The 143,860-nt window shown below is 48.3% G+C and overlaps 3 protein-coding genes across 6 annotated transcripts in view; 2 read left to right on the top strand and 1 right to left on the bottom strand.

Annotated features, from left to right (window-relative positions):
- dpydb (dihydropyrimidine dehydrogenase b) overlaps window positions 1–25,308 on the top strand; it is a 25,833-nt gene extending 525 nt beyond the window's left edge. For both annotated transcript variants that reach the window (XM_056421291.1, XM_056421292.1), the window contains exons 2-25: window positions 1,520–1,630; window positions 1,792–1,874; window positions 4,112–4,199; window positions 4,341–4,502; window positions 6,298–6,494; window positions 6,990–7,071; window positions 7,375–7,462; window positions 7,634–7,741; window positions 8,197–8,366; window positions 8,440–8,650; window positions 10,928–11,112; window positions 11,204–11,419; window positions 17,916–18,080; window positions 18,664–18,732; window positions 18,846–18,929; window positions 19,455–19,575; window positions 19,738–19,857; window positions 20,509–20,651; window positions 21,115–21,169; window positions 22,181–22,302; window positions 22,393–22,539; window positions 22,696–22,758; window positions 24,577–24,654; window positions 24,739–25,308. In XM_056421291.1, coding sequence (XP_056277266.1) covers window positions 1,520–1,630; window positions 1,792–1,874; window positions 4,112–4,199; window positions 4,341–4,502; window positions 6,298–6,494; window positions 6,990–7,071; window positions 7,375–7,462; window positions 7,634–7,741; window positions 8,197–8,366; window positions 8,440–8,650; window positions 10,928–11,112; window positions 11,204–11,419; window positions 17,916–18,080; window positions 18,664–18,732; window positions 18,846–18,929; window positions 19,455–19,575; window positions 19,738–19,857; window positions 20,509–20,651; window positions 21,115–21,169; window positions 22,181–22,302; window positions 22,393–22,539; window positions 22,696–22,758; window positions 24,577–24,654; window positions 24,739–24,903 — 3,033 coding nt within the window. In that variant the 3' untranslated portion in view covers window positions 24,904–25,308. The remainder of the gene's footprint in view (window positions 1–1,519; window positions 1,631–1,791; window positions 1,875–4,111; window positions 4,200–4,340; window positions 4,503–6,297; window positions 6,495–6,989; window positions 7,072–7,374; window positions 7,463–7,633; window positions 7,742–8,196; window positions 8,367–8,439; window positions 8,651–10,927; window positions 11,113–11,203; window positions 11,420–17,915; window positions 18,081–18,663; window positions 18,733–18,845; window positions 18,930–19,454; window positions 19,576–19,737; window positions 19,858–20,508; window positions 20,652–21,114; window positions 21,170–22,180; window positions 22,303–22,392; window positions 22,540–22,695; window positions 22,759–24,576; window positions 24,655–24,738) is intronic.
- A 976-nt stretch (window positions 25,309–26,284) lies between these two features.
- Window positions 26,285–38,995, top strand: LOC130197964 (polypyrimidine tract-binding protein 2-like). Its single transcript, XM_056420962.1, has 17 exons — window positions 26,285–26,372; window positions 27,564–27,585; window positions 27,759–27,810; window positions 28,916–29,079; window positions 29,170–29,241; window positions 29,351–29,422; window positions 29,532–29,690; window positions 30,201–30,311; window positions 30,709–30,877; window positions 31,402–31,479; window positions 32,199–32,311; window positions 35,378–35,411; window positions 36,786–36,878; window positions 36,995–37,111; window positions 37,512–37,611; window positions 37,717–37,794; window positions 37,903–38,995. Exons 1-17 carry the CDS (start codon window positions 26,365–26,367, stop codon window positions 38,030–38,032), a joined length of 1,572 nt encoding a protein of 523 aa, XP_056276937.1. The 5' UTR covers window positions 26,285–26,364; the 3' UTR covers window positions 38,033–38,995.
- A 37,907-nt stretch (window positions 38,996–76,902) lies between these two features.
- Window positions 76,903–142,187, bottom strand: chd7 (chromodomain helicase DNA binding protein 7). 3 transcript variants are annotated; one of them, XM_056420216.1, is made up of 41 exons: window positions 141,876–142,187; window positions 125,061–126,605; window positions 124,075–124,388; window positions 114,994–115,460; window positions 109,020–109,164; window positions 108,393–108,524; window positions 107,945–108,010; window positions 104,870–104,925; window positions 104,646–104,760; window positions 103,593–103,676; window positions 103,365–103,502; window positions 102,140–102,261; window positions 101,548–101,791; window positions 100,281–100,457; window positions 99,990–100,133; window positions 99,800–99,898; window positions 99,506–99,692; window positions 99,202–99,418; window positions 98,928–99,123; window positions 98,672–98,839; window positions 97,871–98,050; window positions 97,671–97,781; window positions 96,281–96,492; window positions 94,498–94,697; window positions 91,432–91,591; window positions 90,074–90,163; window positions 86,930–87,033; window positions 85,505–85,634; window positions 85,164–85,279; window positions 84,634–85,051; window positions 84,341–84,549; window positions 82,439–83,416; window positions 82,117–82,277; window positions 81,768–82,019; window positions 81,109–81,279; window positions 80,779–81,006; window positions 80,479–80,694; window positions 80,249–80,386; window positions 80,057–80,161; window positions 79,782–79,959; window positions 76,903–79,684 (listed from the first exon to the last, which is right to left on the bottom strand). In XM_056420216.1, the coding sequence occupies exons 2-41, from the start codon at window positions 126,472–126,474 to the stop codon at window positions 78,801–78,803; spliced, it is 9,726 nt and encodes a 3,241-aa protein (XP_056276191.1). In that variant the 5' UTR covers window positions 126,475–126,605; window positions 141,876–142,187; the 3' UTR covers window positions 76,903–78,800. The 3 variants fall into 3 exon arrangements, with proteins under 3 accessions (XP_056276191.1, XP_056276192.1, XP_056276193.1); XM_056420217.1 differs by lacking the exon at window positions 141,876–142,187 and adding an exon at window positions 141,258–141,408; XM_056420218.1 differs by lacking the exons at window positions 124,075–124,388; window positions 125,061–126,605 and having other exon boundaries at window positions 141,876–142,185.
- Window positions 142,188–143,860: the final 1,673 nt, after the last annotated feature.

Genomic DNA, 143,860 nt, shown 5'->3' with positions numbered 1-143,860 from the left:
TCTAAACCCAAGTCTTAACCAAGTCTAAACCCAAGTCTAAACCCAAGTCTTAACTCAAGTCTAAACCCAAGTCTTAACCAAGTCTAAACCCAAGTCTAAACCCAAGTCTTAACCCAAGTCTTAACTCAAGTCTTAACCCAAGTCTTAACCCAAGTCTTAACCAAGTCTAAACCCAAGTCTTAACCAAGTCTTAACCCAAGTCTAAACCCAAGTCTTAACTCAAGTCTTAACCAAGTCTAAACCCAAGTCTTAACCAAGTCTAAACCCAAGTCTTAACCAAGTCTTAACCAAGTCTTAACCAAGTCTAAACCCAAGTCTTAACCAAGTCTAAACCCATGTCTTAACCCAAGTATTTAAGCATTAACACAATAAATAAAGTTGCATTTCTTTGATAGTTTATTTGACGGAGGTTGTAAACAATGGGATGAATCCACAGTCCTCAGCTGCCGGTACTCAGGAGCTCAACCTTCATCCCCTCGCGGCCCTCCTGGTCCTCTCTGTGTAAACAGCCTGCAGGTCAGCAGCCAGCAGGTCAGCCACAGCTGCCCTGAGTGTTGGTCACGTGACTGTTGGTCTGTGAGTTATGTGATAGTCAGTAAAGGGAACGAAGGAGAGGTCAAAGGGTCGCGGGTCGGGTCACTGATTGTTTTTATACGTTTACAGAAGGTTGTGCATCAGTTTTATTCTGGGTAAAAGTGATTGTGATAACATGTCATGTTTTTAAGGATTGTGACCCTTGACGTGTTCACAGAGTTGAGAACTGAAAACCATTTATAGAGCTTCTCTCTGTGATAAACTGTGTTGTTCTACGTCCTCTTAAATAACCTTTCTGCTCGGATGTATTCATAGAAAAGACTCTGACCGTCACTATCTTATCATTTTGACCCCAACCATCCAAGAGCAACTTCCTAGAACTCTCCATAGTGTGTGTGTGTGTGTGTGTGTGTGTGTGTGTGTGTGTGTGTGTGTGTGTGTGTGTGTGTGTGTGTGTGTGTGTGTGTGTGTGTGTGTGTGTGTGTGTGTGTGTGTGTGTGTGTGTGTGTGTGTGTGTGTGTGTGTGTGTGTGAGAGAGAGAGTATGTTCAAAAAGACAGATAGCAATAAGGTTTATGAGTAACAGGTTGAAAAGCAACATTAACCGTTTCCATATATGATCCACAAAAAATATGCAATTTACAAAACTAAGAAGCCCCAGAAAAATGTGGCTGTATGTTTTCTGAATACATTATTATTGTGCAGGTCTTGTCAAACATTTAAAAATGCTCTTGCCAGAAAAAACACTTGCATTTCTGAATCAAAACAATTTTTTTTATTTGCTTTGTATGATGACAAAGGGTTGGCAACAATCCATACAATTATCCTTAACATTAATGATGACAAAACATTTTTTTACATAAAATGTATGATAAAGCTTCTCTGCTCCACTTGAGTGTTTCACAGAGCCAGTCAGACTGTTGTCTTGGTGCCAGTCGGAGTGTAAGACGTGGTGGTGATGATCTGTTGCTCTTCATTTGGTACAGAGCATCCTGGCTCTGAACCCCAGGGTGAAGACTCACACTCAGGTTATGTCCACGGCCAACAAGAAGAAAGAAAAGAAACACTGGAAGAGAAACCCAGAGAAGAACTGTGGCGTAAGACACACACAAACACACACACACACACACACACACACACACACACACACACACACTACTCTGCTTTAGTTGAGAGCATTTATTCAATATTTGCTTCCTCCACATCTGCCTACCCTCATATTCTTTCTTTTCATTGCTCTATGTCCTCCACTCTTCAGTCTTGTGTGAAGTTGGAGAACAACTTCGACGACATCAAACACACGACGCTGAGCGAGCGTGGAGCTCTCCGGGAAGCGCTGAGGTGAGAAGGAGATACTCCCACCTGACATCCAATCTCACAAAAGTCATTAAGGCTAATGCTCTGGTTTGGTCACCAGCAGAACAATTCTACACCCGTTAAGTTGCTCCAATAAGATAATAATAAGATAATAGCACATCAGTTCAAAACTGCAGGTGAGGATACTATTAACGTGCGTCAAACTGGAGGTCCCGTGCTCGCTAAAAAATGAGAATCTGAATCCGATAGATACGGTTAACAATATTTAATGGCAAGAAGTCTAAGCAGTAAATTGAAGCTACGATCGTAGGGCCGACCGGAATATTACGCCACAGACTAACAGCAAAGTAGCTGATAGGGAACTGTCTTGTAACCTTCCGACCGTCTAGAGAACGAACTCACCCTTTCCACCCGTATTTATTAGTAACGGCATTCACACCTCTCAATCCTAAGAGTTAGTTCCATTGGTCAGTTCAGCATGCTACACTCTCGTTGGCTTACGGCCAGGTCGTAAACAGGTAATGCAACGGGTCATAAAATAGCCGGGTCAAACGTCATGATCCCGCGACCAACATTACTTCCGGTCACCTATGTGAGGAAAGTTCCCTTCCAAAATAAAAGTCCCACATGTCACTCTCCTGCTTCAAGCAACGTCACGGACTTCAACCGGCTTCCAACTCATGTGTCAACATTGAAACAATAAACTAACTTTCATTCTCATGCGGCATACATATAATCATAAACACATAAACAATTATAAACATTACTTCTGCCATTGACATATACATAGAGTAGACATTACCTCCATGCTTCATAACACATCAACAATATCAATATTCTCCCTAATATTTCCTATGATAATATCTTGCTATATGTATTAATTTAAAGCACAAATGTTCCCTATGTACATGTGCAAAGTCAAAATGAACTATTACAACTTAACAATACATTGGTGTTACCTAATACAGGCAAAAAGACTGCAGGCAGCGGCCCAAGATATGGTCTGTCCGTTAATTACCCCACTGTGGTCAGATTTAATGTATATATAACAATAACATACATATTGGATGGATAGCAGAAAAATTTTCCTCCGACATTCATGGTTCACTCTGACTTTCTTCTCTTTATGGCCACCGTTTGGTCAACATTTTAGTTTCCAGTGAATTCCCTCTTCAGCTATTTGATGAACACGTTCCTGTCCGCCTCGAGGTGAATCACAGAGTTGGTCCTTTGACTCTGTCGTCTCTGGCCTTTACAGTATTTTCCTTTATGACCAAACCCCTGCAAACCCCTTGCCTGCGAGCATGTTAGCACGCTAACGTTAGCACGCTAAAGGGTTGTTTGGGAGTTTTTCCTGATCCAATGTGAGGTTTTGGGACAGGGATGTCCATGTGTACAGATTGTAAAGCCCTCTGAGGCAAATTTGTAATTTGTGAGAATGGGCTATACAAAATAAACTGAATTGAATTGAAGTTATTAGTATTGAATGAGCACGCTAACACTAGCGTTAGCATTTAGCTCATATCATTGCTAACAGAGTGAAACTCAGTTTTCTACTTTTTAAAATGTATTTAGTTTATATTTCTTGGACAATGCATATTACATATCATTACTGTAATACTAATAGAATAATTATCAATGTGTCACTTCATTTTCAAGCCCATATTTACCATATTACATTTTTGTGACTGGTAATATTTCTGTTGACTTGTAGGCTATAGCTTAGCCACGTTAATGATTACCATTTGCATTAATTAGGGGTCTTCCATTATCAGAGGAATAAAAAGAGGCAGAAATGCAAGCAAAATACAAAACATAGTGAGGACAGATGAATAGACCAACAGATGAAAAGAGACCGAGAAGCAGCGAGGTATGGGAAGCATCTCATAGTTTTTAGAAGACATGCTCTGATTGCATTTCATAATGATCAAAGAGACCGTTTGGTGGAGGACTGAGCTGTGGTCAGGGATCAGCTCAGAGTTCCTTCTCGAGATTAAACCGGATGGAGTTTAAGGCAGCTTAATGGACTCAGACAGAGGCCCCCGTGTTTGGCTCGATAATTCAGTCATTCAGTTTTATTCTCTTAAGTTTGTATGACTGGTGGTAGACCTAGACTTCATAGCCTATGTCTTGTTGTGAGCTGTGGTTGAAAGAGAGGGTTTTCATTTGCATAACAACATCTATTTGTACAGGGTAACACATTAGAGGACATATCATTGTTGGATGTTGGTGACTTTGCATTATTATAAATCTGTCTTCAGGTGTCTAAAATGTGCGGATGCTCCCTGTCAGAAGAGCTGCCCTACTAACATGGACATAAAGTCATTTATTACGAGCATCTCTAATAAGGTAATGCAAAATACACACACACAAACACACAGTATCCATGCACAGAGTCATCTTAGTTTAATGGCGTGGAAGAAGATGTTAAAGAACAAAACCATGCAATACTAACGCCATGGTCTTATGGTTCACGTGTGTGTGTACCAGAACTACTACGGGTCAGCGCGGGCCATCCTGTCCGACAACCCCCTGGGGCTGACCTGTGGGATGGTTTGTCCCACGTCAGAGCTGTGTGTGGGGGGCTGCAACCTGTACGCCTCTGAGGAGGGGCCCATCAACATCGAAGGTCTCCAGCAGTTTGCAACCGAGGTACGGCATTTAAAGCCGAACGTTTTCTGTATAAAACCATCGACCAGTGATTCTTAACCTGGGTTCGATCGGACCCCAGGGGTTCGGCGAGTCACTCTCAGGGGTTCGGCAGGGATAGAGACACACACACAGCAGTGTTTACCCTACCGTTATAACAGGGTGGCGGCCCTCCCCCTTGAAATCACCCAAGGGTCAGTCGGTCGTCCCCGCCCCCTGAAGCTGTAACCCTAGTTGAAACACTGCACAGTATAGCTCGGTTCACACTGTCGGGCCGTTTTTGTCGGTTGTCAAAAAATTGGCTGCCGACATTTTGGGCAACTCCCCATTTTTCTTCGCAGTGTTAAGGTGCGTTCACACCAAAAGCGAAACTATTTTTCGCGTCGCCCAAAACGCGTGAGTTTACTCGCTCGACCGTTCACCGTGTTCTCGCCATGAGCGTCGAGACGCTCCGCGAGGGGCGGGGCTTATCTCCGTGTCTCGTCTCCGTAAAGACCGTTATCATCTCCTTCATCCACCAGAATAACTAACCACTAGTTCTGCTTTATACTTGTTGTGAACGTCTCACACACTAACGCCCTCGTGTTTGGGTTCATGACATTAATATCATATTATATATATTTATACATGACATCACCCGTAGGCTCACTCAGCTCGGTCACTTTCACCGATGAAGTTACTGTTGCGTCTGAAAGACTTCCGCTTCCAGCTACGAGAGAGAACTCAAGAGCTGATTGGCCCGCGTTGCGAGATGACGCCTCAAAGTGGAAATATTTCAACTCGGGGCGAAAATTCCGCCGCTGGAAACGCGTCGCCCACATCGCGTCGCCCCAAACGCCCCAAATGCGCCGCCCGAAAAAATATCGCGTCTATCGCAGCCACACGCAGTTTATGGTCTAAATGACTATTTTCTGTTCAATACTTCTTCAATGCAGCCTTATGATATGATTTTGATATGTTATCGTTATCGTATCCATCACCAGCCAGTTCATGACTAAAATAATGATTTGATTTATATTAAGATAACACTTTGTAACCTTTATGCAAAGTAACACATTCATTATTTAAAAAAATATTTTAATTCATAAGTCAAGCATTATTGAGTCAATACGCTGTTTATGGGATTTTTGAGAGTAAAAATTCATTCTTGACCTTGAAAATTATAGTTTGACCCAATAATCTGACATTTAAATCCACTTACTAGCTTTTTTCAACCACATCTCACATCAATGCATTGGATGTGGAGGGTTTTGCTCAGTTATCAGTTGCTCAGGAATCAGATAATCATGTAAGTGGGCAACAAACTAGACTTTTCTCTGCTTGGTCAAGCAATAGAATAATTTAACAACAAACCCTCTAATACAGGTGCTCTTCCTAAAGGCCCAGCCGGTGGCAGGAGATCAACACGTCCTCATACCGGGAAGGTTTTAAAACCGTGGTTAATATTGTAAATCTGTCACAGTTTTGTTAGGTTTGGGCAACATTTTTGGGAAAAGATCCTTGTTTTGGGCTCAAATAATTCGGCGACGTTTGTTATGTAACTTAAGTTAAGGTTAAATTGCTTTTCTGAGTTTACTTTCGTCGGTAAGTTAAATTAAATCAACGTTTTATTTCACACGGGAGACGAACTGAAGTGTCCTGGGTCAAAGTAAAGCAACAGCTATAGGCTCACTTAAAGGTCAGCCATGTTGTGTTGAGAGTTACGCTTATGTTTTGTTGTGTTATGATACGAACAGCCTATCAATCGGCGTGATGAGTTTATTATTCTAAATATTGGGCTGTGTCCTTTTCTTCCCAGGTGTTTAGCAAGATGGGCATCCCTCAGATCAGGAATCCTGAACTCCCACCAGCCAATGAGATGCCAGAGTCTTACCACGCCCCCATAGCTCTGATTGGCTGTGGCCCGGCGTCAGTCAGCTGTGCCTCCTTCCTGGCCCGTCTTGGATATGATGATATTACCATATTTGAGAAGCAGAAGTACATCGGAGGGCTGAGGTAATGTATCACCATCAAACTGCATATCATAGTGCATCATATCAAAGATTGTTAAGCATACTATTAGTTGAAATTTGATCCACACACACACACACACACACACACACACACACATATGTATATATATTTAGATATAGATATAGTGCAGTTACTAAGATAGTGATACTCAATTCTACAGAGCAGTGCTTTAGATACACCAAATGCTTTTGAGAATAATTTTTTTTAAAAACTCAAATCAACATTAAAAGCTAAATAAAATAAATATAGTGACATTAATTTAGTAAAATATAAAGTGTGACAAGGCTATCTTACTATTTAGTTACTTAAGTAAATGTTGAGTAATCTTTGGAATTTGGTCAGCGGTGATGAAGGAGTGTTGGACTAGGGCTTTCTGTGTGAGTGAATTCAGGCATGTTTCAAATAATCTCAACCAGGTAGCGAGGAAGTCTGAAAGGAGGATGAGAAAATTCAACAAATGTTGTTTCCTCCATGCAGCACATCAGAAATCCCTCAGTTCCGGCTTCCTTATGAGGTGGTCCAGTTTGAAATCCACCTGATGAAGGACTTGGGGGTGAAGGTGTGTCTCATAGAAACACATGTTTAGTGTCTATACTGTAAAATGTTGAAATACATACAATAATTGTTTAGTCTTCTTTTTGTTTGTTTTTTATAATCTTCATGGACTCATTTTGATATGATACCAAACCTTTAAAATATATGTTCAGTCCCATATCGGATAGAAAATAGACAAAGATTAAATAATTAAAGTTGATTCGTGATAATTGAACATGAATAAGCAAATAATGATAGTTAATGCAATTCCTACATGGTGTTGTTAAATGTGAGTTTGTGTGTGTGTGTGTGTGTGTGTACCCCCCAGGTGGTGTGTGAGAAGGGTCTAGGTGTTGAAGGAATGACTTTGACGTCCCTAAAAGAGGAAGGATTTAAGGCGGTCTTCATTGGGATTGGTGAGTGAGTCTTCTTTGCATTTGACCCAATGCATGCACATTTTACACATTCATCTATTGGGTTTTTACACATTTGAATCCATCTGCAACCATTGAGCTGCTCCACTGCCCATCATATCCGTTCAAACGGTTTGACTCTTCTTCATCTACGGTGTCTATGTGTGTCTCCAGGTCTCCCTCAGGCCAACAGAGCTACAATCTTCCAGGATTTAACTATGGACCAGGGCTTCTTCACCTCCAAAGACTTTCTGCCCATGGTGGCCTCTTCCAGCAAGAAAGGTACTGTGGTGAACAAACACACATTCCTGTACTTCTGTCTTTGTGAGGACCTTTACCCTTAACCAATCACCCATAAGTTAATGGCTGACCCCAACCCTTATCCTGAACCTATTTCTAACCTGAACCGTGAAAGCAAGTCCTAACCCTCAAAAAGGCCTCTGAGGAGGTGAGGATCGGCCATAATGTCCTCACTTTACAAAAATGTCCACACTCTAATGGTTAAAATGTTGGTCCTCCCCATGTAGCAATTACAAGAACACACATACACAATGCATGAACACAGTGTACATTGATCATTTAGAAGAAATATACAACGCACACAACTCGACTAACAAACATATGGGGGTAAAATGATGAAATCCAACAGGTAGTGTTGAAAAATACAAAGTGAAAGGTGAATTAGCGCGTCAGTATCCGTCTCACATTACCGTGTCTCTGCGGCTCGCTCTGTGCAGGTATGTGTCAGTGTCGCTCTACTCTGCCGGAGATAAGAGGGACAGTGATCGTTTTGGGGGCTGGCGACACCGCGTTTGATTGCGCAACCTCGGCTCTTCGCTGCGGAGCCAAGAGAGTCTACGTCTGCTTCAGGAAGGGATTCACTAACATCAGGGCTGTCCCTGAGGAGGTATGGATGAGGGAGGGATGGATATAAGCAGATGGAAACAGAGAGAACGCTGAGCACAAGTGGTTTTTTTCAGATGGAGTTGGCGAGGGAGGAGCAGTGTGAGTTCCTCCCCTTCCTGTCTCCCCGCGAGGTCATCATGAAGAACGGTCGGGTTGCCGGGTTACAGTTCTGTCGCACCGAGCAGACGGAGGACGGCGATTGGCTGGAAGATGAAGAGCAAGTGGTCAGGCTGAAGGCTGATTACATCATCAGTGCCTTTGGTTCCATGCTTAACGAGCCGCAAGGTAATTGACCAATCAGCTGGACTCTGCTGACCAAGAACCTCTTTTCTTTAGCAAGTCACTCTGCTAATGTGTGTGTTGAAAATGAAAAGATGTCTATTTTTGTTTTCAGTTTTAAATGTTGTATTGCATTTAAATTTTCATGAATAGAAAATATTTTATATGGTTATTTGAAGGCTAATGTATGTACTTTAGGACCTTAAGGACCTACTATGAACTATTCATACACTCTGTCATATTCATTGAATGTATTTTAACTCTAAATCTGTCCTTCTGTACACATGACATCTATTGTTCTGTCCATCCTGGAGAGGGATCCTCCTCTGTTCTCTCCTGAAGGTTTCTTCACTTTTTTTCCCCCTGAAGGGTTATTTGGGAGTTTTTCCTGGTCCGATGTGAGGTTTTGGGGCAGGGATGTCTATGTGTACAGATTGTAAAGCACTCTGAGACAAATTTGTAATTTGTGAAATTGGGCTGTACAAATAAACTGAATTGAATTGAATTGAATATATATACACTACCGTTCAAAAGTTTGGGGTCACTTAGAAATGTCTTTATTTTTCAAAGAAAAGCACTGTTTTTTCAATAACGATAACATTAATCATAAATACCCTCTATACATTGTTAATGTGGTAAATGACTCTTCTAGGTGAAACGTCTGGTTTCTCATGAAATATCTCCAGAGGTGTATAGAGGCCCATTTCCATCAACGATCACTCCAGTGTTCTAATGGTACATTGTGTTTGCTAATCGCCTTAGAAGACTAATGTCTGATTAGAAAACCCTTGTGCAATTATGTTAGCACAGCTGAAAACAGTTATGCTGGTGATATAAGCTATACAACTGGCCTTCCTTTGAGCTTGAAGTTTGGAGAACAAAATTAATACTTCAAATATTAATCATTATTTCGAACCTTGTCAATGTCTTGACTATATGTTCTATGAAATGTTCAATTCATTTGATAAATAAAAGTGAGTTTTCATGGAAGACACGAAATTGTCTGGGTGACCCCAAACTTTTGAACGGTAGTGTATGTGTATATATATATGTATTTTAGGACCTTTTATATATAACTATATATATATGCATTTTAGGACCTTTTATTTATCTGTGTTTATATATATATACAGTATATATAGATATATATATGTATTTTAGGACCTTATATATATATTAGGGCTGTCAGCGTTAACGCGTTAATCTAAGCGATTAATTTGGCCGCGTTAACGCACTAAAATATTTTAACGCAATTAACGCATTTTTTTTTTTTTTTTTAAACCGCGGCAGTACGGTTTGACACTGTTTTCGTTTTCAAAACAATTATTTCTCCACGAAAATAAGGAGCAGAAATCAGTTTAACTCGTGGATGAATCAGTCGGGTTTCCTCCTGCTCCTCCTTCCTCCCGTCTCCCCCTCTGATACACAGAGGAACGGAGGAGCGACGTGTCGGGTGACGCGGCGCGGAAAGAACTCGACACACGAAACCTTCACCGTGATTGGTCAATCCGTTTGTCTGTCAACATTTCGGTAAAAAATAAACCAATGAACACTCAGTAAATCACAAAGGACCTCCCACCTCACAGGTTAGGCTCATTTAGCAGCCTGTCAGTCAGAGAACCAGAGGACACGGCGCGAGGACAATGAGCCTCATTTCAGAGCTGAGATTGTTCTGGAATGTTTGATGTATAACACGTGGGGGTGTGTCACATGCAAAAGACTTTAAACGGTGAATTTAATTTATTTTGTAAAATGTATAAAATGCCCCCAGCCTCCAGAGGGTTAACATGACATATTTGAATGTCAGTCAGTTACCAAGGCCACTGGTTCTGCTGCTGTTCAGTGTTAAAGATGACAGGACCAATGGGGTCTCAATATATATATATTTTTTTACTAATCTGATGTTTCACTGAAGAAACAATTTATCATCCACGATATTAAATACCTCGCTGGCACTGTATATGTAGGAGCCTCTTTGAAAACACAGCTCTGTGTGAAGTTTTGTCTTTAAAAAGAAGGAAAACACTTTTAAGCGCGATTAATCGCGATTAATTAATCGCAATTTCAAAATGTGCGATTAATTAGTTAATTTTTTTTAATCGATTGACAGCCCTAATATATATATATATATATATATATATATAGTAGCTCATCTTCTCGCTTCACCGTGAAGGTCATATAAAGACCGTTTTATCGTTTGGTGATTCCATGTTTTCATACATAATGGGATCCAGCTGATGTGTGTGTCTGTGTGTGTGTGTGTGTGTCTGTGTGTGTGTGTAGTGAGTGAGGCCATGGCTCCTGTGAAGATGAACCGCTGGGGTACTCCAGAGGTGAACACCGACACCATGCAGACCAGTGAGCCCTGGGTGTTTGCAGGAGGAGACATCGCCGGTTTGGCAAACACCACGGTGGAATCGGTGAACGATGGCAAGCATGCCTCATGGCACCTCCACAGATACCTGCAGGTGAGTGTCAGCCCCCCCCCCCCCCCTCAACTCGTCACTGAATCAACACACCGGCTGTACCCTGTGTGTCCCCTCTCCCGTCCTCCTGCAGTCTCTGTGTGGGCGGAGCGTGGACCCGGTGCCCAAGCTGCCGCTGTTCTACAGCGCCATCGACCAGGTGGACATCAGCGTCGAGGTGTGTGGGATCAAGTTTCCCAACCCGTTCGGCCTGGCGTCTGCTCCGCCCACCACCAGCACCGCCATGATCAGGAGAGCTTTTGAGCAAGGGTGGGGCTTCGCTTTGACCAAGACGTTTGGACTGAATAAGGTGCACACACACACACACACACACACACACACACACAATATGTAAGGTACCGCCAAGCACGCACATAGGGATTCTGGAGCTCCCCTTTATAGCCATTTACCCATTTTACTTTTAGTTACCTTCGCATTGAAAATGCGGAAGGTTATGTTTTGATCGCCGTGTATTTATTTATTTATTTGTATGCGTGTTATTCGCAAAACTCAAAAAGTATTGAACCGAATCGCATGAAATTTAGTGGGATGATTGTTTATTATCCGGGGACCAGTTGATTAGATTTTGGGATCGATCGGGTCAGAGTTCAAGGTCAAAGGTCATGAACAGGTCAAAATCTTCTTGAATCGCATGAAATTTGGTGGGATGATTGGTTATTATCTGGGGACCATTTGATTAGATTTTGGGATCAATCGGGTCAAAGGTCAAGGTCATGGAAAGGTCAATATCTTTTTTTTACCATAGCACGATACATTTTTGTCCAATTGGCATGCAACTAATGCCAAAATGTTCATAATTCAATGCCCAATCTTGTGATATGCGAAGGTATGTGTTCTACCTAGTTGCCTTATGAAGTTGACTTCCAGCCTCCCTGGTGTCATTGGAGTCAATGTGTCGGGCCACCTGATGAATTAATGCTTGGCAGTCGCTCTTCATTACCTTCGCATTGAAAATGCGGAAGGTAATGTTTTGATCACCGTGTATTTATTTATTTATTTATTTGTATGCATGTTACTCATATAACAAAAAAAGTATTAAACCGAATCGCATGAAATTTGGTGGGATGATTGGTTATTATCCGGGGACCATTTGATTATATTTTGGGATTGATCGGGTCAAAGGTCAAGGTCATGAAAAGGTCAAAATCTTCTTCGCGGTCAATGTAATCCAATTGGCATCAGAATCAGAATCAGAATCAGAATCAGAAACAGTTTTATTGCCAGGAATGTTTTCACAAACAAACGAGGAATTTTTTTTGGTGGAAGGTGCAACATTTGGACATGACAAAACAAACAACAATCAACACGACAGAAAGACAACAAATAATGTGAAGTGTTTGGGTGTGTGCGTCAAGTGGTGTGTTTTAGTTAAAGTGCATGTTAAAGTGACGTGTGTGGAGGAGGGAAGAAGAAGGAGGAGGGAGGAGGAGTGAGGAGGAGGAAGAGGAAGGAGCGGGAAGAAGGAGGAAGAAGAGGTGGTAGTCCTGGGGGTGACAGTCAGTCAGTCCGGGTTCCATTGATGAGCCCGACTGCCGACGGAAAAACTTTTGGTGTGGCGGGTGGTCTTTGTCCTGATGGACGCAGCCTCCTCCCGAGGGAGGGACTCGAACAGGAGTGTCCAGGGTGGGAGGGGTCAGCGACAATCTTTCTGGCCCGCTTCAGTGACCTGGAAGTGAACAGGACCTGGAGGGAAGGCAGATTGCAACCGATAACCCTCTCGGCCGAGCGGATGATGCTCTGCAGCCTGCGCTTGTCTTTGGCTGTGGCTGCAGGGTGCCAGACGGTGATGGAGGAGCAGATGATGGACTCAACGATGGCCGTGTAGAATTGTACCATCATTCTCCCTGGCAGGTTGAATTTCCTCAGCTGCCTCAGGAAGAACATCCTCTGCTGGGCCTTCTTGGTGATGGAGCGGATGTTCAGCTCCCACTTGAGGTCCTGGGAGATGATGGAGCCCAGGAAGCGGTAGGACTCCACAGCGTCGACGGGGGAGTCACACAGGATGAGAGGGGCGGGTGGGGCTGCATTCCTCCTGAAATCCACAACCATCTCCACTGTCTTTAGAGCGTTGAGCTCCAGGTTGTTCTGGCTGCACCAGGTCACCAGGTGGTCAGTCTCCCACCTGTAGGCGGTCTTGTCCCCACCAGAGATGAGTCCAATGAGGGTGGTGTCATCCGCGAACTTTAGGAGCTTGACGGACTGGTGACTGGAGGTGCAGCTGTTGGTGTACAGGGAGAACAGCAGAGGGGAGAGAACACAGCCTTGGGGGGAACCCGTGCTGGTGGTCCGGGAGCCTGAGACGTGTTTCCCCAGCCTCACGTGCTGCTTCCTGTCGGTCAGGAAGTCTGTGATCCACCTGCAGGTGGAGTCGGGCACGTGCAGCTGGGAGAGCTTGTCCTGCAGCAGGGACGGATGATGGAATTGAAGGCAGAGCTGAAGTCCACAAACAGGATCCTGGCGAAGGTTCCTCGGGAGTCCAGATGCTGGAGGATGTAGTGAAGGGCCATGTTGACTGCATCGTCTACAGACCTGTTGGCTCTGTAGGCGAACTGCAGGGGGTCCAGGAGTGGGTCGGTGATGGTCTTGAGGTGTGACAGGACCAAGCGTTCAAAGGACTTCATGACCACAGAGGTCAGGGCGATGGGCCTGTAGTCATTGAGTCCTGTGATCTTGGGTTTTTTGGGGACGGGGATGATGGTGGAGGCCTTGAAGCAGGCTGGAACGTGGCATGTCTCCAGGGAGGTGTTGAAGATGTCGGTGAACACCGGAGACAGCTGGTCAGCACAGTGCTTCAGGGTGGCGCCGCGGACGGCCGCCTCGGTGTGTTGGTGCGCGATGTTTTTTGTTGTTTTCGTTTTAAATACTGTTTTCTGCTGTGATTCCCAGAGCTCTTTCACCAGAGAAGAGCTCATGAACATCAGGGGAACAACTCCAGCGGATTTATTTCCAACGTTTTTAACTTCTGTGGAGTTACTGGACATTTTTGTAAAAGGTGTGCTCACCTTCGCCCACGCGGTGAAACGCCGGCGGAGAGGGAAACGCTCAGGGGCGCTTGTACGGCTACGGAAACGGGGATCTCGTACAGCGCTGCCGGGCATATTTCTCTGCAATGTCCGCTCACTGTGCAACAAACTAGACGAACTCCAGCTGCTGGTGGGGAGAGACAGAGACTTCTCCTCATCCTCCGCCTGTGTTTCACGGAATCATGGCTTAGTGGATCGATACCAGATTCTGCGACTCAGCTCGCTGGCTTCCAGCTGTTCCGAGCGGACCGGGACACAGAGCTCTCCGGAAAAGCAAAGGGTGGAGGAATCTGCTTTTACCTCAACAACGGCTGGTGCAACGACGTAACGGTGATCCTACAGCACTGTTCGCCGGACCTGGAATCTTTTATCATTCACTGCAAACCCTTCTACTCCCCACGTGAGTTCGCTTCATTCATCCTGGCCGGAGTTTACATGCCGCCGCAGGGGAACGTGCACGAGGCACAGCGGACCCTCGCCGAACAGATACGGTGTGTGGAGCGGACCTTCCCGGACTCTTTAGTTATTGTACTCGGGGATTTTAACAAAGGAAACCTCAGCCACGAACTCCCTAAATATAGACAGTTAATAAAATGCCCTACTAGAGAGAAGAGCATTCTGGACCACTGCTACACAACAATCAGCAGGGCCTATCACGCCGTCCCTCGAGCTGCACTGGGAAACTCTGACCACGTCATGGTTCATCTGATTCGCTCATACAGGCAGAGACTAAAGCTCTGCAAACCTGTGGTGAGGAAGTTCAAGAAGTGGACCAGTGAGGCTCTGGAGGATCTACGGGCGTGCTTGGACTGTACTGACTGGGATGTCTTCAGGACTGCTACCAACAGCCTGGATGAGTACACAGAGGCTGTAACTTCCTACATCAGCTTCTGTGAGGACAGCTGTATTCCATCCAGCTCCAGGGTGAGTTATAACAACGACAAACCCTGGTTCACAGCGGAGCTCAGGAAGCTAAGACTGCAGAAGGACCAGGCATTCAGGAGTGGGGACAAGGACCTGTACACAGAGTCCAAATACAGGTTTAGCAAGGCGGTGAGAGATGCTAAACGTCTGTACTCTGAGAAACTGCAACAGCAGCTCTCAGCAAACGACTCTGCTTCTGTCTGGAGAGGGCTCAGGCAGATCACCAACTACAAGCCCAAATCACCCCACTCCATGAACAATGTGCTTCTGGCAGAACTAATGCCAAAATGTTCATAATGCAATGCCCAATCTTGTGATTTGCGAAGGTATGAGCTCTACCGAGTGCCCATTCTAGTTTATTTATTTGTATGCGTGTTATTCGCATAACAAAAAAAGTTTTAAACCGAATCGCATGACATTTGGTGGGATGATTGGTTATTATCCAGAGACCATTTGATTAGATTTTGGGATCGATCGGGTCAAAGGTCAAGGTCAAGGTCATGGAAAGGTCAACATCTTCTTTTTTACCATAGCACGGTCAATTTGTATCCAATTGGCATGCAACTAATGCCAAAATGTTCATAAGTCAATGCCCAATCTTGTGATATGCGAAGGTATGCACTCTACCGAGTGCCCGTTCTAGTTTATTTATTTATTTATATGCGTGTTACTCGCATAACTCAAAAAGTATTAAACCGAATCGCATGAAATTTGGTGGGATGATTGGTTATTATGCGGGGACCATTTGATTAGATTTTGGGATCGATCGGTCGTGAAAAGTCAACATTTTCTTTTTACCATAGCGCGGTCAATTTTTATCCAATTGGCATTCAACTAATGCCAAAATGTTCATAATTCAATGCCCAATCTTGTGATATGCGAAGGTATGCGCTCTACCGAGTGCCCGTTCTAGTTTGTTCTGTTTTTAGAGTTCATTGGTATGTCTAATACCTAAATACTGTATGTAGCTCTTACGGTTGCGGTGATTCATAATTTTTGGAATAACCACTGCAGGGGCCATTTGTCCTTAGAAATCAAATAAAAAGTAAATCAAATTGCCACTGACGCACCGTGGGTTTCGGAGTTTACGCAGGCAAAAGAAAAGTAACGTCCATTTCGGTATGTTGATTCTGTTCATTTATTTTCCAAACAAACAAAACGCTGACACTCTTCGGTGATGCTGGTAAAAGACCATCGGCCACCCAGGTGCATGCTGGTCCTGTGCCAACCCACCTCTACATATAACCACAGGTGCCCAGTGTTACCCAATCAGTGAATCCTAAAACTAAATATATTTAAAACAACAATCACAATGAACTAAACGAAAACTATCATAAGAAAAAGGCTCTTCTAACATATCAAAATATAACCTAAACTAGAATGGGCACTCGGTAGAGCGCATACCTTCGCATATCACAAGATTGGGCATTGAATTATGAACATTTTGGCATTAGTTGCATGCCAATTGGACACAAATGTATCGTGCTTTGGTAAAAAAAAGATGTTGACCTTTCCATGACCTTGACCTTGACCTTTGACCCGATTGATCCCAAAATCTAATCAAATGGTCCCTGGATAATAACCAATCATCCCACCAAATTCCATGTGATTCAAGAAGATTTGACCTGTTCATGACCTTTGACCTTGACCTTTGACCCGATCGATCCCAAAATCTAATCAACTGGTCCCCGGATAATAAACAATCATCCCACCAAATTTCATGCGATTCGGTTCAATATTTTTTTAATTCTGCGAAAGATTTTGACCTGTTCTTGACCTTTGACCTTGACCTTTGACCCGATCGATCCCAAAATCGAATCAACTGGTCCCCGGATAATAAACAATCATCCCACCAAATTTCATGCGATTCGGTTCAATACTTTTTGAGTTTTGCGAATAACACGCATACAAATAAATAAATAAATAAATAAATACACGGCGATCAAAACATAACCTTCCGGCATTTTCAATGCGAAGGTAATAAGCAATGTTATAGTTATAGTGACCTCAATATCATCCAAAACAACCCAAACCTATAAAATAGGTCTATAAAATGTTGATATTTCAGCCTGGGGTCAAATTGACACCAAAGAACACTGATGTGCACTCGTTGTGTTCAGGACATTGAAAACATGTCATCATGTTCATTTCATGTTTACCCAGTCGTGGAATATGAAACATAAAACATGATATCAATCATATATTTTGAGACTTTAAACATCGAATGGGGTCAAATTGACCCCAAAGGCAACAGGAGGGTTAAGATCGACGAAAGTTGGGCTGTAGGATCCGGGATGAATGAATCCCTGTTTTTGTTATCTTCATTGCCATCTTGACTGCACGGGAGTGACGATGGAGTGAGATGCAACTCTTCTTTGTTGGGGAGATGAGAGGGAGACACACCCGGTGGAGTTATTCACTCGACTTTTCTTCTCTCGATTAGTCGTTTAATCTGTAAATTGACAGAAATAATTGAAGAAATGTCAGTGTCGAAAAGCCCAATTCAGCCCGACTAAAAGCCCAAACATTCTTATTTTGTGTTTACTATGCCATGATACAATCAGCACGTTTTCATATTAAGAAGCTGGAACCAGAGAGATTGTTGGCATCTTATTGATTTTAGTCCCATTGATTCATCACCGAACTGTTTCAGCTCGGAAGTATTGCCAATATTGGATGTACTGAGATTCTGTAAAAGCTCAAATAAATGAGTTTGTCGCGTTTGTTTCAGAGAACACCGTGTGTTATTCGCTCGACAGGTAATACGTCGCCATTGATGGAGACATGCACGTCCACGCGTGACGTGGAGCAGCATTGTGAGTGAATCTGTGTCTGCAGGATCTGGTGACCAACGTGTCTCCTCGCATCGTGCGCGGCACCACCTCGGGCCACGTGTTCGGACCGGGTCAGGGATCCTTCCTCAACATCGAGCTCATCAGCGAGAAGACGGCAGCCTACTGGTGTCAGTCAGTCGCGGAGCTGAAGAGGGACTTCCCGAAAAATGTGAGGTTCCCCAGTTCTGACTGTCCTTCACTGAGGAACATGAGCAGCATTGCTAACAGCAGGCAGAACAAGTTCTATCTGCGGTTGTGACGGCCCATGTGTGTTACAGTGTCAAAGCTAGGGCTGGTGCATCTTTAGAAACCAGCTACATTTGAATAAGTATCAAACATCAAACAGCAAAACTCTGCACATCGTGAGCTACTCGTATCAAATAAATGCGGCTAGCAGCGTTAGCTCCAAAAGTCGTTGAATCTAGCAAGAAAGTCGCCACGCCCCAAAACGACCGTTCTAAAAGTAAAACAACAGACACGACTTTTGTTAGTTCTCACTAACAATAGTTAGTAAAATATAATAGTATAACAAATGTTATTATAATATATAATAGGTGAGCTAGTATAGTTAATAGTTAAGACACACAAGCTGCTGAGCTTAATAGTTAAGCTAGCAGCTTGTGGAAGCCGGTGGATAGATTGATCGTCCGATCAATACATTCGGGCTGAATGAAATGATCGGATGATGGTCTTACAGTCCTAAAGCATTTGATTAATTGGTTCCTGATGAAAACAAACCTTCTCCCCGCCAGGTGGTGATCTCCAGTATAATGTGCGGCTACAACAGGGAGGACTGGACGGAGATCGCCATGATGGCTCAGGTGAGAAGAACCACCGAGACCATTGTGTAGTTATTGTGCGTTCACACAAAGGTTGTCACTGTGCTTTTCTGTGAGTCTGATTTGGATCTTTGTGTGTGTGTGTGTGTGTGTAGGAATCAGGAGCAGATGCATTGGAGTTGAACCTGTCTTGTCCTCATGGGATGGGTGAGAGAGGCATGGGAATGGCCTGTGGTCAGGTACACACTCACTCACACACACACACACACACACATATAGTATTCCGATGTAGAGAATATAAACATCGCTGTACTTGTCATAAGCAGACCGTTCATTCAGTTTTTTTACTCTGCCATATTTTGAAGGATGCCATCGAGTGTAATCTTTAAAATATTTACAATTTGATATGCTGGATGATTTGTGTATTATTGATTACATTTTTTGTTATTGATTTTGCAAACACTTACAGGAATGAAGAGTCATACCACCCCCAAGAAGTTGGGGTGTACAGAACATTACCTTCAGTAGTTTGGAGGCTGTGTACCTGTGGCACGATGTCACAATAAACGAAGATATGCAAATACAATAAACAAACAACCACGATAACAGTAACTTAAAGTACATTTAAATATAGTAGAGATTAAGACGTGGAAACACGCATACATACAAACAAAATACAAATAAAATACAAAATTAGGAAGAAGGGATGGAGGGGGGGGGGTTGTGTATTATTGACATGTGTGTGTATGCGTCCGTGTGACTAGGACCCGGTGATGGTGCGTAACATCTGCCGCTGGGTGCGTGCCGCCACTTCCATTCCCTTCTTTGCCAAACTGACGCCAAACGTCACCAACATTGTCGACATCGCCAAGGCCGCTCACGAAGGTGGACACGCGTCACTTCTTCTTCTTTCCTCCTCTTCGTTTCTGCTACTGCTCTTCCTTATATCAATAGACTGTATATATATATATATATATACAGAGCACATAATCAACACTGAGGATATGTGATGAATGTCTCTGTTGTTGTTGTCACGCCGTGTTCCAGGTGGAGCAGATGGAGTCACAGCCACCAACACAGTGTCAGGTATGATGGGGCTGAAGGCCGACGGCTCCCCCTGGCCGAGTGTTGGGAAGGACAAACGAACCACGTATGGAGGGGTCTCTGGTGAGGAAACACACGACACACAAACATGTGCACAACCCCTTCAAGTGGTAGTGAACTTCTAATAAATCTTCAAAGAACTACAGATTATAAAAAGAGAAAAATAAATAAGTATAGAATGTAAGGGGATCTATTGGCAGAAATGGAATATACTAATCATAAGTAGGATTTCTTTCGTGTATAATCATCTGAACATTTCCTTGGAATAAGCCATTCGTATACACATACCGAGGGGTCCTCTTCACGGACATACAAACCAAACACTGGTTCCAGAGATGTTTCCATTTTCATGATTCCCTTTTTGTCCCATTTAGAGCAGCCGCCTCTTGTGGTCTAAATGAGTATTACAACAACAAACACAAAACGATCCAGACAGAAAAAAAGGCAACTTTTTCAAGACAGCATTTTGTTCATTTAGTGAATGATGCTCCATTTAGAGTCCAATAGACCATAAAGTGGAGTGTGCTTGAGGGCGGGGCTTACAGTGTCACTTCACGTCACTCCTCTGCATTCCAAACATGGACACTCCTTAAACTGAAACCACAGGTTGTCTAGAGAAACTTTTTACCTGGAAGATTTATTATTACACATTATCCCATTAACCCATGACGTACCCACTGCAGCTGCTCTCACTATTAGTGTCCATGTGTGCAGGTAATGCCATCAGGCCCATCGCCCTCAGAGCAGTGTCAGCCATCGCCAGAGCCATCCCTGGCTTCCCAGTCCTGGCCACCGGGGGCATCGACTCGGCAGAGAGCGGCCTGCAGTTCCTCCACGCCGGGGCCTCGGTGCTACAGGTGATAATATGACTGTGACCCCCACCAGGGCGAGACCGCAGAACTGATTCCCCCATGCAATAATAGTTTAGTCAAACTTTGAGAAATCTTTTTTTTTCCAACGACTGTAATCTGAATGGTCTGACCGTTTAACATCACTGTAGATGACCTTTAATGAGTTATACTATTCCACATACGTGTTCCTGTTCTCCTACATCTGTGTTTTGTTTTTGTCTAGTTATGAAAGTACGTGTGAGATCCAGTAAGGTTCACACTGCCTCTTTAACCCTCGGCATTCATTCTTGAACAAGCTCTGTAGTTTTCAGCTGAGGGCACCATGGTGTAAACAATTAAAATTTAATTAATTCAATATCGAAATTTACGGGGTAAGAAGCTGCAGTATTTTACTCATATATACATAGATATATACAGATTGCAGTTATGTGATTGTGATGGTGTTGTTGGTGACCTCTCTGTCTCTCAGGTGTGCAGTGCAGTACAGAACCAGGACTTCACAGTGATTGATGATTACTGTGTGGGTACGTCACTGTGTTTCTGTATTTATATTCATTCTCAATGATGACATGCATCAGGATATGTATTTTACGATGTCATGAACTGTAGCAGTCTTTTTATTCAATTCAATTTATTTTATATAGCTCAATATCTTAAATTACAAACTCCCCTCAGAGGGCTTTACAATCTATACACATACGACATCCCTGACCTTTGACCTCACATCGGATCAGGAACAACTCCTAAGAAATAGCAAAAACCCTTTTAGTGGTAAAAAGTGAAGAACCCTTCAGGAGAGCAATAGAGGAGGATCCCTCTCCACGATGGACAGAACAATAGAAGTCATGTGATTAGATGAACAATAGATGTCATGTGACCAGATGAACAATAGAAGTCATGTGACCAGATGAACAATAGATGTCATGTGAACAGAAGGAATCATGACAGAGTAACAACACATTCAATGAGTATGACAGAGTGATGAATGTAGTTGACATGGTCCACACTCCAGGAGGCAGAAGGAGGTAGAGATATGATAGTTATAATAAGATACAACTATAAAGTTATAAGATGTTGGACTGACGTTGATGAAACTGTGGGGTTGCCGGGCGGATACAGCCACGGGCAGCTTACTAGCTTAAACAATAAAAGCATTCCGTTGTATTGTTATTCTGTTTACCTGTGCTGAGCTTCGCTCAACAGGAAGTACTCTAGGGTATTTCAAACTGTAGAAGGATTGAACACCTACCTACTCATCTCATGGCCTCATGTTTGGATTGAGGTCTAAAGAGTTCTGCATACACACTTTGTATGTTCTCCTGATCCCCAACCCCAAGATGGTCCAACGAGTCCGAGTGCCTGTGATTTAGGATATTTAACTCAAGATGATAGCGTGATGACACCGTGATGACACCGTGATGATACCGTGATGACACTGTGATGACACTGTGATGATACCGTGATGACACCATGATGACACCGTGATGATACCGTGATGACACTGTGATGACACTGTGATGAATGTGTGTGTTCAGGTCTGAAGGCCTTGTTGTATCTGAAGAGCCTGGAGCTGAAGGACTGGGACGGCCAGTCCCCTCCCACAGAGAGACACCAGAAGGGGAAACCAGTTCCCCGACTGGAAGACCTGGTGGGAAAGGTACCACCACTTACTACCAATAACTCAGGATGAGTATTTGAACTACGCTTGTATATTATTGTGTGTGTGTGTGTGTGTGTGTGTGTGTAGAGCCTGCCTAGCTTTGGGCCGTACCTTCAGCAGAGGACCGACGCCGTAGCGGAGTATAAGAAGAAGCTCAGGAATGCACAAACAGACTTGAAGGATACCGACGTGAGCCGGGTCAACGGGCCCAAAAGAACTGTGCCCGCGGTCAAGGTACGGCACCCTGAGCACACACTGCTCCTTCTGAGTACTACTGAGTATTACTGTTGGACTGCTGTATATTCCTCACCACTGTGTGTGTGTGTGTGTGTGTGTGTGTGTGTGTGTGTGTGTGTGTGTGTGTGTGTGTGTGTGTGTGTGTGTGTGTAGGACGTGATAGCCAGAGCGCTGCGCCACATCGGAGCGTACCAGGAGCTGGACAACATGGAGCAGGTAGACTTCTGACATGCTACTGACCTTTAATACTCAGACTATTACTCTGGAAGCTCCTAGTGAAGGACAGGACTTGCCTTTACTCACGAGTCCCCTGGGCGGAAAACGAGAGGGTCAGAGAACGAGAGGGTCGGAGAATGAGGGGATCGGAGAACGAGAGGGTCGGAAAATGAGAGGGTCGGAGAACGAGAGGGTCAGAGAACGAGAGGGTCGGAGAACGAGAGGGTCGGAGAACGAGGGGATCGGAGAACGAGAGGGTCAGAGAACGAGAGGGTCGGAGAACGAGAGGGTCGGAGAACGAGAGGGTCGGAGAACGAGAGGGTCAGAGAACGAGAGGGTCAGAGAACGAGAGGGTCAGAGAACGAGGGGATCGGAGAACGAGAGGGTCGGAGAACGAGAGGTTCAGAGAACGAGGGGATCGGAGAACGAGAGGGTCAGAGAACGAGAGGGTCAGAGAACGAGGGGATCGGAGAACGAGAGGGTCGGAGAACGAGAGGTTCAGAGAACGAGGGGATCGGAGAACGAGGGGATCGGAGAACGAGGGGATCGGAGAACGAGAGGGTCAGAGAACGAGAGGGTCGGAGAACGAGAGGGTCAGAGAACGAGAGGGTCGGAGAACGAGAGGGTCGGAGAACGAGAGGGTCGGAGAACGAGGGGATCGGAGAACGAGAGGGTCGGAGAACGAGAGGGTCAGAGAACGAGAGGGTCAGAGAACGAGAGGGTCGGAGAACGAGAGGGTCAGAGAACGAGGGGATCGGAGAACGAGAGGGTCGGAGAACGAGGCGGTCGGAGAACGAGAGGGTCGGAGAACGAGGCGGTCGGAGAACGAGAGTCGGTAGGAGGGATCCTGGAAAGGGCGCCGCCTGCCGACTCCATAGTTCTCCTGGGAGACTTCGACGTGGGCGATGACTTGGGGTGATTGGGAGGAACGGCTTGCCCGATCCGAACCCGAGTGGTGTTCTGTGATTGGACTTCAGTGCTGGCCACGGCTTGTCCATAACGAACACCGTGTTCCAACATACGGTGGCTCATAAGTCTCATAAGTAGAAGATTATTGGTTTATATTCTGAAAGGTTACAATACAATTAAATTTCCCTCACAAACACTTTTTCAAATATTTGTAAGTGAGATGTTTTATTGTCAACAGTAAAAAGCTTAATATACCCATGGATGGATCACTGAAGGCCCAACCAGGAACAGTGTCAGGGGGATCTTTGACTCTTCACCTACCAAATGTAATGCCCACGTCTCGACCAGGAAGAGACTCACATTTCCACAAGAAAATAAACACTTATTAACATTGGCTTTATCTTAATGTTAAACACCTCCTCACTGTATGAGTGAAACATGTAAATAAGCTGCATGTAGGTCAGCAGCTCAGGGAGTCGACTTCCTGCCTCTCGATGGAGAGCATCAAGGGTAAAAGAGAAATCTTTGAATCTCTACGAGAAACTTTATTTAAAATATATGGAAATGCACGACGCATTTTTTTAATTTTCCAAGATAGAGAATCACTACTGTATGTGTTTTAAAGATATCCTTTTATCTCCATGGGGAAATTCTTCTCTGCATTTGACCCATCCTTAGTTATTGAGGAGCGGTGGGCTGGAGTGAAGCAACTGGGGGTTCAGTGTCTTGCTCATGGGCACTCTGACATGCATCTAATGGGACCGCTCTCCCTCCACTGAGCTACGGCCGGCACAAAGAATTCCAACGGATGCTCATGTTTTTATATTCATATAAAGTGTCACAGAATTACTGTGAAATTAATTGATTTTATCGATTGATCATAATCATGCCCCTCCCCCGTGTTCTTAGGTCCAAGCTGTGATCGATGAAGAGATGTGTATCAACTGTGGAAAGTGTTACATGACCTGCAACGACTCTGGATACCAGGTATGTCCGTCTGTCCGTCAACATGTCGATAGTCGTCTCTTTCCCTGTTTTGAAGACCTGGTCCTGTCATCACTGTCCTCACAGGCCATAACCTTTGACCCTGAGACCCACCTCCCCATGGTGACTGACAGCTGCACGGGCTGCACTCTGTGCCTCAGCGTCTGCCCCATCATAGACTGCATCAAGATGGTGACCATGCCAAAAGCCTACGTACCCAATAGGGGAGTGCCCGTCAGTCCTGTGTGCTGAAGGGAGGGACTGAACGGTCCGCCTATCTCATAACGGTAATCACATATTATGAAGTTGAGTTTTACGATGAGATGCATCTGTCATGTCAGGTTTGACTCATTCACAGTGTCCCATTAATGCAAGTCACTTGGAAAGAGTTCAAAAAGTGATATAAAAATAACATTGTATGCGTTTATCTGCTTGATCGAGACTAATGGGTGGACTTCATGAGAAATTAGGATTTTTACCAAATGACACTGTTTTTTGGATCAGTATTCACAATTTCTCGAAAAATAAATATGTTCATAATTGAATTGCTATTCTGAGACAAATTGCATTGTTTATTGTGAACGAAGTTATTGTTAAGTATCTGTAAACACTTCATGTTTAATGACAACATTTAAATTAAATGTCCATGTATGTATACTGTGTGTATTGACAGGTTATGTTTCTTTATATTTCTGCTACATTCAGAATAAAATACACTTTTCACTATATTTACTTATCAATAACATGCACATTTATATATGTATATATATGTATACATTGTATGTATATATGTATATAAATGTATATATGTATATGTATATATATGTATGTGTATATGTATATATGTGTATGTATATATATATATATATATATATATATATATATGTATGTGTGTGTACATATTATATAACTCTTTACATCATTAAAATGATGGGCACCCCTCTTGAACAGGAAACTTTGTAAAAGAGAATACACCATGTAATAAATAAATGTATTAATATTTATTCAATCATTTAGACAGTTAATAACATAATGACAAATATTATGGTAAGGACTCTAACAGTCACGTGGTTTGCTGTATTTGATCTGAACGACATAATCATAAAGCAGGGGCGTCTCTAGGATTTTGATACATCTGGGGCTTAGCCAGTGCAGCTTAGATAGGAAAGTGACCCACGGCGAGCGTTGTCGACGGGGGGCTACTGCTAGTGAGAGTGTGCTCACCTGTGTCCTCACCTGTGTGCGCGGATCACGGCAGAGCGATGCGCGTTATGGGAGCGGCGGCGCTGGGCTTAGCCCAGTAGAGTGAAGCAGATGAGTGAAGCAGCGAAATGTGTAGACATAGAAACACTCTCAGACAGCCTGACTCCGCTGTTTTGGGTGAATGACATCACGTGCGACCTGGAGGTGTTAACCACTTGTGTGCCAAATCTTTTTATTATTTTTTTAATTAACATTCGTGGCTAATTAAAAAACATCCGGGGCTTTAGCCTAGGGACGCCACTGTCATAAAGTATAGCGCCGGCTGCCTTTTTTCATTATGAATCAGTCGTTCGCCCTCCAGAGCAGAAGGTGGCGCTGACGCACCTAATGTCACTGGCAGTTGCCAAAAGCCCTTAAAACACCAGAAGAAGAAAAACGCCCATTTTGCTCCCGCTGTCAAGGCATCGAGTGTGCTGAGTATCAACAGACGGAAGAGGACAAAGAGCAGCAATGGACGGGTAAATATTACCACTCCTGCTTCCAGTTCGTCTTCCCGCTGCTGGGCACGTGACATGGGCAGAAAGAACCGCGCCCCGTGCTTTTAATGTCGTATATGCTAACTGTTAGCTCAGCCGCGAGCCTTTATACTGAATATATAATATAGCGAAGAACATGATGCAAGCTAAACATCGGCACCAGCTGCCCCCGAAGACGTGTTGCGGTCTCCCTCGTGGAGAACCTCGCACTGACGGTAGACCTGCGCATCACGTGGGTCTTCTGACTTCGGCAATGTCACAGCTAGCTTTATATTAATGTAGCTGACGTTACCGGTAACGGGGGGGGGGACGTGTAGGTTGAATGTGCGCGTGATTAAATGGCGACAAACGTGATGATCGGTTGGCATTAGCGTAACGAGGCATTGGCCCCGGTGTGCGGTCCCCGAAGCGGCGCGCGCACCTGTCAGTTGGTTCCTTTGTCTGGAGCTTTGTCTCCACCGGTGTTGCGGTTTAAGAAGCGACCGTGTTAACTGGCGACGTTGAACCGAACGCGTCCGTTGTTGTCGTCGTTAGACAGGTGCTGAAAATAAGAAGAAAACACGTAGCTATACCCCCGTGAATGCCGCGGTGTTTAATTTGTATAGTATATATTATTATGTATAGGGTTTGACACTGTATTACAACATTAAACCAAGTGGCATTCACGAGGACAGCTATACGTGTTCTCTATCATATTCTTCGAACGGCCGTCGTAACCACGACAACGGACGTATCCGGCTGAAAAGTCGCCAGTTAACAGGGTCGCCTGTTAACCCGTAACACCAGCGTATTGAGAGCAGACAAAACGTGTCATTTAACCATGATGATGAATTTCAAAGTGGAAAGGGATATTTATATATTTTAGTCATATAAATTGCAACCTCACTGAATTCTTACATTTGAGTGGAGAAGCCTCACATATTTTAAGATTAAAATAGTGATTATTATGTAACTCCTGCGCGTGTATTTTGGGCGTGTTTGAAGCCGCTTCGCCTCACATGGTGGTCTTTGTGATGAACAGTACGTGTGTGCCAGTTTGTTATTACTTGTTATTAGTTGTTGTCGGTGTACCCCTTTACTTTCATATTGAAAGGTTGCATATTGTGAGCAGTTCAAGTAACATCATTTGCAATTGTTTTTTCCTCCATCCCCCTGCATCCTCGACATTGACAGTGATGTTGCAGTTGGTGTGAAGGCAAGCAGATCTACTTTTTTATTACTATGGAACACCTTTGTATTTACTAGGTCAACGTGAATAGATTTAATGCTCTTTTATTAGTTGGCTAATAAAAAGTAATGGTAATATTTTGGGAATTTGTCAGAAGTTGGAATGTAAATGAAAGTAAAATGTCTTTTCTTCTTTTCCAGAGAGGCTCAGATGAGCTCAACGTGTACAGTAGCAGCCCCACCCCTCTGACCGGTAAGCAACAACATATATATATATATATATATATATATATATATTATAGTATGAAGACTTTAGTTTTGAAGACCATTTTTAACATATTTTAATAAAATGAGTGGGTGAGTGAATTGTTTAATGTTCTTTTAAGAATGTATTATGAATCTGTGAATTACATTTCAATTTAGAAAATTATTTAATATTTATATATTGTAATTATTTAAAAAACAATATATAATAATTATAAAAAGATGAAAATATCTATAATTATAAATTATATAATAAAAACAAATTACATCTTCAAATAAATCTTTTCTGGATTTACCCATTCGTGCCCAAATTTAGTATGTTAAGGAAAAATGACAACAACTGGTCTTAAAATCTGGTGCAGTCATATTTTTGGCAAATATCTAACAGAACAACTTGTCTTTTCAAATTGTAGTATGAAATTTTCAAATAATCCATAAACAGAATTATTTAAAAAGGAAGATACAATTTGTTCCTTAATTATAATAAAATGTATATAAATACAGGCAGTACTCCCATGTCCCCAAAGAGTACATGGTACGAGAGAAAAAACTCACTTTTTACCAGTTGGACCGGAGGAGAACATGTCTATAGATTTGTGCTGAGAACACTTCCACCAATTTTAAAATATGAAATTAAATTTCATATTTCAGTTGCCTGCCAACAATGCTGTATAACATGTCAACATTTCCTAAATCCCAAAGTGATACAATCACATCTCTGGTTCTGTCTGACTAACGAAATAACCAGAAGACAAAAACAATGTATTACTTCCAGACGTGTGTCTTCGGGTCGAGGAAATATTTTGCCTTTTTGCTTGAAACATCACTTTAACAATAAATTGAGTTTTGAGATTATTCTTTAAAAGGGGTCTCGTCATCCACTTAAAGGCCATTTCTACCTCAGACAAGTTGACGGGTCATCGCAGTAAAAGCATGTTTAACGAATAACATTAGTGATGGCTAAGGGCCCTGGTATCATGAAGTGAAGCAGCTAGATAGAGCTTATCCCCTTTTTAGTGTTTATACTTGTGCTCTGACTGGAGCTTTAGTTCTAGAGTCGTGATGATGTGAGTTACCTGCATGTTCATGTTCAGCGAACGGCAGTGACAGTAAGAAGCAGCGGCTGGAAGAGTGCCCTCCCTCCAGAGTGCTCCACATCAGGAAGCTTCCCAATGAAGTGTCAGAGACCGAAGTCATTGCCTTGGGGCTGCCCTTTGGAAAGGTGACCAACATTCTGATGCTGAAGGGGAAAAACCAGGTACACGACAACAGTCTTTCAGGACCGCGACTCATTGTCCTGGAGGGGATGTTTAAGCTGAATATTGCTGTGTGTGTGTTTTTCCCCCAGGCCTTCCTGGAGTTGGGCACAGAAGAAGCGGCCATTACGATGGTGAACTACTACGCGGCCGTCACGCCCCAGGTCTGAAGTGCATCACTGTCCTTTCCTGTTGCACGTTATTAATAATGCATCTTCCTGTTGTAAGTGCTGCTCGCTGAAACGTGAATTCCTCGGCTCTTCTTCTGTTTAGGTGAGAAACAACCCCGTCTTCATCCAGTACTCCAACCACAAGGAGCTGAAAACGGACTCTGCTCTGAACCAGGTAACTCATCGCCGTACAGCGAACGCATCCTTCAGCCGGACCAGGGTTAGACTGACGTGGCACTGGAGGCCTTTACCGTTCATCATGCATCTTTTCCCTCACCCCCTAGAGGGCCCAGGCGGTGTTGCAGGCGGTGTCCGCCGTTCAGGATGGAAGCTCTCCATCCTCTGACCCTGGGGTGTTGGACCTAACTCCGCCCCCCAGCCCGGTCCTGCGAATCATCATCGACAACATGTTTTATCCTGTGACGCTGGACGTTCTACAGCAGGTAACCCCCCCCCTCCACACACACACACACACACACACACACACACACACACACACACACACACACACACAGAGTCCCAGAGTCATGTTTGTCTTCCCCTTTTCATGTTTGGACCTTCTTGGTCTAAAAAAACAAGCAAAACAGCATCTTTAAAGAAAGACATTTAATAATAAATGTACTTTTGCATGAGGCCTTTAATACTGGGTGACTTGTGACAATGAGTGTGTGTCTGCGAGGGCGGTGACACAAGTCAAAGTTTTGTATTTTTATATTTTATATTCAAAGGTTCTATTGAGGTTGAATGATGCTTTGGAGGTCAGTCATCATATTTTAGGATTACGTCACCCTAGAAAAGAGAAATCGATTAAAATGTTCTTATTGACGCCAACAAATATATGTATTGAAGCAGAATCCTTCATGAGATGATGTATCTTATAGTGGAAATGATTCCATCAACCTTTTATCTTTTAGTGTCCTAGTTATTCTCTATTAATGTGTTGATTCTTCCAGATCTTCAGTAAGTTCGGGACCGTCATGAAGATCATAACCTTCACCAAGAACAACCAGTTTCAGGCTCTTCTGCAGTTCAGCGACCCCGTCAATGCACAGCAGGCTAAACTGGTAGGATCACCACCATATTACCTTCTCTCTATTCAAATCCCTTAATATCGAAACGACAGATTCAGATTGTAATCCTTTTTATTTTTATGATGCAGTAACATGCTTTGATGGACTTGTGTGGCCTCTAAGTGCATGTCCAGTAATGGTGGCACAATCATATGTCAAATGATTCACATTTCAGGTTGAACCTAGCAGCTCCTCATTCTGCCCGTTAGTGCCCAACATTTAAATCGGGCAGTTCACATCGGACCTTTGAGCCTTTTTTAACTTTCCTGGCATCACAGCGTCGGCCCGGCGGACTCACGGCTGTAAAATGACCCCCTCAGTACGACTCTTGGGTTTATTTCACCATTGTTACGACTCTTCCTCTCCCTCTTCCTCCTCCTCTGCTCTCCAGTCTCTGGATGGACAGAACATCTATAACTCCTGCTGCACGCTGCGGATCGACTTCAGTAAGCTGGTCAACCTCAACGTCAAGTACAACAACGACAAGAGCCGAGATTACACCCGGCCCGACCTCCCCACCGGAGACGGGGACTTGCTCAACAAGGACCATTCTCTCCTGGGTAAACTCGCCTCTGTCTATTCACGTCTCCTTCCAGGGTCTCATAACGTTTCACCAGATGTAATGCCATGAGAGGACACGCCACAGAACCCGGACCGTACAGAAGCGACTGATCTTCGCTGGGTTGATGGATGTGTGCACAGACGCAACGGCCCCCGACTCGTTCACATGACATCTTTTGCCTGTTTGCGCGTCGACCTCTGAGACTGCTCTGCCCCGTCGGCTCGCCGTGTTCACGAGCATATCTTCCATATGCGTAGTCAACCCGTCTGTACAACTCTCTGCCGGTGTGATGCTGCTGACCCCTGACCCTGTCGCATCACCTGTGCGTTATTTGACATTTGGTGATTTTCAAAACGCTGAGAGAACGGGTCAGTTTGTAACGTTTCTGCCCACCACCTCCTCCCCACTCCCTCTGGAGGTCAGGTGGTGGTGTCTGAGTCCGGTATTCTACTGGCTGTTTGTGTTCTTGCGATGATTGTTCTGTCTTGTGGTATAAATCCAGTGGTTGTGGTTGTCTTGCAGGTACCCCGTCTGGAGCAATGGCTTCCTACTCCAGCGGAGGAGGGTACTCGTCTTCTCTCTCCATGTCGCATGGCGGAGGTACCGATCCTTCCTCTGTGGTTCTTTGGTTCTCTCTGTTGTTTGCTGCGTGTCTGCTGTCTCATGTCCTGCTGGTCCGGATGTGCTCGGGCTGGAAAGTGTTTCATCTCAATGGCTTCCGGTCGGTTGATGTTGGAGCTCAACGATTGGATGAATTGATATTGAACCCTGTGTCCTCTGCCCTCGCCTAATGTCAGCTGGGGTCGGCTCCAGCGCCCCGCGACCCTAAAGAAGGATACGCGGTTTGGATAATGGAAACAAATGAATAAATTCAACCCTTTCCTAAGCGGCTTGGTACGATCACAGATGTTCCTGCTCGTCTTTCGGAAGTCATGAGAATGAATTGATGGTGATGATGAGATCTTTGAATCAGATGTCAGACACTAGAGTTTCTTTGCTTGGAATTGAAAGAATCTGTTGCAATACAGAGGTTCCTTAGCGAGTTGCCACTTACGTGTGTGTGTGTGTGTCTCTCTGTGTGTCAATATCTCTCATTTAAAAATACAATATTAAATCCTTTTCTTTAAATCCTAATCCTAGTTTTCATTAATTGCCGTGAACATTAACCAGCGTGTTTTGTCTCGTTAGTGTTATGGTTTGAATCCCCAAGCCTGTTGCCTCTGACCTGTCGGTGGCCTCTGACCTCTCGGTGGCCTCTGACCTGTCGGTGGCCTCTGACCTCTCGGTGGCCTCTGACCTGTCGATTGCCTCCCCAACAGGCGCCATGAGTCCTCTGAGCGCGGCAGCAGCGGCTGCAGCTGCCGCCGGCCGCGTCGCCCTGTCCGGCTCCGGAGTGTCGGGAGTCCTGTTGGCATCCAACCTAAACGAAGAGGTACGTTAGCCACACGCACAACTGTCTCCAAGTCGCTCATTTAACTTCCTGTTCAACAGACGCCACGGGAAGGTTTTCTGGACTTGACCGTAGCGCACCGTATTCCTGTGTGGTTGTTTGTGTGCTTCGCCCACGTTGCAGCTGCATCTGTGATATGGACTTAATGCATTCATGAAGCAACGTGCACCCAGTCGCACACTCGCACATCAATGGCAGGTCTCTCTGCTCTTTAGGATCTAAGATGGTGCGTCCTTCAAGGTCAATTTGGGTTCCCAGTGTCTTGCCCAAGGACACATCGACATGCGGACTGGAGGAGCCGGGATTGAATTGCCCATCTTTCCGATTTAGTGGAGGACCTGCGTCAGTCTCTGAGCCACGTATAATCTGTATTGTGTAATTCCGATGGATTCGTGGGGCGCAAAGTGTCGACGTGTACGTCTCGCGTGCATTTAAGGCCTGTCCAACGCCACTTCTGCTCGTTTAAATGGAGCATAATCTGGGCGGAGAGTAAGGTGCCCGGGGTCAAATATGTTGGGTCTTGGTTACTCAAAGGTGCGATTGAACCAATCGGTGGCCACCTCCATTCCTGTAAAAAGAACAGGTGCACTTGCATGGCGCATTCAGCAAGGTGAATTATTTCTTCTGCTTGTGCACAAAATGCTGACGATGGAGCAGCGGACGCCGTCCGGCAGAGACCCCACTGGACTGTAAAGGCCCAGATAATCCACTTCACTTGAGGAGGAGAGCGTGTGCATGCACGCGTTAAAAATAGGGCGTAACACATCCTTTTTAAATGGCAGGAAAGTAGTCTGCTCCTGACTTTAGAGCCAGGTTTTTGAGGCACAGAGAAGGAGGCAGGTCCAATGGGAAGGAGTAGGGCCAATGGGAAGGAGGTAGGGCCAATGGGAAGGAGTAGGGCCAATGGGAAGGAGGTAGGGCCAATGGGAAGGAGGCAGGTCCAATGGGAATGAGTAGGGCCATTGGGAAGGAGGCAGGTCCATTGGGAATGAGTAGGGCCAATGGGAAGGAGGTAGGACCAATGGGAAGGAGGCAGGGCCATTGGGAAGGAGGCAGGGCCATTGGGAAGGAGGCAGGGCCATTGGGAAGGAAGCAGGTCCAATGGGAATGAGTAGGGCCATTGGGAAGGAGGCAGGTCCATTGGGAATGAGGTAGGACCAATGGGAAGGAGGCAGGAGAAGCCTCCGGGGAGGAAGCTGAGTTAGTAACACATGCATTCTGTCTTTATATCCGACCTGAACACCAACATACTTCTATTATTATTATCTTTAGATTTCTGTTTCGTTTGAGCAATGTTCTGTTTATTCTCTAACTTCTGAATGTGCTCTTACTCTTCCGTCTGTATCTCTACAGTATCTGTTTCTGTGTGTTCCATCTCTCCGTCAGAATCTTCCCTCCCTCCCTTACTCTCTCTCCATAGTGGTGGGATGGTTTTCATACTTTTTCTTTATTAGAGGTTTAATGAAGAACAACGGACATTGAAAATAATTATATATGTATATCTATATGTGTGTGTATATATATATGAGTCTATATATATATATGTGTGTATATATATATATGTATGTGTATATGTGTATATATATAATAATATATATATACATGTATATATTGCACATGCGTACATGTCGTGACTCTGAATCTGTTTTATGTTAACGATACACACTTATAAGACGGAACAGCCCCTCAGACTCGTCCCCTCCCTGTACTTCCCGGTCTCGTGAGGTGTTTAACCATCTAGCCACCAGGAGATAACGTCCCACCGCTGGAGGAGCAGAGCCGTCAGAAGCCGTGGCCCCGTTTCCCCGTCTTATACGTCGTGTTCATTGTTTGCATTCATGGATTCAGAGACGGCCGTCATGTTCGTTTCTATTGCTTTTATTTTGCTGCTGGCAGGATTTTTACCGTTTACTCTCACTCCTTAATGTGCACGTACATAAACAAATGTGTTATTTCGTGCCTATTCTTTTTCTAGCTCTTTCCCATTGTACTCCTTTTTTATTAGGGAGACCCAAAATACATATTTTAATGTGAAACATCTGCCAGTGGTGCTGGATTATCGCTCATGGTGGCAACGACCGGAGAATCGCTCCGTGCTTCAAGTGGAAGAATCTTGGAAGTGCAAAATAACAAAGTCAGAAACTGAAACCTTTCTTGGCCACGCCCCCTTACCACAGTGTGCCCAGCCTCCCGTTCAGCGCGGCAGCGCGGGGCTCCTGCTGGGTCAAAAGAAATCTGTCCAACCGGCTCTTGTTCCGTGGTTTAGTCGTGAGATTTTCGACCTTGAAAACTATCTGCAATGACCTTTCAGTCGTGTTCACATGGAGCTCCTCGTCTCTGTCTGACCTGCCTGTCCTAGTCGCCAGTCCGTCTGGCGCCTGTAACCTCGTGGGATCTGCTTGGCCGTCTGCTTCGTGGCTCCGCCCCCTTTTGGTTTGAGACCTTCACCTTCATCTTATTTATTTCATGCTTTATTCATTATTTTCTACCTTCCTCCCAGCTGTTCTTTTCCTCGCTGATAAAACGCATCCAGCAGGGGATATGCGTGCGATAACAGAACTGGAAGAAGTCTGTGTGTGTGTGTGTGTGTGTTTGGATTCAAACCAGCGATCATTCAGACTCCGTTGATGTTCCACTGATGCTCTGTTTACTGACCTCTGCTTTGGTTTTTGTCCTCTCCTCCTTTCTCCCTTCCCCCCCGCCTCCTATCTTCCCCTCCTCTGCTCCTCCCTTCCTATGTTTATTGTCTCGCACCCTTTAATGTTGGCCACGCCCCTTAAACTCTCCCCTCCTGTACGTTTACCCAAATTGTGTTCCTTCCCGTTCACTTGTCTTAAACCCAACTTTGGGTTTTGCCCTTTTGACCCCCCCCCTCCCCCGCCCACTACCCTTCCCATGCCCTTCATCTTTGCTCCACCCCTTCATCACCATGGAAACCACCACCTCCCCTCTCGTCCAACGCCGGGCGGTCTGATCTGTACCTTCGTCTCTCCTCTTCCTCTGCTCCTCCTCTTCCTGTCCTCTGCTCTGCGGTCTCTCTCTCTAAAGATGGTCACGCCTCAAAGTATCTTTACCCTCTTCGGTATGTTCAACCTCTTCTATTCTATCTGTGTATCTCTCTCTGTTAATCCAATTCTGTTCATTTCTTCAGTGATGTCGTGGACAAGCTATTCCTCTGTACCGTTCTGCCTCTTTAAGCCCCTCCCCCTTGCACAGAGTTAAGAGATCTTCGTCTGTCTCTGTTGAATGAAAAGTGAGTCTGGGATCGTCCGTTTGAGCGACTCTGTTCCTCTTTCCTCCTCGCTGCAATCATCCGAAAGCATAAGCAGCCCATGTTCACGTCCAGTAGCTAGCGTAGCATCGCAGCGCTAACCTACTCTGCCGATGTTTAGCGCCTCAGGTTTTTTTACTTTGAAACGTAACATTTCAGGAATGTTTTAAACGTTTGAACACGACGAGCTCCAAATCTACTGAACCGGCCTGAGGACGGAGACGCCGAGGACCCTGGGAAAAGCTGACTGTAGCTATGCCGCGATTGGGGCGGGACTTAGCGATGAGTCAATTGGCATATTCCCAAATTGCTAATCACAACAACAACAAAAAAACTGATTTCTCATTGCGATCTTGTCTTGGCAACATTTTATCCTGGCCTTTAATTCCATAAGTGACTCCGCTCGGCTTAAGATGCTAGAAGAAATCGTCATTTATTCACTATTCTCCAGATTATAATGTCAACTAGAATGTTCAGTTTACCAGAGACGCATGGATCCTCGTGTCTGTCCTCGCCGCTTCACGGCTGGTCCTGACGGTCCAGTGGACTCGCTCCGAGTCGTGAAACATTTCCGTCTTTTTGCCTTTTTTTCCCCTCCAGAATTTGGGTCGATCGAGAGCCGTCAGTTTTCTTTTTCATAGTTCACTTTTTTTATCGGTCGCGTTACCAGCCCAACAATAATCCCATATTGTTGTCCTTGTACTTGGACAAGAACTTTTTCTGCGTTTACTGCACGCGTTTCACCAGAACACCTCGTCTTTGTGAGGCTCGTGCATGTGTTTTTAAAAGTGACACGGTTCATTTAGTGTTTTATATTTAGAATAACCGATCTTCAAACTGGATTTGTGACTCGCCGCTCAGCCAGGTGTGCCGGGTGTATGTGGGCGGTCACGGCCTCACGCCATTCGCTCACACAGACGGGTTCGATTCAGTTTCTCGAGGAAGTCAAATGGGAAGATTCCGTCTTTTCTTTTCATTTGTCTTTCTTGCACTAACTTTATTCCTTCCGTCCTTCACACCTCTCCTTTTTATTTTATTTTTTTATCTTCGTCGGCTCCATCTCTCCTGCTCTGTCTCTTCTGTCCTCCTCCTCATCTCCTGCTCCACCATGCTCTCTCTCTCTCTCTCGCTCGCTCTCTCTTTCCCTCTCTGGGTCTGCCTCTCTCGCTCTCTCCCGACCTTCAGGAGTCTACGGTGATGTCCAGAGGGTGAAGATCCTCTACAACAAGAAGGACAGTGCTCTGATACAGCTCTCCGATGGCAACCAGGCTCAGCTGGGTGAGTGTTTTACAGTCGCCATAGGATTAATCCAACATGTATGTATATTTTACATATTGATGTATCAGGAAACATCTGTTGGACTCGTGACATGTTTCTGTCTTTCCTCCCCGTAGCGATGAGCCACTTGAATGGTCAGAAGGTGTTTGGTAAAGTGATGCGAGTGACTCTGTCTAAACACCAAACCGTGGCCTTGCCCCGAGACGGACTGGATGACCAGCTGCTCACGAAAGGTACGAGTGGTTCTGCATCCTAATTTATAATGCGTAGTATGCATTAGCGGGTCATGGTTTATTTGTTCAGTCAAAAAGTTTCTCACAGCAGCATCCTTTTCTTTTCTTAACCTGTATGTCTTACAGAGTACTAATAATAATATTGTATTTTAATATTTTCGAAATATTTGTTACACAAGTATTTGTCAATGAGGGTATATATATACATATTTTTTATTATTTTTTTTATTATATATATTTAGATATGTATATAATTTTTATTATATATATATTTTTAAACATATGTATATAGATTTTTAAACATATATATATATGTTTTTATATATATTTTTTTTAAATATATAATATATATATAATATATATTTCATATATATATTAATATAATTATTTTGTTGGACAGATTTTTCTGGCTCGCCTCTCCATCGCTTTAAGAAGCCGGGATCCAAAAACTTCCAGAACATCTTCCCTCCCTCTTCAACGCTTCACCTCTCCAACGTCCGGTAACCACGACACACAGCAGTGTAACCGGCCGGCGGCCACAGAGTGTAATGAATGTTCGCGCTTCATGCTTTGAGATGTTTCATGACTTCTCTCTGGATGTCCAGGGACGCCGTCGGGGAGGACGACCTCCGTCTGCTGTTCTCCAACGGCGGAGGAGCCGTCAAGGGCTTCAAGTTCTTCCAGTAAGAAGCTCCGTTCCCTGTGAAGCTCTTTGGGACCGATGTCTCTCCTGAGGTGTGTTTGCCGTCTCCGATGGAGCTGGCCTTGAAGTGCGTCCTCTCCCCCTGCAGGGACCATAAGATGGCCCTGATCCAGATGACGTCGGTGGAGGAGGCGATCGAGACCCTGATGGAGCTCCACAACTACGACATGGGAGGGAACCACCACCTGAAAGTTTCATTTTCAAAGTCCACCATCTGACCCCGAAACCTCGAGATCTGTGACGAGCGAGGAGGCCCCTCCCATTTGTCGTCCGTTCGACGTATTTACGTTAAACCTTCGCTGCGCTTTTTTCCCCGATCCTTTAATTCAGCCGTACGATGTTTTACCAGTGAGACGTGCTCCCGCTGTCCAAGAGCTTCAAACTCAACGTGACGCATTGCACACTTATTTCAGGTAAAATATTGAGAGAAATCCCAAATCCACAAAGCACATATTCTTGACCACATCACACTTTGACCATCTTAAAGGGCCACACACACCAGCTGAAAATGAGTTTTTGGTTCTCCGTGACATCACGGTGGGGGGGTGTGGCTACAGGTGAACACTGCAGACCAAAGCCTACTGGTTTTTATTTAATCTTTTATTATTTGTAATAGCAGGAGTTGTTTTGTGTTCCCCCAGCCACCCGTCGCTATGGTAACAGCATCTTATTTCCTCTCCGCTGGAGGTTTGACGTCCTGTAGTCGGTGATCTGTTTTCTTCTCTGTACGTACTTGAACCTCCCACCGTTAGTGTTTCCAAGGCAACCGGCGAGTCGATCCCCAGACCGCCGGCCGCGTCCGTCACGTTCTAATAACAAATAATTGTTCAAGCATTTTATGTTTTTCCAAGCGAGCAGCGCGCCGGAGTCCATCGGGTTGTAACTAAAAGTTGACAGTTAAAGTTAAATATGAGCAGTTTCACATCAACAGCGCCCACTCTTATACTTTAGGCATGTTGGAGCCCCGACAACATCAACACATCTCCACCCGACAACACCAACACATCTCCACCCGACAACACCAACACATCTCCACCCGACAACACCAACACATCTCCACCAAGACAACACCAACACATCTCCACCCGACAACACCAACACATCTCCACCCGACAACACCAACACATCTCCACCCGACAACACCAACACATCTCCACCCAGACAACACCAACACATCTCCACCAAGACAACACCAACACATCTCCACCCGACAACACCAACACATCTCCACCCGACAACACCAACACATCTCCACCCGACAACACCAACACATCTCCACCCAGACAACACCAACACATCTCCACCCGACAACACCAACACATCTCCACCCGACAACACCAACACATCTCCACCCAGACAACACCAACACATCTCCACCCGACAACACCAACACATCTCCACCCGACAACACCAACACATCTCCACCCGACAACACCAACACATCTCCACCCGACAACACCAACACATCTCCACCCGACAACACAACACATCTCCACCCGACAACACCAACACATCTCCACCCGACAACACCAACACATCTCCACCCGACAACACCAACACATCTCCACCCGACAACACCAACACATCTCCACCCGACAACACCAACACATCTCCACCCAGACAACATCAACACATCTCCACCCAGACAACATCAACACATCTCCACCCGACAACACCAACACATCTCCACCCGACAACACCAACACATCTCCACCCGACAACACCAACACATCTCCACCCAGACAACACCAACACATCTCCACCCGACAACACCAACACATCTCCACCCAGACAACACCAACACATCTCCACCCAGACAACACCAACACATCTCCACCCGACAACACCAACACATCTCCACCCAGACAACATCAACACATCTCCACCCAGACAACATCAACACATCTCCACCCAGACAACATCAACACATCTCCACCCGACAACACCAACACATCTCCACCCAGACAACACCAACACATCTCCACCCAGACAACACCAACACATCTCCACCCGACAACACCAACACATCTCACCCGACAACACCAACACATCTCACCAGACAACACCAACACATCTCCACCCAGACAACACCAACACATCTCCACCCAGACAACACCAACACATCTCCACCCGACAACACCAACACATCTCCACCCGACAACACCAACACATCTCCACCAAGACAACACCAACACATCTCCACCAAGACAACACCAACACATCTCCACCAAGACAACATCAACACATCTCCACCAAGACAACATCAACACATCTCCACCCGACAACACCAACACATCTCCACCCGACAACACCAACACATCTCCACCCGACAACACCAACACATCTCCACCCGACAACACCAACACATCTCCACCCGACAACACCAACACATCTCCACCAAGACAACACCAACACATCTCCACCAAGACAACACCAACACATCTCCACCCAGACAACACCAACACATCTCCACCAAGACAACACCAACACATCTCCACCCAGACGACACCAACACATCTCCACCCGACAACACCAACACATCTCCACCAAGACAACACCAACACATCTCCACCAGACAACACCAACACATCTCCACCAAGACAACACCAACACATCTCCACCAAGACAACACCAACACATCTCCATCCAGACAACACCAACACATCTCCACCCAGACGACACCAACACATCTCCACCCAGACGACACCAACACATCTCCACCCGACAACACCAACACATCTCCACCAAGACGACACCAACACATCTCCACCAAGACGACACCAACACATCTCCACCCGACAACACCAACACATCTCCACCCAGACGACACCAACACATCTCCACCAAGACGACACCAACACATCTCCACCCAGACGACACCAACACATCTCCACCCAGACGACACCAACACATCTCCACCCAGACGACACCAACACATCTCCACCCAGACGACACCAACAAATCTCCACCCAGACGACACCAACACATCTCACCCAGGCGACACCAACACATCTCCACCCAGGCGACACCAACACATCTCCACCCAGACGACACCAACACATCTCCACCCAGACGACACCAACACATCTCCACCCAGACGACACCAACACATCTCCACCCAGACGACACCAACACATCTCCACCCAGACGACACCAACACATCTCCACCCAGACGACACCAACACATCTCCACCCAGACGACACCAACACATCTCCACCCAGACGACACCAACACATCTCCACCCAGACGACACCAACACATCTCCACCCAGACGACACCAACACATCTCCACCCAGACGACACCAACACATCTCCACCCAGACGACACCAACACATCTCCACCCAGACTCCCTTTGGACTTGTAGTTTGAATAAATGGAACTACGTCTTCGGACCGCATTACCCAGAAACCCTGAGCGTACAATGGAGGAACTACTTGTTGTGTGGCGTCTGAAAAGGCCGTTTCTTCTCATGTCCTGCTGCTCCTCCGCAGCATGGCCCCCCTCCCCCACACACACACACACAATAGTTTTCATCTCGCATTGATAAGGATCCAAAGCCTCCATCGAAGAATAGAGGTGCCCGTAAAGTTTGAATCCCAGACTTTAATAGGCCGTGATGTTAGTGGGTGTACACACACACACACACACAGGATGCGTGGCTGTTGGGCCGAGGCTCCCTGTGGAAGTGGACCGTGTTCCTCCAGCAGAGGAAGATGGCTCGCCGTTTCCACCGAGGTCTTCTTCAAAGTGTTTATTTAGTATTCTTATCACGAGTCTCCGGTTCTTCACTTCCAGTTTTTCTTTATAGGAGATTGTTCATTTTCTGCTTGAAGTACGTTTTCATTTTGTGGCAAAAATGACCAATCGGCCCAAATTAAACTGTGTGTGTGTGTTCAGGCCTCTACTCTCATCTGTATCTCATCTGCCAATAAAACTTCTCTCACTCCGCTCACTCTGTTTCTCCGCTCTCACTTCTTTCTCTCAGCTCTTCCCTCTCCCACTCGCCGTGCTCCTGGAGTGTCGAGGAAACCTTTAACCCAATAGTTAGATTCGAGAACTGAACTTTACCTATTTATTGTGAATATTTGTATATCATGTAAGACACGTTAACAAAAATAGTTGTACGGGCCTTTTTCTTTTTTTACACTCCAGTCGCTCACTTACTGTTCATCTGAAAACCATCCTCTTGTTTTACTTTAAATACTTTTTTAATACTTTCGTTTGGGAACAATTCACTGCTTGGTTATAAGTAACCGTTATATTGATTTCCCTCTACCTGTGTGTTAAGTTGGACCAAATTGAGAAACATGGACCAAAAAAACACTTTAGATCTTTAAATCGACCTGGAGGGAAGTGAAACCACATCTCCTGATTGGCTTGTTGTACATCACTCTTCTGATTGGCTACTGCAGAAGTTATTAAAGCCGTTTCTCAATCAGCCTTCTTGTCCGTACTTCTCTGTACTTGTGTACTTCTCTGTACATGTGTACTTGTGTTCTCGTGACTCATCAGTCTCAGCCCGGGTACATGTTCTAATTCAAAGTCTGCTTCTCCCAAAGCACGGTCAAAATGCCCGGATGTGACTTGATCTTCCCACTTTACCCAGGATGCATCAGAGGAGACTTGTACATACTCTGGCCAGCAGATATCCTAGAATGCATTTCACACCAGAAGCATGAAACAACGCCGGAGGAGCAAATAAACAACTGACATGACTTTCTAAATACTACTGTTGTTGAGTGAGGAATGTAATGTTAGGATGTTTCAGGAGAGAAGTTAGGAGATTAAAAATTAAATCTGTGGAGGTTTGTTAGGATTCAGCCTCAAAAAGATATATATATATATCCGTTTGACTGAGGGGGTTAAAATTCATAACTTAATATTTTAATTAAACGTTATCGTTGAACTATAGTGTTGTATTTTTACTTTTGACCGAATTGTTTGCAATTACATGTGGAATATATTGATATATATACACAAATGTATATTATATACACAAATATTTATGTATGTGTATATATAACATATTTATGATATATATACACATTTATATATAAACTAAAAATGTAGAAACAATATATATATATATATAATTTTATTTTTTACACAATATATAAATACAATTATATGTATGATTATTTTATTTTGAATTGTGTGTGTGGATATACAGTTGCAATCAATTATTCAACCCCATTGCTTATTAGGTTTATTGGCAAAATATACAATTTCTCAGCTATTTGCAATAAACAAATCACACAAGAATTGTTGAAGTAGTTTAATAAAACTAATATTATACGGGTTTTATCCAAATTCAACACAAAATGCTACTTTTAATGACTTTAATGAATTTACTACAGTCTCAAAATGATTCAACCCCTTCATGACATCATCTTCAGTTCTTCAGAGAAGAGATCATCGCCTTCACAAACAAGGAAAAGGATTCAAAAAGAGAGCAAGAGCACCGAATGTCCCTTGAGATACAGTTGGAAGCATCGTTGAAAATAGAAGATTCTTGTCATGAATCATTTTGAGACTGCAGTAAAGAGGGGAAGGAGATGTTGCTCTAGCTCTGACATGGATATCATCATATGGAGATTAAATAAAACGTCACGTTGACTTTGACAGATGAAAAGACGCTTTACTCTCCTGTGAGAAGCAAGATGTGTAATGTAACCCCGCCGTGCAGGAGACACGCCTTCTAAAACGTGACGTGTTCTGGATCTTTAAATTCAGTATATTTTGTATAGCCCAATATCAAAAATTGCAAATTATCCTCAAAGGGCTTTATAATCTGTACACATAAACATCCCTGACCTTTGACCTCACATCGGATCAGGAACAACTTACAAGAAATGGAAAAAAAACCTTTAAGGAGGAAAAAGAAAAGGTCAAAAACCTTCAGGACAGCAATAGAGGAGGATGTTGGTGGTGGTGTGTCGGTGTGGTGGTGTGTCGGTGTGTCGTTGTGGTGGTGTCGGTGTGTCGTTGTGGTGGTGTGTCGGTGTGGTGGTGTGTGTGTCGGTGTGGTGGTGTGTCGGTGTGTCGGTGTGGTGGTGGTGTGGTCGGTGTGGTGGTGTGTCGTGTGGTGGTGGTGGTGGTGTGTCGTGTGTGGTGTCGTGTGGTGGTGTGTCGGTGTCGTTGTGGTGGTGTGTGTGTCGTGTGTCGTTGTGGTGGTGTGTCGTGTGGTGGTGTGTCGGTGTGTGTGGTGTGGTGGTGTGTCGTGTGGTGGTGTGTCGTGTGTGGTGTGTCGTGTGGTGTCGTGTGGTGTGTGTGTGTGTCGGTGGTGTGTCGCTGTGGTGGTGTGTCGGTGGTGGTGTGTCGGTGTGTCGGTGGTGGTGTGTCGTGTGTGGTGTGTCCGGTGTGTCGCTGTGGTGGTGTGTCGGTGTGTGTCGTGTGTTGTGGTGGTGTGGTGTGGTGGTGTGTCGGTGTGGTGGTGTGTCGGTGTGTCGTTGTGGTGGTGTGTCGGTGTGGTGGTGGTGGTGGTGTGTCGTTGTGGTGGTGTGTCGGTGTGGTGGTGTGTCGGTGTGGTGGTGTGTCGGTGTGTCGGTGTGTCGTTGTGGTGGTGTGTCGGTGTGGTGGTGTGTCGGTGTGGTGGTGTGTCGGTGTGTCGTTGTGGTGGTGTGTCGGTGGTGGTGTCGTTGTGGTGGTGTGTCGGTGTGGTGGTGTGGCGGTGTGGTGGTGTGTCGGTGTGGTGGTGTGTCGGTGTGGTGGTGTGGCGGTGTGTCGTTGTGGTGGTGTGTCGGTGTGGTGGTGTGGCGGTGTGTCGTTGTGGTGGTGTGTCGGTGTGTCGTTGTGGTGGTGTGTCGGTGTGGTGGTGTGTCGGTGTGGTGGTGTGGTGTGTCGTGTGTGGTGTGTCGGTGTGGTGGTGTGTCGGTGTGTCGGTGTGTCGTTGTGGTGGTGTGTCGGTGTGGTGGTGTGGTGGTGTGTCGTTGTGGTGGTGTGTCGGTGTGGTGGTGTGTCGGTGTGTCGGTGTGGTGGTGTGTCGGTGTGGTGGTGTGTCGTTGTGGTGGTGTGTCGGTGTGTTGGTGTTTGTGTGTTGGTGTGTTGGGGGTGCTGTCGTGAGTTTGAAGAGCCTTCAGCTGTAGATAGTCATCATGAAAGGATGGATCCGTCCATGGCGGTCCACTGGGGCAGGGCCCGGTCGTGAAGGCAGCCGGCCTCGTGTTCTGGCTTGACCCTGAGGATGCTGTCCAGTTGGGCGTGTCCGAAAAAAACTCTCACGGGAGGAACGTATCCATCAGCTTATCTACCCCCCCCCCCCCCCTTCTTTTGTCTGGATGATCACCAACTGCCAACCTAGAGACTCATTATTCTGAGTCTTCCTCTCGCTTCCCGGCACCATGAACACCCGACGGACCTGAGGCCTCCTCCAGGACCTGAGGCCTCCTCCAGGACATGAGGCCTCCTCCAGGACATGAGGCCTCCTCCAGGACCTGAGGCCTCCTCCAGGACATGAGGCCTCCTCCAGGACATGAGGCCTCCTCCAGGACCTGAGGCCTCCTCCAGGACCTGAGGCCTCCTCCAGGACCTGAGGCCTCCTCCAGGACATGAGGCCTCCTCCAGGACATGAGGCCTCCTCCAGGACCTGAGGCCTCCTCCAGGACCTGAGGCCTCCTCCAGGACATGAGGCCTCCTCCAGGACATGAGGCCTCCTCCAGGGCATGAGGCCTCCTCCAGGACCTGAGGCCTCCTCCAGGACCTGAGGCCTCCTCCAGGACCCTGAGGCCTCCTCCAGGGCATGAGGCCTCCTCCAGGACCTGAGGCCTCCTCCAGGGCATGAGGCCTCCTCCAGAACCTGAGGCCTCCTCCAGGACCTGAGGCCTCCTCCAGACGCCGTGTCCAGACGCCGTCGAGGTAGCTCCGCGGAGATTGTGCGCTTTTAGTTTTTGTGTTTTTTTTAAATATTTTCTTTGCCACAAACACATCGGCACTAACAGCATACGACCGCAGCACACTTTTGGACATAAACTTTTGCGCAAAACAAGGGTTTTTGTCCACTTTTTCCATCGATCCAGCGTGGCCTGCAGAGATCGTACGAGCGAACCACAACAACAACAGTGGAGCCGCTACTACGGGGAGACGAAAACATCGAGGGAAACGGAGCGGAATTCGGAACAGACTGAGAGTTCAAGCCCACCGCCCACCTCTGCCCAGCATCCTTCTTGCTAACGTCCAGTCTCTGGAAAATAAGATGGATGATGTTAGGGCAAGGATCAGATTCCAACGGGACATGAGGGACTGTAACATCTTTTGTCTGACGGAAACATGGCTGACCCGCTGGTGCCGGATCGAGTCATATGCCCAACCGAGTCCTTCTCTGTTTTCCGTGCAGACAGAACGCAGGAGTGTGGTAAATCTAACCGTGGTAGGGATTGCTACATGACTAACAACAAGTGGTGCGACCCCAAGGCCATTAAGACTCTTTCTCGTTCCTGCTCGCGAACCTGGAACATCTGACGATCTCATGCCGTCCATTCTACCTTCCCCGGGAGTTCAGCTCGGTCATCACCACAGCCGTCTACATACCACCACAAGCGGACACCGACGTAGCACTATCGGACCTACATGATGTGTTATGTCGGCATCAGAACAAGTATCCCGACGCGGCTGTGGTGGTGGCTGGGGACTTTAACAAGGCAAACCTAAAAAAAGTCATGCCGAACTTTCACCAGCACATTACGTGTGCTACCAGAGGGGAAAGAACGTTGGACCACTGCTATACGCCATTCAAGAGAGGCTACAAGGCTGTCTCTCTCCCTCCGTTCGGCAAATCGGACCATGCCGCCATTTTCTTGCTTCCGGAGTACCGGCAAAAGATCGCGCGGGAAGCGGTAGTGACGAGGAACGTAAAGCGGTGGTCTGACCAATCAGAGGCTGAGCTACAGGACGCTCTGCGTGTCGTCGACTGGGACATGATCCAATCCAGTTCCAGTGACGTCAGCGAGTTTGCGGAAGTAGCAATGAGCCTCATAGCAACGCTAGCGGACACCATCGTCCCCACGGTAAAAGTTAGGGTCTTTCCTAACCAAAAGCCGTGGGTTGATAGATCCATCCGTGAAGCTGTGAACGCCCGTACTGCTGCCTATAACTCCGGTCTTGTATCCGGCAACATGGACGAGTACAAGGCAGCGGTCTATGGACTGAGGAGGGCGGTGAAGAAGGCCAAGAGGAGGTACCGAGACAGAGTGGAATCACAGATGGAGCAGCGCGACACCAGGCTCCTATGGCAGGGGCTACGGACTATCACAGACTACCAGAGCAGACCCCGCGCAATGGTGAGTGCCGCCCGATCCCTAGCGGACGACCTGAACTCATTTTATGCACGGTTTGAGGCTAGCAACAACAGCGCTAGCTCGCCGGCTAACAACAACACCGTTAGCGTAGCCGAGGTGAGTTCTACCGCTGGGGATGAACACACACTCTCTGTGACCGAGCACAGTGTGAGGAGGGCTCTGTTGAGGGTGAACACCAGGAAAGCTGCAGGTCCAGATGGCATATCTGGGCGAGTACTGAAGACCTGTGCTAACCAGCTAGCTCCAGTGTTCACCACAATATTCAACCACTCCCTGGCTGAGTCCGTGGTCCCCGCCTGCTTCAAGAGATCCACTATTGACCCTGTGCCCAAGAATGCTTCTCCAGCATGTATGAATGACTACCGACCGGTGGACCTCACCTCGGTGGTCATGAAATGCTTTGAGAGGCTGATAAAGGACTACATCTGCGCCTTCCTCCCTTCCTCCATGGACCCGCTGCAGTTTGCTTATCGCCCAAACAGATCCACGGATGATGCTGTCTCCCAGGTACTGCACACCACACTCTCTCATCTGGACAGCCAGAGGGGAGGCTATGTGAGACTGCTGTTCATTGATTATAGTTCAGCTTTCAACACCATAGTCCCTCCAGACTGGCCGGCAAGCTGATTGAGCTGGGACTGAACACCCCTGTGTGCTTGGATCCTGGACTTCCTGACCGCCAGGCCACAGGTGGTCAGGGTGGGCAGACACACCTCAAATCCCTCACCCTGAACACAGGATCCCCCAGGGTTGCGTCCTCAGCCCCTACTGTACTCCCTGTACACACATGACTGTGTGGCCAGGTTCAGCTCAACACCATCATCAAGTTTGCGGATGACACAGTGGTGGTGGGCCTGGTCTCCGTCAACGACGAGAAGGCCTACCTGGAGGAAGTTGCTGATCTGTCACTCTGGTGCGGGACAACAGCCTCATCATGAATGTCACCAAAACTAAGGAGCTGATTGTGGACTTTAGGAGGGTACAACAACAGAGGACGTACTCACCACTGGGGATTAACGGGACTACTGTGGAGAGGGTGAGCGGGTATAAATACCTGGGAGTCCACATCACCGAGGATCTGACATGGTCAACGAACACAGACACTCTGGTGAGAAAGGCAAGGCAGCGCCTCTACCACCTCAGGCAGCTGAGGAAATTTAAAGTTTCCCAGAGGATCCTTCAGTCCTTCTACTCTGGAGCTGTAGAGAGCGTCCTGACAGGAAGCATCACAGCCTGGTTTGGCAACTGCTCCGCTCAGGACAGGAAGGCTCTGCAGAGAGTAGTGCGTTCGGCTGAGCGCACTATTGGAACTACACTCCCCACCCTGCAGGACTTGTACACCAGGAGGTGCAGAACCAGAGCCGGCAGGATCATGAAGGATCCTCACCACCCCAACAACAGACTGTTTCAGCTGCTGCGGTCAGGCAGGCGCCTCCGTAGTCACGCTGCAAGAACAGAGAGACTGAGACGGAGTTTCTTTCCTCAGGCCATCAGGACTGTGAACTCCGACCTCACCAGGACCCCCACATAGACCCACACAACTGCCCCTCTTAGGCACACACACACACACACACACACACACTTACTGTAAATATTGTGTTGTTTTTTATTGTAAATAGTGTGTACTTGTTGCCCTTGCACATTCCTGCTGAGCATTGCCACTTTCATTTCACTGCACACCCTGTGTGTGTATGTGACAAATAAAACATCTTGAATCTTGAATCTTGGCATGAGGCCTCCTCCAGGACCTGAGGCCTCCTCCAGGACCTGAGCGCCTCCTCCAGGGCATGAGGCCTCCTCCAGGACCCTGAGCGCCTCCTCCAGGACCTGAGGCCTCCTCCAGGACCTGAGCGCCTCCTCCAGGACCTGAGGCCTCCTCCAGGACCTGAGGCCTCCTCCAGGACCTGAGCGCCTCCTCCAGGACCTGAGGCCTCCTCCAGGACCTGAGCGCCTCCTCCAGGACCTGAGGCCTCCTCCAGGGCATGAGGCCTCCTTCAGGACCTGAGGCCTCCTCCAGGACCTGAGGCCTCCTCCAGGACCCTGAGCGCCTCCTTCAGAGCCCCGAGGCGGGCGGGAAAGGCTGTTCGCCAACAACGTCTCGCCATGTACGCAAACCCTTTGGACCACTCCCCTCTCTGGCAGGAGGCGGAGCTCCATCAGGACCAAAACCACACCTATCCAAACGGTTTCCTTCCAGCTGCAGCATTCACCAACCAGACCCACAGGCTTGTTGGTGGATGGCTAACTGTTGCACAGGCAATATTTAGCCATTTGGTTTCTCAGCTGTTTGCAGTACCTGCTTTTATATTAATTGTTCTCTTTTATTGTAATTCACCGAACAGCAACGCAAATTCCCCCCAAACAAAGACCTGTTATTATAAATCCAGTATCTGCGTTGAATGCAGTTCCTCGGGGATCCACCAGAGGGCGGTGTGAGCCCAGGCACTGGTCTGTCTGGCCTCAAATAATATCAGAACGAGTAGCAATGTAATTCACAGGCTGACATAAAAAGAACAAAAGATATCCTAGATACTACACGCACATTTCTACATAAATATATATTTACAAAAACATAATAAACTAGAACGGGCACTTGGTAGAGCGCATACCTTCGCATATCACAAGATTGGGCATTGAATTATGAACATTTTGGCATTAGTTGCATGCCAATTGGACAAAGATGTATCGTGCTATGGTAAAAAAAAGATTTTGACCTTTCCATGACCTTGACCTTTGACCCGATTGATCCCAAAATCTAATCAAATGGTCCCCGGATAATAACCAATCATCCCACCAAATTCCATGTGATTCTAGAAGATTTGACCTGTTCATGACCCTTGACCTTTGACCCGATCGATCCCAAAATCTAATCAACTGGTCCCCGGATAATAAACAATCATCCCACCAAATTGCATGCGATTCGGTTCAATACTTTTTGAGTTTTGCGAATAACACGCATACAAATAAATAAATAAATAAATACACGGCGATCAAAACATAACCTTCCGGCATTTTCAATGCGAAGGTAATAATACATATACATATATATATATTCATGTATACGTGTATATATATGTATATATATATGTGTATATATATATATATATTTGTGTATATATATGTATATATATATACATATATGTGTATATATATATGTGAATAGATTCAATACTCTTTTATTAGTTGGCTAATAAAAAGTAATGGTAATATTTTGGAAATTCGTCAGAATTTGGAATGTAAATTAAAGTAAAATGTCTTTTCTCCTTTTCCAGAGGCTCAGATGAGCTCAACATGTACAGTAGCAGCCCCACCCCTCTGACCGGTAAGCAACAACATATATATATATATATATATACAGGAATAAAAATGTTCCTTTGAAGCGACGATCAGAAGAAAGAAAGTGGAATTTTTTATGTGTCGTCCCCAAAATGTGAAGGGCCACAGAAACAAACCTGCTTTCCACTAAAATCTACATGTTTGCATACAATATTATTATCTGTCAAAACACATTGTAATGCATTAAAGTGACATTACATTCTTATAAATAAAAATTACTTTAAAAGTATGTCTTTTGATTGAGTATTCCTGAATGCTACTACAGCTATAACTCTAACTGATCTAACTGTGACTGAGAATAGATTTTGATGAACTCATATTCGGGGATGTTTCTCCAAATGATCAAAACATATGAACACACAGTCGACAGGAGCTGTCACCACCTTCAGGGGAAGGCCGTCAGCTTATCTACATCACATTGTTCTCAATGACAATGTAGGAAGTCATAATAAAATACACAAAATCATATTCTAGTACTCTTTAAAAGATAAAAATATATAGGCTAGAATACACAAAATCATATTATAGTACTCTTTAAAAGATAATAATATAGGATAGAATACACAAGATCATATTATAGTACTCTTTAAAAGATAATAATTAGGGCTGTGAGCGTTAACGCGTTAATCTATGCGATTAATTTGGCCGTGTTAACGCACTAAAAATATTGTAACGCAATTAACGCAACTTTGTTTACTTCCGGTGTTCGTTAAAGTTTTTACACTCAAACCGAGTGTCAACCCGCGGCAGTACGGTTTAACACTGTTTCCGTTTTTAAAACAATTATTTCTCCGCGAAAATAAGGAGCAGAAATCAGTTTAACTCGTGGATGAATCAGTCGGGTTTCCTCCTGCTCCTCCTTCCTCCCGTCTCCCCCTCTGATACACAGAGGAACGGAGGGGCGACGTGTCGGGGGACGCGGCGCGGAAAGAACTCGTCACACGAGACCTTCAACGTGATTGGTCAATCCGTTTGTCTGTCAACATCTTGGGGAAAAAACAACCAATGATCACTCAGTAAATCACAAGGACCTCCCACCTCACAGGTGAGGCTCATTAGCAGCCTGTCAGTCAGAGAGCAGAGAACACAGCGCGAGGACAATGAGCCTCATTGAATAGAGCTGAGATTGTGCTGGAATGTTTGATGTAGAACACGTGGGGATGTGTCACATGCAAACTCCTTTAAAAGGTGAATTTACATTTTTTTTTTTTATGTATAAAATGCCCCCAGCCTCCAGAGGGTTAACGTGACATATGTGAATGTCAGTCAGTTACCAAGGCCACTGGTTCTGCTGTTCAGTGTTAAAGATGACAGGACCAATGGGGTCTCAATATACTTCTTTTTTTTTTACTAATCTGATGTTTCACTGAAGAAACAATTTATCATCCACAATATTAAATACCTCGCTGACACTTTATAGGTAGAAGCCTCTTTGAAAACACAGCTCTGTGTGAAGTTTAGTCTTTAAAAAGAATGAACTTTTAACTTTTAACTCTTTTAACTCATTTCAAAATGTGCGATTAATTAGTTAATTTTTTTTAATCGATTGACAGCCCTAATAATAATATAAGATAGACTACATAAAATCATATTATAGTACTCTTTAAAGATCATAATATAAGATAGAATACACAAAATCATATTATAGTACTCTTTAAAGATAATAATATAGGATAGAATACACAACATTATATTATAGTACTCTTTAAAGATAATAATATAAGATAGAATACATAAAATCATAATATAGTACTCTTTAAAGATAATAATATAAGATAGAATACACAAAATCATATTATAGTACTCTTTAAAAGGTAATAATATAAGATATTATACAACGTATCAAAATGTTAGTTCTATGATCGTGTTCTTCCATCTCTCCGTGTCTCATGTTCCCTCGTCCATCTCAGCGGTGGCGTTTTCATGATTGACCTTTGACCTGAGGACGCTCCACCACTCGGCCCTCGAGGACGAGAATGAATGTTGACTTTAAACTTGATTTGATTTGGCTGCACAATATTTGGTCAAATGAAGATTTTAAACCCTCCTGTCGTCATGTGGCACCGCATCGCCACCCGGAGACGAGCGGCTCTGGTGGAGCTCAGGGAGCCGACACGTGTCACCACGCCGGGATGACATCATGTTCTCGCTCTATGCTTCATGCTTCGTGCTCTATGCTCTATGCTCTATGCTCTATGCTCTATGTTCTATGCTCTATGTTCTATTCTCTAGGCTCTATGCTCTATGCTCTATGTTCTATGCTCTATGCTCTATGTTCTATTCTCTAGGCTCTATGTTCTGTGCTCTATGCTCTATGTTCTATGCTCTATGTTCTATGCTCTATGTTCTATGTTCTATGCTCTATGTTCTATGCTCTATGCTCTATGTTCTATGCTCTATGTTCTATGCTCTATGTTCTATTCTCTATGTTCTATGTTCTATGCTCTATGTTCTATGCTCTATGTTCTATGCTCTATGTTCTATGCTCTATGCTCTATGCTCTATGTTCTATGCTCTATGTTCTATGCTCTATGTTCTATGCTCTATGTTCTATTCTCTATGCTCTATGTCCTATGTTCTATGTTCTATGCTCTATGTTCTATGCTCTATGTTCTATTCTCTATGCTCTATGTTCTATGTTCTATGTTCTATGCTCTATGCTCTATGTTCTATGCTCTATGTTCTATGCTCTATGTTCTATTCTCTATGTTCTATTCTCTACGCTCTATTCTCTACGTTCTATGCTCTATTCTCTATGTTCTATTCTCTACGCTCTATTCTCTACGTTCTATTCTCTACGCTCTATTCTCTACGCTCTATTCTCTACGTTCTATTCTCTACGTTCTATTCTCTATGTTCTATTCTCTACGTTCTATTCTCTATGCTCTATGTTCTATTCTCTAGGCTCTATGTTCTATGTTTCATTCTCTATGCTCTATGCTCTAGTAACGTGAGCATAAACTGAGCTTGAGGTTTGATTTGTAGCTACACACTTGAGATGCTCACACACACACACACACGCACACACACGCAGACACACACACACACACATGCAGACACACACACACACACACACACACAGCTGAGTTCTGTGTGAACTTTCTTCCCCCTCAAATACAGACACAGAACTGAAAACGGAAGGAAGAAAGGAAGGAAGGATGGAAGGAAGGACGGAAGGAAGGAAGACATCTCTGCTCACACAGATCCATGACCTTCCAGCTGACCAATAGCATGTATCCTTCCTGATGACCTCAGAGCCCCTCCTGTCTGTCTGTCTGCGTGTGTGTGTCTGCGTGTGGGTGTGTGTGTGTGTGTGTGTGTTCAGTGATGCGGATGATCCACAGATCTGTGAAGGACCTCCCCTCCCCCTCCATACCTCCATGTTCCTCATGGCCTCGGTGGAGAGGGGGAGGGGAGAGTGGCAGTGAGGGAGGAGGAGCGGAGGGGGGGGGGGGGGTAGGTCATTAGGCAGCGGGGTGAAAAGAGGAGCAGCACACACACAAACACACACAAACCCACACACACACAAACCCACACACACACACACACATACACACACACACACACACACACACACAAGGAGACTTCGATGCGGCTTTGACTCCCAGCAGAAATCTCAATGATAACAAACACAAGAACATCCAGATGAAATATATATACACTACCGTTCAAAAGTTTGGGATCACTTAGAAATGTCCTTATTTTTCAACGAAAAGCACTGTTTTTTTCAATGAAGATAACATTAAATCAATCAGAAATACACTCTATACAATGTTAATGTGATAAATGACTATTCTAGGTGGAAACGTCTGGTTTCTAATGAAATATCTCCAGAGGTGTATAGAGGCCCATTTCCATCAACTATCACTCCAGTGTTCTAATGGTACATTGTGTTTGCTAATCGCCTTAGAAGACTAATGTCTGATTAGAAAACCCTTGTGCAATTATGTTAGCACAGCTGAAAACTGTTTTGCTGATGAGCGAAGCTATAAAACTGGCCTTCCTTTGAGCTAGTTGATTATCTGGAGCATCACATTTGTGGGTTCGATAAGACTCTCAAAATGGCCAGAAAAAAAGAACTTTCATGTGAAACTCGCCAGTCTATTCTTGTTCTTAGAAATGAAGGCTATTCCATGAGAGAAATTGCAAAGAAATTGAAAATGTCCTCCAGCGGTGTGTACTACTCCCTTCAGAGAACAGCACAAACGGGCTCTAACCAGAGCAGAAAGAGAAGTGGGAGGCCCCGGTGCACAACTCAGCAAGAAGACAAGTACATTAGAGTCTCTAGTTTGAGAAATAGACGCCTCACAGGTCCTCAACTGGCAGCTTCTTTAAATGGTACCCGCAAAACGCCAGTGTCAACGTCGACAGTGAAGAGGCGACTCCGGGATGCTGGCCTTCTAGGCAGAGTGGCAAAGAAAATGCCATATCTGAGACTGGCCAATAAAAAGAAAAGATTGGTATGGGCAAAAGAACACAGGCATTGGACAGAGTGGTGAAATTTCAACAGATTACCTCAACAAATTAACAGCTAGAATGCCAAAGGTCTGCAATGCTGTAATTGCTGCAAAAGGAGCATTCTTCGACGGAATCAAAGTTTGAAGAAAAAAATTAATACTTCAAATACAAATCATTATTTCTAACCTTGTCAATGTCTTGACTATATTTTCTATACATTTTGCAACTCATTTGATAAATAAAAGTGTGAGTTTTCATGGAAAACACGAAATTGTCTGGGTGATCCCAAACTTTTGAATGGTAGTGTATATGAAAACTAAAGTTACCGCCTCACGTTGTCGGCCTCGGCAACCAGTCAACCAGTCAACCAGTCAGCCAAGTCAACCGGTCAACCCGTCAGCCAGTCAGCCAGTCAACCAGTCAGCCAGGCAACCAGTCAACCAGTCAGCCAGTCAACGAGTCAACCAGTCAGCCAGTCAACCAGTCAGCCAGGCAACCAGTCAGCCAGTCAACCAGTCAGCCAGTCAACCAGTCAACCAGTCAACCAGGCAACCAGTCAACCAGGCAACCAGTCAGCCAGTCAACCAGTTAGCCAGGCAACCAGTCAACCAGTCAGCCAGTCAACCAGGCAACCAGTCAGCCAGTCAACCAGTCAGCCAGGCAACCAGTCAACCAGTCAGCCAGTCAACCAGTCAGCCAGTCAACCAGGCAACCAGGCAACCAGTCAGCCAGTCAGCCAGTCAACCAGGCAACCAGTCAGTCCAATCCAATCCAATCCAATCCAATTTATTTATTTATATAGCACATATTAAAAACAGAGGGTTTAACGAAGTGCTTCACAGTAAGCATAGCATAAAATAAAATATAATATTACAGTAGTAGATAAAAGGCATACAAACAAAATAGAGAGAAATCAATACAAAACATAGCTCAAACTGACTCGAAAGCGAGGGAAAAGAGGTGGGTCTTCAGGCGGGACTTAAAGGTTTGGAGGGTGGGCGACAATTTGACCTGGGGGGGCAGGTCGTTCCAGAGCCTGGGGGCTACTGCTGAGAAGGCCCGGTCTCCTCTGGTAATTTTCTTAGTTTTAGGGACTACTAGGAGGAGCTGGTCAGCCGATCTCAGACCCCTTGAGGGGGTGTACACCTGTATAAGGTCAGAGATGTACTGAGGGGCCAGCCCATTAAGCGCTTTAAAAACAAACAATAAAATCTTAAAATGAACTCTAAAGTGGACAGGAAGCCAATGGAGGAAGACAGGACTGGGGTGATATGATCGTACTTGCGGGTTCCTGTAAGCATCCGAGACGCAGCGTTTTGCACACGCTGCAGGCGGCCAGCAAGTCTTGTTTAAGCCGGCATAAAGTGCATTACAGTAATCTAAGCGTAGAAACAAATGCATGAATTACACGCTCAAAATCAGAAGCGGATAAAACCGGTTTAATTTTGGACAGCAGCCTCAGGTGATAAAACTGGACTTAACCACAGAGTTTATCTGTTTATCTAATTTAAAAGCACTGTCGATTTTAACGCCAGATTAGAGACCATGGGTTTTGCATACTGTTGCAGGAACCCAGGTCAATGGAGGGGACATCGCCATTTGGTCCAAACACAATTACCTCCGTTTTACTCTCATTTATGTTTAAAAGTTTCGCCATCCAGGCCTTTATGTCATTGAGACAGTCAACCAGGGCGTCAGAGAGCAGGTGCGTTTCTTTAGGGTATGTATATTTGGGAGTCATCCGCATAAAGGTGGTAGGAGACGCCATGTTTTCTAAAATGAGCCCAAGGGGAGAAGGTATAAGGAAAATAAAATGGGCCCTAAAATGGAACCTTGGGGAACTCCACAGGATAGGGGGGCAGAAGTCGATGCGAAGTCACCAAGCCTAACAGAGAAAGATCGCTGGGACAGGTAGGACCTGAACCACTCTAAGGCAGTGCCCCTGATACCCACACAGTGCTCTAGGCGAGAGATAAGGATGGAATGGTCAATCGTATCAAAAGCAGCTGTGAGGTCTAAGAGCATTAAGATAGCAGAGTCACCAGAGTCTGTAGTGACCAGGAGGTCATTGAACACTCTTAGAAGGGCAGACTCAGTACTGTGAAGCGCTTTAAAACCGGATTGAAACATATCGAAAATATTGTGTGCATGTATGAAAGACTGCAGCTGTAAGAGTACGACTTTCTCCAATATTTTTGAAATAAAAGGAAGTTTCGAGATGGGTCTGTAGTTAGAGAAGACAGAAGTGTCCAGATTTGTTTTTTTTAACAGAGGTACCACAACCGCTTGTTTGAAATAAACTGGCACAGAACCGGACTCTAGGCTGCTATTTATAATAGTATGGACATTAGAACCAATAGTGTCCCATATCTCTTTGAAAAGTCGAGGAGGGACTGGGTCTGTGGGACAAGACGATGGCCTCAATTTAGCAACAATGTCACAGAGAGATGACAACGACACTGGTCCAAACTGTTGGAAGACAGCGGCGCATATGATATCAATGGAGGGGTCGAAAGAAGATGGTGAGATACTGGCTCTAATAGTGGAGATCTTGTCAATGAAATAGCAGAGGAATTTTTCACATACCTCAGTCAGCTAGTCAACCAGTCAACCAGTCAGCCAGTCAGCCAGTCAGCCAGTCAACCAGTCAACCAGTCAACCAGGCAACCAGGCAACCAGGCAACCAGTCAGCCAGTCAACCAGTCAACCAGTCAACCAGTCAGCCAGTCAACCAGTCAGCCAGTCAACCAGTCAACCAGTCAGCCAGTCAACCAGGCAACCAGGCAACCAGTCAACCAGTCAGCCAGTCAACCAGGCAACCAGTCAGCCAGTCAACCAGTCAGCCAGTCAACCAGTCAACCAGTCAACCAGTCAGCCAGTCAACCAGTCAACCAGTCAACCAGTCAACCAGTCAACCAGTCAACCAGTCAACCAGTCAACCAGTCAACCAGTCAAGCTGCAGCTCACATCCATGTCGGTCCAAAGTGTCATCCCTTCATCCTTTTAGACATCGGTATGAAATGGTCCCAATAAAGCAGATGAACTTCAAAACATCGGGGGAGGGGAGGAGAGGGAGGAGAGGAGAGGAGATGGAGGAGAGGAGAGGAGAGGGAAGAGAGGAGAGGGAAGAGAGGAGATGGAGGAGAGGAGATGGAGGAGAGGAGAGGGAGGAGAGGGAAGAGAGGAGAGAGAGGAGAGGGAGGAGATGGAGGAGAGGGAAGTAGCCGGCTAACGTATAAAACGTGTCTCCAGGTCTTCGGGAGCACGAGTTTATAAGTTGTATAACAACTCTGCTGCAGGAGGCTAACGTTAGCTGCTACTAGCACAGGACACATAAGGATCCAGCCAAACTGTCCGTGGCCGAGTTGCATTGTGGGTAATGTAGGTGCCAAAAGAGTACGGAAAAAACATACACTGGATCCATTTAGTCGGTGTCCGACAACCTTTACAGGGGGCAATGCTACATCACCCTTAATGCGTCCATTTGGTCAACCTGGCCGCCATGATGGCCGCCATGATGGCCGCCATGATTTTATGATCTATAATGCTGATTATTGAACTCAACGACCGCTGCGGGAGTCGTGTGCATGGAATGAACTGATATTTAATGAGATCAGCCCCGTCTTCAGCTGTCCGTCCATCTGTGGTTCCGACCGCCCCATCCATCCGTCCGTCCATCCATCCGTCCATCCATCCGTCCATCCGTCCATCCATCCGTCCATCCGTCCGTCCATCCATCCGTCCGTCCATCCGTCCGTCCATCCATCCATCCGTCCGTCTATCTGTCCATCGGTATCATCTGCCCGGTCATCCGTCATCCATCTATCTGTCTATCTGCTCATCTATCCGTCATCCGTCCATCTATCTATCTGTCCCATCCGTCTATCTATCTATCTGTCCGTGCTCATCTGCTCATCTATCTATCCGTCATCTGCCCATCTGTCTATCCGTCTATCTATCTATCCGTCCATCCATCTATCCATCTGCTCATCCATCTATCTATCCGTGCTCATCTGCTCATCTATCCATCTGCTCATCCGTCCATCATCTATCTGTCCATCCATCCATCTGCTCATCTATCCATCTGTCCATCTATCCGTCATCTGCCTATCGTATCATCCATCTGCGTCCATCCATCTATCCGTTCGTCCATCCGCCCATCTATCCGTCTTCCGGTCAGCCAATCGATGGCTGATGTTAGGATGAGGTAAGTGATGACTTCAGAGTCATTAGGCGATATGATAGGCCGACACGGGGCCTTCAGCGGCCACAGCTGGAAATGGATGGACCCCAGACACCCTGGGTCATATTTCACCGCTCTCACACACACAGACACACACACACACACACACAGACACACACACACACACACACACACAGACACACAGACACACACACACACACACACAAACAGACACACACACACACAAACAGACACACACACACACACAAACAGACAGACACACACACACACAAACAGACAGACACACACACCCGTGCGTTGGCCCAGTGAGGATCTCGTATCTCCTGCCATGGAAATGGATTTTCCCCCATGCAGACCACACGGGGCTGATTCATATCTCTATTGATCTGGATGAGGAGATGAACTGAGATGAAATCAACCTAAAAAATACATTACAAATTAATCAGATTAATCTCTTCAAGATACACACATATATACAGTTATATATATATGAATATATATATATATACATATATATATATAAATATATATTTATATATAAATACATATATTTATAAATATATATATATACTATACAGGACTGTCTCAGAAAATTAGAATATTGTGATGAAGTTCTTTATTTTCTGTAATGCAATTAAAAAAACAAAAATGTCATGCATTCTGGATTCATTACAAATCAACTGAAATATTGCAAGCCTTTTATTCTTTTAATATTGCTGATTATGGCTTACAGCTTAAGAAAACTCAAATATCCTATCTCTAAATATTAGAATATCATGAAAAAGTATACTAGTAGGGTATTAAACAAATCACTTGAATTGTCTAATTAACTCGAAACACCTGCAAGGGTTTCCTGAGCCTTGACAAACACTCAGCTGTTATAAATCTTTTTTTAACTTGGTCTGAGGAAATATTAAAATTTTATGAGATAGGATTTTAGAGTTTTCTTAAGCTGTAAACCATAATCAGCAATATTAAAAGAATAAAAGGCTTGCAATATTTCAGTTGATTTGTAATGAATCCAGAATGCATGACATTTTTGTTTTTTTAATTGCATTACAGAAAATAAAGAACTTTATCACAATATTCTAATTTTCTGAGACAGTCCTGTATATAAATAAATATGTATATATATATATAAATACATATATATATAGAAATAAATATATATATATATAAATACATATATAGAAATAAATGTATATATATAGAAATATATATATATATGTGTGTGTGTGTGTGTGTGTGTCCATGTGTGACAGAGTCCTTGCAAAAGCGTGAAACTTTAATCTGAAAGGAATTATGAGCTAACACAGCTGAAGTTGTCATGAGTAACCTGGGGGGGGGGTCCCTGATGCAAGCCGGTGGTAGTGCGGCTGCAGCTGGATGTTTCCAGGAAAGCACTCAGCTGTTTCCACTCCTGACTGGTCGGGCCGCTCTTACCAGTCTGTTACTGGAATGTCTCGTTCGGGGGGGAATCGGTGCAGGAAACTCATAAAGTGGAACACAATAAAAGCATAAAGCAGGACAACGAGGCTGAAAGCCCCCGACGCCTCCGCTGAGCTTTAGGAACATCACACTCTGTGTGCCATTTCAACAACATATGCAAAATCATTAAGAATTATCAATTAATAAGTACCCTATTAAACCTATTTTCCTTTTTTTCTAGAAGCCTTTTGCTGACGCTGGTCTTGCTGGTTTAGTTTATCTAAACATTGTTGGCTCAACAAAAAAGAACAACTTCAGCATCTTTTCACATAATATTCATGTTTACATATTTTATGCAAATGGTTATTGAACCATAAAGTTCTAGATGTGAGGAGCTCACGGTCACCGCCACTCTCACACGTTGCACTTTTTAAAATCAAATCCCACGACGGGTCTTTTCGTATAAATTACCAGTATGATCTCGGATTTTCTTCTGTACACATTCACATGCTATGAAATAAATAACTATATTGTATTTATTTTAAAAAATGACAAAAGATGTTTAATTCAATCTAAAGTAAAGAGGTTACAAATGAAAAAACAAAGTAGGTTTTCCATTTTGTACGACCGCGTCGTTTGCAAAGTGCCTTCAAGTGTTGAAAGTAACAATAAAAGTTATTTCTTCCACACACGGAGCTCAGCAACTTTTTAATTGATCAACATCAAATTTGGTTCAGACGTTCATTTTCCCATCGGGATGACTCGTCATAAACTTCACCGCTAAAGACATTCCCATCGGCCTCAGCTGTGCTATGGGGGTTTGTGCTTATTAGCATATGTTTGCATGCTAACACGCTAAACTGAGATGGCGAACTTGTCGCTGTGAAGATGTTATCTCGCCGACGTTAGCGTGAGCCCTTTAGCGCGCCGACGTTATGGTGAGCCCTTTAGTTCACAGACGTTAGCGTGAGCGCTTTAGCTCGCCAACATTCGCGTGAGCCCGTTAGCTCGCTGATGTCAGCGTGAGCCCTTTACCTCCGCGACGTTAGCATGAGCTCTTTAGCTCACCGACGTTAGCATGAGCTCTTTAGCTCGCCGACATTAGCGTGAGCCTGTTAGCTCGCTGACGTGAGCGTGAGCCTGTTAGCTCGCCGACGTTGGTGTGAGCCTTTTAGCGTGAGCCCTTTAGCTCGCCAACGTTAGCGTGAGCCCTTTAGCTCACCAACGTTAGCGTGAGCCCTTTAGCTCGCCAACGTTAGCGTGAGCCCTTTAGCGTGAGTCCTTTAGCTCGCCGACGTGAGCGTGAGCCCTTTAGCTTGCCGACGTTAGCGTGAGCCCTTTAGCGTGAGTCCTTTAGCTCGCCGACGTGAGCGTGAGCCCTTTAGCTCGCCAACGTTAGCGTGAGCCCTTTAGCTCGCCAACGTTAGCGTGAGCCCTTTAGCTCGCCAACGTTAGCGTGAGCCCTTTATTGTGAGCCCTTTAGCGTGAGCCCTTTAGCTTGCCGACGTTAGCGTGAGCCCTTTAGCTCGCCAACGTTAGCGTGAGCCCTTTATTGTGAGCCCTTTAGCGTGAGCCCTTTAGCTTGCCAATGTTAGCGTGAGCCCTTTAGCTCGCCAACGTTAGCGTGAGCCCTTTAGCTCGCCAACGTTAGCATGAGCCCTTTATTGTGAGCCCTTTAGCGTGAGCCCTTTAGCTTGCCGACGTTAGCATGAGCCCTTTATTGTGAGCCCTTTAGCATGAGTCCTTTAGCTCGCCAACGTTAGCGTGAGCCCTTTAGCTCGCCGACGTTAGCGTGAGCCTGTTAGCTCGCCGACGTTAGCGTGAGTCCTTTAGCTCGCCGACGTTAGCATGAGTCCTTTAGCTCGCCGACGTTAGCGTGAGCCTGTTAGCTCGCCGACGTTAGCGTGAGTCCTTTAGCTCGCCGACGTTAGCGTGAGCCTGTTAGCTCGCCGACGTTGGTGTGAGCCTTTTAGTTTGCCGACGTTAGCGTGAGTCCTTTAGCTCGCCGACGTTAGCGTGAGCCTGTTAGCTCGCCGACGTTGGTGTGAGCATGTTAGCTCGCCAACGTTAGCGTGAGTCCTTTAGCTCGCCAACGTTAGCGTGAGCCCTTTAGCTCGCCAACGTTAGCGTGAGCCCTTTAGCGTGAGTCCTTTAGCTCGCCGACGTGAGCGTGAGCCCTTTAGCTCGCCAACGTTAGCGTGAGCCCTTTAGCTCGCCAACGTTAGCGTGAGCCCTTTAGCTCGCCAACGTTAGCGTGAGCCCTTTATTGTGAGCCCTTTAGCGTGAGCCCTTTAGCTTGCCGACATTAGCGTGAGCCCTTTAGCTCACCGACATGAGCGTGAGCCCTTTAGCTCGCCAACGTTAGCGTGGGCCCTTTAGCGTGAGTCCTTTAGCTCGCCGACGTGAGCGTGAGCCCTTTAGCTTGCCGACGTTAGCGTGAGCCCTTTAGCGTGAGTCCTTTAGCTCGCCGACGTGAGCGTGAGCCCTTTAGCTCGCCAACGTTAGCGTGAGCCCTTTAGCTCGCCAACGTTAGCGTGAGCCCTTTATTGTGAGCCCTTTAGCTTGCCGACGTTAGCGTGAGCCCTTTAGCTCGCCAACGTTAGCGTGAGCCCTTTATTGTGAGCCCTTTAGCGTGAGCCCTTTAGCTTGCCAACGTTAGCGTGAGCCCTTTAGCTCGCCAGCGTTAGCGTGAGCCCTTTAGCTCGCCAACGTTAGCGTGAGCCCTTTATTGTGAGCCCTTTAGCGTGAGCCCTTTAGCTTGCCGACATTAGCGTGAGCCCTTTAGCTCACCGACATGAGCGTGAGCCCTTTAGCTCGCCAACGTTAGCGTGAGCCCTTTAGCTCGCCAACATTAGCGTGAGCCCTTTAGCTCGCCAACGTTAGCGTGAGCCCTTTAGCTCGCCAACGTTAGCGTGAGCCCTTTAGCTCGCCAACGTTAGCGTGAGCCCTTTATTGTGAGCCCTTTAGCGTGAGCCCTTTAGCTCGCCAACGTTAGCGTGAGCCCTTTAGCGTGAGCCCTTTAGCTCGCCAACGTTAGCGTGAGCCCTTTAGCTCACCAACGTTAGCGTGAGCCCTTTAGCTCGCCAACGTTAGCGTGAGCCCTTTAGCTCGCCAACGTTAGCGTGAGCCCTTTATTGTGAGCCCTTTAGCGTGAGTCCTTTAGCTCGCCGACGTGAGCGTGAGCCCTTTAGCTCGCCAACGTTAGCGTGAGCCCTTTAGCTCGCCAACGTTAGCGTGAGCCCTTTAGCTCGCCAACGTTAGCGTGAGCCCTTTATTGTGAGCCCTTTAGCGTGAGCCCTTTAGCTCGCCAACGTTAGCGTGAGCCCTTTATTGTGAGCCCTTTAGCGTGAGCCCTTTAGCTTGCCGACGTTAGCATAAGCCCTTTATTGTGAGCCCTTTAGCGTGAGTCCTTTAGCTCGCCAACGTTAGCGTGAGCCCATTAGCTCGCCGACGTTAGCGTGAGCCTGTTAGCTCGCCGACGTTAGCGTGAGTCCTTTAGCTCGCCGATGTTAGCGTGAGTCCTTTAGCTCGCCGACGTTAGCGTGAGCCTGTTAGCTCGCCGACGTTAGCGTGAGTCCTTTAGCTCGCCAACGTTAGCGTGAGCCCTTTAGCTCGCCAACGTTAGCGTGAGCCCTTTATTGTGAGCCCTTTAGCGTGAGCCCTTTATTGTGAGCCCTTTAGCGTGAGTCCTTTAGCTCGCCGACGTGAGCGTGAGCCCTTTAGCTCGCCAACGTTAGCGTGAGCCCTTTAGCTCGCCAACGTTAGCGTGAGCCCTTTAGCTCGCCAACGTTAGCGTGAGCCCTTTATTGTGAGCCCTTTAGCGTGAGCCCTTTAGCTCGCCAACGTTAGCGTGAGCCCTTTATTGTGAGCCCTTTAGCGTGAGCCCTTTAGCTTGCCGACGTTAGCATAAGCCCTTTATTGTGAGCCCTTTAGCGTGAGTCCTTTAGCTCGCCAACGTTAGCGTGAGCCCATTAGCTCGCCGACGTTAGCGTGAGCCTGTTAGCTCGCCGACGTTAGCGTGAGTCCTTTAGCTCGCCGATGTTAGCGTGAGTCCTTTAGCTCGCCGACGTTAGCGTGAGCCTGTTAGCTCGCCGACGTTAGCGTGAGTCCTTTAGCTCGCTGACGTTAGCGTGAGCCTGTTAGCTCGCCGACGTTGGTGTGAGCCTTTTAGTTTGCCGACGTTAGCGTGAGTCCTTTAGCTCGCCAACGTTAGCGTGAGCCCTTTAGCTCGCCAACGTTAGCGTGAGCCCTTTAGCTCGCCAACGTTAGCGTGAGCCCTTTAGCTCGCCAACGTTAGCGTGAGCCCTTTATTGTGAGCCCTTTAGCGTGAGTCCTTTAGCTCGCCGACGTGAGCGTGAGCCCTTTAGCTCGCCAACGTTAGCGTGAGCCCTTTAGCTCGCCAACGTTAGCGTGAGCCCTTTATTGTGAGCCCTTTAGCGTGAGCCCTTTAGCTCGCCAACGTTAGCGTGAGCCCTTTATTGTGAGCCCTTTAGCGTGAGCCCTTTAGCTTGCCGACGTTAGCATAAGCCCTTTATTGTGAGCCCTTTAGCGTGAGTCCTTTAGCTCGCCAACGTTAGCGTGAGCCCATTAGCTCGCCGACGTTAGCGTGAGCCTGTTAGCTCGCCGACGTTAGCGTGAGTCCTTTAGCTCGCCGATGTTAGCGTGAGTCCTTTAGCTCGCCGACGTTAGCGTGAGCCTGTTAGCTCGCCGACGTTAGCGTGAGTCCTTTAGCTCGCTGACGTTAGCGTGAGCCTGTTAGCTCGCCGACGTTGGTGTGAGCCTTTTAGTTTGCCGACGTTAGCGTGAGTCCTTTAGCTCGCCGACGTTGGTGTGAGCCTGTTAGCTCGCCGACGTTAGCGTGAGTCCTTTAGCTCGCCGACGTTGGTGTGAGCCTGTTAGCTCGCCGACATTAGCGTGAGCCTGTTAGCTCGCCGACGTTGGTGTGAGCCTGTTAGCTCGCCGACATTAGCGTGAGCCTGTTAGCTCGCCGACGTTGGTGTGAGCCTGTTAGCTCGCCGACGTTGGTGTGAGCCTGTTAGCTCGCTGACGTTAGCGTGAGCCTGTTAGCTCGCCGACATTAGCGTGAAGCTCAGAGCTCTGCTGTGTCTCAGAGCTGCTAGCATAACTGAGACTGATACTCCTACTGGAGGGAAAATATAGTTTAACGAATACTTAGGAAATAAAAAGGTATTCCTTCTCTCTACTACCTCCTTCTCTCCTTTCCTCTCCCTAAATACAGTTGACTGCTTCGATTGAGACCTACTTTAAAAAAATGAAAAACCACGGGGACCCAATTCACAACAGGCCTTCTCTATAAATCCTGAAAAGAGCCATTTTAACTGCCACATCACCTTATATCATCTCGAATACCTTCATAAAATGACCCGGTCTTTGAGAATGACCGCTCTGACACACGAGTATTAGGAGGTGATTGATCGTGTGCAAGTGAACAGCTTTAAGACAGCTCATCTTAAAGCGACACAAAGTTGTACCGCAGGGCGTAGGGAAATAAACAAGAAATAACTTCTCTTACAAGCACCAACAGAGCACGTTCGTTTGAGTTTGTGCCAGTTGGTGAGAGCTGTAAGGAGTCAACCAAAAGACAATCACCCAACATATTTGTTTAATTTCATTTAACTCTAATTTTTTAACTCATTTAACAACTTACATACCATAAAAAGCCTGAATAAAGTTGTGTATTCTGATAAGAATCATTTTCATTTAACATATTCCAGTTTCTCAGGATCGCCCATGTGGGTTGTCATCGGTAGAAACTCTCAACTTATGTATTTTAAATAATATTTAATAAAGTAAGTTTCTTAACATGAGTCATTGATTACTTCTGTGCACCTCTAGTGGTGAACAGCAGGTATTGCAACAACACAACTCGCCTCGCTTTAGCCTCCCACATCTCCTCGACCAGCTGTCGCTTTGATTCCCGTAACTGACGAAGAAAACAACACGAAACGATTTCCTCCAAATCCTCAGAGCAGAAGTTCAGTGAGCCAAAACAGAAAAGACCCAAAAATCAGGAATAAAGAAATTATTTGTCCTCCCAAACTCTCATTATGGCAGAAACACATCCTCCCTCAGCCGGAGGAGGAAGTGAGGCTCAATGCATGTCATTATGCTCTGTGTGTGTGTGTGTGTGTGTGTGTGTGTGTGTGTGTGTGTGTGTGTGTGTGTGTGTGTGTGTGTGTGTGTGTGTGTGTGTGTGTGTGCATTTGATGCTCTGACTCTCAATGTCACGTTTTACCATTTGTCTCCCTTGGAAACAGAGAGACTAAAACCCAGAGAGCAAACAGGAGGACATCTGGACCTGTCTCCCTCTCCTCCTCCTCCTTCCTCCCTCCTTCATTATCCTCCTCCTTCAACACCCTCTCTGTCTCTCTCCTTTTCCTTTCTTTATTCTCCTCCTTCAAACTCCTCTATGTCTCTCTCCTCATCCCTCCTTCATTCTCCTCCTGTCTCTCTCCTCCACATCCCTCCTTCATTCTCCTCCTTCAAACCTCTCTTTCTCTCTCCTCCTCCATCCTTTATTTTACTCCTCATTCAAACCTCTCTCTCTCTCTCTCTATCAATCACGGTTGCCGTGACGGTTGCCGGGCTGTAGGTGGTCATGCCGACGGCAGATGGCTCTTTATCGCTGAAGCCCTGGCCTCGCCATGACAACCGCAGAGAGCAGGAAGTGACACATCCAGCCGAGTGGAGAGAGATTCATCTGGACACACACACACACACACACAGAGAGACACACACATATACACACACACACACACACACACAGAGAGAGAGACACACACACAGAGAGACACACACATACACACACACAGAGAAAGAGAGAGACGCATACATACACACGCACACACACACACACACACATTAGTGCATCTTTAGTGAGACTCACTGTTGTTGTTTTAAATATATATATATTTATATATATATTTATTTATATATATATATATATATATTTATATATATATATATATATTTATATATATTTATATTTATTTATTTATATATATATATATATATATATATCTATACAGACTACTTAACTTGTATTTTTTGAGTCCCTCGTGTGATGAAGGTCAACACATTGGGCCTTCGTTATTACGCAATCGAGCTGCACAGTGACCGCTAGCTGGCTTAGTTTACTGGTGGAGGGCCTGTGATGTGGATTTATTTCAGATTTGGGTTCCAGATTTGAAGATCTGGATTACCATCAACACGACGTGCAATATGTTCACCACACGGCTGGATATCCACTAATCTGGGAAAACTCGTGACACGTGACCTGGCAGCGAGCGCCGGGTAGACGAGCGCCAGAGAAGAGCCTCAGAACAAGGCAGCTTTGTCTCTGAGCTGCTGCTACATTCATACTGTCGATGTTCTGTTTACATCACTGGACTGGTCTTCCTATTGAAGAGCTGATCTTGTTTTGGTTTTTACCAGGACCTTGAACACACCGCCGTCAAATTGTTTTCATCTTGTAAATTCCTGGAAGGAGAAATGAGGGTAGAAGACAAGACTACCTGCTGGGTTAGTGGTTCAGTGAGTGTGTGTGTGTGTGTGTGTGTGTATGTGTGTGTGTGTGTGCTAGAGTAAGCACACCCTCGATGAAACACATATATTTGTCCTCCGGTTATTGTGAGGACATTCTATGGAGCGATGTCTGTCTTTTAAAGACGCAGTGTAGCTTCAGAAGTTAAGCCAATGTGGAAGTGTATTAAACCTGCATTCTCTTTAATGACCACCAGGGGCGACTCCTCTGGTTGTATAGAAGTCTATGCTTCATGTGTTAAACCTGCATTCGACATGGCTTAAAGTTAGACCAGGAGTCCTCTGTTGTATTGAGACGTGGACTATGTTAAGTTGTAATAGTTTATTTTGATAACATCTGCAGAGGTCTTATGTTTTAAATTAATACATATAGAAAGATATTATAATAGACAATATTAAGGAGAATATTGATATTGTTATTAATGTATTATGAAGCATAGGGGTAATGTTTACTCTATGCAAATGTAAATGGCAAGAATTAATGTATATTGCATGAGAGTGACTATGTTAGTATTATAGATTGACGAAGCCGGTTGAAATCCGTGAAGTGACTCAATAACAAGAGACTTTTATTGTGAAGGTGACTTTAACAAGACGGGATTCTTATTGTGAAAGCGTCGGAACCGGAAGTGACGTTTCGACCGGCGCAAGAGAGGATTATGAGACGGCGTGTTTGTAGAGGGAACTTTCTCTTTTCTCAGGTAAGCCCCAAAGGGAAGGTTGTACTCCCGGAAGGTGCCGGGAGCCGGCAGCCTGGACACGAGGATAGAGCGCGTTGAATGATTGTTTTACACTTTCTGCCATTAAATGTTGATAACTTAATCCATGCGCGTCCGGAAGCCTGTTTCTCCACCATCTGCGTAGTGCCCCAGTTTCGAGAATACCTTACAACTAAAGTTAGACCAGGAGTCCTCTGTTGTATTGAGACATGGACTAAAGTTAGACCAGGAGTCCTCTGTTGTATTGAGACATGGACTAAAGTTAGACCAGGAGTCCTCTGTTGTATTGAGACATGGACTAAAGTTAGACCAGGAGTCCTCTGTTGTATTGAGACATGGACTAAAGTTAGACCAGGAGTCCTCTGTTGTATTGAGACGTGGACTAAAGTTAGACCAGAAGTCCTCTGTTGTATTGAGACATGGACTAAAGTTAGACCAGGAGTCCTCTGTTGTATTGAGACGTGGACTAAAGTTAGACCAGGAGTCCTCTGTTGTATTGAGACATGGACTAAAGTTAGACCAGAAGTCCTCTGTTGTATTGAGACGTGGACTAAAGTTAGACCAGAAGTCCTCTGTTGTATTGAGACATGGACTAAAGTTAGACCAGAAGTCCTCTGTTGTATTGAGACGTGGACTAAAGTTAGACCAGAAGTCCTCTGTTGTATCGAGACGTGGACTAAAGTTAGACCAGGAGTCCTCTGTTGTATTGAGATGTGGACTAAAGTTAGACCAGAAGTCCTCTGTTGTATTGAGACGTGGACTATAGTTAGACCAGAAGTCCTCTGTTGTATCGAGACGTGGACTAAAGTTAGACCAGAAGTCCTCTGTTGTATTGAGACGTGGACTAAAGTTAGACCAGGAGTCCTCTTGTATTGAGACATGGACTAAAGTTAGTCCAGGAGTCCTCTGTTGTATTGAGACATGGACTAAAGTTAGACCAGGAGTCCTCTGTTGTATTGAGACCTGGACTAAAGTTAGTCCAGGAGTCCTCTGTTGTATTGAGACATGGACTAAAGTTAGACCAGGAGTCCTCTTGTATTGAGACATGGACTAAAGTTAGTCCAGGAGTCCTCTGTTGTATTGAGACATGGACTAAAGTTAGACCAGGAGTCCTCTGTTGTATTGAGACATGGACTAAAGTTAGACCAGAAGTCATCTGTTGTATTGAGACATGGACTAAAGTTAGACCAGAAGTCCTCTGTTGTATTGAGACATGGACTAAAGTTAGACAAGAAGTCCTCTGTTGTATTGAGACATGGACTAAAGTTAGACCAGGAGTCCTCTGTTGTATTGAGACATGGACTAAAGTTAGACCAGGAGTCCTCTGTTGTATTGAGACATGGACTAAAGTTAGACCAGAAGTCCTCTGTTGTATTGAGACATGGACTAAAGTTAGACCAGAAGTCCTCTGTTGTATTGAGACATGGACTAAAGTTAGACCAGGAGTCCTCTGTTGTATTGAGACGTGGACTAAAGTTAGACCAGGAGTCCTCTGTTGTATTGAGACGTGGACTAAAGTTAGACCAGGAGTCCTCTGTTGTATTGAGACGTGGACTAAAGTTAGACCAGGAGTCCTCTGTTGTATTGAGACGTGGACTAAAGTTAGACCAGGAGTCCTCTGTTGTATTGAGACACACACAGTTGGTTCTGGCTGTCGGTTTGTGTCCTGTCAGCAGTTCCAGTGGGAGGACATTTCTGACGGCAGTCTGAAGTGTGTGTGTGTGTACACCAGGGCATGTTCCTGTTTTCTGACTTCACCTCCATTTGACCTGAAGTGTTAGTTCAACAACTCACTCTGGGTTTCCTCTTCCACACGTTGCATAATCCTTTATGACAAAACATCTGATCAAATCGTCTCTGGCTCAGACTGTTGTAGACGCACTGCCAGCAGCGGCCTGTAGGGTCGCTACCGGCCTCTAGGGGCCGCTACCGGCCTGTAGGGGAGACTATCGGCCTGTAGGGGCCGCTATCGGCCTGTAGGGGCGGCTACCGGCCTGTAGGGGCCGCTACCGGCCTGTAGGGGAGACTATCGGCCTGTAGGGGCCGCTATCGGCCTGTAGGGGCGGCTACCGGCCTGTAGGGGCGGCTATCGGCCTGTAGGGTCGCTACCGGCCTCTAGGGGCCGCTACCGGCCTGTAGGGGAGACTATCGGCCTGTAGGGGCCGCTATCGGCCTGTAGGGGCGGCTAACGGCCTGTAGGGGCCGCTACCGGCCTGTAGGGGCGGCTACCGGCCTGTAGGGGCGGCTATCGGCCTGTAGGGGCGGCTAACGGCCTGTAGGGCTACCGGCCTGTAGGGGCCGCCACCGCCTGTAGGGGCGCTATCGGCCTGTAGGGTCGCTACCGGCCTCTAGGGGCCGCTACCGGCCTGTAGGGGCGGGTACCGGCCTGTAGGCGGCTAACGCCTGTAGGGGCGGCTACCGCCTGTAGGGTCGCTATCGGCCTAGGGGCCGCTACCGGCCTGTAGGGGCGGCTACCGGCCTGTAGGGGCGGCTATCGGCCTGTAGGGTCGCTACCGGCCTCTAGGGGCTGCTACCGGCCTGTAGGGGAGACTATCGGCCTGTAGGGGCCGCTATCGGCCTGTAGGGTCGCTACCGGCCTCTAGGGGCCACTACCGGCCTGTAGGGGAGACTATCGGCCTGTAGGGGCCGCTACCGGCCTGTAGGGGCCGCTACCGGCCTGTAGCGGCTATCGCCTGTAGGGCGCTATCGCCTGTAGGGGCTATCGCCTAGGGCCGCCATCGCCTGTAGGGGCGGCTACCGGCCTGTAGGGGCGGCTATCGGCCTGTAGGGTCGCTACCGGCCTCTAGGGGCCGCTACCGGCCTGTAGGGGAGACTATCGGCCTGTAGGGGCGGCTACCGGCCTGTACGGCGCTATCGGCCTGTAGGGGCGCACCGCCTGTAGGGAGCTATCGGCCTGTAGGGGCCGCCATCGGCCTGTAGGGCCGCCACCGCCTGTAGGCGGCTATCGGCCGGTAGGGGCCGCTATCGGCCTGTAGGGCCGCTACCGGCCTGTAGGGGCGGCTACCGGCCTGTAGGGGCGGCTATCGGCCTGTAGGGGCCGCTATCGGCCTGTAGGGGCCGCTATCGGCCTGTAGGGGCGCTATCGGCCTGTAGGGCGCTACCGGCCTGTAGGGAGGCTATCGCCTGTAGGGGCTAACGCCTGTAGGGGCTATCGGCCTGTAGGGGCTACGGCCTGTAGGGCCGCTACCGGCCTGTAGGGCGGCTACGGCCTGTAGGGCGGCTATCGGCCTGTAGGGCGCCACCGGCCTGTAGGGGCGGCTATCGGCCTGTAGGGGCCGCTATCGGCCTGTAGGGGCCGCTACCGGCCTGTAGGGGCGGCTACCGGCCTGTAGGGGCGGCTATCGGCCTGTAGGGTCGCTACCGGCCTCTAGGGGCCGCTACCGGCCTGTAGGGGAGACTATCGGCCTGTAGGGGCCGCTACCGGCCTGTAGGCGGCTACCGCCCTGTAGGGGCCGCTACCGGCCTGTAGGGGCGGCTACCGGCCTGTAGGGGCGGCTACCGGCCTGTAGGGGAGGCTACCGGCCTGTAGGGGCGGCTAACGGCCTGTAGGGGCGGCTACCGGCCTGTAGGGGCCGCTACCGGCCTGTAGGGGCGGCTATCGGCCTGTAGGGGCCGCCACCGCCTGTAGGGCGGCTACCGGCCTGTAGGGGCGGCTAACGGCCTGTAGGGGCCGCTATCGGCCTGTAGGGGCGGCTACCGGCCTGTAGGGGCGGCTAACGGCCTGTAGGGGAGGCTACCGGCCTGTAGGGGCCGCTACCGGCCTGTAGGGGCGGCTACCGACCTGTAGGGGCTATCGGCCTGTAGGGGCGGCTAACGGCCTGTAGGGCGGCTACCGGCCTGTAGGGCCGCTACCGGCCTGTAGGGGAGGCACGGCCTGTAGGGGCGCTACCGGCCTGTAGGGAGGCTACCGGCCTGTAGGCGGCTACCGGCCTGTAGGGGCGGCTACCGGCCTGTAGGGGCTGCTACCGGCCTGTAGGGGAGACTATCGGCCTGTAGGGCCGCACGGCCTGTAGGGAGGCTACCGGCCTGTAGGGGCGGCTACCGGCCTGTAGGGGGCCTATCGCCTGTAGGGCCACTACCGGCCTGTAGGGGAGACTATCGGCCTGTAGGGGCCGCTACCGGCCTGTAGGGGAGGCTACCGGCCTGTAGGGGCGGCTATCGGCCTGTAGGGGCCGCTATCGGCCTGTAGGGGCGGCTACCGGCCTGTAGGGGCGGCTAACGGCCTGTAGGGGAGGCTACCGGCCTGTAGGGGCGGCTATCGGCCTGTAGGGGCGGCTACCGGCCTGTAGGGGCCGCTACCGGCCTGTAGGGGCGGCTACCGACCTGTAGGGGTGGCTAACGGCCTGTAGGGGAGGCTACCGGCCTGTAGGGGAGGCTACCGGCCTGTAGGGGCGGCTATCGGCCTGTAGGGGCCGCTACCGGCCTGTAGGGGCGGCTACCGGCCTGTAGCGGCCGCTACCGGCCTGTAGCGGCCGCTACCGGCCTATAGGGGAGGCTACCGGCCTGTAGGGGCGGCTAACGGCCTGTAGGGGCTACGGCCTGTAGGGGCTACGGCCTGTAGGGACGGCTTACGGCCTGTAGGGGCCGCTATCGGCCTGTAGGGGCGGCTACCGGCCTGTAGGGGCGGCTATCGGCCTGTAGGGGCGGCTACCCGCCTGTAGGGGCCACTACCGGCCTGTAGGGGCGGCTACCGACCTGTAGGGGTGGCTAACGGCCTGTAGGGGCGGCTATCGGCCTGTAGGGGCGGCTACCGGCCTGTAGGGGCGGCTACCGGCCTGTAGGGGCGGCTAACGGCCTGTAGGGGAGGCTACCGGCCTGTAGGGGCGGCTATCGGCCTGTAGGGGCCGCTACCGGCCTGTAGGGGAGGCTACCGGCCTGTAGGGGCCGCTATCGGCCTGTAGGGGAGGCTACCGGCCTGTAGGGGCGGCTACCGGCCTGTAGGGGCGGCTACCGGCCTGTAGGGGAGGCTACCGGCCTGTAGGGGCCGCTACCGGCCTGTAGGGGAGGCTACCGGCCTGTAGGGGCCGCTACCGGCCTGTAGGGGAGGCTACCGGCCTGTAGGGGAGGCTACCGGCCTGTAGGGGAGGCTATCGGCCTGTAGGGGCCGCTACCGGCCTGTAGGGGAGGCTACCGGCCTGTAGGGGCCGTTATCGGCCTGTAGGGGCCGCTATCGGCCTGTAGGGGCGGCTACCGGCCTGTAGGGGCCGCTATCGGCCTGTAGGGGCCGCTACCGGCCTGTAGGGGAGGCTACCGGCCTGTAGGGGAGGCTACCGGCCTGTAGGGGCCGCTACCGGCCTGTAGGGGCGGCTACCGGCCTGTAGGGGCCGCTACCGGCCTGTAGGGCCGCTACCGGCCTGTAGGGGCCGCCATCGGCCTGTAGGGGTGGCTACCGGCCTGTAGGGGCGGGTATCGGCCTGTAGGGGCTATCGGCCTGTAGGGGCGGCTACCGGCCTGTAGGGGCCGCTACCGGCCTGTAGGGGAGGCTACCGGCCTGTAGGGGCCGTTATCGGCCTGTAGGGGAGGCTACCGGCCTGTAGGGGCCGTTATCGGCCTGTAGGGGCCGCTATCGGCCTGTAGGGGAGGCTACCGGCCTGTAGGGGAGGCTACCGGCCTGTAGGGGCCGCTATCGGCCTGTAGGGGCCGCTATCGGCCTGTAGGGGAGGCTACCGGCCTGTAGGGGCCGCTATCGGCCTGTAGGGGAGGCTACCGGCCTGTAGGGGAGGCTACCGGCCTGTAGGGGCCGCTATCGGCCTGTAGGGGCGGCTACCGGCCTGTAGGGGCAGCTATCGGCCTGTAGGGGAGGCTACCCGCCCTTTAAGACTCAGGTAACATGCAGCAAAATATGCATTGACACCAAATATGTCCTCAATATGTCCTCAACACATTGTTCAAACTATGACTCCAGCTTCCAGTTTGGGACGCGTCAGTTCATCAAGTGAGGACAACAAAACACTTGTTTGGTTTAGAGAAAACATGTCAACATGTCAACATAGGGTCAGACATGCACTCATGTGGAGTGATCCCCAAAAAACTAATGCTAATTCAATCATGTGAGCATTGGAATGTATTTCTGAATTGTTCTGTGTGAGTCTCTGTGTGTATGTGTGAGTCTGTGTGAGTCTCTCTGTGTGTATGTGTGAGTCTGTGTGTGTGTGTCCCTGTGTGTATGTGTGAGTCTGTGTGTGTATGTGTGAGTCTGTGTGAATGTGTGAGTCCCTCTGTGTGAATGTGTAAGTCTCTGTGTGTATGTGTGAGTCCCTGTGTGTATTTGTGAGTATCTCTCTGTGTGTATGTGTGAGTCCCTGTGTGTATGTGTGAGTCCCTCTGTGGATGTGTGAGTCCCTGTGTGTATTTGTGAGTCCGTGTGTATTTGTCAGTCTCTGTGTGTATTTGTGAGTCTGTGTGTGTATGTGTGAGTCTCTTTGTGAGTCCTTGTGTGTATTTGTGAGTCTCTGTGTGTGTGTATTTGTGAGTCTGTGTATTTGTGAGTGTGTATTTGTGAGTCTGTGTGTGTATTTGTGAGTCTCTGTGTGTGTATTTGTGAGTATCTCTGTGTGTGTATTTGTCAGGCATGAAAACGGGTCAGGGGTGAAAAAGGTGAGGAGGATGGGGCGCGGGGGGGGGGGGGGGGGTGCTGGTGGTGACTTCCACGAACATCGATGTTGGACGTTGTATGATAATCTATAGGTGCTCCATTCTGACACCAAGTCAGTGATCGGGCCCTATAATACTATAATAATAGTAATATTGTGTATAATATGGTCATTCATGAACCAACTTCCTTTTTTTGTTGTTGGGGTGAACAAGTCTTCAAGTCTTGAGCTCTGCTGAGCCTTGAGTCTGGTCCTTGAGTCTGTTCCTCGAGTCTGTTCCTCGAGTCTGTTCTGCCTCTACCTGGTTGTCACGATCTTCTATACCATACCTGCCATAAATATCATGATACAATACCATAAAAACAGTATACCATAAATACGATACTGGTATATTTATCTATAATAGTAATAAATAAAATATCTGTATGGTTCACTTTTTACCAACTTTTTCAACACAACAAATAGCAGTAATATTAGTATGAATACAGCAAGATATTAATGAAACTACATGGAGCCATCATAGCATTGATCATTGATGATACACTATGAGGCCGTTAGTCTCTGACCAGAGGATAGAGTTCATCAGGAAGAGCAGCTGTATAGTTACACAACTTTACAGACTGAGCTTAAACATTTCACTTCTGGCATCTTTTTTTATTTTTATTTTTAAAGCCGAAAATTCCGCCACTTAACGGCACTCGCTGTGAGCGCTGCGCGTGCAAACAGCTTGACACGGAGCAGCGCGTGCGCTCTGATCGCTCTTTTAATGAAGTATTGAGACTAAAAATATGCTAAATCACATCGCTCTTAACGTACGGGTACTTTGTCAGCATCGCTCCACCGTGCAGCGCGACAGCAGCAGAAGTAGCGGCTAACATTCAAGCTAACCTAAACCACCAAACGCTGAAGACATCTTGACGCTGATTGGCCGAGACGCGACACGTGCCCATCAAAGATGTTCTATTGCGAAGAGCACCACTTCACACTTTCTCCGCGTCCCACTCCAATCTCATAAACGCCGGCCGGCCAATTGACTCCCCCCCTACCCCAAAACAAAAACTCTTCGGATCTACACGATTCACGTAAGTCACCTATTTTGGTTTCAAAACGGCGAATTTCACCGAAAGGTGAGGGATTCTCATGCCTGATTTGTGAGTCTGTGTATTTGTGTGTGTATTTGTGAGTCTGTGTGTGTATTTGTGAGTGTGTATTTGTAATTGGAGACCTATCTGACCTCACATTGTTGACATTAACTCTTTGTTGTTTCGATGTGGAAACAGAACACTTTCAATTCCTTGAAATATAAAGTTTGACTCCAGCAGCTCAACGTGAGGCCGGTGCCGTTCTGTGGTCACAGACAGATGTCACCGGGGGTCACGTGAGGCCAGCTCGTTCTCTTGGAGCGGGTGTCTCTCTGCCATCGGGAGAGGATGAAAGTGTTTGAGTGGAACAAAAAGAAGCAAAGCGGAGGTTTGGTTTCCTAGGCGAGTATCATGATTCACTTTTATTAAAAGCATCATAGCTACAATTCATCATACATGATGTCTCCAAAAAACAAAAAACAAAGACAAACATCCAAAAAAAAAAAAAGAAGAAAAACAAAACAAAAACATTTACATGGTATGTCTGTAAACTTCAAGGCTAGATAAGAATTTTTGAGGTAATGCTCTTCAGCTTGCTGGCTAAAAGTAACAAAAAGTCCATTGTTTTCAAGAAAAAGTAGCTAAGTAATAAAGGTACCTGATAATTTTAACTCTTTAACACCAGTGCATCAACAGGAACAGAGTGAGACAAATTGATTGCAGTACGTATTTGTCATCATTTACAGTTTTTAGTTTAGTTTTTTCTATTCATACGACACTTGTGGTTATTCATATAGTGTGTGTGTGTGTTGGGAGAGTGATGTTGGAACATTCAAAAGCTGCCTTGGTTATTGCTGTCTCAGCATTAGACGGGAGAACAAAAACTTGAGGGGGGGGGGGGGGGGGGCTTCCAGATCCAAGGGATCTCCCCCATCAGTCCCTCTCTCTCTCTCTCTCTCTCTGCTGGGCTGTGATAGCAAATGTTAACATGACCTGGCCACTGTGTGTGTGTGTGTGTGTGTGTGTGTGTGTATATATATATATATATATTTGAATGCACTTTCAAATATTTGAACCACTTGCGGCGCTCGAGTCGCCTCCGACACTCGAACTGGCCTCGGGGAGAAAAAATAAAAAGGAGACAAATCGGGCGCCGCCGGCATTTCTCAAGCGTTTGCAAGTCGAGTTGAACTTCATGTGGAAAGTCGGCCCCGGTGGGGCCCCGTGTCTCGGGCCCGGTGTCAGTGTGTGTGACTAGAGAAACAGTCTTAAGAGAAGGAGGTCACTAGGGAGCAGCACGTGGTCTGAAACTACCGGGACATGAAGGAAAAAAACAACAAAATAGAATAAAAATGTGGCAGCGACCGAGGAATGAAAAATACAAAAGAAACCATTTGCATGTGCTCCCCCCCCCCCCCGACCCCCCTTACACAAAACACCTGAAACATCACATCCCTGTGAGGACCACCGCTCCGAACCCATTCACAGAAAAAAATATATAGAAAAAAACTCCAAGCAGGGACGGCTGATGGAACGGCCCGATGAGGGGGGGGGCGACCCAGCCCGCCGGCCCCCCCTCCCCCCGGACACAGAACCAGCCGCCGCCAAGAGACACAGGATTCAGACGTGGCAGTGGAAAGACTCAACGACAGTGTGGGACTGGTCAACAGTATCGGTTCAGTAGGGAAACAGTCACATGACAGAGGGGCTCCAGGGGGGGGGTGTGTTTGTGTGTGTGAGACTTGAGTTCTAGTCCAGTCCACTTTACCTCCTCAGTCTACCTGGTCTGATATGTGAGAACTAGAATACAAAATAAAAAAACAGCCTGCTCTGAACCAGAACGGCCACCACAACTACATTACCCACAATTCCTCTCGCAGCAGCGTCGTCAGACGGCCGTAATGCAGGTTTATTTTCTTTGAGAACTTGATGTTTAGAAAGAACGCCGCCGCCGACCCGGCACTCCAGACGACGAGGGAAGCAAACAATAAAGATCTGAGAGCTGAAAGCAGCAATAATAATAACAACAATAAATGCACTACTGGAACTTTGTGGAATTCTATTTGTTGGAGTGCAGCGTTCGGCCGAGCGTCCCCGACGACACCATCAGAGATTTAACTTAACACACGCCAGCAAATCAACCTGCTCTGGAAAGAGGTGAAAACAAAGAGAAAACAACAACAATAAAGAAGAGAAACAAAAAATAAACCAGGATCGGTGATAGTTTGGGTTTTTCTGGCGGAGGCGTGTAAACGTGGCGAGGAGGAAATGTCCTCGGCCAGTCGGTTCAGTCACTCTTCTCCTTCTGTGGAGACGCTGCCTTCCCCCCGCCCTCCTCTTCCTCGGGGGCTGAGTCGTCGCCTCTCGTCTCCTCCGCTGCATCCTCCAAGTCAATCTTTCCTCCTCCCCCCATCACCTCCTCCTCCTCTTCGTCCTCCGCTCCTGAAGCTTTTAGCCCCGCCTTCTCCTCCAGCTCCTCCAGCTCCTCCTCCTTGGGGGTGTGTGCGATCAGGGCGCCGCCCCCCAGGGCTCCGGCCATGGCGTTCTGCAGGTCGGCCAGGGTGGAGGCGCCGGGGAAGCCGGGCAGGCTGAGCCCCCCGAGGCCCGGCGGCAGGAACATGGAGGGGTAGAGGAGGCCGGGCGCCATGGTGGAGAGGAGGAACGGGTTGAAGGCCAAGGAGCCGGCCGACATGCCGGCGGCGGCCAGCAGCGCCGCGGCGTCGCCGTTCATGCACATGTCGGACGACGAGTCGGCCGCGCCGGAGGAGAACGACTTCTCCTTCTTCCTCGGCTTCTTCGCTCCGTCCCCGTCGGCCTCCTCCTCTTCCTCCTCGTCTTCGCGGTCGTCTCCCTCTCGCCTCTTCCTCTTGGCCGTCTCGTCGCCGTCTCCCGCCGTCGTCCCGTTGGTGTTCCGAGACGCGGCGGCGAGGGAGTTCGAGGAGGCGACCGTCACGAGGTTCCCGCCGAAGAGGCCGCCCAAGCCGAACATGGTGGGCAGGCCGCCCATGCCGGGCAGCATGAGGGGCAACATGGAGGCGGCGGCCTGCTTGGGGTCGGAGGGGTGAGGGAACGCCATCAGACCGGCGGCGAGCTGCAGGGACTGGAGGCTCTGCAGCGACGACAGGTCGATGCCCCCGAACAGACTGCTGAGCAGCAGAGGGTTGAGGCCACCTGCACACACACACACACACACACACGGTTAACGTTTTATATTCTCTTCCGCAGACTAGAAAGTCCCCGTTACCCGGAGTCAGAAGGCGGCTCGTACCCGATGAGGCGGCCGAGGCCAGCGACGCCTGGGCGGCGTGCGTCGCCGCCGCTGCCTGGGCGGCTACGGCGGCCTTGGCGATCTCAGATTTCGGTCGTCGCCCCCGACGACGGACGCCCTCCTCCCTGACGACGGGTCCGGTCAACAGGCGGTCAAACATGGCCTCCGGGAGGAAACCCTGTGTGGTGGGGGGGAGCATAACAAAAAGGGGACCAATGAGGCGCCGCCCGTCATCTGCAGCGGGCGCCGTGGCCGTCGGCTTCGGCGCTACTCACAGACTGCTTGACGATGTCCGTCCAATCGGGGGCGATGGAATACTCGGGGTTCTCCAGCAACCACCTGGGAAGCTCCTTCATTGGTGGAGCCATGGCCCCGCCCATCTGAAAGAGGGAGCAGGAAGGCGACGGTGAGTTTCTCGTCCCGGGGCGTCCGCTCCGCTCCGGTGGGCGGCGCCCCGGGGTGCTCACCTTGCGTCCGTTGCGCCGGTTGACCACGGGCACCCGCTCGTCTCCGGTCAGCGTGTTGATGTCGATCTTGTTGGGGTTCCGGCAGCGATGACGCTTCTGCTTGGGCTTGGAGAACTGAGACAGGACGTCCTCGCTCTTCTGTGGAGGGGAGAGGGGAGAGAGAGGGAGAGAGAGGGAGAGAGGTGAGTAACTGTGGCGTGCAGAGGCCCATCAGGGTGGGTGGAGCGTACCTGTGTGAAGCCGGCCATGTCCATGGTGTAGGTGGGGTGCTGCCTCAGCCACTCCCCCAGCTCCTTGTTGGTCGCCGCCCCCTCCTCCTCCTCCAGGCTGCCGGAGGCCAGGGACCTGGAGCCGGGGCTGGGCTCGGCGACGGCGAGGGGCCCGAGGGCCCGGGCGGCGTCCCGAACGCCCTCGGCGCTGGACGCCTTGGCGCCGTCGGCGTCCTCCTGAGGGACGAAAGGCGAGTTTAAAGCCGGGCGCCGCCTCCGGCTCCACGTCTCCGCCGTGCGGTCGCGTCTCCTCATCCGTACCGCTCGCTTGTTGCCCATGAACAGCAGCTCCAGGCCTTCCACATTTTTCCTGCGGCCCCGCCTCCTCCTCGTGATGGGCAGGTCGACCTCCAGCGAGCCGTTGGCTCTGTGTCCGGAGGGCGGGGCTTGCTGCAGCAACTCCATCTGGGCCTTGAGGGAGGGGCCGGTCACCAGGGCGCTGGGGAAGCCGGCCATTGAGGGAGAGGCCTTGTGCTGATGGTGCATGCCCTGAACAACCAATCAGAATCAGGGTAATTTCACAAAAAGACAAAACTTGTTCCTAGTTTTAGGTTCACGAATAAGGACTGAAGAAAGGAGGCGTGGCCTCACCTTGGTGAGGTCGATGGCCTGGCTCTGGGACTCGGTGGCAGAGTGGCTCTCCCTCAGCTGAGCCACCATCTCCATCAGGTTGCGCCTCTTGGTCGCCCTCTCCGCCTCAATCTCGATCTTCCTCCTCCTCCTCCTCCTCTGGCGAGGTGCTGTCAGACTCAGAGCGTCCTCCTGCAATGGCAGGGAAACCGTTACACCGGCCTCGTCCTATTGTTGTTGTCCTATTGTTGTCGTCTTATTGTTGTTCCTAGGCCTTCTGCAGGGTTGAATATTACTTATTTGGAATAATGACGATATATATATATATATATATATAAATAAAAATAACTATATATTTAAATATAAATAAATAATACATAAATATATAAAAATAACTATATATTTAAATATATGTAAATAAATAAAAATACATACATATAAATATATATTTAAATCTAAATGAATAAATATAAATATATAAAAATAAATATATATTTAAATATAAATATATGTAAATAAATAACAATACATGTATATAAATATCTTTAAATATAAATATATAAAAATAAATTTATATTTAAATATAAATATATCTGAATAATTAAAAATAAATATTGTATTTATATACAAGTAAATAAATATAAATATATATGCAAAATAAAAGTTTCTGAAGCACTCACGTGAACTTGTGGCGATAGTGTTTTATCTTCAGTCCCGCTGAAAGCCGTGGGGATGCCGGCCATCGTCAGCTCGGGGAGGCTCCGCCTCTGCAGCGGGCTCTCGGTAACTGTGGCGACGGTGGTGGCGGCGGCAGAGCCGTGCCCCGGCAACAGGTTGCTGGGGAAGTCGAAGATGTGGCGCCTGTTTACGGGCCACTTGCCCTTCAGGACGGCGTCGCAGATGTTATCCATCCTGTTGATCATCACTCGATCCTATGGGGGGGAGAGATGTGATGGACCATTCTGCAGCACCACATCACTCTCGACTGACTGATCGTCACCTCCCTCGTCTGCTCAGGTGGGGACTCACCTTGGGCCAGAAGGAGTAGGCGCGGTCCTGCAGGGCCTGAAGGGCGGACGTCTCCGGCAGGTCGTCGGGGCAGAACCCGTCTCTGGTTTCGTTTTGGGCCGATGTGCTCAGCGACGCAATGCTCTCCTCGTCAAAGTTCTTCTGCTCGGACGCAGCGCTCGCTGTGCGGGGGGGAAGAGAGAGAGAGAGAGAGAGAGAGAGAGAGAGAGAGAGAGAGAGAGAGAGAGAGAGAGTCACATCGCCGCTCTTAACCAAGAAGGCTTTTCCCATGGTGTCGGCCATGATGAGGATAACAAATAAAACATCAGTAGTTGTGCCGTACCTTCAGCCTGAGAGGATTTCTCCGATTTGTCGTCTTCGTCCATCCTCTCCTCCTCCTCCTCCTCAAGGCTTTTCTCGGTGTCGGCCGACTTTGGAGATTTAGGAGACTCCGGCTGCTGCCCCTCCTCCCTGTGCTCCTGCTCGGCCTCCTGGAGGCCCGGCAGGTCTTTGGGGGAGGAGTCCGCGGTGGCCTCCGTCTGGTCCCTGGGGGAGGCGGCGGGAGTCGAGCTCTTCTCTTCGTCTTGGCCGTCTGCCAGCTTGGAGCTCGTCTCTCCTTCTACGCTAGGCTCCTCCTCCTTCTGCTCATTCTCCACTTTTGGCTTGTCCTCCTCTTCCTCTACCTCAGTTCTCGGCGAAGCAGCGCTTTCCTCCTTCCCTTCTCCGACCTCTCTGACCTCTCTGACCTCTCTGACCTCTCCCTCAATTCCCTTCTGTTCATCAACGGTTTCAGTTTTGATTGGTGGAACGTCGTCACCGTCCCCTTGCTCAGTTTCCATTTTCACCTCCTTCCCTTCGCTGCCCTCTTCCTCCTCTTCTTTCGCTGCGATGACGGCAACGTTGGCAGCTGCCGCAGCGCTCGCCAGCTCCGCGGCAGTGAGGAGGGGCGCGGCGGCGTTGCTCTCCGGCGCTCCCGTCCCCGCCTTGGCGACGTCGCCCTGAACCGCCGCGCCGCCCCCCCGCTGGCCCGTGAAGCGCTGGTGGGCGTCCAGGAAGGAGAGGGCGGTGTCGTTCAGGATGTGGTAGTCCGTCCGGCTCACGCCGTGCTTGGAGGCGCCCAGGAGGAGGTCGCGGTCGTGGCGGCCGCTCTCCCACCACTCGGGGAGGTCCTGGGACGCCTGGCAGAGCTTCAGGCGCTCCGAGAGCAGCGGGTGGGGGAGCACCTGCTCCCGGATGCGCCGCAGCAGCTCGATGCGGTAGAGGGTCCGGGAGGCGCGCTCCTCCGTGATGGGGTCGATGATCAGCGTTGGGTCCGGGAGTTCTGAGACGGTCAGAAGACCAAGACGGTGCATTAATGAAATATATAAATTAGTGCTGTGAAAAATAACGCGTTAACTCAGTTAATTAAATTACAGGTTTAACTAGTTTTTTTTTAACGCATTTAACGCATGCGCAGAATGAGCTTCCAATCCGTCTGTTGTTGGTCGTCTCTCCAGCAGCGTGTCATTCTGTCTCTAGTGTCGCGTTAACACGACTCCGATCTCCGCCTCGCGCCGCAGAGCTCGGATGCCGGCGTGCGCGCACATCGGGACGAAAAAAAGTCACTTGCACCCCCCCCCTCCCCCCCCGTCAACAACTCTCCTCTCGGCTCGCGCGGCAGAGCTCCGATGCTGCGCGCGCACTGGTGAGCAATGCAGGGCTCTCAAGTGTCACGCATTGAGCGTGAGACTCACGCATTTCGGTCTAACTCACGCACTCACGCCACACATCGTATTTCTCACGCTGAAAAAAACTCTCGGCTCTTTAATGTTTTAATGCAGGGGCGCTCAATGTGTCGATCGCGGTCGCCGCAGAGCTTCGATCGCTCTGTCGCGCGAGCCGAGAATTGTTGACGGGGGGGGGGGGGGGAGACGAAAATTACAGGGTGACGGGTGGAGATTCCCCCTGTTATAATAGGAGGGGAAACACTGGAGTTGATAAGCGTGTCTTCTTGTCTGATCAATACGCAACTGTGAGGTGCGCGAATGGACCGAGCGGCCAGCTGCTGATCACTCACTCAACGAACAGACGGTGCACCGAAGACCCATTTTGACCCAGGAAAAACCCTGAGTGTATATATGGGATTAATCATGATTAATCCACAGAAACCTGTGATTAACCTGATTAAAAATTGTAATCGTTTCACAGCCCTAATATAAATCTACAAAGTCTCCCATCTCCCTCTCGAGGCCGCCGCCCCTCTTACCCGTGTCGGTCTTGACCTGCATCCTGCAGACCCGCTTGCACATGGCGATGAAGGAGTAGTAGTACTTCTCGAGGCTCTCGTCCGTCTTCTTGTCCAGCCGGGCGAAGGCCCTGAACTGAGCCCAGTCGAATTTCTTGTGCTGGGTGTCGTAGACGACCCCGAAGGTCGACACCACGCGGTAGAAGTCGGCCTCCTCGCGGCGAGTCCACCTAAGGAGCACAACGCCGGGTGAGCAGATGTTGCGCAACCCGCAACACGACGACGTCACGGGACGTAACGGGTCTGATGAGTACCGCTGGCGCCGCTCCTTGTAGTACATCGCTCCGTCCGTCATCAGCGAGCCGGCGGTCATCACCGGCGACGCCTCCGGCAGGAAGGGCCCACCTTTGGCGAAGTAGGCGCCTCCCTTCGTCAGGTACTGGGTCCCGTCCGACAGGAAGACCGCCGCTCCGTCTTGGATGCAAGTCGCCCCTCCTCCGGCCCCGGAGTCGGCAACCGTGCCGTCGGCGGGCAGGAACTCCCTGCGGCGCCGCCGCCGCCCGTCGGGCCGGCTGAGGGCCTCCTGGCGGAGCTGCTCCCTGCGGTTGGAGCGCTGGTAGGCCGTGATGAGGCGGCGCAGGCGGGCGGTGAGCGCCGAGCCCGCCGGCCAGTAGAGCCGCTCGTTGGAGCCAGAGGCTCCGCCCACCGCTTGGCCGTTCTCACCCAATTTGACTGCGCGAGGCGAGAGAAGCGAGGAACGTCATCAGATACGATGTTTGTAGTCAAAAGACGGACGTTTCATTTTAAAGCAGCCGCCGGACCCCCGGATGGAGCCACGGTTTACCTTCCGCGTCGGCGTCCACGATGTTGTCTTTGTCGTCCAGTGGGGAGTTGGTGAAGTCGTCCATCTCTTCTTTGAAAGGCATCCGCAGGGGCTTGTACTCTGGATCCTCATCCTCACTGGAGGGGGGGGGGGGGGGGAACACGTTTATCCACTGAATGACCTGAACTCAACGGTAAAGACGACTTCCTGTAAGTTTGAATACATGATATAAAACATGTGGCTCTGCGGCGGCTCCCAGACACACTGGACCGCTCGCCGCTTCACGCCAGCTGAACCTCGTGTATGAGAGGAGGAAGAGGAGAACGAAGAAGGATTAAAGACGGGGAAAGCGGCTCTCTTACCCCTCGACGCCATCTGCCATCATGTCGGAGCCCCTCTGCTCCGCGGCGATGGCCTTGGCGTCGGGCATGCCCACCCGCTCCAAGAAACACAGGGCGGGGTCGGCCCGCATCGAGTTGTACTTCTCATAGCCTGAAGAGGAGGAGGAGGAGACGATGAGAAATACGGAGGCTATGAAGTCGACTTTAGTAAGTGACGAGTCCGCTTCAGATAAAAAACATGCTCAGATAGGAGAACTCCCTGTGTGTATTTGTGTGTGTGTGGGAGGGGGGGGGGGGTGGCTCACTCCTAGACAGACGTGGTGCTACACAGTCCAACACACATTCTCTCATACAAATATAAAATGAAGGAGTAGACAAAAACAGCAGCAGAAGGGCAGACCCCAGGAGCCAGCTGCTGACAAGACAGACAGCCGCAAGAACGTGTGTGTGTGTGTGTGTGTGTGTGTGTGTGTGTGTGTGTGTGAGTGTGTGTGTGCGTGTGTGTGTGCATATCCTAGTGAGCCTGCAGGTGCTCATTTGTGTCAGGGAGAGAGGGAGCGAGAAAGAAAGAGAGGATGAAGAGGAAAGTGTGTGTGTGTGTCCGTTAGGGGTATTCAAGCAGAACAGATTAGAATGTGCAGATCCCACTGAGACACACTGAAGAGAGGGAGGGGGAGCAGGTGATATGAGGGGGAAGGAGAGATAGGAGGTGAGAGAGGAAAGGACAGGTGGAAGGAGAGGAGCCACGGAGCCCTTCCATCACATTTCAATTATGGAGGATGCGACGCATGACACAGACACAGACACACACACACACCCCCGCAGCCAAACGTTAATCATTGAGGCCGTACAGGCCATCACTTTTCTGTGTGTGAGAGACGCATTGTTTTGTGCGCCCCCCCCCCCCCCCCACCCCGAGGGCCTCCAAAGTGAATGAGGATTATGATTAACTATGGGTGAGCCCCTTTGTATCCCTTTGTGTGCCCTAATTGAATCATAGAGGGTGGCAATAATGATAAAATTATGACAATTATGCCAAATTAATATGAACGAGCGTCTCCGTCCACAGCCTGCAGGGAGTCACCGTCAGTCAACGGACCCACGCCACTCGACCGGTGACCACCCCAATGCCAGGAAATGGAGAAAAGGGAAATTAGTTTGGTATTATTACTATCATCTGTGACATAAACACCTGTAACTACCTGCCAAAGCAGGCACACACACACACACACACACACACACCCACCCTCCTGGCAGCTCCGGGTGAAACCATCAATCACACTCCCATAGCACACTGAGCCTGCCAGCTGCGGACCGCTATCGCCATAGCAACACCAGTCAACCAGTGGCAGCAGAAGTGGGTGGGATATATATATATGTGTGTGTGTGTGTGTGTGTGTGTGTGTGTGTGTGTATACATATACGGCGTGCGTGCGGCGCCCTTACCGTGCTTGAAGACGCCGATGAGCAGCGACTTGTCCCCCTCGCTCTCCCACCAGTCGGTCGGGACCTCGGCGTGGAACGGCTGAGGGATCCAGATGTCCAGCTCACTGTGACACAAAATATACCGTTTGTTTTCAACAACAACGACAGGAGCTACGGCCTCGTTCTCCCTCGAGGTTCAAATGTAATCCTGAGTTTTGCATTTAAACTTTAATGCGAAAATAACCTGAAACTCGCGGGACAAATTCGTAACACTTTCGATGCGACTGCAACATTAATAATAATACTAATAATACATTTAATTTATCAGGCGCTTTTCAAGGTACCCAAAGAGACTCGAGTAGTAGCATCAGTCTCATCCAACCTGACGCAGGGCTTTGTCAACGCAGGTTTAAGAGCACAAGGACGTACATAAAACTGTGTTTAGAGGTCACACTGGCAGGACGAGGGGAAATCAGTCCGAGAATTACTGAACGCGCCTGAACACATCTTCAGAATTGGAAGCACGGCCTGGAATCAATGTCGGGACACCGTCGGGGGCTTCTCATCTCAACTCCGTGTTTTTCACAATTCATGACAGATTCCTGGAGCTCTTCAAGCTTCGGCCACGTCTCCGCGGTCTCTGGTCGGGTAGCGTCGTCGTCGTCGCCACGGCGATAGCGATGCACTTTTTGGATGTGCTCAAGTAACATCTGCTCGCAGCGGGGAAGACTTTTCTTCATTATGAAAAAATTCCGACAGCCTTCTGGATTATTTGCCGTCGTCACAACAGCAGAGCGTTCATTTTGAGAGCAGTGCATCCATTTAAAGACACGTTTAGAGGTTTCATGTCAAAGCTGCAGGAACTCTGACCTCAATAACCCATTTGAGAGACGCTCCACAACCCTGCTTCTCCACGCCCAGACGGAGGAGATGAGACGCCGCTACGCCACGCAAGATCTCCTTCAGGAGAATTAGGGCACCGCTCTTCCTGGACCAGCAGCGTTGGAGCTTCTACAGCTCAATTAGAATCGCTCCTCTTCTAGAACTCTGGACCAGGCGCTCTGGAGGGATCAGCAGCGCAGGAAGTGACTCAAATGTGCCGAATACCATCAACCACTTAAACATCATGTGAAGCAGCAGAGAGGGAAATATGTACTGTCACTCATTGAATGGGTTGTGACTGTCATGATTCCTTCTGGTCACATGACATCTATTGTTCATGTGGTCACATGACATCTATTGTTCACCTGGTAACATGACATCTATTGTTCATCTGGTCACATGACATCTATTGATCATCAGGTCACATGACATCTATTGTTCATCTGGTCACATGACATCTATTGTTCATCTGGTCACATGACATCTATTGTTCATCTGGTCACATGACATCTATTGTTCATCTGGTCACATGACATCTATTGTTCATCTGGTCACATGACATCTATTGTTCATCAGGTCACATGACATCTATTGTTCATCTGGTCACATGACATCTATTGTTCATCTGGTCACATGACATCTATTGTTCATCTGGTCACATGACATCTATTGTTCATCTGGTCACATGACATCTATTGTTCATCTGGTCACATGACATCTATTGATCATCTGGTCACATGACATCTATTGTTCATCTGGTCACATGACATCTATTGTTCATCTGGTCACATGACATCTGGTCACATGACCTCTATTGTTCATCTGGTCTCATGACATCTATTGTTCTCTCCATCCTGGAGAGGGATCCTTCTGTTTCTCTCCTGAAGCATTCTTCACTTTTTTCCCTGTGAGGTTTTTTTTCTATTTCTTGTGAGTTGTTCCTGATCCGATGTGAGGTCAAAGGTCAGGGATGTCGTCTGTGTACAGATTGTAAAGCCCTCTGAGGGGAGTTTGTAACTTGTGATATTGGGCGTTACAAAATAAACCGAATTGAAATGTAACGTATGAAGGGAAGTTTGTTTCCAGGTGTGTGGGACTGAGCCGGACTACGTTAGCCGCTGCTAGCATCACACAACCCGGACTCCGGTTCTGCTGCCACCGTGAGGCCGCGGCTCCACGTGTGCGTCACAAAATGAGTGGAGAACTCGGAGGAACTAGAAGCTCTCCGATTGGACAGCAGCTTGAGATAAACATACGACCCAGCAGCTAAACTCAAGAATAATCACACTGACAAGAGTCAGAATGAGTGGTTGTCTTCTTCTTCTTCTTTTTATACGAAGCCTCCATTATGGAAAGAAGGTAGACAATGGTGTTCCCAGCTTGTCCGGGAGAGAAAGGGCACAATGCACAATGGAGGCAGAGAGACGGCGGGTGACAGGAGGGGAGCAGAAACCAGGGGAACGACGCTCCCTTATCTCTGCAAACAGCAGCATGCCCGGCCTTGGCAACGCTCACGTGCAGCGCCAAGACTGGCATGCTAAATCCCCCTGGCATATGTTGGCACGATGGGGCCCCGTATGCTCACGTCTGGCATGCGCCGACACACACACACACAGAGAGAGGAGTGGGGGAGGAGAGGGATCAACGTGAAGTGCACGTGCTCCACATTATAAATGCAGTCACATCTGGGTGAAAGGGTGATAAGAGAGAGAGAGAGAGAGGGGGAGAGAGAGAGGGGGAGGGGGGGATTGGAGATGAGGAGAGACTAAAGTGGACTGCAGAGAGAGAAAGGAGGAGAGAGAGCCAGACAGATGGCGAGAAGAGTGTGGCGTGACGGAGAAGACAGTGGAGGAAGCGGTGACGGAGGAGTGGGAACGAGACCTGGAGGAGAGAAACGAGAAGCGCCGCCGGGGAGAGGGAGAACTCTAACTGGGTCAGAAACTGAAATAAAAAGCTGCTTTTCCCCAGATAAAGAAACGGCGGTGGCCGTCAGAATAGAAAGAAAGCACTCAAAGAGGCCAAAGAACAGAAATACACGCAGTAATAATTCGTCACACGCGCGTATAAATATCGGCATGTGGACCTCTAACCGTCAGGGTTTATATTCTGGGTTTGGATCCAATGTCAGATTATGAAATGAGGGTCTGGACAAAGAATGGGAGCGGGGGATTGGTTTGTTTCCTTCGTGCGAGTAGATTTCAGTCGACGTACAAACGCAAACGACGCAGAGCGGAACCGGAGGCCGTGGTCAGCGGGACGTCCCGAGACGGAGGGTTCACTGACCTGGAGTCGGCTCCTTCCAAGATGCGCTCGGCCTGGTCGCCGATGACTTCCTGTCGCAGGTAGTAGAGCATCCTCACGCGCAGCAGCACCCTGCAACACAACGGCAGTTAGTCGGGAACACAAGTTCACTCTGAAGGGACGGACACAAGGAATGAACCTGTCAATCGCTCAGCGAATCACCAGGAAGTGAATCACCGGGAAGTGAATCTCCGGGAAGTGAATCACCAGGAAGTGAATCACCAGCGCTGTGTTTGATAACTGGTCCTTTTGGTTCACGCTCATTTCTGTTTTATCTTTGTTCTGAGTGTCGTGGGGTTTTGGTCCCCACGGCAGACAAAACAAAGTCCCGCTGACTTCTGGGACATCGACCTTCATTTTTAAACCGATGAATCGATTGTAACAAAACTAAATGTTACAATCTCCAACACATTATTTTCACCAGTAAGCCTTTGTTAATGAATAAATAATGATATTAAATGAATTAACTTGAACACTTTTCACAGCTGGTCATTACTCATCCAACGCAAACAAACTGAAATACTGCCTCAACTAAAATGTATTTCTTAACTACTTCAGAACCGCAGGAGGACGTGCTGCACAGAAGCAGAAGTTGACGGATCTAAAACTCTTCAAGGGGAAACATACGTCGCTGTAAAATATTACAACCGACTAGACGCCGCCGCCTCCTCCTCCTCCTCCTCCTCCTCCCATGAACAATAAGGGAATAATTGAAAGGACGGAGAGCGACGGCGCTAGAGGGGACGGAAAGTTTTGGAGAGGCCGCGAAGACGGGGGAAGGGGATAAAGCCCGTCACTTGCGACTCATTCTGCAATGTGTGTGTGTGTGTGTGCATCAATGGCATCACAACTCGCCGTGTGTGTGTTTGTTGGCAGGCGGTGTGAGCTCATCCATCAATGTGCCAGGCCTGATTAGCCACACAACGCTGTGCTCCAGCCTAGCAGATGGCACCACATAATCACCCCCAAGTGTGTGTGTGTGTGTGTGTGTGTGTGTGTGTGTGTCTCTGTGCGCGCGTTCTTTCACCCACTTCCAACAGGTCTGCCTGCCTAGCACCTGGCCTGGCACACAGCCAGACACACACACACACACACACAAAACAAACAAACTTCCCCCTCAAGAAGAAGAAGAAGAAGAAGGGCCGATCTCCCCGACAACAGAGGAGCGCTGACCGCGGGTAGCGATCCACCGTGTGTGTGTGCGTGTGTGTTTGTGTGTGAGAAAGCCTCCGTCCACATTAGCTCGGTATCCATCCACTAATAACCCTTTCATGAACAGTTACTGGGCCCCTCCGTTTGGACACCAGGCTGTTTGGAGTGTGTGTGTGTGTGTGTCCTACTTGTTACAGTGGTGTTTCAGGTGTCTCTTGTAGCTCTCCTCCTGCAGTAAGTGGTCCGGGTTGCAGCTGGCCAGCCAATCGGCTCGCGGCGTCTGTGGAGGCGGGGCCAGGGGCTTCCCCTTCTTGCCCTTCCTGCCCCGAGGGACTGGAGTGGAGAGACCTGGAGAGGAGGAGGAGAGAGAGAAGAGGGGAGGAGGAGAGACACGGTGATCAGACGATGGTATTTCAACAAAAGGACAACCTGTGAACCTCGTTCCTGAACAGCAAAATAAAACACGGCTGGCTCCAGTGATCTATGATATCAGAACGATGATATTAGAACGATATAAGAACGATGATATCAGAACGATGATATTAGAACGATATTAGAATGATATAAGAACGATGATATTAGAACGATGATATTATAATATTAGAATGATATAAGAACGATGATATTAGAACGATGATATTAGAACGATGATATCAGAATGATGATATTAGAACGATGATATTAGAATATTAGAATGATATTAGAACGATGATATTAGAATGATGATATCAGAACGATGACATTAGAATGATATTAGAACGATGATATTAGAATGATATTAGAACGATGATATTAGAATATTAGAATGATATAAGAACGATGATATTAGAATGATATTAGAACGATGATATTATAATATTAGAATGATATAAGAACGATGATATTAGAACGATGATATCAGAATGATGATATTAGAACGATGATATTAGAACGATATTAGAATGATGATATTAGAACGATATTAGAACGATATTAGAACGATATTAGAACGATGATATTAGAATGATATAAGAACGATGATATTAGAATATTAGAATGATATTAGAACGATGATATCAGAACGATGATATCAGAACGATGATATCAGAACGATATTAGAACGATATTAGAACGATGATATTAGAACGATATTAGAACGATGATATCAGAACGATGATATCAGAACGATGATATCAGAATGATATTAGAACGATGATATTAGAACGATGATATTAGAACGATGATATCAGAACGGTGATATAAATGGAGGCCGAATACTGTTCGCCGATAGTTAGCGCTGTGAACTTTAGCAGTGTCCGTCTCTCAGACACGAACGCTCCTTAGTTTGTCACATTCAAGTTATTCAAATAATTGTAATCTAGTTTCAGTCGTCGTCTTTTAGTCAAACTGCTTTTTCTTTCTGGATATATAGTACTCGTGTGATGTAATGACTGTATGTACTCTGGAGTGTACTGGTTTGTGTGTGTGTGTGTGCATGTGTAGACGTTTGGCTTGGTGAAGTGATGCGAGTGACCTCTTTATATTTATTAGTATGCATTTATCTTCCTGTCCTCTAGGTGGGTGTACCAGTGAGGGGGGGGGAGAGTTGTTGTCTTGTTTGTATACGTCAACAAAAAGATGAAAAATTAAAGCTGCAAGCAGCGATGAACGGGTCCTCTTCCTGCTTCGCACGTCGGGGGTGCTGGCCGGACGCCGGCCCCCTCGGCCGAGAGCGCACGCACGGCGTTCGGGCGTTTGACCGTTCGTCACGCGACACTGATTTTACTTTGCTAGTCGGTGGCGCTTTGACTCTGAGTGAAAAAGGGCTTGTTGATATCCTCAGGCCTTGAATTCTACAAAGCATGAGAAGTTTGGAGCAGATTTGAGCGAGTCCAGGGTTACCAGCAGGGGACGCTGTGACAATTTGAACATATACATGCATCATGTGTATCCATGTGAAGTCTAGACCTTGTCATGTAAATTACATGTGAATGTGATTCAACGTGTCGCTACGAGCTCCACAGGGAAGCATCATCGAGGTCTTAGGTCTATTCTGGTATATTTTGAGAGCGATCTGAATAATCTGCGAGGAGCAGTGTATAAAAGTAAAAAACATGTAACTTCCTAGTGCCACTAGTTGGCGCTAAGTCCAGAAAAAAAAATTAGCATATGGATGTCTTCAGGGTCAGTATGTCATGAGGTATGAGAAATATGGAGCAGATTCCATAATGTATGGCCGAGTTACAACAACGTCAATTTTCATGGCGAATGGCGTTTCTTTGCCGGTCCGGCAAACGCACAAAGTTTAATATTATTGAAATCTTTTAAGGCCATTTCAAGACAAAGGTCTCAAGACCATATAGGCCAAGTTTGGAATGTATCGGGTTTAAGCTCTAGGAGGAGTTAACCCCTAAAATCATGAAAAAAGGCCAAAAAGGCATATTTTGAGGGATTGATTATAGCGCCCCCTAATGTTCAAACGTTATGAAAAATGTAAGGTAGGTTAAAGGTGTCCTTGTGGACATAGGCTACCAATTTGGTGAGGATAGTCCAAGTGATTTGGAAGTTAGGTGTCTTTACAAATAAGGCCACACCCCTTGGATGTTCATTGGTCCATATCTTCTGAACGCAATGACATATTAACTATCTTTCGAAGATTTATGATGGCATTGAATCAATAATGAACCACAACAAGTTGTGTATGATTCGGACGAAGCGTTTAGGAGAAGTTGGAAAAAAACAGTTTTTAAAGAAATTCAAAATGGCGGAAAATCTAAGTAGGCGGAGCTTAGGGGTCTGAGAGGCTTTTTTGTAGAGCTGGTCAATTCTGACCTCTGGACCAAATCTCAAGTCAATCCGTCATTAGCGAAAAAAACCGTGAGTACGAACACTCTAGGGGGCGCTAGAGAGACATTTTTTTGTAAACAAATACGAAAACTCAAGAATCTAAAAATTTTCGCCAGTCTACTTCTGCATGTGGAATTTCAGTCTGCTGGGGCGTACGGGGTGCGGCCAGTCGACGTTTTCGGGGAGAGATTAATAATAATAATAATAAGAATCATTTGAAAAACAATAGGTTCCTCTACGACGAAGTCGACGAGGACCCTAACAATAGAAAAATATCAGTTAAAGTACATTTGACTGTTTTGTATCCGTCAATCTTTCAAAATAAAATAAAAATACATACAAATAATGCTTTCCCAACTGTTTCTATAATGAGTGTGTGTATTGGTCCTGAGAGGTTAGTGTGTGTGTGTGTGTGTGTGTGTGTGTACCGGAGTGGTTGGTGAGCGTCTTGGTGGTCCCGTCAGCACTCGGGGTGATGAGGTCCCAGATGAAGCTCTTGATGTTCTCGTCTCCGCGGTAGTGCAGCAGGCAGTAGGCCAGCAGCGCCCGGCAGATCGTCTCCACGTCCGCCTCCTTCAGGGGCCGCTTGAAGCGCCCGTGAGCCAGGATGTCGCTCCACCTGCCCCACCTACAAGACAGACACACCGTCAGCCCATCGCGCCACGCACTGAACACACAGCGGCCACACGGAATATTAGGAGAGCAAATGTAGCACAACTTGGTTTGTTTGGTCAAAGGAGAAGAAGAGAAGTTAAACAGCGCCGCAGTGAGCAGAGGCTTTAGGACTCGATATCACATCAAAGCAGAACCGCCATCACACTGACGGACACACGAGACGAGCAGGCTTTGTTCATCAACGCCACGTGGTGCCCATTGGGCCACGTGGGACTTGGCAAATGAAAAGGTAGCGAAAACAAAGTCATTAATGGAGCTGCCCCCCCCCCCCAGTCCTCTCCCTCTCACCAACACCAATAAGTAGACCAGAGAGGAAGTGATCTAAATGCTGATGCGGCGTTCCCGTTCGCCACTGAAATCTCTCCACTGAACCATGAGGCCTTCGTCCCACTGATTTTAGAGTGATGGGGGGGGCAGACTGGTGGACGAGGGTGAGACGGATGATGGGAAAAGACAACAGAGGCCGGGCGCGCTCAGACTGTGTTCTTGTGTTCTGTAGCCTCGGGCCGCGAGACTAGACGGTAACGATAGCAGCGTTGACGTCTCGCGAGGGCGCCACGGTCACGCCAAGTCAGCCGTGAAAATGGACGGGCTCGTCCCTTAATCTGTGGTAAGTGTGTCAATTAGCCTCTGTGTGTGTGTGTGTGGTGATTATTGTGTACTGGTGAGATGCAGTGTAACCGACATTGTGGTTGAACGCTGCTCCTCTAACACAATGAGACGCGCATCGTCGACAGTCGTTTCCTGAAGACATTTAATGCGTTTTAAATCATTTAAAGCAACAAAAGAACAACCGGGTGTAATTTAGCTGGCCTCATTAGTGTGTGAGCGCCATGCTCACCAAGGTCATACTAGAGCGTGTGGCGTGGAAAAGGGTGGTGCGTTTTAAGGCCGTCTAACCAATGTGTTGGTCTACGCCTCGCCAGCGTGACTCCGCCTCCACCGCGGTCTCCTCCTCCTCCTCCTCCTCCACCACCAATCAGCGAGCGGGTTGTACATTCTACACGGCGAGCAGTCTGGCTCCGTTTGATAGAAAAATTCCCCAAAATCACGATCAACCTGTTTTACATCTCGTTAGCTTCACCTGTGCAGCGTCCGTGAGGCTGCTGAACGAGGCCAACCCAATGGCATTTTGTTTTTAACCTCCAGACTAAACACAAGAAACATTATATGTTTCATGAATTGAGCTTTGGAGGCTGGTGAGCCACGCTAACCGTTTGACACTCACTATGCTAAGCTACGACAAGCTACGTTACGTTACGCTACGCTACGCTGGCTGCAGCGTCCTATTAAGACGGATGAGAGTGGCGTCCATCTTCTCATTTAGCTCCAGGCAAATGTAAACAGAGCACTTATTCCACTGGAGCAATTCGCTCTTCATGGCATCACGTCATCTGTGAGCTCTAATAATTAGCCTGAATCTGAAAGAAACACTGTTCACACACAAGGTTTCCTGGGTTCATTGTTTTCAATGAGCCAGTGGTCCACGTTGCTCTCGTCGGGTTCTGGAGTAAGACACATGAACATGCGACTGACCCGTAGACCAGCAGGTTCTTCTCCACCCTGAAGCACTCGGACCGGGGGTACCCCTGGGCTTTGTCCTGGGGCCTCCGGGGTTTGGACGAGGGCTTGCTCGGTTCGTCCTCGTCGCTCTCCAGCTCGGAGAACTCCAACATCTCGTCCTCCTTGGCGCTGCTGAAGTGCCGCGTTTGCTTCCTCACCCTCGGCGTGTCGATCACCAGCGTGTTCTGGAGACAAGGGTCAACAAGAAGCGTCAGTTCAGAGTCCCGGACTGGTCATCCCTTCATTTTCTATCAATTACGAAGAACCTGGTTTCTATTACAGATGGCCTGGAATCCTTCCAAAGCAATATATGCAAAGCACCTTCTGCTGCATCCTGGACATTACGGCTTCTTGACGAGGGCGAACCCCGAGACGACGCGCCGTCTTCTGCACTAAGTCACAATAATTGGATGTTCGGCCCGCGTTTCATTCCTGATGCTGAGAAAATGTCTGTCCGGCTCAAACAAACCACCGTTAATTATGTTGTCTAATGAATTACATTTTTGTTCAATTAATTAGATTTATTTCCCTCCCCCCGACATCCCTCCACTTGCCACCCAATAATATGCGCAAACAGGGCAGTAGTTAGTTCCGCAATTATCACAGAGCGCTGCCGTCGTTTCCATTTGAACATCACACAATGACAAATCCAGGGGGGGGGGGGGGGGCACGATCCTGATGCTGGATTAAATGTTCCAGTGGAGGGCCCTCCACCAGAGAGGAGACGAGTGAACCAGGAGGGCCAAATACACACAAATACAAAAAGAGACAGGGAAGCGAAGCAACAATATAAAGATGGCTGTTAGCAGAGCACTCAATGGGTGTGTGAGAATGCGTGTGTGTGTGTGTGAACACTAGCCTAAGTGATATCTCTGTACCCTCCAGGCATCTGCGCTCCGTTAAGTGGAGCTAAGCAGCTTACTCTCTCTCTCTCAAACACACACACGAGAGCAGGGAAACATGGGTAATTAAGGAAGAGAAGAGATTCCCAACTGTCAATATTAATCTCTCTCTCTCTTTCTCCGCTTCCCTCCTGATCTCTCCATCTCTCCCTCCTCCTCACTTGTGGTGATAGCGCTGACTAATTACTAACTGCTAGTCACCTTTCCATAAGGGGACACCACCAAGTGTGTGTGTGAGGACTTGGAGCGCACCCAAGAATTTGGAAGCACATTGAAAGCATCATCATTTGTGTGTGTGTGTGTGTGTGTGTGTGTGTGCTCGAGGGTGGGGTTTGTTTAAATTGTTTATGCACATGTGTGTGTGTGTGTGGGTGTGTGTGTGTGCTCGAGGACGGGTTTGTTTACATTGTTTATGCACATGTGTGTGTGTGTGTGTGTGTGTGTGTGTGTGTATTTAGTACCCGTCCGTTGATGGCGTCCAGGTCAAGCTCGGCTTTCTTGGCCCATTTCTGCCAGAAGTCCGGGTCCTGCAGGGAAATGTCGGTTCGGTTTCCCGTGGCGACGAAGCTGGCCTGCAGACGGAGAGAGCCGGTTGGTCAGCGGCGGGTCACCGGACGGCGTGCGCAGAATAGAGGCGAGCGAACGGGGGCGGTCCCATTACCTTGGCGAAGGTGGAGCCCTTGCTCTCGGACTCGATGGTGATGGTGTGGGTTCGTCTCTTTAGGATCTGGTCGATGTCTTCCTCGCAGAATTTCGAGCCCTCGTCCTCCTCGTCCATCAGAGCCCCGTACGCTCCCTTCCTCAGCAGGTCCTCCACCTCCTTCTTGGACAACGGCTGAGCCTTTGAGTGGAGACGGGACACACGCCGTGAGGAACGTTAGCGACATGAACAGAGGGGTCCGAGGACATCGAGCGCCTTTATCTTAGAGGTCATGCGACTGACGCAGATCCTTTACACACAGGGCTCGACCAATGGATGTCAAGGACTCTCTCAAATTTCCTTTACCAAACATTAGGTGAACTCTTGGTGTATATACGAGTATATAACCTTAAATTACACAAATGAATGAGACAATAGTTTGATTAAAACGAATAAATACTTCTAGAAATGTTTATTCTTATAATTAAACTTCCATGGTAAACAATTTCCATGACTTTTCCAAACATTTGGGATAAAAAATGTCTTCAAGGACTTTTCCAGGCCTGGAAAGAACCTTTTTAAACATCCAGGACTAGTCCAGGTTTTTTTTATAGCCTAATGATGATAGTGAAAGTTATCTTGCTGATCAAAACGTCCAATTAATCATAAATTTAGATGAGATTTCCTACAATAATCCAATGGAAAAGTCGTGTTGGCTTGTTGCCGAGGGAACCGGTGTGACGCCGTTTGACAGACGAGAGGAGATGGTCGATATGACGCCGTGGCTGCCGTCGCTACATGTGAGGCGCGTGGTCTCCTCACCCCACTGGTGGCGTTGTCCCGCCCGCTCATGCTCTGGAGGACGGCCTTGTCCAGGCCCAGCTTCAGGCTGGCCTTGTCGAACATCTCCCTCTCGTAGCTGTTCCTGGTGATCAGGCGGTAGATCTTCACCGACTTGGACTGGCCGATGCGGTGGCACCTGGCCTGGGCCTGGAGGGGGGGGGGGGCAGTCATGGAGTCAGAAACAATCTCACCGGCTCCTCCCTTCTGGCCGCGGGCCGATCGGAGCGCTCCGTACCTGCAGGTCGTTTTGGGGGTTCCAGTCGGAGTCGAAGATGATGCAGGTGTCCGCCGCCGTCAGGTTGATGCCGAGTCCTCCGGCCCGCGTGCACAGCAGGAAGACGAAGCGGTCCGAGTCGGGCTTGGAGAAGCGGTCGATGGCCGCCTGCCGCAGGTTGCCGCGAACTCGGCCGTCTATCCGCTCGTAGGGATACCTGGACACAGAGCGGAGCGTCAGCGCCGGCCGCCTCCCGGGACGAGTCGCCGCGGCGCGGCCTCGTCTCCGCGCTCACCGTTTCTGGATGAGGTAGTCCTCCAGGATGTCCAGGCAGCGGACCATCTGGCTGAACACCAGGACCCGGTGGCCGCCGGCCTTCAGCTTGGGCAGCAGCTTATCGATGAGCACCAGCTTCCCGGCGGCCTGGACCATGGCCTGCAGGGCCATGTCCGGCATGTCCGCCCAGCCGCCGTGGGCGTCGCGGAAATCCTCGGCGATTTTCTCCTCCGCTCCTGTGGGACAACGACTCAAGTTCATCAGACATCGAGGGCTCGGCTCGGAGACTCCTCAAACATATGGGTGTGTGTGTGTGTGTGTACCATTAATGAGGTAGGGGTGGTTGCAGCACTTCCTCAGCTCCATCATGGTGTTGAGGAGGTTGGGGACGTTGGGTCCTCCCCCTCCGCTACCACCACCTCCTCCTCCCGGGCCTCCTTTGGACAGGAAGGAGAAGTTCTTCTCCAGAATGGCCCGGTAGTACTTCTTCTGGATGTTGGTCAGCTCCACCTGCCGAAAAAAAAGAAAAGAGTTGATTCAATGAATGTCTTTTATGAATGACGGATGTTACCAAGGCAACAGTGTCGTTGTGACGGCGGCGTCTCTGAAGGCTCCACCTCGATGATGGTCTCCTCCTTGGGGGCCAGGTTCTTCTCCACGTCCTCCTTCAGTCTCCTCAGCATCATGGGCTTCAGGATGGCCTGCAGCTTTTGAACCTGAGACGCACAGATGCAACGTTTACACCGAGGAGCCGACGACCTCCCGCCCTCGCATTCCCCCGGGTTCGACGTGGCGCTCTCCGTTTACCTGTTCCTCAGTCTTAAGGTCTCCGAATTCAGTCATGAACGTCGGCTCGGATGGGAACTGCTCGGGCTCCAGGAAGTTGAGCAAGCTGAAGAGCTCCTCCACGGTGTTCTGTAGAGGAGTCCCCGTCAACAGGACCTTGTGCTCCTGGAGGAGGGAAGGGAGGAGGACATTGAGGACCCCCCAAAAGGGAAGCAGGAAGTCTTTGAAAAAGCTTTTTCGTGCCCCGAGCTCAAGTAGGACAAGTAAGAGCCCACGTGACCCCCGTCACTCCACCCCGGCCCTTCCACTCACCATGTCCATCATTTTCAGTCCTTCCAGTAGTTTGCAGTTGCGGTTTTTGAGGCGGTGGGCTTCGTCGATCACCACGCAGCGCCACGGCACGCTGCGCAGCTCCGGGCAGTCGGTGAGGATCATCTCGAAGGTCGTGATCAAGGCGTGGAAGCGGTACGCTCCCTTTATTATCTTACCCTGGCAGGGGGGAAGAAAAGGGAGGAGGAGGACGAGGAGGAAGGTCGATAAGGAGTCATGTTGAACCCCGTTATTATGCTGCCCGGTGGATCTGGGAACAGTTTCCTCTTTAAATGTAGAGCAGCGACAGCAGCTCTGGACGTGCGGCTGGAAAACTAGGAGAGGCTCTAAAATAAGAGGATAAAACTTGTGCTGCTAAACAGTTCCTCCGTTTTTTTAGAGAATAAACCGCACAGCCATCCAAGACACGGCAGAAACAAACAGCCGAGAGCAGGTGGGGTCCGCCATCAGCCAGCAGGAGAAAAGAACACGTCGTCCACGGCAACCTTGAGGATTACCTCACGCTGGATTAGGAACACGCGGCTAGCGAGGACGCGGCTACTCCGGCTTATCATCCACGCCGGCTCGCGGTGGCAGAGGTTGCACCGAGAGATGTTCGCGGCGGCTTACGGCCACGGCGCCGCAAAGAGCTTACGCAGCAGAGGAGCGCCGGCCGGCCCCTTCTGGCTGAAGACGCCCCAGCTAACGCCGACTCACCGGACGGGTCGCACTCAAACACTCGGTGACAGCAAGTCTGGATGAGACATGTGTTTGCTCTAATTTCATGAGAGGACTAAAATGTCCACCAAAAACCTCTTTAAATAGTATATATTAGTATTATTTTCCATTTGAACCGAGTAGAGTCGTCAACTTACAATTCGTCTTGATCATAACTACCTGATATTAATTCCCAAAATGTTTTGCCATTGGTTTCTAAAATGCCACTTGGTTCTTATTATTTGCTGTATGCAGTGAGGAGGATTCATCCATGACGTCATACCGTCATGGTCATGCGGTCCTTTGGGGTCTCTATGGGGACAGTTTTCTCTTTCTGGGTTTGAGAGCACACTCTTTATTAGGACTTGCCCAAATATATCCATTTGCATTTAAATGTCCCGCGCGATGCACAAGAGACCCTCAGATTCCCACATGTCCAACACTTGATGCTCATTGAAGACAAAGTGAAAATAAAAAGATGTTTTCCAAGTTCTAATTAGAGATGTCATCTCGTGACACCTCCATGTTAACGGAACACTCTCTGGGGCGATACCTGTGCGTCTCTGTAGTACATCTCGTAGGCCTGGATGGTCTTGCGGCTGGCCTGGCTGCCGTGGTAGACCACCGCGTTGAGCTCGGTCCAGGTCCTGAACTCCCTCTCCCAGTTGGGGATGGTGGAGAGCGGCGCGATGACCAGGAACGGCCCCTCCATGCCCTTCATGAAGATCTCGTGGAGGAATGTGATCGACTGGATGGTCTTGCCGAGACCCATCTCGTCCGCCAGGATACAGTTGCGTCTGCGTGGGGGGGGGGGGGGGGGAGTCAAGGAAAGGCTCAGAACACAGCGAGGACCCCAAAGGCAGACACCTGATACTCTTGGAAAAATGTTATTCCTTCAAATTTCCCTTCAGATTTCCCACCATGACTAACATTCAGATGCCTGGGTCCGTGTGCTCAGGCTGCAGCGCGGCGGTGTCCACAGACTCTTACGGTGCCTTCAGGGCCCGAGTTTAATCCATGGATGGCACCGGGGGGAGAACTTAAACCGCACGAGGCTCGAGGGCCACTTAATGTCCACTTAGGGCTATTAAACGAGGTGCGGCAGTCAGACTCATTCAAACTAAATAAACTTAATGCAGACTTACGAGTTGTACCAGTTGAAGGTGAGCCAGTTGAGGCCTTCCAGCTGGTATTCCCTGAGTGCGTTGGCATTCTTGTAGCCAACGGAGCCCTCCAGCTTCTTCCAGTCGGCTGGAGTTGGACGATCCTAGACGCGCAGGACATCATTTATTAAAACAACATCGAGGCTGAACCGTCTTCTTGAAACCACCGGTGGAAGGAAGTGGATTTTAGAAATATAGTAGCTGGGTTAGGGAGGGCGTCACCGCCCCGTGGAGACGGAGGGAAAACTGGAAAAAAAGACGCAGTTACTATTTTTCTCAGAGAGGAAGAGTCCTGATGTTGATCCACATGAAGAAACCATGTGACCAGGTTTAGTGTGAGGACCGGAGTCAACGACGTTCATCCTCTGGGGAGGTTATCTACCTCCTGGTCCAACACACAGGAGCAGAGCAACGCGCCGTGGCCTCCTGAAGGAACCACGACCATCTGAAGGGAACGCTGGATTATTATATTCATGTCATGGAGACCTTTCCGTCGGGGAGCTGAAGACGTTATAATACTTAGAATTTACGCATCGCTCTTCTAGACAGGTCATCGGCGCTCTCTTCAAAGCCACCGGCCTCCAGTCGCAGAAACGCTGCCCTGACCGGTCGAACGCCGCCTGGATCAATTAGTTTGTCGTGTTATTGTGAAAAGAGATAAAAAAGGGTCAGTTTGGATTCAGCCGTCACAAACGGACCGACGGAGGCGGTGGCCGACCAGCACCGAGGGGTTTCAGGAGCTGCAAAGAGCGATGGTGACGGCAAGACTAAAAACCCCTGAGCTGCTTTTGTGAAGCAGCGCATTGCTTTGCTCCCGGTACTCTGAACGGTTGCAGGGCGACACACTAACTATGGAGAAGTGCCTTACGCAAACACACTTTAAAAAGCACCACGCCGTCACTTTACGGAGGAGCGGCAGGCAGCCGTTAAAGAGACGGACACGAGGAGAGAGAGAGAGAGCAGAGTGATGAGGGGACGACCACAGCCAGTCAGCTGCTTCTGTTCAGCATTAAACACACTGTTAGTGGTTTGGCTTGGCCACAAGAGCAGGGCGTGTGTGTGTGTGTGTGTGTGTGTGTGAGCGCGCGCAACCACAAGAACGTGGCCCTGTGGAGAGCAGTTAAGGGAGCTGTAAATCTGGAGGAGGAAGGAGCAGGCAGCAGGCCAACAAACACAAACTGGGACACACACACAGGGTGCTACTTGCCAGTTTCGTAGTGTTGGGTGTGCGCGCTGCGATGCGTTCGTATTCCTCGATCTTGGACAGGTTGATGTCGGCCTTCAGCTCCCAGGTGGAGTCTTCGTAAGGCAGGCTGCACCATTTCACCAGGTATAAGGTCACCGTCTGAGCAGGAACACACACGAGGGGGGTTAGTGTGTGTGTGGAGGGAAAGAGGCTCAAACCCCATGAAAGAAGACAGAGAGATCAAAGCACCTCTCCGTTCTCGTCTGGGCTCTCTGAAATGTCCAGGACGCGGTCCACCTCCACGTAGTCGGGGTTAAAAGGCTCGTCGTCCATCTGGATGACACACACACACACACACACACACACACACACACACACACACACACACACACACACACACACACACACACACACACACACACACACACACACACACACACACACACACACACACACACACACACACACACACACACACACACACACACACACACACACACACACACACACACACACACACACACACACACACACACACAGTTTACAGTCAGGAGCACGGAGACGGTCTTTACAAGCAGCTTCTTCAGGCGAGGAGGAGTATTTTCCACATGTGTTTTTTATATTTCCACCGTGTGGTTTCCTGGAGGTCTGACGGGTCAGAACACTTCATCCGACACACCGTGTTGAATCAGCACAGGGACCTGGACACGTGGACACTCGGCTGGGAGCGGTTCCTAATCCAGAACCGCTTCTGCTGGTCAACTGGACCTCGACAAAGGGAGCGTCATGTTGTCCATGAGATCAGAAGCACAGCGTCGATCAGCCGACAGCATTAATGCTCTCTGTGCTAAAGATGACGACGTTACGCCGTTAACAGAACCGTGAGGACACAGAGAAGGGGAGTTAGCAGCACCACTAACGGGTAACAGCTAACGGGTAACCGCGGCTCCGTGAGGATGCGCTCATGCAGAGAGAGTCATGTGTTCCTCCTGCATTCGTACCGATGGAGAACGGAGCCTTTTGAAGAGATGTTTTCACAGCATTAAAAAATAAATATAAAAGTTTCACATCCTAACACTCTTACCACTTTATAAAACATCATTTTAAAATGGCCAATAAAGATACTTCTAAACATTTGAATTGGGTATTTTTATGCACATAACCACTACACGTGACTCCAAGTACAACTGTAATATGTAGAATTATTGATGGTTTACACTGAACATAAACACATCTGTAATGGACCATGAGTCGTCGCCTCCTGAGGGTCCCTGAGGGTCCGGCTGGTCTCTCGGGTCTCACCTCTGTGATGAAGCTGTTGAGTTGCTGCTTGGCCCGGAACCTCTTGACCTTCTGGTGGATCCTCTTGTCCTTCTCCAGCTCCTCCAGGTCTGCCCAGCGACAGTGCAGGTACGAACTGACACACACACACAGCGTTTCATTTCACTCCGATCGTGTTGGTTACGTACTTATTTCAAAGTTGTCGTCAAACATGGTAAAGAAAGTGCAAACGGCTCGTTACTCACAAGCCCTTAAACTTGACGTAGAACTCCTCCACCTCCAGATCCTCCCCCGACTCCAGCTGGAAAGACACAAGGATAATAATGAGCGACTGCAGGAGCAGAAGTGTCATTGTGACGCAATATGTGGGGTTATGCCTGGAAACCAGTGTTCACGCCAACACTAGGGCTGCACGCTGCTGATAAACATCATGCGGCTAATGCCAGAGATCCATCTAGATATGTATCCAGAGAACATGGAGGAACTGAGCACTGAAGGATCCATCGAGATCTATTCAGATATCTAGTTATCCAGATGTCTGAATATCTAGATATTTAGATATCCAGATATGCAATTATTCAGATGCATATCACATGCATATGAACACATACACACACACCTGATATATTTTATTTTATTATATATATGAACATGTTTGCTGCTGCATGACTAAATTTCCCCCTGGGGATGAATAAAGTAATATCACACATGCACACACACACACACACACATAAACACACATGCGCACACACGCATATATACACACACACATGTTTATATGTGTGTAAATGTGTGCACATATTGTTGTGTTAGTGTTTTAATGGATAGATGCATAGATAGATACGAGAGAGAGATGCATAGATAGATAAAGAGAGATGCATAGAGAGAGAGAGATGCATAGAGAGAGAGATGCATAGATAGAGAGAGAGATGCATAGAGAGAGAGAGATGCATAGAGAGAGAGAGATGCATAGAGAGAGAGAGATGCATAGATAGAGAGAGATGCATAGATAGAGAGAGAGATGCATAGATAGAGAGAGAGATGCATAGATAGAGAGAGAGATGCATAGATAGAGAGAGAGATGCATAGATAGAGAGAGAGATGCATAGATAGAGAGAGAGATGCATAGAGAGAGAGAGATGCATAGATAGAGAGAGAGATGCATAGATAGAGAGAGAGATGCATAGAGAGAGAGAGATGCATAGAAGAGAGAGAGATGCATAGATAGAGAGAGAGAGATGCATAGATAGAGAGAGATGCATAGAGAGAGATGCATAGAGAGAGAGAGATGCATAGATAGAGAGAGAGAGATGCATAGAGAGATGCATAGATAGAGAGAGAGATGCATAGAGAGAGAGAGATGCATAGAGAGAGAGATGCATAGAGAGAGAGAGATGCATAGAGAGAGAGATGCATAGATAGAGAGAGAGATGCATAGATAGAGAGAGAGAGATGCATAGAGAGAGAGAGATGCATAGAGAGAGAGAGATGCATAGAGAGAGATGCCTAGAGAGAGAGAGATGCATAGATAGAGAGAGAGAGAGATGCATAGAGAGAGAGAGATGCATAGATAGAGAGAGAGATGCATAGATAGAGAGAGAGAGAGAGAGATGCATAGATAGAGAGAGAGATGCATAGATAGAGAGAGAGATGGATAGATAGAGATGCATAGATAGAGAGAGAGATGCATAGATAGAGAGAGAGAGAGAGAGAGAGATGCATAGATAGAGAGAGAGATGCATAGATGAGAGAGAGAGATGCATAGATAGAGAGAGAGAGATGCATAGATAGAGAGAGAGAGATGCATAGATAGAGAGAGAGATGCATAGATAGAGAGAGAGATGCATAGATAGAGAGAGAGAGAGATGCATAGAGAGAGAGAGAGAGAGAGATGCATAGATAGAGAGAGAGAGAGAGAGCGATGCATAGATAGATAAAGAGAGAGAGAGAGATGCATAGATAGAGAGAGAGAGATATATATACAGGACTGTCTCAGAAAATTAGAATATTGTGATAAAGTTCTTTATTTTCTGTAATGCAATTAAAAAAACAAAAATGTCATGCATTCTGGATTCATTACAAATCAACTGAAATATTGCAAGCCTTTTATTCTTTTAATATTGCTGATTATGGCTTACAGCTTAAGAAAACTCTAAAATCCTATCTCATAAAATTTGAATATTTCCTCAGACCAAGTAAAAAAAAAGATTTATAACAGCTGAGTGTTTGTCAAACATTTGAAAATGTGTTTGCAGGTGTTTCGAGTTAATTAGACAATTCAAGTGATTTGTTTAATACCCTACTAGTATACTTTTTCATGATATTCTAATATTTAGAGATAGGATTTTTGAGTTTTCTTAAGCTGTAAGCCATAATCAGCAATATTAAAGGAATAAAAGGCTTGCAATATTTCAGTTGATTTGTAATGAATCCAGAATGCATGACATTTTTGTTTTTTTAATTGCATTACAGAAAATAAAGAACTTTATCACAATATTCTAATTTTCTGAGACAGTCCTGTATACTGAGGGACATCATTGTGTCATTCATTTTGCTGTTTGGGATAAATCAGAAATGTCAGATGTGAACGAAGCTCGGCGAAGTAGATGGAGCATAACAAATATAACTAAATAAAACTTCCTCTATATAAATGTGTTATTAGTCAAAAGGAAATGTGACAAACGTTAGAACAGCTTTAAAAATTATTTCTCTGTACGAACAGTGTTTGTGTGTGAAGGGAAATACAACAGTAGCTCTTTCAAGCACCGCCGTCCACTTCATTCACTATTACCACTGTAACACACACACCACCATGCTACTACTACTGTAATGCCATGAATCATCAATCACACACACACAGCCTGAGGAAATGCTAGCTTGGCGTCTGGCGTAGCTAGCATTGTGGTTTGGGCTGGATGCCAAGCTCGAGGTCAACTCTGAATGGAGCCGTGTGTGTGTGTGTGTGTGTGTGTGTGTGTGTGTGTAGGTGGGGGGTAACCCATTGGCAGCTGGCGAGCAAAGAAAAGTTGGCTGGTGACTAGATGCGCGTGCGTGTGTTGGCTCAGGGATGAGCTTTCTGTAGACGAGCCGCCTAAAACAAAGCCGTGTACACACACACACACACACAGCTCCAAGTGCGCACACACATAATGACACATAAGAGCGCTCGTCTCCGCTTACCCAGTGAATACGCGCTGTCTGAGCCGCGTGTGTGTGTGTGATCTGCTCAGGCCAGCTGTGGAGCGGCTAATCAGATGACGTAAACAGTGACTCGGCCCTGTGTGCGCGTGTGTTTGTGTGTTTTTGTGTGTGTGTCTCACCTGTTTCTTGGTGATGCGTTTGCTCATGATCTTCTCCACGACGGGCCCCTCTGTCTCCACCATGTCCTGCAAACAGACATATTTGAGTGTTGGTGCCCCTAGGAAGAGTTTTCATAGATATATATATTCCGCTCCTGCTAAAGGGGGCCAGTAAGTTTCACCGTGAGCTTCAGACACCCGAGTGGTTTCCTCTCAGTAACTTACAGATAAAGATCTTTATAAATGACCCACCTGCTCTAAACAAGCAGCCGTACGAGAGCTTTGCCCGAATAAAATACAAACAGTCATTCAAAATAGATCAAAGGTTAAGTAGATTACACCTGACCTGAAGCCTTCTCTCTCCGTACTGGACGGTTCTGATAATCGATGCTCAGACACGTTTGGAGCCGTCAGTCTCGTGACCGACGCCGCGGCACGAGGGGGGCTGGAGGACTCGCCCCCGACGTACCTGTTGCTGTGACGACGACGGGGACTTGGGCGCCGGCGAGTCGTCTCCGCTGTTGTTGTCGTCGTCCGAGATCCGGAACTCCAGTTCCTCCGTGTACCTTTTCCTCTTCACCTGGCGGCTGGAGCGACGCTTCTGTCGGACAGAGGGAGAGGACGTCGGCGTTAGACGAGCGACCCTTTGCAGAACCCCCCCCCCCCCGGCCGTGAAGCAGAGGGAGGTGTGTGAGCACGTGGCTTCAGGTGAGAGCAGCGAAGTAGACGGGAAACCTCGGGCCGTCGTCTGCCAGGAAATGCACTCAAATGTCCATTATTCTGTCGCGTGAGGTCCGGCACGGTCACATCGAATAAAACGGATGAGAGGACGCCTTCACGTCGGAGCGAGAGCCGGCGGCCAGCTGCCGTGTTTACATAATCACATCGGCACACACAGTATGTATCCAAGAAGGGGTCCGAGGAGGGAGGCGGCGGAGTCGTGCTTTCCCCCTCAACATCTCACATTGCATTTCAAACTTAGTGCACTGAAAAGGTAGAAAGTCGCTGACCGTGCAGTGTGAACTTGGCGTGCTGCGTCTGTCAACGCGGACGGTTTACAACACAAACAGACGGACGGCGGCCTGAAGAAACGCACCTGTACGCCGTCATCGTCGTCCTCCTCGAGAGGCGAGGGGGGCGGAGACTTCACCTCCACGTCGTCGCTGATCGACTGCTCTCTTTTCCTCTTGGATTCCTTCTTAGCAGCGCTGGCTCCGCCCTCAGACTCGACCTTCTTACTGCTGGAGGGGGAGAAAAAAGAAAAGCAAATAGCTGAATATTCACTGAAGAGACAAGTGTGTGTGTGTGTGGTGGGGGGGGACGACGACTAAAAAACAGAAGAACAAGTCCTCAAAGTGTGTGTGTGTGTCCCAGGGCAGTGGCCATGTTTGATTTACCCATTTAGAAATCATTAGTGTGCCTCGGGCTCTGGCACACGGGGGGTTAATGTGATGAAAGACCGTGAAGAGGCAGAGGGAGCAAGATGGAGAGATAGAGGCACGGAGAGGAAGAGAGGGGGAGGGGCAGAAAGAGAGACAGGCAGGGGAGGGAGAGAGAGACAAGCAGACAGAGAGGGACAGGGGAGAGAGAGAGGCCCCAGAATGAGAGGGGGGGGGGCTGAAAGGCCCTCAAGCTTCCTCTAATCTCTGGCATGGAGAGGAGAGGAGCTGGCTCTATGGAGACAGCACAGAGGAGGAGAGAGAGAGAGACAAGTGGAGCCTAACCCCATTTCACAACTATTAACTTCATGAACATTAAATAGTTTTTGGTGACTTTTGTTCAAAGGTCAGATTGTGACTCGTGGACACGTCATGTGTTCAGCAGTGTTAAAGCTGCATTCTCTCTCCTGACCACCAGGGGGCGACTCTGGTTGTATAGAAGTCTATGCTTCATGTGTTAAAGCTGCATTCTCTCTCCTGACCACCAGGGGGCGACTCCTCTGGTTGTATAGAAGTCTATGCTTCATGTGTTAAAGCTGCATTCTCTCTCCTGACCACCAGGGGGCGACTCCTCTGGTTGTATAGGAGTCTATAAACAGAGGTACCTGTAGCGTCAGCATTGATTGGCTACAGCTGTGACGTAGCGTAAGAACGGAAAGAGAAGCGTCTTGGTGAGTGTGCGTCTTCACGTGTTTCCATTGGAGCCGTGGGGTTATTTTTCTTTTTGCAAACCTGGAACTGGATCCTCCATTGGAGCGGGGGCCCCCGACCCACCGACGCTCTCCTTTACCAAAATACAGTTGGGCCTTGAAGGCCACATCGACTTCCTCCACCAACTTGAAGGAGATCGTGCAGAACGCACAGCAGCTGTGTCTTTTGTAGTTTGAGCGTTGCCCTTTGCAGCGCTGTATGACTCGATCCCCCTCCCTCTCCCCCTCCCTCTCTCTCTTCCTGCTTCCCTCCTGCCGGCTCCCCCTCTCCCCCCCTCTCTGTCCCCGGGGCCCTTCTCCTTTCATCCTCACGCCAAAAGCAATCACCATCTCCCTGGTAACGGCTGGTCATGTGACCTGCACCTGTTCCTCTGGCTGGTCGCCACACGCTGGAGCCATCTGGCCGCACGCACACACACACACACACAGACACACACTTCTCCACTTGGCTGCCTTCTCCTCTCTTCCTCCGAGCGTCTTCGTGGCCTCACTTCTCTCTTTAATCACTTCATCACCTCTCTAAAACTCTGCTCTGGTGGTTCTCTTCAGTCCTCCTCCTCCTCCTCCTCCTCATCCCCCTCTCTCTTGTCTAGTTGTCCCCAAAAGCTTCATCCTGGACCACGATAAACTCCAAAAAAGTCGTCAGCTGGTAACACGAGTCTGGTCCTTCTAGGCGGACGCGGTGGCTGCGTCTGGATTTGGCGTGGACCGCCGTGATGACATCGTTCTGCAGCCAACAGGAAGTAAGCGTCTCGCCGGCCCCTCGTCAACGAGCCAATGAGATTCTTCCATTGGCTTTTGGATTGGGCAGGAAAAAAAATGCTGACATGGGACTAATTCCTGCAGCATTCTTGACAGCAGAGGGGTTGAAGCTGTCTTTCCCCCCCCGCTGGGTCCAGAGTTTGGAATTTATTAAAACCTCCATTTCCTTTAATTAAAGTCGACCACAGTGCGGACCCGTTGTGGGGCGGGTTTCATCCAGGAGCTGGATGAACGAAGAGCCTCGGCCCATCTGGGCCGCGCCGATGCGCTTCAGAGGCGCCGAAACTCTTCGAAGCGGGCCACACCGCTTGTGTATCGGAGTGTAAACGCACAGCACTGGAACACTCATGAAGTATATGGTCAAAAAACTAGTTAAAAGGTTGTTGCGTTGGCCTTTTCTACAGCTTTAAAAGCTCTACAAGCCCACAGGGCTCCCCCAGGAGTTGGTGGAGACCAAAACAAGAGCTACAAGAGTGCATTCATCAGGTGAACACACACACACGAATGATGTGTGACTAACGTGTCAATAAGAAACCTTTTGCTACCTTTTGTGGAAGTTGTGTTCATAACAAATGTGGTTATTGCAAGTCAAGAACAAAGTAGGTTTTTATTTGATGACGGGTTGTGAGGCTGGTAACCGTCTGATGAAAGAGACGCCGCTTCTTTAAGTCCAGGTGTACCCCCCCCCCCCCCGTCTCTCATTCACTCTGCTACTCGTGGGCTCAGAGTCGGCACTCACACATGCCGGGCCAGCTGTGGAGCACCGTGTGTGTGTGTGTGTGTGTGTGTGTCGGAGGAGCCGAGATGCTCCTTTCAGGTCGGGGGAGGGATGGGTGAAAGAAAAGACAGGAAGCAATGGAGTAAAAAATAGGGAGTGGGACGAGTAGACGCGAGGAAGGAGACAAATAAAAATAAAACGGGGGAAGGGTGAGGGACACCTGCTGTGATGTCACACACACACACACACACACACACACACACACACACACACACACACACACACACACACACACACACACACACACACACACACACACACACACACACACACACACACACACACACACACACACACACACACACACACACACACACACACACACACACACACACACACACACACACACACACACACACACAGAGAGAGAGGTGTGGCAGCTGAGCGCTGGGTTATTTATAGATGTACTTCCTCTGAGAGAGGGAGACAGGGAGCAAAGGAAAAGAGGGATGGAGAGAGCAAGGTCAGAGGAGAGGAGGGAGCTGACTGGACGAGTAAAGCACATGATTCTCTCTGGAGCACACACACACACACACACCTTCCTGGACAGCTGACACCAACAGTGCTGCATGCATCCATCTCTGTATCAACATCAAACTCCCGTTGTTATTGACGAGAAGTCGCCCGTTAACCCTTTGAACGCCGTACAACACAACCAAACCAACACAACACAACACAACCGAACCAACACAACACAACCAAACCAACACAACCGAACCAACACAACACAACACAACCGAACCAACACAACACAACCAAACCAACACAACCGAACCAACACAACCAAACCAACACAACACAACACAACTCAACACAACACACTGTGAACCAGAGTCACCCCAGATGTACATCGGAGACGTCAGAACCAGCCCGGGTGACGAGTGGCGCTTGGGTGGCTTTTGATTTCCTGACCGACACTGTGCTCGACAATGGGGCGAGCAGATACTCGAGGAGGTTTCAGGCCCGGGCGATACGGCGAGATTATGGCCACAATAATCTGAACGCGTCCTGGATAAATAAAGGACGTTCGCCTCTTCAACGCAGTCTCTCGTTTTCTCCGTGCAGACGGAAACGACAATGATTTTAATGTCAGATCGCCGCTAGAACAACGTGAAAACTGACCGCGGGGAAGAGTAGAAAACAAAAAAACTCATTTTTTAAAATTTAACTAATTCAAAAACTTGCATTAAAAAAAAGAGGAAGTGACGAAAGAAAGAAAAGACGACGCCGCTGCAGGCCACAGCTCCAGCTGCTATCTGGACCCACGGGGGGGAATCACAAATCCTCAAGAAATGTGATGGCACACGTGTGTGTGTGTGTGTGTGTGTGTGTGTGTGTGTGTGTGTGTGTGTAGACCTTTGAAGAGTTTGAATAAAGTACATTTGAACAGCTTTTAAAATGAGAAATCAGGAAAGTCTCAATTCCTCTAAAAGGAAACCTACACTTTCATGTGTACCGTCGGACTTTCCCGTGAGGACCGAGCCGCCACAACGCCGGGCCCAACGCATCGTTTAAGACAATGTGCTCTTTGTTTAAGACAATAGAGATGTGTTATGAGCAGGCTGGACCGCGGGGCCTCGACCCGGTGGCATAATCCAGAAAGAAGTCTGGGAGAAGAGTGGAGACGGAGAGATGATGGATGAGGGCGGCGGAGGGGAAGAGATGAAAGGCTGCGCTCCTCTTCAGCAGGAAGAGGAGGGACTGGAGGGAGGGGGAGAAAGGAGAGAATAAAAGAGAAGATAGTTGCAGCGGGCCACCATTTTGGAGGAGCAGTGAATGGCCGGCAGCCATTATTATGCTAAATTAACCTGGTGCTCCGGGCTGCCGCTCAAGATGGAGGAACAGCCCGACAACAGATAAGCGCTAGTTTAACAACACACTCACAGGGGGGCTGGAGAAGACCCCCCCCCCCCTCTGCCCACACACACACAACCTACTGTGGAGTGGTCAGCAGCGTGGCCTTCATTATCATTGGACGCCATTTTCTGCCACAAAGATCACCGGCGACCCCTCCCCCAACACACACAGCATGCCTTCTCACTGTTTTACACACACACTCTCTAGCAGCCCCCCCCACCCCCCCGCCTCTTTTCCAGTGGGCGATGCCTGCCTGCACACACACACCTCCCCCAGCGCTGACCCCTGCCTGCTGCTTTGGCCCTCCCTCTTCCTCGGGATGAAAGGGAGGGAGACTGAAGGCTGGGACACACACACACACAGAGAGAGACACACACACACACACACACACACACACACAGAGAGAGACACACACACACACACACACACACACACACAGAGACACACACACACACACACACACACACACAAAGAGAGAGACACACACGCACACAGAGAGAGAGACACAGAGAGAGAGAGAGACACACACACACAGAGAGAGAGAGAGAGAGAGAGAGAGAGAGAAAGAGAGAGAGATGGGGGCTGCCTGACACATTCCTCAGTCTGATCAAGTTTCCACCTCCTCTGTGAAACCACATCCGGGTCCCTGGTGCGCACGCACACACACACACCCCCCCCCCCCCTCTCTCTCTGATCCGACGCAAAGAACACATCAGTGATATCCCAAAACATAAATAAAAGAGATGAAGTGATGAAGCCAGAGAGGAAAAGTGTAGGAGGAGCCCGATAAGAGACGCCGTGCGGACGCAGAGAACCGGAGGCTGGAGCGGCTCGTGGACATCCTGACGCTCACGGTCAGCCGGCAGGAAGCTGCAGGCGTCACAGGACGGGACACAAATACAACTAAACACGCCCGGCTCTTAAAGAGACACACGCCTTTATAATGCAGGTCAAAACACATCGGCGCCAACACGACCCGGGACGGCGAACACAGCCACTTCCTGTTGGGAAGCCGAGCCGCACGCGTCACATCCGAGTCCCTCGAAGGGGTCTGTTCTTTAGAAATAAACGGGGGGGGGGGGTGCAACTGACAGAGTGACGGGTAAAGACTTAGAATGTGAACAGCGCCGCTTTCCACCCGACCTGCGTGGCTGACAGCAGTTCTGACCCGGTTGATCCGCATCCATACAAGAAGATGTGATTGATCCTCCGATCCGCCAGCGTAGCGGCGCACGCTGCACGCTCCACCGAGCGCTGTGATCACACACACACACACACACACACAGCGTCTGTGGTTCACAGCTCAGAGGTCGCGACCCCTTCGGTTCCCCCTGGTTGGCCACATGAGTGATGGGTTTGGCGAACGCGGCTCCGGAGGCTGCGGGGCCGAGTCGTGCGGCCCGGATGAACAACGGCGCCAAGTCCACTCAAACGCGTCCGTCGGCCTGAACTCATACTCTTCACATACATATTCACACACTTCTAGAAATGAGCCGACGCACGAGGACCAATGGGAGCGCTCACCTGGTTCTCTTGGGGGTCTTGGTCTTGGGCGTGGAGCTCTTGGTTTTCTTCTCCTTGGGCTCTTTGGGGGTCTTGGGTGTCTTCGGGGTCTTGGGCTCCTTGCCCTCCACCTTCTCCTTTGGTTTCTTTTTGCGCTTCTTCTTCTCCTCCACCGGTGGTGAACTTCCCTCTACCGTTCCTTTGCCAGTCACCCGCTCACCCGCATCACTTCCTGTGCCGGGAAATTCAGACTTCACGTCTTCCTCTGCGCCTCCGGCCGCCGCCGGCGTTTCTCTTGCCGCGTTCTTCCCTCCCTCTTCTTTCTCTCCGCTCGCCACTTTTGCTTTCTTCTTCCTTTTCTTTTTTGGCTTGGTCTCCTGGTTGCCGGGCTGCTCTGTGCTGATAGGCTGGCCGGGGGAGCAGACGCCGACCGCCGGCCGGTCAGGAACCTTCATTGAGGCGTCGCCCGACGGGTCGATGGGGGAATGCTGGGAGGTGAGGGAGAAAGACAGCCGTTAAAAAGGTTTACAGAAACTTGAACAAAATTAATAAAGAAATATAAATACATTTATATATAAATAACATATTCATATATAAATACTAGGGCTGTCAATCGATTAAAAAAAACTAACTAATTAATCGCACATTTTGAAATTGCGATTAATTAATCGCGATTAATCGCGCTTAAGTGTTTTCCTTCTTTTTAAAGACAGAACTTCACAGAGCTGTGTTTTCAAAGAGGCTCCTACATATACAGTGCCAGCGAGGTATTTAATATCGTGGATGATAAATTGTTTCTTCAGTGAAACATCAGATTAGTAAAAAAAAAAAAGTATATTGAGACCCCATTGGTCCTGTCATCTTTAACATTGAACACAGCAGAACCAGTGGCCTTGGTAACTGACTGACATTCACATATGTCACGTTAACCCTCTGGAGGCTGGGGGCATTTTATACATTTTACAAAATAAATTAAATTCACCGTTTAAAGTCTTTTGCATGTGACACACCCCCACGTGTTATACATCAAACATTCCAGAACAATCTCAGCTCTATTCAATGAGGCTCAGTTGTCCTGGTGCCGTGTTTTCTGGTTTTCTGACTGACAGGCTGCTAAATGAGCCTTACGTGTGAGGTGGGAGGTCCTTTGTGATTTACTGAGTGTTCATTGGTTGTTTTTTCCCCGAAATGTTGACAGACAAACGGATTGACCAATCACGTTGAAGGTTTCGTGTGACGAGTTCTTTCCGCGCCGCGTCCCCCGACACGTCGCCCCTCCGTTCCTCTGTGTATCAGAGGGGGAGACGGGAGGAAGGAGGAGCAGGAGGAAACCCGACTGATTCATCCACGAGTTAAACTGATTTCTGCTCCTTATTTTCGCGGAGAAATAATTGTTTTAAAAACGGAAACAGTGTCAAACCGTACTGCCGCGGTTTACAAAATTTTTTAAAAAATTGCGTTAAAATATTTTAGTGCGTTAACGCAGCCAAATTAATCGCATAGATTAACGCGTTAACGCTGACAGCCCTAATAAATACATATATAAATGTATATATACATATTTATAAATAAACATATAACCATAAATAAATATAAATGTTTTATATATATATATACACACATATATAACAAACATATTTATATATATACAGGACTGTCTCAGAAAATTAGAATATTGTGATAAAGTTCTTTATTTTCTGTAATGCAATTAAAAAAACAAAAATGTCATGCATTCTGGATTCATTACAAATCAACTGAAATATTGCAAGCCTTTTATTCTTTTAATATTGCTGATTATGGCTTACAGCTTAAGAAAACTCTAAAATCCTATCTCATAAAATTTTAATATTTCCTCAGACCAAGTTAAAAAAAAGATTTATAACAGCTGAGTGTTTGTCAAGGCTCAGGAAACCCTTGCAGGTGTTTCGAGTTAATTAGACAATTCAAGTGATTTGTTTAATACCCTACTAGTATACTTTTTCATGATATTCTAATATTTAGAGATAGGATATTTGAGTTTTCTTAAGCTGTAAGCCATAATCAGCAATAAATCAGAATAAAAGGCTTGCAATATTTCAGTTGATTTGTAATGAATCCAGAATGCATGACATTTTTGTTTTTTTAATTGCATTACAGAAAATAAAGAACTTCATCACAATATTCTAATTTTCTGAGACAGTCCTGTATAACAAACATATATCTACAAATATACACATATTTATAAATAAATATATAATGATAAATAAATATAAATGTTTCAAATATATATAAATATCAATAAATATGTATATATATAAATATATCAATACATATTTATATATATTAATATATATATATAGAAATGTATATATCCACTGTACAGATATGGGCAGCATTTTCCAAGAGGCATGAAAATATGCTCATGTTCCTCTGGCGCTACAATCATCATCACTCAACAGAAAAGTTATTTAACTTACAGCTTCATAAATGTCTTTCTGCTTCTTAGACATATAAAGTGTATCTTTGGGTCTCGTGTCGTTTGCCTTTCACAAATTATAATGTAGATAATCGTTTTCGTAAACCTTGATTCTGTCAATGCTATCAAGCGCTGGACCGCAGTGTTAATAACTGAATGCAAAGGTGTTCCATCTATTAAAGTGTATTTTATTATGCTTTCTCACCCGTTGTAATGTTTTGGCCCGTGTTATGGTCACTTTGTTTTTTGTATGTTGCGTTTGTCTTGGTGACCTTTGCAAAGCACTTCATGACCTCTGTGATAATATAAAAAAACTTTATACTTCATTCCATATTCAGGCATGAAAACGGGTCAGGGGTGAAAAAGGTGAGAAGGATAGGCGCACGGGGGGGGGGGGGGTGCTGGTGACTTCCACGAACATCGATGTCGGACGTTGTAATCTGTAGGTCCTCCATTCTGACACCCAGTCAGTGATCGGGCCCTATAATAATAGTAATATTGTGTATAATATGGTCATTCATGAACCAACTTCCTTTTTTTTTGGCGTGAACAAGTCTTCAAGTCTTGAGCTCTGCTGAGCCACGAGTCTGTTCCTTGAGTCTGTTCTGCCTCTACCTGGTTGTCACGATCTTATACCATACCTGCCATAAATATCATGATAGGCTACTGATACATTACCATAAAACAGTATACCATAAATAAGACTGGTATATTTATCTATAATAGTAATAAATAAAATATCTTAAGTATTTTCAACACTTAACAAATGGCAGTAATATTAATATTCATACCTGCAAACTCATGAGGGGTGAAAAAGGTGACAACGGGGGGGGGGGGGTGCAGGTGATTTTTTTTTTTTCACCACACCACATCCACGTTTTTTGAAGCCTCAAAGCTTTTAGAACCACAACTACAGTCATTTTATTGTTCTGACCACAAATCTAAATAATGATAATAAACAGTTTAAGAACAAAAGGTCCTCCGCTCTGACTCAGCCCTGTAATGATAGTAATAACAAATATACATTGTCATTATATATAATATGGTTAAAGTCATTCATGAACCAACTTCCTTTTTTTTCCTGAACAGTCCTCGTGGACTGTTCCCTGAATCTGTTCTGTCTCTACCTGTTTGTCACGATACTCATATTATAACTTCTATACATATTACATACCTGCCATAAATATCATGATACCCGATACCAGAATTCAATACAATAAAAACAATATGGTACCATAAATACGAGACTGGTATATTTATCTATAATAGTAATAAATAAAACATCTGTATGGTTCACTTTTTAGCAACTTTTTCAACACTTAACAAATGTCAGTAATATTAGTATTAATACAGCCAGATATGAATGAAACTACATGGTTCCATCATAGCATTGATGATCACTATGAGGCCGTTAGTCTCTGACCAGATGATCCACAGTTCATCAGGATGAGCAGCTGGAGAGTTACAGAACTTTACAGACTGAAACATTTCACTTCTGGCATCTTTTTATTTGTTAAGCCGAAGTCTCTAAAGCTGCGCCTCTTCTCTCGCTGTGAGCTGCGCAGCGCAGTGTGCGCAGACAGCTCGACACGGAGCAGCGCGTGCGCTCTGATCGCTCTTTTAATGAAGTATCGATACTAAACATATGCTAAATCACGTTGTGTTTAACGTACGGGTACTTTGTTAGTGTCGCTACACCGTGCAGCGTGACAGCAGCAGATGTCGCGGCTAACATTCAAGCTAACCTGAACCCCCAAACGCTGAAGACATCTTGACGCTGATTGGCCGAGACGCGACATGTCCCATCAAAGATGTTCTATTGCGAAGAGCACCCACTCCACATTTTCTCCGTGTCCCACTCCAATCTCATAAACGGCGGCCGGCCAATTGACCCCCCCCCCCTACCCCAAAACAAAAACTCTTCGGATCTACACGATTCACGTAAGTCACCTATTTTGGTTTCAAAACAGCGAATTTCGCCGAAAGGTGAGGGATTCTCATGCCTGCATATTTGCAGGCCTACATGCGTAAAAATAAGGAAACTAAATGGCTGCAACTAACATTTAGATAATTATCAATTACACTAGAAATTCTAGAAAATGTCAGAAATGTTTCTACTACGGCTTTCCACCAAACGGGAGAATCTTATTTAAAACATGACGATGAAGCCTTGCTGTCGGTGGACTAATCGATGCATCGTCCCGATGTGAATCAGTCTGAGGTGCGTTGAGATGTGCCGCTTGCAACCGTCAGCGTCAACAGTGCTGGATGTTGGGGGGGGGATTGTCAGTAATGGCCAACTCCAGAGCACATGGCTACCACCTCCGCCCTCTCCTGGACTCCCTGTTGCCACGGTGCCCTTCCCCTCCTGCGTCTCCTCCCTCCTTCGGGGGGCTAACCTTCGATAACTAACCGGCTGACGCCTCTTTTTTTCCTCCCGCTTCGCTCTCCTGCAGACCAAATTCTCAGTGCTCCCTGTGACAGGCAACTGGTTACCAGCTGTTGGGAGCCTCTCCAGCTGCCTCTCCTCCCTCATCCTCTCTTCCAGCCCTCCCTCCCTTCCTTCCTCTCTCTCTCTCTGCCTCTCTCTCCAGCTGCTCAGGGTCCCAGTAGCAGATGGGAAATCAGGCATCATGACACGAATAAATTATCTCCATACTTCAAAAAGGCGCAGCGAGGGAGTATGTGTGTGTGTGTGTGTGTCATACCAGTGTGCCTTTGAGAGTGTGCACATGTGCGCGAGTGTCAAAGAGGTGTGTGTGTGTGTGTGTGAGCATCAGCAAGTTTATGGCGAAATGCCACGGCAGCAGCTCCTCCGTGTGTACACACACACACACACCTCTGTGGTGTTCACGTGGAGGAGGAAAGAGTTGGGGTGCCATCATTGAAAGTCCACTTCCATCAGGAGAATGCTAATGTCCACACACACACACACACACACACACCTCACAACAAACTACTGCAAGGTCACACGTCCCTCACACCTCTGCACACAAACACCTGCTGACACACGTAAACCGAGACATTTAGACACGCAAATAGGGGGAGGAGAGGATGGAGATAACTAGGGGAGGGGGGAGGGAGAGAGATAGATGTGTGTGTGTGTGTGGGGGGGGGGGGGGGTGCAGTGTCAAGAGATAAATCTGTCCTCCTGCCAAGCTTCCCAGATAATCAATCACACGAATGACAATGGACACACACACACTGGTGTTCTGCATGGTGAATTCAGCTGGATGGCGTGCCGGGTTACGCTGGAGTACATGCGGTCCTCCACGACGGGTCATTGGAACACCGTTATAATAATGCACCTCCGACACAGGTCTTAATAATATCACCAATAAGTGAATTTAATGAAATGATCCGTAAAAGCCCTCGATGAACGAGTGGCCTCGAGTCCGGAGAACAGACCCGGAGGAGACCAACGGGGTTGAGTTTCATCTCTACGGGTGGGGGTGGGGGGGACCTCTCCTCCAACACCCCCCCCCCCTTCTCTGTGTGAGGAGGAAGCTGGAGTGGAGAGGGGAGGGTGGAGGGCGAGGGAGCTGAAGGAGGGCGGGACAGCTGGAAGTGGAGTGAGATGAAGGGTTAAATCTACCAGGCAGAAACACTTAAGACTCCCAAAGGATGGAGAGGGAAAGAAAACACGGTTTGCATCCTTCGGCTTCTTGCCGTAACCGCCCGGCAATTTCGATACGGAGCTCATTTTGAGGGTGCGTAGGCTGGCCTGGGGGGGGGGGGGGGGGGTTAAACCTCTGGCCCACTGCGCCGGTCCCACGGCCAAACGGCAGCACCGGCCGCTGACGTTATCGGATTCACTTTGTAGAAATCAGCGTGGACATGTCTTGTTCTCGTGGAGCTGGTTGAAACGCGCTGCTGGCGGACGCTTTGCGACCCTGGACGCACAGCGATGATACCGGCCGAATTGGCGACAGAAGACGGGACCGCCGTCCACACACACCAATTCAAAGGGTCTGGATTGAAGAGCCGTCGACTCGGCGTCGGCTTCACTTCAGTGACGGACGTCGCTCTGCGTACCAATCAGAATTCAACCTTTTAATCTGGTGACAACGGTCGGCCTATTCGTTCATGTTTATGCAAACACCCACCTAGGTATAATACAACAGATTAGCTAAAGGTGCGAGTTTAATTATTCCATAATTAATACCTAAAAGGGTGTTTTTATTAACTCAAGATCGCTGCAGTTTTATTATTATAAATAGAAAATGCAATGGAATGAATGCATTTGAAGCCACGTGTGCATTGCTTGTATTTAACTGTTGTCTTATCTAGGCCATATTCCCTACAGCTATATATAATTAAAGACATTTCATACTTTGACTTGTGCAGCACAAATTGATCGCACAGAGTAGGTGAACCCTCATCATTTTTAAAGCGGAGATGTCTGGCGTGAATAAATGCTTAACGTTTCATCTCTCGATGAAAAAAGCCACGAGGAGGAGGAGGAGGAGAAGAGAAGGGCCTCCGCTGTGTTCAGCAACTGCACGTCGCAGCTCTTCAAATATGGAGAGGTGGGTTTCCAATAAAAATCACTCTACCAAACAAAAGCGGGATGAATCGGCCGAGGGAGCGGCGGCCGGGCGAGGGGCTCGAGCCGCCGGCCCGTCGGAGGATGACGGAGCGTCGTCTCTCTGGACGTCTGCTGAGGCTCTCCGTGGCCCGTTTTCTCTTAATTTGCCGGTAGGTATCCGTCGTTTCCGACGGGTCTGATGACATCATCGGCATTTCTGTGCTTCTGGTCTGATGGCCGGATGTGTACAAACTATTTTAAAAAAGCTTGAGGAAGAAACGGGCAAACGAGTTGCACTCGAGCGTCGACTACTTTGGGTTTTTGTTTTATTTATTTTTTGAAAAGGGACATTTTAGTGAAAAATGTCCTCATTGCTGAACGGGACAATCAGGAGCCGGCACACAGACAGACAGTCGGGTTAGAATAACACCGACGATGAGTCTGAACGCCAGAGGAGCGTTTCCTCAACGCCGAAGCGAGCTGGATGGTACGGCAGCCCGCTGACAGCACGCGAGAGCGGGGGAGGGGCGAGACAGGCATGTTATATGTCAACTAAAGTGCTGCACGCAACACAGTGTGTGTGTGTGTGTGTATGTGAGAGATGTAGAATAAAGGTCACAGCGCCGCACTCTGCCAGAACTGTGACCTTGAGCTGCTGACGGAGGCACGTGTGTGTGTGCGTGTGTGTGTAATAACCATGCTTAGTGAACAGATGGAGCTTAGAGTACCAGACATACAGTCATTATGACTGACTGACCAGCTTGGTTGGTGTGCTTGTGTATGTGTGTGTGTGTGTGTCTTTCAAACAAGTGCACGATGAGGCACAGAGAGAACTCCCTTCATGTGCCACGTACCGCTCTGGGTTCTCCTCTAGCTCGACCATCCCATTTCCCCGGGCACATTGGCAATCGCATCCCAGACCAGACCATCCCAAGCCACACTGTCGGCGTGTGTGTGTGTGTGTGTGTGTGTGTGTGTGTGTGTAATGACGGGTGCTGCCGGGCCTGCAGCTAGAGTGGGGAGGGCTCATGCAGATGACCCGGGTGTGCGGCGCGGGGCTCACCAGTCAACCCGGCATCTAGGTCAGGAGCGCTGGATAGATCCAGAGTGACGGCTGAAATATCAACCAAACGCAGCGCCGCTCGTCTCGGAGGTGGAGTGGGGGAGCAGTGAGAGAGGAGAGGTGGGGGGGGGGGGCAACAGGGCCGCTATTGTGTGTGAATGGGTCAGTGGAGAAAGAGGGCTTTGAGCAACACAGCAAGCTAATGGGAGCCGGAGGGCGCGTGACGCAGCGGCGGAGCGCCCAACACAAACATGGAGGTCGCCATTCAGCGCCGCCGACCTCTCCCCGGCCCAGCCCCCATTCCTTCTCCCATGCAAGAGAGAGAGGGAGAGAAAGAGAGAGAGAGATACTGGATTCTTGGCTTGTTTTCCCACTTCTTTTCCTCTTAGCATGTTTTGCCCCCTCCCCCGATCTCTGAATTACCCACCAGTTTTTTCTTTCTCCCCCCTTTTCTTCTTTACTTTCTCCCTCTTTTACAAGCCGCCTGTCTTTGTGCACATCCGGCTTCACCACATGAACTTAGAAATTAAACGGGAAAGACAAACAGCGAGACCGACAGGACAGAGAGGGAGAGAGAGAGAGAGGGGACAGACAGAGAGAGAGAGCGGAAAGAGAGGAGACGGGAGGAGGGAGACAGGAAGGGAGGTTTCCTCTATAGAGAGGGGGAGACGTGGGAGCAAGGGGGAGGAGAGATTACGCTGGTGGCGCCTCTGTGTGTGTTTGTGTATGTTGCACACATCTCAGGATATGCAGCTCACAGGAAACAAACAGCTGCAAAAATCCATTTCCCCCCCCACACACACACAACCACGGAAACACAACCACACAGCAGAAGACACAAAAGGCAAAACACACACACACTGAACCAGCGGACCGCTGTGTTCTCAAATGTCATGAACACACATCTTTGTACACAAACACACAGACTCCAAACACACACATTCCCCCCCACCCACATGACAAATAAACACTCATGAAAACCACCCACACATGAAAACAAATGCATGGCATTCATCTCACACTCACATCAAAGTGGTTGTTTGAAGGGAGACTCACCTGTACGTGAGGCACTTTCTGTGGGGTGAGAGGGGGTGAGGAGAGCGAGTGGGAGGCGGGAGGCGCCCAGGGGTGGGCGGCCTGGTTGGGGGGAGGGGGCGTGCTCTGCAGGTGGTGCGGCTGGGCGGACATGTGCGCGTGCTGCACCGGAGCGCTCTGGGCGGGCGCCGCCAAGCCCTGGAGCGGGGCGCCGTGCTGCCCGACGACCGGACCCTGGAAACCCATGGGGTTGGGAAGCCCGCTGCGGGGGCCCTGCTGCGGGGCCTGGAGCAGACGCTGGTCCCCCCCCTGGCAGGCGGGAGCTTCCAGAGGCCCTGGGACGGCGAGAGGAACACGGGGTCAGCACCGACGGCGTGACGCACGGCCGACAACGACGTGGCTCGCCGCCTGTCCGTCGCCACGACAACGACTACTTTTCTTTGCTGCCGTTTCAATCCCCAAACCCGTCGCACACGCGTGTAGAATGTTAAATTAAACACACAAGCTGGAAACCAGCTTCTATTACATAAAAATAAGTTTATAGTTGTTTTTTTAAAGCTTTGAAAAGCATAAGCAAAACTAAATTCAGAACAGAAGAATAAAAAAAGAAGCTCAACTTAAATCTAACGCATTGGTCAATAAGTGAGGGAGATCAAAAAGTGTAAAGTGCAGGTTCACAGGTCAGATTAAGTTTCTCAACTACTTCAACAATCCTCCAGCTGTCGGCCTTTTTAAACCCCAGTTCTCCTGTATTCTGGAGGGTTGCTGGTACGACGCCGCCATGTAGGTAGACAGCCAGAGCTTTGTCTTTTTCTAATTGGGTGTCGTGTTCCCAAATTTATTCCCGGGTCCGTTGGTATTTCAACTGCTGTGAACACGTGGCGGAAATCGTGTGAAGACGAGCTCACGCCAACACCCGTGTTGTACTTGCACCTTTCTAAACGTGGAGAGTGGAAGATTGAATGGATGTGCGGTCGATGGAAAAGCATCACCTGTCGTGCGCTTACCTTGCTGAGGCCTGCTGGGCCCCATTTGAGGACCGCGCTGTGGCCCCAGGCCGGTGTACATCTGCCCCGCACTGGGGGGCTGCTGGTGTTGTGGGGCAGACAGAGGGATTTGGGGAGGCCTCTGGGCCAGAGCATTGGGCTGAGACTGCAGGGCTGTGTACCCTGCAACCTCCGGGGCCCCAGCTAGCCCCGCACTGGGGGGTCTGCCCTGCTGGGGAGGAGGGGTCGGGGTTCCCAGAACCCGCATGGGGGACATGGATGAGGGGGAGGGGTAGGTTCCCTGAGCTGGGGGGACAAGTTGGGATTGGGGCTGGTTCTGGGTCTGGGGCAGACTCTGAGGGTGCATAGGCTGGCCCTGCTTCCCCGCCTGCTGCATCGGGGCAGAATGGGTCGGAAGGGGCTGGGCTTGGTGCGCCGGTCCAGGAGGGTATCGCTGCCCCTGTGGCCCAGCGGCTGGGGTTGATGCCTGGTTAAACCTCTGGCCGAGCTGCGCTGGTCCCATGGCCTGGCTTGTGTTAGCATTGACATTAGAGTTGGCACTCTGGCCCATCCCAGGTCCCATGGCTCCATACTGGGCCTGGTAGCCAGGGTACTGGGCGCCCCCAAACCCTCCCATGCCTTGTTGGTGCGGCGGCTGTCGGGAGGGGGAGTGTGGGTATCGGGGTGTGGGGCCCATGTTGGGGTAGCCCTGGGGTTGTGACTGGGGCTGGGGGTGTCTCATCTGAGCACCACCAATTCCAACATGCCCCAGGTAGTGAGCCGGGTCTTGAGCCGGAGGGGGCACCATGCTCTGCGACGGATAGAGTTGGTTCATGCGAGCTGCATTGGGTGTAGGCGTGACTTGCATCCCACCGTAGTTGCCTTGAGACATCTGGTAGGCTCCCATCTGGTTGGGCCCGCCCCCCGGTTGTGCCGGAGGCTGCTGATAAGCCGATCTGGTCTGCTGCGCTTGCTGCTGCTGCTGGCCCCAAACGCCACCCCCGCTTCCTCCTCCGCCCGCGTCGCCCGGGTACCCGTGGAGGGGGTTGCTAGAGTTAGCTGGGTTGTTATGGTAGTGGGAAGCCATACCATTCATGGCCGTGTTCACGTTCGGCGGCCCCTGGCTGGGACCGTTCTGGGCAATCATTCGTCCTCCGGGGGCCCCGGGTTGATCGTAGCCCGTGTAGGGGCCGTGGTCGTAGATCTGCCCCAGTTTAGGCTGCCCGGGACCAGGCACCGTGCTGTGGATCATCCCCTGGTGGTAGCTCCTGGTTCCCTGCTGCTCGTGGTTCAGAGAGGGATTCGTCTCCTGGGCCAAAGGGTTGGACTGGGCGGAGGCCGGCTGCTGGGGAAAGCAGTCCCCTAAACCATCCAATTCATCGGAGAACAGCCCTGCATCGTCCCCGAATAAACTCAACATCCCGGGGTCCGCCATGGCTGGGTGGGGGGCCCGCAGATGGGGGGTGGGGGGGGGACTGGATGGTAGGGAGGTGTGTTGTGCAGTGAGGAGCTAATCAGCTAACTGCTAATTTGAAGCTTGCTACTCCATGATCCTAATGTAGGTTCCTGGTGAGACGGACAGAGGAGAGAGGAGGGGGGGAATAGAAAAATGGAATGAGTGCATTGGACCAGAAGGACGCTGCACACTTGAATGAAGTGCTGAATGGACTTAAAACACTCCTTGGCGGTTTGCGTCGACATGTACAACGGCAGAAAGTTAGTGACGCATTCAAAGACGGATTCATGACACGACGTCCACCACCAAGGACCCGGAACGCGCAGCATTCACTGGGATTTGACCCAAGAATCATTCTTGTGTGAATAAGGGGTTGTGATCGTTTTGGTGAATATTTCTTTCAACATTTATCTTTTAGCAACATGCCAAGTGTTCCCACTGGCATATAGCTCGAGATTCAACATTGCTTTGTTTATTCAAAGGGATTTACAATCTCCACACAACATCCTCTTTGCCGGGACCGTATCGCGGCCCAGCGCCGCGCCATTGGAGGGAATGTCAGAGTGACGGCTTTGGCTGTTCATCCAGGTGAGCTGAGCTCTATGCTAGCAGCTAGAACGGCTACTGTAAAGAGAAGTTTAATATCAAACCTATTTGTTAGACATAACCAACTTGTAGTTTACCATTATTGCCATAGACATCTATGTAGCCATAGCACGCTACTTTTGAATGGCAACATATTTGATAATATAATAGCTTGTGCTGCCTGGTACGGCCCTACACAACTCCTTTTAGGGTTTCTCATTACCCGATACTTTCCCTGGATTACCTCACTAGTACAAAACCTCATGAACAATCCTACCGTCTTGAAACAACATGAAAAAGCTACCTTAAATAGGGCCTCGATCTTATAATCAGCCTGCATACCGCACTGCCCACAATGGCGTACGACTGATGTTTGGTAGCAGAGTAAAAGAAGTTGGCAATAAACTGAGAATCAAACATGGCCTGACGGTTGCTGGCCGCAGTGTTGACCGCTATAGAAAAGGAAAGAACCGGACGCGAGTCCAAAAGGTGAATTGTGGGGTGGAAATTAGGCGTTTCTTCAAGTCACGAAACTAGCAAATGTAAGTTACTTCAAACTTAAGCCAAGAGGTTAAAAACACATCGTTGTATGCCCAATATGCATTTCAGATCAATAGTCCACAGGTATGTTGCTAGTACACAATTTAACCATGTCGTCCCCCTAGTACTGGATATTTTTCACAGTCCATACTGCAATATTGGCTGTGAAATCACAAGTATAGCCTCCCCCAAACCTTTACCCTCTGGATGTTGCATCACACACACTCGTGTTTCGGCCGTGTTACCTGCTGAGCGGAGGTGCAGTGGATTAACTTGTATTTCTAGAACGGTTATCAGTTGCAGTAAAAAAATTAATGCAAACATTGGAAGAAGAAAAAACGAACTCTCCTTCACATGCACACACACGGATGCACACACACACACACACACCAAGACTGACTGGCGGCTGAATGACTTGCCGACCGAGGAGCTACCGGTCCACTGCTGTACAGAAACAGATCCCAGACCTGTTGGCTGGCTGGATGGCAGCTGCTGCTGTTCAAACAAGAGTTGCATCTGCTGGGCCCCTTTTGTTCTAACACACACACTCAATGACTCTCCCTGTGTGCAAGTGTGTGTGTGTGTGTGTGTGTGTGGTGTGTGTGTGTGTGTGTGTGTTGAAAAGAAAGAAGTTCTTTTGTTGGGTAGTCAAATTGAGGTGGGGGCGGTTGGGGGCAGTGTGTATGGATCTCCCTTGGTAAAAGGAGAATAAACACGCATACAGCAGACCTGCTTCAGCATTACTCAGCACGCCACATTTGCATGCAGGATTTTAGAAAAACTGATCACGAGACGCCGCGTACAAAGACAACCCAGGGACTGGGTGGCCCTCGCACCACCCGGGTGAGAGGGTGGAGGTAGGTGGATGTTAGTGTGAATGAGTGGGTGTAGGCAGGACCGGGACGGTCTGCTGCTTTTATGCACCTTTTCTTCTTAAATAACACAACAGCCATCCCCCTTCACCTCATTTAGTTCCTCCTCCACACTCCACTCCTCCCACTGATTTTGCGTCACCCACTTATCGACCTCCTCACATGAAACGGTGCGCACAAATTGGTAATTTTCCTTTTCCTCAGAAGTATTGTGGCGTGCCCCAGAATCACCTAACTCCGCTAACTTTAAGTTACTGAGGCTCAGTCTCAGACGGGCCCCCCTGGGGTTTGAGTACGCTGGTGCATCACAGAGCCATCAGCGCCTCACAGCGATATTAACTGTTCTGCAATCAAAGCAAAAGCTGGCAGTGTGGCATTATGGGTAATCGGTGTCCCTCACAGAAACACACCTGCTTTCTGTCGCAAGGCAGATGTTCTTTTTTTCAGCTGGAGCAGGTTTTTTGTCCACCAGCTTCTCATTGCTTCCTCCTTCTGCTCCAGAATCCGAAGGCGGCGGCTTCACAGACCGAGCCGCCTCTGAAGCGATCAGAACACCAGAACTTGGGAGCAAACAGTTTCCCACAAGTCGTCTCAAGAGTACAAAGTTGAACTGATGTTCCTTCATCTATTAAAGTAGCTACTGAGCAGAGAGCGTATGCAATTCAAACAGGTTTGGAATGTCCAAAGAAACTGTATATACACAGGAGTAGTTTTGCGCGTGTGTATGGATATAACATGTATATACACACACACACATATATATATACAACCAAACATATATATATATGTATATATATACAACCAAACATATATATATATATATGTGTGTGTGAATATATATATATATATACATATATACAACCAAAGATATATATATGTGTGTGTGTATATATACATATATATACAACCAAACATATATATATGTATATATTAGAGATGCACCGATCAGGTTTTTGGTGCCGATCATTGAAATAAGTATCTGCCGATCACCGATAATACCGATCACCGATCACGGTGTCGATTGAAGCATTCTATTTATTGTGTAGCATTATTTCCTAGGACTATGAGGAAATACATATATAAAGCACCTCAAACATTAAAGAAATTACCGATTTCTTTAAAGATTTAGGACTTTTACTTTGAAAAATGTCCTAATTGATACATTACAATTGATTGATTGCCAGTGATGGGGATTTCAGATATGTATGGAACACATCTGCATTATTCATTTCCTGGAACTCTTGGGGAAATCTATATACAGGACTTTTCTTAACATACAAAAGTCTGACTTATTTTTATAAACTCTTCCTTGGTACAGTAAACATGTTTTAATGTTAGCATAATTTAAGCTAAATCTCAGAAACTATCTATAAAGATACATCAGTTCATTGTTTACTTTTATATGTTCGTGTATGATTTGTCGACATCTTATTTTGATAAACGGATGTTGTTTCACGTGGTTCTTTCCGCTAACTTTGCAAAACTGGATGTTGTCACTTAAATCCTTCCGCTAACGTTATCAAACCCCTCTTTGCTCCTGATGGAATGTGTTTACCGTGAGCATCTCTAGGGGCTCAGACATGTGAGAGTCGGCTGAGTCGACCCAGAGATTCAACTCGGGGGACGGGGACGCCGCTCGGTGGTGAGGATCCCCTCTGACCTCTCACTCTGCGGCCCTCGCCGGGCGCATCGTCTCCGTTGAGGTGCGCGGCGATTGAAACGTCTGATAGTTCTCGCAGATGTTCCGTCATCTGATCGGCCGTTTTGAGAACGGCGATCAAAACCGATAATGGGAATATCGGCCGATATGGATCAGCGCCGATCAGATCGGTGCATCCCTAGTATATATATATATATATATACACACACACATACACTAAACAACCCCTGGCAGCTAGCATACACGAGACAAACAAGCGATTAGCCCGTTAGCTTGATGCTAACACCGGTTGACGATTCCCATTAATGCGCTAATGGAATCTAGCATCGTAACCACGATGATGTTAAACGATCAATTCTACTTCCCATACCTCAACAGGAAACTTCCCGTTGCTCGATTACGTCGCATTGCTAGCGTAAAGTTACCTCAGCGCCGCACACCGACGACAGACACACAACGCCACCTCAGCTGAGTTTCCCCACTGCGCTTCACTCCATCTGCTGTTCTCTGGTCAAGAAATGAAAACCCGTCGTCACATTAGGGTCTTAATATATTGAATAAAAACCGAATATCTTATGCATTCAACATTGTCAAATGTCCCGTGGTATTTTAAATGGTACGTAGATATGAACGCTAACATCGGGACAACACAACTTTTTAGGCGCAAATAACAAAGACCAAACTATCTGCCAGTGAGAAAAGCTTTCCTAAAGGTTCCAACTTTTCACCGGTTCCTGCCTCACGCTTGAATAGCTTCTGGGTTTTCCTGGTCGTTTGATATTAAAACGCATCCGTTTTGCTTTTGGATTGTGTCATTTCTGACCAGACGATTCATCAAATAAAATCGACAGATTAAAATCTCTAAACTAGAGCAGCACTACTCCTCCGTCGGCTGCCAGACGTTAAACCGCGACAGAGAAAGAAAGTGTTAACTTGTGTGGTTTCGCAACGGCACACTGGTGTTCATCTGGGACAAGCGTTCACATGGCACCGGGAAATACGGAGATAAATGGAAAACATATTGAAAATAATGGAGGCGTTAAAGCACCAAGTAGCGGTTTGTTTACCTGGAACACTCACTTGTCGGGACTTAGTTTAAAGGGTTAAATGTGGGACTGTATAACGAGTAGGGCTGCAACTAACGATTATTTTGATAATCGATTAACCGGTTGATTATTTTATCGATTAATCGGATAAAAAAACAAAAACTTTAATTTTCAACCCTTTGTTCAAAACAGGGTCCGTACGGTCATGGAAAACCTGGAAAAGTCATGGAATTTTTAAATGGCTATTAGCAGGCCTAGAAAAGTAATTGAAAAAAATAAATTCCCAAAATATTTGGAAAAGTAATGAAAATTTGTTTTATTCAAATGTTAATTTACACGGTATATATACGGTATGCTTTGGAATTCTCATTGTTAGTTTAAATACGACATCTTCTCACTTTGTCACGTATAGACAGAGTTTTCACAAAATGTTTAATCATGGAAATTTGGTTTAAAGTCATGGAAAGGTCCTGGAGACCCACTGGTCAGCATGTGATGAACCTGTTCACTGGTCACCATGGTGATGAACCCGTCAGAAACAGACTGACAGCGTTCCTCTCCTGAGCAGTGGTCCCCATGTGGCCCCGCCCCCTGAACAATATCAGAGACGCGTTCCGATTTATTATTTTTTTCACCTGGCCCGCTGCCGTTGAGATTGCAGTGAGACGCGGAGAAAATGTGGAGTGGTGCTCTTCGCAATAGAACATCTTTGATGGGACGTGTCGCGTCTCGGCCAATCAGCGTTCAGATGTCCACAGCGTTTGGGAAGTTAGGTTAGCTTGAATGTTAGTCCGCTACATCTGCTGCTGTCACGCTGCAGCGATACTAACAAAGTACCCGTACGTTAAAAACGATGTGATTTAGCATACTTTTAGTATCGAAACTTCATTAAAAGAGCGATCAGAGCGCACGCGCTGCTCCGCTCCGTTAAATGTTGTCTGCGCGCGCAGCGCTCACAGCGAGTGGCGTCGTGGCTTATCTCCGTTGCCTTTCTCCGTGGAAAAATATTTTCCGCTATCCGCCACGGAATAAATAACCACGTTTTCTACGTTATACTCTTGTGGAAATGCCACACACGTCGTGACATGTAGCGCCCTGGTGTCTGGGTTCATAACATCACCCGTAGGCGCACTTCGCTCCGTGAATGTCTCCGACTACGTGAATGACTTCCGCATCCAGCGCCACGTGAGCAGCAGCAGCCAATTACATTCATCAACAGCGGAGCAGCTCAGCGCTGATTGGCTCTCACAACGCAGCGTTCCGTCTCTCCTCTCCCTCCGCTCTGGTTTCTCCTGCGCCGCTCTGCGCTCAACTCAACTTTGTTTATACTCCGCGACTTACTGAGCGCCGTAATAATCGGGCGACACAACGAATCGATAATGAAATTCGTTGCCAACTATTTTAATCATCGATGTTATCGATTCGTTGTTGCAGCCCTAATAACGAGTAATACTGAAGGCTGGAGAAGATTATTCCCAAAGACGGGTTGGATGTGTGATGAAAGTGGCTTAAAGTAGATAGCGGGTCTATTTATAAGAACTGCCTCTCCGTTGCAGCTGTGTGGAGAGTGCTGCTCCGGGTCAGCATCTTGACATCGAGTCATGTGACCTGCTGACTTCCGGCTAACGGTAACCCCCTGAGGAAGGTTCCGGAGGCCCCGTGGCCAGCTGGCTTCGGGATGAGAGGCTCTCGAGCAAACACTGCGTCTGAGAGACTGAATCGGGACGCTGACCTTGAAACGGACGGCCTTTTTTCTCTCCGTACGCCGTGAACAAAAAGAGCGCCGAGCGGCCGGGCCGCCGAGTTACGACGACCTTATCGACAGCTTGGCGAGTTCCGCCTCACCTGGAGCCGGCAGTAATCACTCGGCGGCTCCAGCAGACCTGATGAACTAACCGGCACACTGTCAAACCGCAATTATCGAAGCCGCCCGCACAGAACACGTCGCCGCAGCGCCGGTGGCACGCCGGCCTCTCTGGAGGGCCTCCGCTCAGCAGAAACACACACGGCGCATATTGACGCACTGGAAAGAGAAGCGGCATCTACTCGTTTTCACGCCGACTCATCCCTGAAGCGGGCGATGCGGCGCTCCTACGGCCTGCCTGAGCGGTGTCACCGGGTGACATCACACGGTGTAAACTCGGGCTGGTGTGAAAGCCAGCGGGGCCCCGGCACTCCGCGGCACGCCTCTAAGACTTTTTATTTTTCTCCTCAGAACGGCTCGTTCCTCGATTATTTTGATTAACAAGAAGCGAGGTCGGCGGCGTCGCTCTGTGCCGACTCGTGCCGCGGCGTTGGTCCGGGTTGAAAGAAGGGCGGCGGCGGCGGGATCGGCGGCTCGCTGCGGTCCGTCTGCGCTGTTCAAAGTTTGGCTGCCGCAGCGTCTGTCACCTCCGGGCTTTACTACAGGAAATATCTGCCGTGTAAACAACGCTGGGTTTTATTTCTGTTGTTCCTCCCCGCCGGAGACGGCCGAGGGAGGCGCAGACGGAGGAGCGAGGAGCGCGAGGAGACCCCGATCTGACGCCTTCGGCGGCGAGCGGTCTCCCCTCTTCCTCCGGAGGACACGTGCGCTCCCGCCCACCTCCCATTACCGCCGGGATCTAAGCCGCTATAATTTATACCTTTGTTCCCAAATGGAGGACGGCGCGCTGGAGCCGGCGCGCTGTATGTGTAATTACGCTCAAGTGAGGGGATGCGGGCCGCGGGTTTGGGGCCAGGAAGGAAGGAAGAGAGAGGAGGAGGAGAAGGAAGAGGAAGAGAGGGGAGGTAGGGGGGGATCAAGAAAGCAAAAGAAGAAAGAGAAGCAGTGAAGCTAGAGAAAATCTGGTTATTTTACGCACGGCTGCTTCATTAATGGACAGTGTGTGCGTGTGTGTGTGTGTGTCGGAGGTTTGTGTGCGTTTCGGCGGAAGGGGAAGGGGGGGCAGGAAAGGGCTGTGTTTATCCAATCTGTTCCCTGCCTTTACCATGTGGTAGGAAAAACCACTGGCCGGGTACCAGTGTGATCCCAGAGGACTCACAAGGCCGAGAGACACAGAGAGAGGGAGAGAGAGAGAAGTAGGCCACAGGGGGTGGCCAAGGAACCTGCTCATAAGTGTGTGTGTGAGACAGCTGATTGAACCTGTGAGAGTCTCTGAAACAGACTAGTCTTTGAAATCCACTCTCATCCCGAGAGTGGATTAAAGAAGGCGAGCGACGTCAGCGGCCACGTGGAACAGACCAACGGCCTCCTGCCGTGGGGTCACCACGGGTTCCTCAACAGAGACGGGGTCTGTGTCCTCCAACCGCCGACGCAACTCGAGTCAAACTTTTTTTTAAAGGGGTTAGACGTTAAAAGAAACCCAGACGGGCCTCGTCTCCAGCTGGGAGTCGGTGAGAAACCACCAGCGGCTTTGGGGGCTGGTGAGAGATTCGTCACCGCGGTGCCGAGAGAAGACGACGCTTTGGAAACATTTGAGCCGACGACATCACAGGCGGCACGTTCCGGATTTTTTCAGAGAAAAATATTAATTAGATGCGAACACACACCTCTGATCAATCACTGCCATTGACATGACCTTTTAGACCAATGGGACAGGCGCGTCTCGACCGGGTCTCCAGAGATTGGCCAGTCCCCGGTCTCCTCCCCCACTGGACCCGCCTGCCTGCTAACAACCAATTAACTTCCAGGGCCCTTTCTGTGAGGCTGAGGGGTAACTTCTCCCCCGACACACACACGCGCACGTGCTTCCGTTGTGGGTTTGAATCTAGTTAAAGAGCTCACCGGCTCCTTCTTTTTTGGGAACCATTTTCAGGTGGATTAAAATCCGGCTGGGACATTTGAGTGCCGGGAAGAAGGAACAACGTCAGCGACCAAGGAAGGAGCCGATGGACCACGGCGCCCTCCGAGAGGAGGTGCCCCGGGACCGAGATCACCGGAGCGACGCAGACGGCCTCCTGCGTGTCGGTTCCACGAGCCGGCGTGATTGCGTCTCTCCGGCGGCAGCGAGGGGAAACGGTGCTAGAGGTCTGAGGGATGAGACGGGGCGGTGGGCGGGGCAATTGGACGTGCACCGCGGCGACGCCGGGCGAGGTCAAGGAGGGATTATAAAAAAAACATGAACAGGCGGGTCAGAGATGTACTTGACAGGCCGTCTCCTCCGTCACACAAGCAGGCCACACACACACACACTTGAGATCTGTAATAACGCCAGCCTCTCTTCTAGGCACAACACTTGGTCCAGAAGGCCCTCGCTGCAGGAGGATGGGGAGGAGTGAATGCGGAGGAGGACACACACACAGAGAGAGAGCCAGATAGAGAGAGAGACACCGACAGAGAGACACCGTGTTGCACCATATGTCCCATCATGCAACAACCTGAGGGACAGTGAGTGACCATCACAAGAAACAACTGTTCTTTTGCGATAGTTATTTCTCCGACATTATTATCCATATAAATCGTGTGTTTTTGTGTCGTTACGTTGTGGTTCTTCAGCAATGTTGTTGTAACATCCATTCCAATGAAGCCGATTGAATGGAGAGACGTCGTGCCACACCCTGACCCGTCTCACACTAACACAGCTTTCCAAACACCGATCGGAGCGAACGCTAATCTAAAGCAGAGAGACGTACTGGGAATATTGGGGAAAAGAAACCGAGAGTCAAAGTAGATCAGAATGTTATCTGGCCCTAGAAAGAGATTATGAACAGGCGGAATATCTCTTCTGTCGGGGGTCAGAAGCAGAGAAGGACCCCGACCCGGCACAGGCTCAGTGACCGATTGGCGATCGGAAGAAACCCGAATATGTGGTCGCTGTTCGACAGGTGAGGTGGAGACTGATGCACCGCCTCCTGAAATGTGAGACAGAAAAAAGACGAATGTCCTTGGACCGGCTCCAACTGGGAGAATCTTTAAGTGAGAATCCTACGAGAAGGAAACACACACACCCCTTGTTGCACGCCACAACCTGAGCACACTATTATTCATATGAATTGTTTACGTTTTTGTGTTATGTCGTGGTTCTTTGGCAATATTGTTGTTGCAACATCCGTGCCAATAAAGCCTATTTAGGAGAGAGAGCGAGAGAGAGAGAGAGAGAGAGAGAGAGAGAGAGAGAGAGAGAGAGAGATGACACTCAGTTTTGAATGTCACCACAGTGCTAAAGACCCCCGCTAACCTTTTGGCTGGAAATGAGAGAACGGGGAGGGAGGGAGCAAACAGACAGGCAGGCAAAGATGGAAGGGGAGAGAGAGAGAGATGGAAAGGGTGAGAATGAAGAGCAGAAGGAAGAGGAGGCAGCTCACGCCTGGGTGGAGAGGGAGCGAGTGTGGGTGGGTGTGGTGGAGCGACGGAGGGCGAGATGAAAGAGACGGAGACAAATGACAGCAGCACTTCTCGCGGCTGCCGTCCGCGACACATGACGGGAGACAAAATGGCCACCGCCCTGACAAACACCGGCTCTCCTTCTGGCCCAGGATACCCAACACCGGGCGGGAGCACGGCGGCGCCGGGCGCCATCGACCCCACACGGGGAACAACATGCCCGCCCGGTGCAGGCCTGCAGGTCACACCGTCAGGGTCACCTGCTCTTCAGTCAACGGCGTCGAGAAAGTTAAAAAAGGAGGCGTTGTTCTCGTACCGGTGACGACGAACCAGGGAAACTTTCCAAGTGAACGAACAAGTCCCGGCACACGCTGCCAGCCCGAGAAAAGAGAAGTTCAGTGGTTTTCCTCGCCGTGTTTCTGCATTTACCCTTTAATTGTATCATAAAAAGACACCTGAAGCTTAAAGACAACTTGTAATCCTATGAAGACTGGAAACAACAATATATAAGCCTCAGCTCTTAAAACACCAAGTGGATCAACGCCGTCATCTGGAACTCAAAACAACCACTGAGAGGAGCAGTGCACACGCAGTCCCTGATGAGCGCCGCCAGCCAGAGAGACGGCGCCGAAGGGAACGTCGGCTCAGGACGACGGTAGAAATGGAGCAGAAAAAAGAGAAAAGTGAGACCTGAAGACGCTTCTGGACGTTTCCCCACATCCAGAGGAAAGCCCCCCGTGGTGTTGGCTCCAACGGCTGTTCAGGCTCACGAACACATCGTCTGAGCCGTCAACAAGGACGCAGGACATGTTCGATGCAGTCAAGTCACTTTACCCAACGCTAGGTAGCTGAAATACATTTTTTTGTGTGTTTAAAACATACTAGGGCTGCAAAATAGTCACAATATTATTGACTTCTTCCTGCAAATAGCTTTGAATTTGTAAAATGTACTTTAGCACATCAATGGACCCGTATGGGCGCCAATGCATGGAACTCATTTCAGTGGAGCTCAAGAAGTCTCTCAAAGGAAAAATGTCCCGATATAAACTTCCGCCGAGCATCCGAGAGACGACCAATCTCAGCCCGTCACGCCTGGAGCTTCTTTTCAGATTTACCTGTATTCAAATGTTTAAAAACACACAGCTATTTATTTATTTTTTAAATCAAGACTGTTTTCAATGAAACTGAAAATTTAGCGAAAGTACAGATTTGAGAGAAGTGCAGGAGGAGGAGCGAGTTGTTTAAAGAGCGGCGCGTCACGCTCCCCTCAGAGCGGAGGGGCCGACGGTGGACGCCACGCAGCGGAGAGTCAAATGAGCTGCGAGGGACAAAGACGGGAACAATGGCCGTTTTCACTAACAGAGCACAACAACATCAGTGTTGTCAGCCACGAGCGCCGGAGCTCTCTGCATGCCGACGGGGGCGCCGCCGGCTTCTCGTCCTCGCACATACTATGTGGCCCGTTCTGGTTTTTATTACATCCATCTTGCTCTAAAGCATCCTGAAAAACACGAGCTGGTTAGAAAGGTCACGAGAAGGTGGCACAGTACGAGTGAAAACGCTCAGATAACGAGCCGATCACAGTAATGATTCATAGGTCAGGGCAACGGCGTTTTGAAAACAGGCGACGCATTGACGGACACCTGTTTGTTACAAACAAAGTGGCTTTGTTTCTGCTGGAAAAAGCTGCGGCGAGTGAATGAACAAGGCCGCGCCGCGGTTACATCTTTACGGCCATCAGACATGTTTGTTTGGATGCATTTGGGGGGAGGGGGGGGGGGTATAATGGGGGCATACATGTGGACAGGGAGCAGCAGCGCATGGATATTACCACTGAAAATTGAATTGCGTCATTCTGTGAAATCTCAATTAATTGGTGAATCTTGATGTTGTGTTTCGTGCGGTGTGGGTTGAGTCTAGGGATGCAACTAACAATTATTTTGATAATCGATTAATCTGTTGATTATTTTTTCGATTAATCGGAAAAAAACAAAAAAACTTTAATTTTCAACCCTTTATTCAAAACTGGGTCCGTACGTTCATGGAAAACCTGGAAAAGTCATGGAGTTTTTAAATGGCTATTTCCAGGCCTTGAAAAGTAATTGAACAAAATAAAATCCCAAAATGTTGGAAAAGTAATGCAAATGTATTTTATTCAAATGTTAATTTACACGGAATATATACGGTATGCTTTGGAATTCTCATTGTTAGTTTAAATACTACATCTTCTCACTTGTTCATGTATACACAGTTTTCACTAAATGTTTAATCACGGAAATTTGGTTTAAAGTCATGGAAAGGTCCTGGAGATCCACTGGTCACCATGGTGATGAACCTGTTCACTGGTCAGCATGTGGATGAACCGTCACAAACAGACTGACAGCGGTTTACTCTCCTGAGTTGGCTATTTATGGGTTAAACGCCTCATACTGTAAGGGGGCGTGGCTTATCTCCGTTGCCTTTCTCCATGGAAAAATATTTTCAGCCATCCGCCACGGAATAAATAACCACTTTTTCTACGTTATACTTCTTGTGGAAATGCCACACACGTCGTGACATGTAGCGCCCTGGTGTCTGGGGTCATGACATCACCCGGAGGCGCACACAGCTCCGTGAATGTCTCCGACTACGTGAATGACTTCCGCATCCAGCGCCACGTGAGCAGCAGCAGCCAATTAGATTCATCAACAGAGGAGCAGCTCAGCGCTGATTGGCTCTCACAACGCAGCGTTCTGTCCTCTCGCTCCGCTCTGGTTTCCCCTGCACCGCTCTGCCCTCAACTCAACTTTGTTTATACTCCGCGACTTACTGAGCGCCCTAATAATCGCGCGACACAACGAATCGATAATGAAATTCGTTGCCAACTATTTTAATAATCGATTTTAGCGATTCGTTGTTGCAGCCCTAGTTGAGTCACTGCGTGGGAGGGGCTTCCCCTCACAGCGATCCCCCAGTGAGGCGGCCGGGACGAAGCTGGACCGAACGACAACCTTAAGCGTGACGAAAAATTTACATATTTTAAGCTTTGGGGCATACAGCACACATGGGTGTTAGAGGAGGGACTGTACCTCAGTCGTTACGTAGACTAAAACTCTGGATGAAGTCAAGATGATGGCCCCACGGACCATGAGGCAACATGTTGATTGAGACACTTCCTATAGTTTAAAATGTTGGGACTTTATTTTCCTCCGTGCTCTTCCAACTGCGTTAATATGTCCAACCTGAAAGGTGAAGACAATCACAATCACCCCCACGGTCACAAAGACAACTTCTAGAAACACACACAACAAAAATAAAACCGCTAAATATGTACCATATTTAAAATGTCAAAAAACATAAGAGATTATGATCAAATCCAAATGTGTGGAGGGGGGTAACTTTGTGCCATATGCCCAGAGCAACAAACTACGGCAGCCGTGCGACTCAACTTTAACGACAAGAACAGACAAACGGGAAAAAGACCAAATCGTGCTGAACATCTGCTGTGCGCGTGCGTGTGTGTGTGTGTGTGCGCGCGCGGCCGGGGCCTCTTATCTCTGGCTCCGTGGCCCGCTCAACAGGACGAGCTGCCATCTTGGCTCTCAGGCACAAGGTGGTGGGGGAGCAGCTTCTGGCTCTGTGGCACAAACAACGAACTAGCACGTGCAAACTGAACGAAGTGCGAATAAAACATCCGCGCGAGCAACAATACCACAAAGTGCGCGTGTAAATGTCTTTTTATGACATTAACGCGCAGGTTCTTTTTGTTTTATTCTTCCCCGGGTAGCGCAGACAAAGTTTGCGCGAGGGCATCATGGTGACCATTATGCAAGTTGACCGCTTCCAGAGCGCATAATGGAGAAAGAGGGCAGGCCGGCGCGAGACAGAGGTCGCGTGGTGAAAAACGCAAAATAACGAAAATAACAGGGCGGCCGGTCCGCGTCTGCCGGGGAGACGGGTAACTGTAACCGGCAACACGTCCGTGGCCGCGAGCAGGTGTCTGGAGCCCGTCCGCACATCGCGTAACAAGTGGAGCCCGAACTCACAAATGTCACGCAGACGAACGGACACGACGCGGAGCGCGACTTCGTCTTTCGATAACAACAACAAAAAGTGAAGCGAAAGACGAGGAAAGTTTAATATCGAGGCGTCGAACTAACGATAACTGCTCGCGCTGGTGAATGTTAGTAGCTCGCGAAGGGAAGGGGGGGGGGGGGTAGTGGTCTTCGAGGGGACACAATGGAGATGAGAGCTAGCAGAACTTCTGTGTCCTAGCTTCGGGGCTAACCCCCCCCCCCCCCATCGGCTAGCAACGGCTAATTAGCCTCTCGGTGTTTCGCACGTCGTTCCAGACCCGGGGACGCGTTGCTCGTCTCCGGGTGTTTTCTTCTATCAAAGTAACCCACTTCTTCCTCTATTTTAGAGAAAACGGGACGAACGCGTTCCTCGTACGTTTTAATGTTGGAAAACGTGGTAGAAACAACGTGAAAACCCCCGATAGTGTGGAGTGACCGCCTGGCCTCGCTGCCCGCACCCCCCTCCTCTTCTCTTGCACTGCTCCGTCCCTTCCGTCCAACACAACACTACTACGGACACTCCACACCGTCCCCACGCGACAAAAAACACACAATTCAGCGGCCACGCAACTCGTGCTCGCACTTTTGAGAATAAGCACTTTAAATGCAACTCTGACGACGTGTTTCCCGGCGATTATAAGCCAAGTATTCTCCGCTGGGATTCTCACTCGCGGCTCATTCAGTCGGCCAGTGACTCACCTCTACGCTCGAGCCACCTCGTGTCTCCTGGAAGCTTCAACACAATTAGCCAACAGCGCTAACACTCACACTTTAAATAAACTGAATTAACTTAAAGGTTACCAACAAAAAAAATCAACAAGTTGTCGGTTAAACGGACCCAGGAAACGGAGAGGCTCTCCGTGTCGTCGGGTGTTTTTTTCTTTCCACTTTTCAACTAACTACGGGACTGTTGTGCGCGCGTGTGTGTGTGTGTGTGTGTGTGAGCGGTGCAGCGGGTGGCAGAGCTAAACTTGCTATTGTTAGCATGTCGGCATGGCAGCTCCATGGACCTTCAATGACTTTCTGCCAGAGCCACAGAATAAAAACAGGAGCCACGCGAAGCGGCCGTCCCGGACACGAGCTTTCCATCGAGTTGGCGCTGAATAAAAAGCCCCGTCGGTCGGTGTGAAAACACAACTCGCACCGCAAGATTCAAGCGATGGGCTTCGGAGGAAGAAAAAAAAAAAGTATGGAAAACTTACTATTACGGGAGAATATAAACCGCTTTCAGTGTAAATCAACGGGGACTAGCAGTCGGGATTCCGCTCCACAAACATATAAAAAGCACTCGTTCAAAGAGGTCGTTTGTTAGCTTACCCAACGAGCTCGGTCACTTCGGCTTTTATCAAATCAACTCCTCGTTAGTATCTCCGCTTGTTCGAGGAAGAAAAAAAATCCGCCGTGGTCCTTTTTTTTTTCTCCCCCCGTTTGAAATATAAATAAACAGGAGGAAGAAGAAGAAAAAAGTTCAAGTTTCTTATCCGTGAAATATTTCTCCGGCGTGTCTCGCGCCTGCGACCTCGCCGATGAGTGCGCGTCGCTCTTCTCTCCTTTGTGTTAATTTCACTCAAATCGAGTTTAATCCGATCGATCCCTCGGCTGGTCGCGCTCCCGAGTCCTCCCCTCCAGACACTCGCTCACCTTCCTCGGCCAGGGGGGGCGCGCTCCCGAGAATCTCTCAGAGATAAACAGGCGGCGTGCGCGGTCACTGACCCTGCCGTGCCTGTGTGACGCGCACTGCGAGTCCTATGTGGGGATTGTAAAAATAAAATACAAAGATTTTAAAAAAAGAAGAAGAAGGGCGTCATTTGGACTATGGCTTCGTGAGATCGTTTAGATTTATTGTATTTTATTGTTTTAATAGACAGATATGACGTAATAGACACAGGGCACTGGTTTGGAAGTCCAACGCAAACCAAAATAAAAAGAAGCATTGATTTATTCAAAAGCATCACACTTATTTTTCTAATGTTTAGTGAAACACATATAAATAAATAAATTAATAAATAATTTTTTTTTGAATGTGGGTTAAGATGTAACCTTTAGTAGGCGGTTTGTATTTTTCACGTGGAGGCAAATGGGTATTCTGTGTGTGTCTGTGTGGGTGTGGGATATGGTAATAGTTCCTGGATAGATTGTAATTATTTATGTTCAGAGTTGACGTGAATGCAATGAATGCGATCATTAATTCAGTAATTATAAATACAGCTAAGGACCCCCCACAGGGACCTCCGGGTCAACCAGTCTGCGTGGCGTGACGGGAACAGGAAGTGTCCTGCCACCAGGAACAGGAAACTGCATTTTAGTCTCTTGTGCTGCCGTGACCTCCAGGAGCACGCCATCTGTAATGAGTTGGCATAGGACGCTTTTAAAAAAGTATTTCATCTAAATATATCTTGGAAGCGTAGTAGTGAAAGTCTAAACATCTTTATACGTGTACGCATGCACCCGGCGTGGTAAATAAACCCGATGGCGGTTCAACCGGAGTGCGTCGGCTCATTCTGGAGCCGAGGATTCAAAACTGTCCGTCGTAGTCGATCGTTTTGTTTTTACACAAATCAAAAGGACACGCGAACATTTGGTTGTGCAGGTGAGTCCCGTCTTAAAGGGACAGTCCCCCCCAGAACGATCATTCACATACATTAAATGGCAATTTACACACGTTTTACATCCAAACGCAAACCTCTGGCTTCATTTTCTGACGGGAGCAGGAACATTCATTCATCAAAACTATTCAAATATATTTATTACAATTTGAATAACACCTGAAATTCTTTTGTATTTTCATCCTACGATGATTGCTGGTCATGTAGAACTCGATGTCGTCCAATCTCGAGTCTTTATTTGATCATGTGACAAGAAATTACAATGGTGTGTGTGTGTGTGCTTCATAACTTGTTACTGGCGTTCTCAGGGGCCCGTCACGCGAGAATACACTCAGGCCCGTCTCGAGCCTCGGGTGACGTCACTCGAGGCGGCGTCGGTCGGGCCGTGTAGAACACGTCCTCCATCCTGCTCCTCATTAGCCACTACACACCCTGATCTGTACACGCCAATCAGGTCCAGGTGCATCATGGGTAATGTTGGTTTTGACAATAATTTTATAGTTAAAACAAACTTTGTTGTCTGGAAGCGAAGAATTCCACTGGCGTCAAGACGACTTCTGATGAAGTCTCTGGCCCCGAGTCCAGCGGAGGACTCCAGACCCCTTAGCGAAGGTCCTGGTCTTGGTCTCACCACACTCTGGTCCTGGTCCTGGTCTCACCACACTCTGGTCTTGGTCTCACCACACTCTGGTCTTG

The sequence above is a fragment of the Pseudoliparis swirei genome, chromosome 8 (genome assembly GCF_029220125.1).
Source record: "Pseudoliparis swirei isolate HS2019 ecotype Mariana Trench chromosome 8, NWPU_hadal_v1, whole genome shotgun sequence".
Classification (NCBI taxonomy): Eukaryota; Metazoa; Chordata; class Actinopteri; order Perciformes; family Liparidae; genus Pseudoliparis; species Pseudoliparis swirei.
The sequence above is the reverse complement of the archived record's forward strand: the minus strand, read 5'-3'. Positions and strand labels throughout refer to the sequence as shown.

Bases quoted from the DNA above. Each gene is read 5' to 3' on its own strand.
- LOC130197964 (XM_056420962.1), top strand. The intron at 29,080-29,169 runs GTACACGACAAC...TTTTTCCCCCAG, and splicing joins TGCTGAAGGGGAAAAACCAG to GCCTTCCTGGAGTTGGGCAC. The intron at 35,412-36,785 runs GTATGTTCAACC...CCCGACCTTCAG, and splicing joins AAGTATCTTTACCCTCTTCG to GAGTCTACGGTGATGTCCAG.
- chd7 (XM_056420216.1), bottom strand. From the start codon at position 126,474: ATGGCGGACCCCGGGATGTTGAGTTTATTCGGGGACGATGCAGGGCTG. The intron at 98,051-98,671 runs GTGAGGAGACCA...CTCCACTCAAAG, and splicing joins GGGACAACGCCACCAGTGGG to GCTCAGCCGTTGTCCAAGAA. The intron at 96,493-97,670 runs GTACTAAATACA...CCTTGTCTCCAG, and splicing joins TGGACGCCATCAACGGACGG to AACACGCTGGTGATCGACAC.